We start from the raw sequence: 144,179 nt of genomic DNA on the forward strand, positions 1-144,179 counted from the left end.
GACAGTATGGGAAGATGCATCACTGCTATCCTCTACCTTTCTTTGTCTGGATGGGGGCTTCTTAGACCAAGACATCCTTTAGCTAGTGGCCTGGGAGAGATGCTGTGGGGTATCTCTGTTAAATTATTGAATGTGAGGGACTGAGTATTCAGCATAATGAATAATAAAAATGGAGCAGGACCTCACCTAGCATTATCTGACCAGGGCTTAGTGACAATGAGGGCTGACATAGCTTAGTTTCAAACCCTTTTAGTAAAATGTTCCCAATCAAGGTGCTAGGAACCCTGAGCAGCATGAGCTGCCATATAATATTTGATAGTATTTCAAATCTAGTGCAGAGCACCCTTAAAATGCTGCAAATTAAAGTGCAAGTCTGTTGCAGCATAGTTATTTCTCATAGCACCTGTGAGCAATAAGCTGAATAAAGATTCAAAAGCTATAATTCAACATTTTAACTCACCTATGGCATGCTAGGAAACAGATACTGATAGCAATTTTACAGTAAATTTGAACCTTCTATGACAAAAGATTGGGACTACTAGACTGAGGTGAGCAGATTGTAGCAAACGAGTTACAAATCTGTATAGTTTTCTTCAGGACAGTAACCTGGTCTCTATCATATCAGTGCTGTTTGCTGCCATAAGGGAGTTTTCCCAGTGTCTATGTGAGAGCACTTGCATTATGGTGGCCTGCTGGAGAGCTGGACTGCTGAGTGTGAAAAATGAAAAAGATTGATCAAGTGGCCTTATGGCACATTCAGCTCCCCCTCCACTACATGCTACATAAGTCTCTCCCATTTGTAGACAACTACCTCTGACAGTGGTCCAGGCACAGAAATTAAATCCATACTTAGCCCTAGCAAAAAGGGAGCTGGTTTAATGTCTTCACTTAATATCTCACAGAAATATCCATAAAGTCAGTCTTTATGCTTAGCTTTGTACTTCCATGATGCTGTTGACATCAGTAACTACACTAATGTCTGGTATGTACCGAAATAATGATAGGGCTCCTTTGGCCTGTGTCTAGCTTTGAAAGGTTCCCAGTGCTCCATACCAGAGCTTTCCCCCTGTTTTAAATACCAAAGGTTTTCCAGTACATATCCTTTAAAAAGAGGGAACCCTTTGCTTTATTTTGGACTTTTATACTACAGAATCAGTATAATGGCCTGGATACTGACATAGCATGAGTAGTTGGTGTTGCCTTCATGTGAGAGCATATTAGAAAGTTATAAGAATTACACCACGTGCGAAGCAAGGAGACTTACACTCCAGGGTTACGTCAGCAGCATGATATGAAGTCTGTGGTCAGGAGCTGGCTTAAACTCCGGGTCCCGGGATGTCCAGGTTTCCTGTGACACTGCTGGCTGTTCATTTATTGGTAGCTCAAAATAACCACACTATGAAGAGCCAAGTTTGGCAGATGTGCTTAGAGGACCACAGCATAGCAGAGCCACCCACCTGACTTAGGCTGTTTGCAAAAAAACAAGTGTGGGCCCATTTTAAGACACAAAAACTCCTTGAGCTCTCCCTCTCCAGAGGTCTTCACTGCTTTTCTGGGCATCTAGTGTGTCCACATAGTGTGGATGAAGGGTGTTTTTAGACTGGGATTGGGCTTCATGGAATGTTATTACCATCCTCTTTTTCCTGCATTTCTGCAGCTACTGAGAGAAAAGATCAAATACCAACAAATTAGTGCTAACTATTCTTCATAGCATGTTAAATTGTGTTGAAATGATTCTCTTAAGAAATAGTTTTACTCTCTGTCCATTTTCCTGATCCAATTGTATGGTAAATCCCAACTGAAAAAGCAAATAAATGATACTTAATGTTCTGAGCACACTCTTTTCACAGAAATTAAACAGAAGGTTAGCCCTGCCAAATAGGAAGGGGTTGACTGTCCTCCCACTAACTTTCCAGTGAGTCCAGCAGAGTTACTTTGTACTTGCATTAGGATAAGATCAGCCCCCCAGCGTCTGCAGAACGAACTCCCACACACGAGCTGGAATGATTACAGCTTGCACCCGGCATCAGCAGATTCGGGTGACATTCCTTTCTTCCTCCTCCTACAGAATAACTGTAATGCAACAAAGACAAAAAAAGGCATTTGACTTTTTCCCCACCAGCTGAATATTACATTAGAACTAAATGTTATTGTTGGAGGAAATACAACAATTCAGCGTTGTCAGTCTAAGGGATTTTTGCAATTATTTTAAGCCGGGAGTCATGTAAACTTCTGTAAGCCTCATGTATGGATTGGATTCTACCAGGAGGCTTTGAACAAATTTAGCAAGCCTCACTCAGTGGCAGTGCTCTCACGCAGCCTCTCCACGCAGCTTTCATCAAAAGTCGTATGACCTGCTGCTTCGCTGTGAGCACAGAGAGGATATTTTAAGGAACTGCTGCTGACCATCCTTGCAGCAGCGGGTGGGTGCTAGGAACTAATGGATTAGTGCTAGCCTAAAAGGGAAAATCTGAGGATGAACAAAGCAAATATGAATAGTTCATGTCTGGTTTTCAGCTAGCACAAATCAAAAATGATGTATTATCTTAAATCAGATGAGGTTGTGCCCCTTTAAGAGTGAAGGAACACAGAAACATTAAAATAAGAGATTGCATTCAGGAAAAACAAGTGCTTTCTGTCCAAAGTGAGTGGGGAACTCCACAACCCATATTAGCATCTTCACTGAAATCAGGTCAGTTTATTAACAGGTCCTGATCCAAGTATACTCAGAGTGGGGTGAGAGAGCTAGGAGACCCTTCTGAGTATTGCTGCTGAGGAATGAATGCAACTTCGGTACTTACACATTACCTTTCCTTCTCAATCAAGATATATCAATACCAAAATTCTTACAGAAGCCCAAGGAGAATTTGTCTTATTTCTCCATTCTCTTAGGTTTAAAACATTTGTGATTAGTCCAAAGTGCACAAAACAAAGTTTGATGCTGAAACTTAAGAGAAGAGCACTTGTCCATACAGCAATCTGAAGTCTCCAAAGGACTTCAGTTTCCACTTGTGCAAATTAACCCCATGCAATCGGCATCACTTACCATCGTTAAGCCTGAAGGACTTAAGCACTATATCGATCACTGGGTGAGGCCTTTGTGCATAACTGAATTTCCGAAGCTTGAAAAAGCACCTTTGATAGACTTGCGGAGTGGCCCTGCCTCCATCCTGTCCTCCCCGCCAGGCCAGCTTGTATCTTGCCTCGGTTCGTGCCCCCACCAGCACTCCCGCCGCAGCCTGCTCTGGGTGCCGAGGAGCAGGAGGAAGGCCAGAAGCGCGGCCAGGGCTGGGGCTCTCCCATTTAGGTAAGTCTTGTAGCAAACAGCCACCACCAGCACCTTGGGCCTTCTCCTACCGCATGAACAGGCAAATATGCTCCCTCTGCCCACTGACCCAGAGCAGCCTGAAGCGGGGAAGAAGGCGTCTGGAGTGAGTCTGTTTTAACATGCCCGTTGGGAACCCTGTGCAAAAATGAAGGGCCAAATTCCCTGAGTGTTAAAATGCATATATTGAAGCTCACCTCCACCAGACCATTCCTTATAGTAAGAAGCATGAGCGGCCATGCGCAGGAAAACAGGGACAGTGATACGAGGTGGTGAAAGCAAACGTCAGCCCAAGAAAAGGCAGCTGCCCTCTGTGTACATGATCGTCTACCCTTACTGCAGTCAGGGACTGACTTACCAGTCCCATAGGGTTTCCCTAGCATACTTGTCTCTTGCTGGAGGGAAATATTAAGTGAGTGGCCCCAAAACCAAGGTAAGGAGCAACTGTAGTAAGGCAAAAAATAAATACTTTGTGTTCTCTTCTGAAAACCCAGTATCTGAAGGAGCAATATAACAAATAGTCTTAATAACCTGCTAACTGACAGAGAATGTTATTACTAGCACAGAAACAAACACCATTTTTCCAAAAGCTGCTCACAAATGTCAGAAAAAGCAGAAACAATATTCCAGGCTTCTTTTCACAAACCCAAAAGGAGAGCACCTTAAATAAAATCCAGAGAGTCTTGCTGTAATGGAAAAATGAGAAAGTAGCTTTGAATCTCTCTGAGAAAACAGACTGCCAGTGTAGTAAAGCATTGCCAAAGACAAAAAATAAATAAATTGTCTGAAGGGACCACTTTTATTGTTAACATAAGAGCAATCATATTAAAGAAGTTTGAAATACTGTCCTTTGAAATTACAGAAGACTGCTTATTTTTAGCTTCTTAGATGCTTTTAGCTTCTTGTGTAAACTAGGTTTCATAATACACGTAATCTGAATCTCTGCAAAGACCGTAAGTGCTAAGCTATAAGGTTATGTAACTGCCTCTAAGTTTGTTTCCACATGACGGAAAACAAAGCCTCATTCCTGTGTTAACTCTTCTGCTCTTTTGGGGCCAAAGTTAAATATATAAATACATGTATTTAAATATACACACAGATATATTTAGTCATGTTTTCTTATTGCAACTTAAATGAGATATTCACTGAGTCAGGAAAATACAGCCTTGAAATTACTTTGATGACATTAAATAAGGGATAAACTGGTATATTTTAGCTATTAAAAATCACAAAGTTAAATCTCAAATACATTCTTACATTTACTTTATGAAGCTACCAAAAAAGTTCCCACCTCTTCTCTAATTTGACATCTAAACGCTCTCAACTGCTGCATGTTATGGTATGCAGAAAGTGAACAGTGCCATTGCTTAGTTTCTGTAAAAACATTCTAGTGTCTTTAGTCTTATTAAAGAGTATGTGACGTTGTTTTGTTTTCTTTTTTAAGGACTGAATTTTTGTCTTTGAGAAGCTGTACTGTTCCCAGCCTGTATTGTTCTTCGAAGTGCACAAAACTATCACTTTCCAACTAATTTTTAGCATAACCTGTGTTGGCAAATACGCCCACTCTCTGAGTCTGGCACAGATTGACAGGAAATTACTTTTCCTGAAACATAAGCAAAAAATAAGTTGTGGCTGCCACAGTGCCTTAAGTGTATCAAAGTTTCTTTGGTGAAAATCTTCTCATTATGCATGGTGTGCAACCTTAATTCACTGCCTACACAGTCTGCTTTCAGTGCAAAACTAAAGCAATTTTTAATTTAAGCAAAAATTTTTATTTTGACAAGACATTTTTAACAGAAAAAAATGTACATATGCCTGTTTTTGCACAGTGCCACAAATTGTAACTAGCTGATCTGAGCTTTCATTCTGTTTGCACTTTATAGGTGAGTGATTTTAGCTCTGTTTTGTCTAAAAAATAAATCCAGTTTTTACAAATCCACTGACCCAAGCAGAGACTTTGCATTAGGGAAAAGCTGAGGAAACACAAAAATGCTGGTCTGATTACGGTAGACCAGCAAGCTTTTGTTTTCATCTTAAAGTCTCAGGGGCAAAAGGGGACTTCATAGGATAGTTTAAATATTCATGGTTTTTGAGCTGCACTGTCCAAGGTGAGACTTGACTTTGAGCCCTGACTTTGGCCTCTGGTTAGATATCTAAATCTGAGTTGGTTACCCTAAAGAGCCCTTAGATTTAGGGGAGCTACACAGGGGCCCTCACGTGCCTGTATACCTCCTCCTTAGCCAGATGTGCAGTGCTCTGTCCTCCAGCAGCATGAGCTGCTCCGGGCACTGAGGCTGCCTCTCCCCTACCCTGGCCACAGCTTGTGAATTAATATGAGGAGCCAGTACAGGGAGCTGATCCAGGAGAAATCAGCCTCCAGCCCAGCCCCTGGATGAGTTCCCAGCTCAGTGCCCTGAACCCACTTGCCCGGTGGTGGCCCAGGCTGCAGTGGCCATGCCAGGCAGTGGGAGTGTAGCCGAGGGCAGGGAGGGAGCCAGGCTGGCCGCAGCTCGGCCTTGCAGCTGCTGCCAGCACTGCAGAGCTGTGCTGTGCGATGGGTCGGGTGAGTCACCCGCTGACACTGCCAGCTCCTCCCCACTGAGTCCTCAAGTTCATACCAAGGCTGCTTATTCATGATATATTGCCCTGAGGGGGCAATACTCAACTTAGGGTGTTGCTACCACTACACTATGGCTTTTGCCCACGCCCGTAGCCTTGGCTCAGCTGCTTGAGCAGTCATGATATGAGTCAGATTGAGGAATCTCCATCTTTCGGAAAGAAAGACTTTAAAAAAAAATACATTGTTTAGGGCACTTTTTTAACAAGGAACTTCTGAGCTGGATGAGCACTCAACGCAAGGGCACCCAAACAGCCCTGCTCACACAAGCAAGGGGACATCGCACCACAGTACAGGGTTGGGAGTTAGAGGAAAGCCTGGGAGTGGGAAGAAGATGCTGGTGGCACCCAAAGCTGGCATTGTTGTCAAACTGGGTCTGCAGCCCCACACATCTGCCTGTCAGATGCTGAAGTGGAGCAAAATGAGCCCCAGCCTTTCCAGGCTTGCTCAAAACATACAACTATATATTAGGTAGAATACCCGGCTGAAAAAACTCTGCCTTTTTCTTGCTTGCCACATGGCTTCCACACTGATAAATTAAGACTGGTATTAGTTATATTTCCAGACATGCGAAAGGGATAATATACAGAAATAGAAAATCCATCATGGAACAAATTCATCTACAATGGCCTTCATTAGATTTTAATGGGAGCTTAGGATGAATTGCATGTAGAAGATCATGACCCTACAGACTGTATAATTTTTGTCCACCCAGTCATGTTTTTGCTGATCACTCAGACTTCTGGGTGCACAGATCAGGTGTTTTTATCCCTGGAATGAAAAGTCACCTAACATTAATGAGGTGACTTTAAAAACAAATGTTTTCATTGCTTTGTTGGTACATTTGCAGGCAGTGAGGCAGTGGTGAGGGAGAAAGAAGAAATAAGCAAAGCATTTCCCCAAATTTCAAAATTTCAGAATGTTAAATCAGCAAATCTGAAAAAGCTGGAAACCTGTCAGTTGTGCTTCTGTTGGTATTGCTAATCCTCTGATGAGAGGTAGAAGATTACATGGCTCCACAGGTCAGCATTTGGGAAGAGCTACAGGGGTCCAAATACATTATTATCCTGAAGCAGAGGTAGTCCAGACAGAAAATCCTGATTTCTCTTATCTCAGGAAACTAAATGCCCACTTCGGAGGATCGGCTCTGCTTTAAGAATTGGTTCTAGCTAAGGAGATCAGCATAGAGGTTTGTAGCACAATTCTCTGCTGCTTGTAACTCTCCTCCTCCAAATAATTCTAAAACAGATGGAAAGGGAGGGTGCATCTTCAAAGGCTCGACCATCCACCTGGACCAGAAAAAGTCTTTGTTAAGTTATGTGCACCAGTATGATCATGTAAGACCTACCACAACAATTGCAAATAGGCCACTTTCTATTTATTATTTGTACTACTGTAGCATCTGGAGTCTGACTTTATCAGAAGTACTATCAAAGGCAGAAATGCACTTATAAAGAAATAAATTGGCAAGATTGTAACTGCATGACAGTGTTTGGGAACATCAATGAAACGGAAAAAATTAATGAGGAGATACATCTCCCCTGTCTTCCAGATAGCTGAGCTTTTGAAGAAAGCCTATTCATTTGAATTAGATTCGAGTTTTTAGACCTAGATTAGGTGTATCAATTCGTCCATCATTTATTTTGAAAGCTAATATTAGTTTAGTGGTAACTGAAGTTGAAAAATGTCCATTATCAAGGTCAGAGTACTCCACATTTCTCAGCAAGAAATGGAAAGAAAAGATGCCAGGACATCAGTAAGCCCTTGGGTGGAGGTACGGTGGGTCCTCCGATGAGCACAGCACCCACGAAAGAAGAGAAGGGAGTAGACGAGTGTACGGCCTCCTTTGATTTTGGGGCAGATGCGTCCTGCATGACCCTGCTGAGCATCGGGCCATGGCCAGCCTCACATGGTGCCGCTCTGCGGTCAGCCAGTGCAGTGCACTGAGTGAGTGCCACACTGCAACCCTGTAGGGCTCTATTGCCTCTGACCAGGCAGGGCATATTCACCAGGGTGGCTAAGGGGAACAAATGTATCCCAACTTTGGTACTAACTGGTGTAGTCAGTGGTCCCATCTGGGACCACGCAAAATGTGGGAACCCTTACATTCAGATGTACAGCGCCTGCCTGCCCTCAGTCAGCAGCACAGCTACCTCCAGCCCTGTTAGTGGCAGCTATAGTTGTAAAGAACTTCCAAAGACACTTACTTTCTAACAGTAAATCCTATTTTATTAACAGAAGAAGATGCTCTGAAGAGCTAAAATATAAAAAAAGCTGTAGAAAAACATTCACGCAAGTGCTTGGTTCTATTAAGAGTGATTAAGGAGCTCAGAACAAATTTTGATTTTGATTTTATCCAGGGAAATCTACTGAAGTCAGTTTGGTGATCAGGGTGCAGTTCTTCACAGAAATATTTGAGCCAAATCCAAAGACGTCCGTATCCAGGCAGATGTACTGCTATAGACATTCATATACTCCTGTGTGTGAGATGGTAGCCTAGACTAAAGAAGAGCTGTTGTACATATTTACACCTGAGATAAACAGACAAAGCCCTAGGGACTTTAGTAAGGTTTGGTCAGTGTGCACAAATAGGGAATATACATCACAGACTGAATCAGGAAAATTGCCACTTCACCCGCAGTATTTGTATTGTTTGTATAAATTTCCCACAGAGTACCAGAACTTTAGCTGACTAAGAGCTTACATCAATTTAATTGAATTTATGTTATCCAAATAAATTTTGTATAAAAGTCATTAAACAGTTTATTCTTATGTACCTATAGAAATAATAGAAACACTTTACAATATGACACGCATAACATTTTAAAAACACATTTCGGTGACACAACACATGGCATTATAATATTTTCACATCACATCATGGTTTTAGAATGCAAGTTAGTGTTCTACAAAGCAGAAGCATCTAGTTTAAATGTGGATCTCTTACTGATGACAAGTATTTAGTAAAAATGAGCTAATGGTTTCAATGTGCTTACTAAAGTATCAGTAACTTTCCCCTGAACTTCAGCAAACTCAACTGAAAAAAGGAGATAAAGCAGAATATACATAATCAAGAAAAAAAAAACATAAAGGTAACCACGCTAGCTTGATTCTGTCTTTACAGCTTTTGGTTTTTCTTAACTTGCATTTTAATTCCTTCTCTCCCACACCAAAAAATGAAATTTTTTACCTTCACTTTGCTGTCATCCATTGCTGTTACATGCTATAAAGTAAAAGGTCAGTGGCAAAACTCTCCTGTAGCTTCTCATGCTCATGACAGCACAACATGTCATTACAGAGTGACTCAAAACACTATGGCTAGCAATAAATCTCTATTTAAATGAAGTCATTCCTTCTTCAGTGTCTAAGTTTAAAGTGATCACTGCAGCCTTAAAATGTCCATTACAGTTCTGTTCTACTCTGCGTCCTTGGTTGGAGTGAACCTGAGAACCACAGCGCATACCAGCTGTGAATCTGGCCCTAGAAAATGAAGAAAGCTTTTTGGGGGGTTACCATGAAAAAATATTCAGCAATAACAGAGGAGTACAAAGAACACCCAGGCAAATTATAATGCACAGAGACATGTTAATGTTTAAAGTAATTTAGGCCAATATCAAGAAGGGGGGCTGGCTAAGAAGAGGGAGAAAGTGTGAGGCTGCTTGCTTTCCAGGTGGGGAGAGGAAGAAGGAGACATGTTCTTTCTTCTTCCTCAGCAGCAGCTTTGCGAAGTGCCACCTGCCAGGCCAAAGCTCAGGAGCCCTGATCTAAATGCACATAAGTTCTGCTGATTGACTGTGGTTGTGGGAAAATGAACATTTGACCAAACGACTGGAAATTACAGAGATAATCTCTCTTTAGTCAAACTGTGCCTTTGATGGGACACAAATATCACTGGAAATACTAATACAACCAGAAGTAACACAAATCAACTTCAGGACTTGAAATACTGAAATATATATATTTTAAATATGTGCACCAATGTATAATTCTCGCACTCTTCACATTTTCTATGCAGAGGTTTCTAGGGAAGCAGTGAAATCAGTGACTTGTGGTGGATGTGGATCTGGACACTGTGGCTGCTCACACAAAATGCCCCATCTGATTTCAGCAGGAGCTGTAGTGACAGACTGGGGTGCCTGGTCCACATGAAAAATCTCCTCATCACCACGTGTTAAGTCATCCAGCCCTGAAACAAAGAGGCTCTGGGTCCTTTTTTAAGCTTCTACTTAGATGAATCCTTATACAGCTTCACTCGACTTTTTTACTCAGGTAAAACTTCCACTGTAGCAGCAGAAGCTTTATTTGTTTAAGGCATGATTAAAAATTGAGCTAGCAGTAAAGGAGCTGTTCCAAAAATAGCAGGGGTACTTTAAAAATACACTTAATATCTGGAGCAATTCCAGAAGGACGGGGACCATGAACAAAACAGAATAAAATTATTTAATCGGTAATACTATTTCCCTCTGTAATATAAACTTTCTAAAGAATATAAGTTTTAGTGGCACCATCACTGATTTCCTTGCACTACTTCAGAAAAATTTAGTGTGCAGTATAAAGGAGAAGAAGCTGCATGGCTCCTAAGAGGAGGATATAAAGCTTCTGTTTTCTTGATCTACTGAACACAAAGCGAACCCAGCGCTCCATTAGCGTTTGGTCAGGTAGTTCACAAAATATTCCTGTCCAGCCTTGGTAACACTGACACATGAATCGCTGCCTCATGGCTTCTATATTTTTCAGGCTTGGTTTTCCAGTCACCTGGAATCTTGGGCCCATCTCAGAGTGATGGACTTGAATCTTAAAATTATTGGATGACAAATGGAGGTAAGCAGAGGAGTCACTGTTTTTGCGGATACATCTTCCATTCTTCTTGCACAGGACTTTGCTACAGAGTTTGGCTGCAGAAGTCACGTTAATGACATAATGCCCTAAGGGGCCGTCAATGTATCGTTTCACAGTTGAACAGCTCTCCTGTAAAAAATAAAAGGCAAATTACTCAGTAGCTAACATTATGGACAAATTCCATTTGTTTCATAAAATACTAGTACAAAATGGTTTGGGGCTAAAGTAAGATACTGAGATAAATCTTGTTGGATTTACATACTGGAGCAGTCTATTGGTTTAAGTGAGATTATTTCCATGTGTAAAATTAGCAAAATATTAAATTTTATTATATTTTCTGTTTGGGTGCATGGTAGCAATATACAGTATTTTAGAGTGGTTTGAAGGAAGGGGGTGTGTGCTACTAAACAGAGAGTTTGTATTTTAATCTAAGACTACCTAGTTTCTTAAGTAGAGATTTCTGGTAGCTGTTGAAAAGGAGCAATGTGCCACGAATAGGCTTTAAAGCAGATATTGATTCACAGCTTTGATCCTGAAAGCTTTAACTCCTTCAGTTTATTAGCAGCTGCATCTTTTTCAGAGACTGGCATAGAAGTTGTTTCAACTGCGGCTAAAAAGCTCTGAAATCCTCTGGCTGTTGCTCCAGTTCAGGTTTTCCTCTTCCTGTGCTGAAGTAGGTGGTGCTTTGTCAGAGACTTCAGCAGGAGGAAGACAGACTGCATCAAAAGCAGAGAGGGCACCAAATCCCCTTCCAGGTTGAGGCAAGATGCTCTTCTACAAGGGTGGAGTGTGACCCAGCCTGCCGTGCCTCCTACAAGAACACACACTACCTGATTTAAAAATACGCTTAATGTCTGCAGCAGTTCCAGCAGTACTGGGACACCTTGCCCCTTCCATCACTTGCAGATGGATTATTTATGAACACCTGAGGAGAGGAGGAGGAGAAAGCAGGCCTTTTCTTGTAGTTACATTTTTCTCCATCTGTCATTTCAACATGGTTTCCACTAATGACAAGGTAGAGCACCCCCCAACTCACCAAGCTCCGTTCTTTCTGCTGTGCAAGAATGAGACTTCTGGGCCTAACTGAAGCACAGAACTGGGTGGTGGTAGAGAAGAACTGTTGAGGTTATTCCTAAGTAATAATAAACCAACATCACTTACCTTTGAGCTGGCATATTGCATACTCCCCCAAAGAACAACTCCAGCTGCTCCCAAGGCAGCACTCTCACCAATCGTATTCACCAGATCAGTCTGAAAAAGGAAAAGGCAAAAAAAAAGACATCAGAAAACCACAGATATAAAAGTAAAAAATCTCTAGGATCCAGGCATCCAGGCACTGATATTTTTTCTAGAGGAAACACTGGTCCCTGCAGTATAGTCTTCACAATAAAATCACTCTTCAGATTATAGTTCTTCTGTCGGGAGGCTTGCATAGGTCTTTGTTCATGAACAGGACTACTACTAATAAAAGCATTATAGTTTACTCACAAGGGCTCTTTCCATCCAAACTGGAGGAGTAAGAGTGGAATGGTGAGACTGTGAATACTGTGTCAGGAGAAATGCAATTAAATCTCGTAAAATATGGAGGAAGGATCTTCAAGTCCATCTCCATATTTTAAGGCATGATCGATTACATCTAAAACCAATCCTACCTACAATAAATGATTAATAAGTACCTCCTGATCATTTTTCTAATCACAGATCCTATAATTTTTCTTAATTGGATAAAGAACCAGCAAATTTCCTTAAAAAGTTAGTGATGCTCTTTGATATAGTCTTCTCATCCCTTGTTAGGAGAAAACAATCCAAAAGACCAACCAAATTACCAGAGTATGGTGGTCAGAGAAATTCAAATTAATAGAGTGGATGGACTATTTTATTGTTATTCTTTATTATTAATAAATAATTAATTGCAGTGTGTAAGTGTGCCTGTTGATTTACTGATGCATAGTAAGAATTCCCATTCCTGAAACATTTATGGTTGAAGAGATACAAAAGAAGGCATAAATAAATATATTGGGAAAGGGAGATTGTGCTGAAGAGCTGAAGACAATTGCAGAGAAGTCACAGTGAGCAGTGATTTTGAGTCTTAACTGAAAGTGAGACAAAATAGTGTAGGAAAACCTACAGAGGCTGTACAGAGTAGAGCTTGCCTACTGGTTCTTAGTGTAGGGTTTAGAATTTAAAAAACTTAATTGGCTTCATCTGAAGTTCATGTTGCTGCTGATCTTCCAAGCAGCCTTTGAGAGAATGCTATTACTCTTAAAAGTAATAGTTCAGTGCCCTATAATAGTATGTAGTTCAGTGTCCTTATAAAAGCACAGTACTGTCTGCTGCAAGTGTTACTTTCATGTGGGAAATGGTGATCTTTTTTTTCCCCATGGGATTTAATTTGGTAGGAAAAAGAAAAAAAGGTATGAATTAAAGATCAAAATATCAAATGTTAAGAGAATGTGAGATATAACCTGACCTTTTGGTAAAGAGCGATCCCAAACCCTTCTCATCTGCAAAGCACTTTATAAAGATTATCCATATACAAAGACTGGACTGTGATTCTAGCTGTATACTACCACAGTTCAGATCTCATTAACAAATTAATGAAACTTTTTCAGTCATAAAAACTAAAGAATCAATTGATATTTGGCATTGTTGACTGAACTAAGATCTGGGAAACACAAAATAAAGATTTTGTAAGTGATATGCCTTAGCAGTTAAAGTGCTTGACCAGAGGCAGTACAAGAGGCAATGGGCACAACAAGAGGCAATGGACACAAACTGAAACACAGGAAATTCCACTTGAACACAAGAAAACACTTTTTCACTGTGAGGGTGGTTGAACATTGGAACAGGTTACCCAGAGATGTTGTGGAGTTTCCATCCGTGGATATATTCAAAAAGCTACTAGATATTGTCCTGGGCAACCTGCCCTGGCTGACTCTTCTTGAACAGGGAGTTGGACCAAATGACCTCCAGAGGTCCCTTCCAACCCCAACTATTCTGTGATTCTGTTATCCTGTGAAAGCCAGGCTCTACGCCCTCACCTTCCACACCTTCCTTTTGTTCCTTGGAAAAATTGTTCAGATACAGATCCACAAAGGGAATTTGGCACTTCTTGTATGATTTATATGAAATTAAGATACTAAAATCCAAGACCATATTCTTAAAGTTACTCTAATCCTCCATATGTCTAAATTCCATAGGCAGAGTGATATTTTCACAACTGAACCACCTAAGTTTCCATTTTTGTGCACACCTAGAATCATTACCTTGTCAATACTGAGAAACTCAGCATCTTTCTCACACTAACACCAGGATCAAAAACTTGCATTTGATTGGAAGGCACATTTCCATAGGGAGTTTCAAAGGATGCCCGTTGCATGTGTCCAGGTGTTGGATGCTGCAGAAAACAGCAACTCCCTTCCAAAAATTATATGGAATTTCATTTAAGCGCACTCCCTCCTCTTTACATTTCCTCTTCTCTTATCCATTAATATGAAGGTCTAGTGGTGCAAATCCTCACCCAGAAGAAGAATTAGAAAGACACAGGTTGTATTTTCCTGTCTTCACCTTTGCTTAAGATATATGTCATCTCCCACTATGTGGGGGTTATCTTTGCCATGAGGTTATAGGCAGCCCTTAGAGAAGTGTCTTTTTTGTTTCAGATGCCATTTCACTCTGCACCATATAATGAAAGATTCAAAGGAAAGCAAGAGAAACAAGTGTGAACCTAACTCTAAAGTTTATGATTAATTCAGCTAAGTAATTAGGGAACTTGTCTGCCAGGAAGGAAATCAGATTTTTGACTGTCATTTCTGTGCATAGTTATGTCTTTTACTGAATGACTGACTCATGCTAAGTACCTCAAAAACCTTTAGCACAGAAGGGCTCTTCCCCGAATAGCCTGTGACTGTGAGGTTGTACCATCTCATTCACTTACTCTCTAGTACTCTCATTCTTTTTGGTCTAGTAATTCCCTGATCCTTTTCTGATATCCAGCACAGGTTGAAAAGGGGAAAGGGAATACTCCCCCTTGTCCTCCTCCTGTACACCAAGATACCTGAATAACCACTAGTGAGTAGGGCATTTTTAAGCAAACAGCAGACCTGGATTTCAGCCTCAACAATCTGAGGGGAGAACTGAATGGAGAGCTACTGCATCAGAGATCAGTGCTCTGATGACTAGACCATTGCATAAATAGGAAGTGACCACCACCGCTCTTTTCTGCCACAGTCAGGTTAAAACTAAAAGTCTCATCCCCCCATCTGGATCTTTTGAAAAAAAAGAAAAGAAAAAAAAAGAGAAATGTAAGTGTCTCTCATAACTGCCGACAGATTCAGCCTGGAAGCAGAGACAGGGAGGTGCCTCCCTGAAGCCTTGAGTAAGCTCCAAGAGAGGCCTCAGACACATATGTCACTTTTGCAATGATGCTGCCTTCAGGGCTGAACCTAGAGTCTTTCTCACGGACTACAGCTTGGCACTAGTGGGGGGGAGCACTGGCATGGCTCTTATATATAAGCGTAAGCAGACAAACAGACGGACTGCTAAGCAGGTATTCTTGGCCCCTGCTTCTAATTGCTGTGGATTCATGTGCAGGAAATATGAGTTTATAAAAACTGTAGACATCATTATGGCTATATTGGCATTTTTCTGGGTGGGAAATCCTATTTCACTCTTTGTATCAGATCCTCTGGTATGCATGTTACATGCCTGTGCTAAAGAGACAAATTTCTGGGTCAGCTGCCACCCAGGTGTTTGATGTTTGTATAAGCGATAAACTTTTCAGCAAAGCCTGTTCCCTTCTGATGCTAATTCTTGTTCCAGCTTTTCAGGGCAGTGTGCAACAACCAAAGATCCTCAGGATTATCCTGGGCTATATCCTAGCAGGCAGCTGACTTGACACACACACAAGGAGGATCTGTTTCCCATCAATGCTTCTCCATATTTTGGTCAGCCAAACAACTGCACTGTATACTAAAAAAATAGGAGGTGAGCTAAGCTGTTGCAGTTTATGGGCATGAGAGGAAACAGAACAGTCAGTCCAAATCACATGTTGCAGAAAAGGTAAAGAATTGTTTCTGTAATCTTTCCTTCACATTTTGAACAGTCATTAGTTTCAGACATGCTTTTTCTTTATACAGGAATGCTAGTGCAAGCCTAGTTTGGTCACAGGGAATGGCCCCTGTACACATGAATGCCGTGGCTTCAGAGAAGACTATTTGTATGCGGGTGAAAGAAGTTGGTATCCATTATTCATCATTTGTTAGTTGTCATCTTGCTTTATTAATGACTTCAGTTATCTAGTCAGGAAGCACAAATGCTACTGTGCAACTTACCCCTCCCACGTACTTAATAGTGAATTGTTAAGGAAGATAGTTTCTAAATATTCTACAGACAGCAAAATGCTTATGCGCATTTTTAACAGATACAGAAATCTTTCATAGCAGTTGGGATCCCAATTCACTATTTATAAATGTTTTGGATGAATTTTTCAGATACCTTGAGAACAACTCCCCTGATTTCCTAGTACAGTCAGGGTAAAAGGTAGAGCAGACATAGCCATTGCATGAGTTTTGGGCCTATGCCTTTCGTCTATCTGTAGGTGTGCTAGCTAGACCTGTCTCTCTCTCTCGATGACTCTGACTCACAATCACTGTTTCAATTTATTTTCTTCCACTGTGATATTTGCTGCATCTTTCATGTCGTATACATAAGGGCTTCATACAAGGCTTGAAGGTGTCAGCAATTATTCCTGTTAGACCAGAATGGCATAACTCTTGCACAACTCAAGGGAGCAGGACAGCAGTTCTCCTGCCCCAGTCCATGTCAGAGCTCAAATGGCTCTTAACCTGATATCCCAGTTTTTCTATGATTATTTAGCTTGGATGCCATTGCACTCCACTGGCACCTTTTCATGTCTCATTCATGCAAATTATTTCCAGACCTCGGAGGTTTCATACCTCATTTGTAGGTTTGCGAGCTTCACTTGGGGGCATCTCACGGTTCAAATGGGAAACTCCAGTCTAGTCTACAAATCTGACTGCACAAAAGCATACTTAATATATCTTCATGGCTTCAAGGCTATGAAAGAAAACAGGAACATTAATTTCCTGATCATTGCTATTTAAAGTATTCTCAAGTGCAACCCTACAAATTTCTGGCAGTCCCCAAGCTGTTCTCACAGACTATATGTATACTGTGGAGATGGGCAAGCTCTGTCTCCATGACTGCCTACAGAACAGGGTGCTGTGCCTTATTAGAAAATATATATTGGCGCATAACCCAAGGATGATTTTCTGGCTGTGCACAGATCTCCCCTGCTGGTGAGTTGTAAACTGATCTTTAAGGCATCCAAAAGTAAATGGCTATACACAACTGAAAAACTTATGAGGAATATCATTTCAAATTGCCACTGTACTTTTCAGAAAATTGCTTAAGGTAAAACAATAATATTACATCACCACAGATTTTGAACTTTTGCACAATTGGTAACAGTTTTCCTAGCTTTGAGTAACATTCATGGTATTTTTATACTAACCAAGGGACTGACATATTATGAAGAACATATTATTTTAGCCTACATCTTTAGACTACTGATTTATTTCATGGCTTTCTGTTTTGAGTTCTTAAACAAAGGCACCTTGGGTGAAATCCTGCCTGCACTGACACTAGCAGCTCCCCTTGCCTTCAATGTGATCTGGCTTTGCCTATTTGTACATGGTTTCTGAGGCATCTGGGACCTGTAGTTTCCCTTCTCTTCCTACGTCACACAGAAAACATCTGCAAAGAGTCCCCAGTCACTAAAAATGAAGCGTACCATTTGATTCCAGGGAGTGGTTTGAAACACTTCATAGGTTGGCAGGGATCCACCACGACACCCCTACTGCCATCTCCAGGCTGAAGCAGTCTGTGGCCTGCTGAGCTGAATCTGGACCTTCTTTCTTTACTTCTTCTCTCCCATTTCCTGTTTAGTTTAGGATTTCTATGAATATAGCTTGACCACCAATATTGTGGCCACTGTATATATATTGTACTCTATCGCTGGTAGAAAGAACATTCTATCATTCAAAAACTTGGTTTCCTAATTTAAAAGATTGCAAGGTGTTAGTACCAAATGTTGGATCATGAAGATATTTGAATGTGTTGTACCTCTGAAAATCTAGATGGCCAATGCTCACCATGCAGGAGTTAGGCGCTCCAGGCCAGAGTAGTTTATTTGATTAGTTTATTTCTATACTGAATGAATTTCCTTTTGGAGAAGGAAACAAAAAAGCCTGGAGAATCTTTTCTCAGGGAAGTTTATCTTTCCACTATACTAATCAGTTTCAAACTTCACAAAAATTTGTCAGCTTCATTCCACAAGCTGTCTTAAAGATGAAAATATTGGGATGAATTACTTAATGAAACAATTTCTTTGCACTTTCTTTCTAAATTATCCTTATTAAAAATATACAATGTTACTCTACAGAAATAGATCAAAACGCTGTAGAATTAACTATCAAAAGGTGTAGTGTTCTGTGCTGTGACTGTAGTACTTCCTTTTAGAGGGCTAATCTTACATATGAAATACAAATGCATAAATTCTTTTATACAAGGAAAACTTTTAGAAAGTACTTTTTCTAAGAGGCAATCTCTAACCTCTAGATTTATAAAGAAGTCTGTCTGCTTACCTCTGTTAAAACATGAAAAGTATAGGCATAAAATGGTCTGGAGTAAACAAAAACAGGCAAAACATAGTCTTTTCTAGCAATTGAGGCAATACGTATTGCCTCTTTAACCCGATAGTGAACGAATTTTAGTGCATTTGGACTTGACTTCAATATATAATCCAGATATATAGAAGGGTAGAGAGCAGTACTTTCCTTCCACAGCCAAAGCAGGAGATCATTTCGGGAAGATTCAATGGCTGGGCATTTGCCTGTGTAAGTTTCTGGGTGTTCTTTGTAATCATAATTGTAGCAGTCTGGGTAAAGATAGTAACCCCACAAACCGTTTGGTCTCATATGTTCAGCCAGAAGGATAGTGTTGTTCATAAAGCTCTTGCCAGCATTTTCAAATTCCTCTTTAGCTACTTTCCTAATTTTGTCCTCTGACCACTGAGGGTGCCGTCTCCTAACCATCTCAAGAGATTTATTTCTATAAATGGTTTTATTGCCCCAGTTCCTATCCCACTGGGGTCTCCAGTTTTCCCAGTCAATGACTGCAAGTCCTTGGAATTTCTTCATGGGTATGGAATAGTCAATGTCAGACTTTGCTTTATTAAGGTGTTTGATAAGACTTTCATTTTGTGGCACACCTCCATTCACAGGATCTCCATTATCCGAGTAGTAGGGATAGTATCCCAAATGAGTGTGATAAAAGATTGTCACATTCGATCCACTCAAAGTCTCATTGGTGTTTGATGCAATGTCAAAAACACCAAGATCCAGGTCCACTTTATACCGCAGCCTGCACTGTTCAGTGGGTGCATTCCAGAGAACAACGAAAGGCTTGTGGAGAAGTAGAGGGGCCTTTGCCTGCTTCAGTAATTGGCCACAGACCACAGTAAGCAGCACTGAAATTGCTATCCATTTGACCCAGACATCCATGGTATGTTGTTTTCTGGGAAATTGTTATAATGTTTCCTTGAAAACAAAAACAAGAGAAGGCATTTTAGAAGAACAGTAGCCACCTTGGAGGCTGAAAAGATGACAAGGGGATATCTTCTAGTTTGATTTTCTTTTGTTAACATTGAACTCAGTGCAAATGGAAAAAAGTACAAAACTGTGACCTTGGAAAAATTAAGTAATTGCAAATGCTTTGAAAGACTCTTTGATAGACTTCACCGTCTGGAAGTATGTTCTGATGTTTACTTTTTTTTGCTTTCCACTTCTCCCAGATACCTCACACATTTGCTTCAGACCTTTTCCTTACATTTATTTGCTCCTTGATGTCTACAGGAAATAAGTGAATAACAGGATAACTTAAAAGAACAGTATAAAAAAGAGCATGATGCTTATTTCAGATTTTACCTTGCAAGCATCTTGTGCTATGGTCTGTCTTGCTTAGAATATTATCACTATGAGGCTAAGGTCTTCCTGATTATCTGTATATGCTAATGGTCATAACAGGAAAGATAATTTAAACAGAAGTTATGACAGAAGTGTTTACCTCACACAGATTAACCAAGAGAACTTAGAAATGCTGCAATTTTTAGGACATCTGAAAAAGTGTGTTGTTTATCTACCACTGAACATACTCTTTATTTTCTAAATGTTTAGAGGGAAGAATGATAATCAGTCTGCAGTACAAAAGGGTGTTGCTATTAATGCCTTAATAAGCTAGTTATTATACTGAAAGTAATTTAAATATTTAAAATGTTAAAGAAAATAAACTATATTAAACATATTTGAACTAGCCAGAAAAGCATCCTATATCTTTGTAAAGGGGAGTTAGTCTATATAAGTGGGTGCTTATTAGTATTTTTTTTTCCTTTTAGGGTCTGCCATTTTCACTAGCCAATAGGCTGTACTGGCTTAGGGATGACTAGTACTCTGGGAGCTGTCAGTGCTCCAGGGTTGCTGGCACCCGGGAAGCCCAAAGCTGTGCTTTGCACTCCATGGTGCGGCTGTTCAGCACTGCCGCAGTTGGCTGCTCCAGAATCTCTCCCTGCTCCTGTCTCTTGTCCAAGAAGCACAGCTCAGCTCTACACTGGATTTCTTATTCAGGTTTCTTTGCTGTGTCATACATTTCATGTTACTGGTACTGATGACCAAACACTACATAGCAGGTCCAGCTTTCATATCAGCTTGAACTTAGGGATCACAAAATTGACTTCTCATTATAAACATTATTGCATCTGTCATATGACAGTCTTTATCCTTTCAGTTGTTACCATCTGTCTATTCATCTATCACGTTTCTCAGTTTTATTCACATGTTAAACACGGTCAAGCTGCAGTCACTGTCTGTGCTGTATGTGCAATTCATGCACTAGCCATGTGAATTTGAAATATCCTGAATCTGGATGGTTCCCTATATTTACATTCTTTTTTAATGATTTCCTTCCATGACTGTAAAATCAGGCCCAAGTTATCCTATCTTAATACAGATAGCTTAATTATAGCAGCTTCAATTGGCCCTAGTGTATTAACACTCAGTCATAACCAGTGAAACATATATACAACTTAACTCCTTTCCTAGATAATAGGAATAATAACTCACCACACCTAAACATCTGTTATAGCGCTGTTAGATCACAGCTGAAACAGACAGATAGGTTACTTTCTTTCCAAACCATTACAGCCAACAGACTATTCCAAATACTAGATTTTGTAGCATTTCTCAGATACTGCCTTTTTATCTGTAATGGAATGCCAAATCTACAGGAAGGTTGCAGGTATCCCCTATCCAAACCCCTCAGCAGACCTATTAAAGAAAAAAACTCTTTTCCTTTGTTTGAAAAAGTGTTGGCTCTCATAAGTGATATAATCTAGCATTCTTCCCTGCCATTTTTCCCCTGGGTTTGATGTTTCTTTTCCTAGCTATCACTGCTCTCCTGATCTTCTGCCACTCCCTTAAATCCTTACTTTGTCTTTCTATCTCCCACAGAACAACCTTTTTCTCTTTTATCCTCAGTCCTATGTCATTTCATCCTCAGTCCTAGGAAAGAATCAAGCCCCCTGTCCAGTGGTCTAGTAAAAGGACATCTTCCTAAGTGATGGAGGAGAGCAAGCTGCATTAAGCAATGACCAGAGGGAGTGCAAAAAGAGCAGAATAGCAAAAGGCGAGGACAGCAGGACTTCCCAGGAGCAAGCCCTCATCAGCAAGCTGCAGATTTATGCTCCTGTTGCTTCCTCACTCTCCTTTGGTTACTTGTTTCGCATGCCGAAATACAGACTTAGTTCCCAAGTTTGAAAACACTGCTTACAATCCTTTATATTCTATTAATGATAACATCCATGAATGAAATGGGCCATTGCTACAGGGCTTCAAGCTGGTACTGCGTATGAGCGTGCCTGTTGGAAAAAGAAGCCAGCTTATTTTCACTCCACTGATCAGCTGGAAGGAAGTCTCATGCTTGCAACCGGTATCTTCTCTGTTATCCTTCAATCAGAGCCATGCATAACCACCTAAGTACTGCCATAGGTTAAAAAAAAAAAAAAAAAGAAGAAGAACTCTTTTTGCTTCCTGTTATACACAAACTGCTGAATACATCACAGTACTTTGCACTTCTTTGATGCAGTGATCTGATTCAGTACATTTGTAAGGGCTTTTTCATGACTGAGATTGGATTGCTTTGCAGTACATGAGAACAAGCCCATAATGCAAGACTTTTCTCTAGCAGTGATAGCTCAGATGAAAGAGAAGCAAAAGGGGAGAAAGAAAAGGTGTTACCCCACAATCCAAATGTTAATATTGTTCAGTCTTGTGTTATTATGAATATATAACTAGACCATTTTGTATTAATGACTAATCCAGTATAGTTCTTGTCTAGAGGTGAGGCCCATAGGCATTACCACAATGTAGTTAATAACAGTGATAGGCCAGGAAATATATAATAGAGTAATTCTAAGTGATATTTTTAATTCTTGTCGCTGTTCTTTACAAGGCTTTAAATAACACCACAGCTGACAAAATTAGTATATTTATATCAGGATGTGTTGAATAATTCTCTGGGCTCTTCACTGAAGATGTGAAGGACCCTGACATGTAGGTGTCTTCATTTGCAAACAGAATCCCACTACAAGAGGGTGGAATCCACCTAACCTTGTTCTAGATATTTAGAAGTTGGGGAGCTCATCTAGAACAGTCATTCAGGCTCCTTCAGTGAATAATGGGCACCTCCCAAAGTTATTACAAGCTCCCTATTTTAGATCTATATGGAAGCAGTCACCCAGCTCTCTCCATTAGCCCAGAGAGGTGATAAGCGCCTAAATAAGGTAACACGCCTACCTTTTAGATGTCTGAAAGTGCCAAGCATCCCACTTTTCCAGCTACTCTTTATAAGACACAGAGGGAGACAACCTATATGCATAATTCCTTAAAGGATAGAGCATTGCCCCCAAAAACTTATTCTGTGGACAAAGTCCAACTCAGATGTGTTAATCCATGATGAGCTTTGATGTTTTTGGCACATGAGATTTTCATTACAGATGTTTTATTTTGCTTCAGAACACCATCTGAGGCTATGAAATAAGTTTTGAAGAAAACAGATAGGTCTTACCTTTAATACTGAAAAAAGAGGGGAGAATAAATTATCTATTGTTTCACAAATGCATGGAAAAACTTCTAAGCAAGAACAAAACATCTTTTATTACAATTTCCACTGCTGCTTGTTTGGACTATGGGGTTTTTCATCTCATGCATGAGCATTAATTGGGCTGCTTTAATCCCTATTCTTTAATGAGTGTGGGCTCATTAATAACGATTCCATCTTGAAGCTCATTATCAACCTAGATCCAAGTTCTCCTGTTTTTCTGATTCAATGACATGTTGTCATCATTAATTTAACTTCTGAAAGATGCACATATCTTTCTCAGGCACTACAGTATTTTCAGAACAGAATCTCTCCTCAATGTTTCTGCTCTATATTCTAAAAACAAAAATGAATTCTTCATAAGTGAAAGAATTAAGGGCTTGATCCGATGACCACTGAAGTTGAACAACATGGATTCCAATACAGTCCAATGGTGTTTTCCAGGCAGACAATTTTGCTTCTCTGCAATTTTTATTGTTTATCCCAGGGTTCTTTCCAGTACAACACACTATGTTACAGCTGATACTTTAGATTATGGTTCATATGTTGGTCATATACTGGCAAGCCAATGCAATTTCATAATAGCTAGAAAATGCAATATCTCATTTTATACTCCTCTGTTTGTACACTGACTTCTCAGGAAAGTAAAATCCATACATTAAACAATAATACCATTCTGTTTTTTCATCTTCTACTGGTTTTAGCTGTCCTTGAAGATCAAGGCTTTCCATCTCTTCTGGATAAACAGCTCATTAATGTGGACATATTCACTATTCAGATTTCATTTTCAGAAGGGGAACATGTTAAGTGTTTTGACTATTGTCCATGGACAACAAAAATAAGAACCTTTCTTCAATCAACTAAGCATTTTGTAAAATTTAATAATCTTTTGCCACATATTTTCTGGAGATTTTATTACATTAAAATTCTTTACCTGTCACGTAAGAAACTTACAGGATTTCTATTTCTTTTTTCATACTCATTCTGAATAGGTATAATTTCTCTAAAACTATAATGACAAACTATGCCATAAGGTGAATGGTAGATTTTAAGCAGCAGCTGCACTGAAGCAGAGAGAGCATGTAGTTTTAGACCTAATTTCAGCTAGAATTTAAAGGTGTTTTAGTTGACATTTCAATTTTCTGAAATATATATGAAGATGATCTTAAAAACTAAATCATGCAACAATTGCAACACTAGGAAGCCTGTAACTTGCGACTAACTTGAGCAGATGGCATGCCCTTGCTTCTGATAGAAAAGGGAAAACTACAGTCTTGAAACTAAGTTGAAATGTATGCAACATAATGTGCAATAGGAAAGTAAGAACTCAAAGATATGCAGTTTTACCTAAGAAGTATGAGAGTTAGGTTGTGTATCTTTCTTGAACGCTATAATTATTTCAGAATTCAGAAACATATTTTGGAAAAAAAGGAAGAAAAGTTCCTACAATAATGGCCACTTCAGATTGCATCATTAGCCAATATCTGGTTATTATAATTTAAAATCTAGAGTTGGAAAGGCAGAATGTGTTTTATTATATACTAAAGAGGTACAGTTAAACCATATAGGAAAGGTGATGTTTTCCAGCTTATTTAGCAGATAAGAGTCATGCAGTATGGCCTAAACTAGATTTACAACCCTTCACCAAGGTACTTTCAGGTTCCCAAACGCCCTATTGACTTCTGTCTCACAGCTGCTAAGTGTAAAGCTCTATTTACTTCCACTGTAGACACACATCCATTTTAGCTAAGTTTTCTCATATCTGGAGGGAAGTATTTTGCTTGGAAAAAAAGTATGATGGCACTTAAAAAGGAAATGAATGTAAGTAAGAGGGCTGTTTGTATTCCACTGAGGAATGCGTAGAATTGGTAGCTAAAAGAAATGTCCTTTTTTGTGCATAGGCTGACCATATTTGGGGTAGAAATTATTATTGTGGCTAAGAAATATGGACATTTCAACCATATTTATATTAAAGGACTTTTCACAATAGAATCACTTTTAAAAGTGGCTTGCAAATAACTTGAAAAATCTTGCACATCAATACATTATTCTCTATGACATACAATTTTGCAGGACGCGTTTACCAGATATCATGTCTATATCTATGCAAGTATGCATATTTCTCTGTCTTCTTACGACATAAAGGAAAGGCCAATAAATCTGTCCACCTTTTCCCCATCCTACTCCCTCTCTGCTATTATTTTTCTGCTTCAAAACTGTCAAAATCTTGCTTTTCCTGGTCTTGTTGAAAACCTGCTTGCATAAGAAGAGGTAGTAAGGTGGGCACAGACTGACTTCATTATTCAAGAAGCGTCATTTCTCTTAAATTTTCATTAGCATCATATTTTAGAAAGATTAAGTATTCACTGTCTCCTCTCCACTATCCCTTCTTCAGTCTCATCTCACATCATCCTTCTCCAACTACAATTATTTCTCAGACTAGATTAAAAGTTACAAAGTGAACAGAAGAAAAAATAATTAAATGTTCGCAGTCTTGCTTACAGATCCCTGAAAGTACAAAAGTGACATGTGATTAACTTTTTCCTTTGCAAATCAAATTAAAGTTCACTTGCTTAATTGCAAGATGCAAAGTAGCATCCCTTGCGTTTTTGTGCAAAACATGTGAAAAGAAATTCAAAGAGCAAGGAGGTGGAGGGTCAGACCTACACTGTCACTGTTGTCACTGCTGAGCTTCTGTGAGTGTGGATTGCTCATTCTAAAGCAAAGAGAAAACTCTAAAAGGCATTCTTGGATGCACCACAGTTTAACAATAAGCCAGATTTGGGCCAAAGGTCTGCTTAGGCATTTCCTGTTTAGCTTTACTGTTTCTGTGATGTGTAGCTCATGTCGTGCCTTAAACTGAGAGAAAAGACTGTAAGCAAGCATGGGAATGAAAGATAAAAACCATTGATATTGAAAAGAAGTTTTTCCCATGAAACCCATAATTCTTCTATTCTGTTAAAAGCAACCATTTTAATACTTCATGTGTCCTAGCTTATCTCTAGTCTATGTGTAACTTCTTTATAGGCTAGTCTTCAGAGGCCAGACTCTGCCATCCTTACTCACGTTGTCCAGTGTGCCAAGTCATCGTATTAGTATCAACAACTCTGAGGGCTATTCAGTTTGATAAATGGTGATGGAATTTCACCTCAGTCGATGCCATAAGATTGGTTTAATAGAAATACAAATCACTCCTTAAACTACTTCCACACTGGAAAAAAACTCAGTAAAACCACAAGACTCATAACTTTTCCAGCTGCAGCTTCTGGTGTGTGAAATAGCTGAGGTTTTAGTTGTATTTAAAAGCTAGAAACAATAGCCTATGTTAACAACAGTCAGAAATGTCAAGTTTGCCCAGTTTCTTGGTATCTGTGTCAAACCCTTTATGCAATCTGTAACTAATTACATTCACTCCATTAGCTTTTGCCATCAAAAGTTCTCCTTTGTCTGTGAAGTTAACACTTGGGCCCTTGGCCTGCCCAGAAGCAAATTTAGAGACCAAATTTATAAGGCAGAATTAGGCCTCAAAATTTGAGCTCCTGAAATCGAAGAGTGCTGCAGACATTTGTGTATCCCTCCTGACAAAGATCACAAAGAATGATCCAAGGGACCCCTTGGAGCACCCTGTGGCTCCCTCCTGGTCCACATGTCTGAGTTTTCTTCTCAGGGTATGGATAGATTCTCATTTTGACTTGTAGTCAGGGCAGGGACAGGTCACATACTCAGGCCTGGGCGCTGGGTAGCTGGGGGTCACTTCCAGATCTTGTAGTCCAGACACTGATAAAGATATTTGTATCTACATATCGTCTCTAAAACCCAACAGGGTGGCAGGATTGGTATTTCCTATCCCCCATTTCAGGCAGAAAGATACAATGCTCAACCTTGCCCGTTCAAGGAATACAGAATTTAGGCATGCTAAACACTTAGTGTTCCAGTGCTGCAACACGTCAACTCTCCTTGTGCTAAATTCCTTCAGATCGCATTTTTGGAGGCTGCATCTTTTTTTTTTTTTTTTTTTTTTTTTTTTTCCTGATCTGGTCCTACCTGGCCCGAGTACAGCTTGCTCAATCACAAATGGATTTTTCAAGGTCAGCACAGATCTCAGGCATGTGCTTCCTACGTGCTCCCGGAGAAAGCTCGCAGGCAGACACGCATATGCACATGGAGAGGCTCTCAGGGTAATTTCCTGAATTTTGTTACTTCTTGGCTCTTCCTTCTCATTGCCCCATTGCCACTAAAACAGAAACCTCACATTGATTTTCAGATGTTCACTCTTAACATATTGCCGGAAAGAAAAATATTCCCATTCTAATGGAGCATATTGTGAAACTGAGGCAGAGAAACTTTTAAATAATTTACTAGCAAATCAGTAACAGAGGGAAAAATAAGATACGTATCATGATTCCCAGTTCTGTGTTTTACTTAAAAGACCATTCTGTCATTCTAAATCACAGGAGATTATGGATGATACTTCAAATACCAAGGAAATACAAGTTAATTTGGATTAAATCTGTCTATGTAGTAGAGGGAGACTACAAATATTTCTACATATATGTGCCACAAGCAATCTTTCAATTGCTTAAGTATTGAGTAAAAAGAAATATTTTTGAATGCAGGAAGCTATATAAAAGGCAGAGTATTATATCACTTTGTATACCTAATACATGAATTCAGACTGTATCTAATCTATGCAGCACTGATCTGACTTGTTTTATTCAAATCCATGCCATTCACACTGACAATGGAAAAAGCCTGGTATGTTGTGTTGTTTCCAGTTCCACCTGCTTCTATTGCACTATATACTAGACACAAACATTTTAGAAAAAAGAATAGTCAGTATTTGTATTAAAAGTATAAGAGATTATACCTACAGATGTAATTTTAATAGTATTTTTTGTTTTTCACATGTTATTCCATTAAAGTACTTTGCAAAGAATAAAGGAGAAAAAAGAAATTCTACTTTTTTGCCTTCTTGAGAAGCCATATTGATTGTAAGAGCTGTTAAAGCCTTATTTCCCTGAGAAATTAAGTAAGACTAATGTCCTTAGCAATGTTCAGGATACTGTTCTGGCTCTGGCCCATGGTGGGTGAAAATAGAAGTGCATGCCAACAGTACCCTGAAAATAAATTCTTACTGGTTTATAGATTTTCCTTTTAATGTATTACTAAATGCTTTTCACTGAAGATCATGAACATTAATTGGCACTAGCAGAATACATCCTACCTTCTGGCACATAATTTTTAATAGCTATGAGAATGTACGAATGGGCAATACAGTACAATAAATAATACATGAATTTACATTGTTGTGAAGCATTTAAAACAATTTTGCTTCTTTAACACAATCTACTTAATTCAAATGCTCATTTTTGAAAGTGTTATTGTTACCAGAGGCACTCATAAAACAGAGAAAATTAAGTCAAATTGATAACACAGAGAATTCCTGTGATCAGGTGTTAGCTTATTGCGTAGAAAACGCTATAAGCTAAACTAACAGTAGCTCTCTCTGAGATAAATTGTGCTTTCAGATCTGTAACTCAAGGAAATTCAATTGCAAATCTGGAAATATTCCAGTGGAAATAATGGAGTTATTAAGCATCTATAATCTTGTGAGAGGAAAAATGTATCCTTCAGTCAGCTAAAAAAAAAATACATTGGCAAATCTTTAAAATAATTGTGTATATTTACTGCAAATGCGTAATTCTTATTTTTTTGATACCACAAAAGGAAATGTTAGCACTTTGCTGAACAGAAACTCAGGACAATTTGGAAAACAATGCATAAAGCTTTTGAGGTGAAATTAGCATCTGACTCTATTTTCATGCCAATACTCAGCTTGTTTGGCAGTCCACATTCTCTCAAAAAAAGAATTTAAAATATCACTAATCTACAGAGCATAACATATTAACACGAATCATTAATGAACACAGCTCATTGTCAAACAACTAACTACATCCTCTTTTGGGCTACTTCGGAGATGATTTTCAAATATACTAATTGCAGGTGATAGAACGTATTACTACATATCTATATTACTGCAACATTTATCTTCAGTGTTTTGTTTCTAATGAAAAAGGGAAATTTTTATTTTTCATATGGGATTAACTATATGGCCAGCTTATGCTTAGCTGCTTTCTATGTCTCTAGTGTTGAATGCGTTTAAGTATTAAATTGATTAATCATATTGTGAAATTCCACTTAAGGTCAAAACATTATTTTTGTTTTTCAAATGTGACTTCTATTCACAGACAGCTTTTCAAGATCAGTTTTCTAACCTAAAATTGTTGTTATACATTCAAAAGAGTGTAAAGCACCAAAGCTATTTGACAAGAATATAGAAATAAAATATAGTCCAGAAATGAAATGCTACAGAAAATAATACAGAAAGCTTTCCTACTGTTGGACTATGAGCAGAAGAGAAAACTTTGTCTTTAATGATTATTAATTGAGTAAATAACATGGCACTTACCTCTCTAAAATCAGTGAACGGCAGAAAACTTTGGTAGAACAATTTACAATAGCTGATGTGTTTGTCCTGGGAATTTGTTCTTCCTAATGAGTAGGCTTTTAACTAATGAGAAATTCACAGGACAGGAAGATAAGGGCAGAATTTTACCTAACTGTCATCATGCAACTGCAAAATAAATAAATAAATAAATAATTTGATTAATTAATGCATTAAAAAGCTATAACTGTTGAAGCAGCCTGGCTCTCATAAAAATAATTTTGTATCATCTGCTTTTATGAACTGATGGGGGAACGACCTAATCAGTGTTCAAGAAAAGTGAAGTTATGTTTTGAGCGTTACGCACTCTCAGCTCAGTAAGTGGGGACATTAACATTAACATTGTTAACAATGGCATTAACAGTGAGGACAATTCAATGGCTGCCTATAGTGGACCACTGCAGAGCAATGAAAAGCAGGGCCACTTGCAAATCAAAACAAGCAAAATAGTTCAAGAACAGCTATTTTAAATAGAACAGCTGGGCGTAAACCTCACCAAAGCTTATCCTGAAATGTTCAGCCTTCGGAATTCCCTGAAGAGGTCCTCTGTACCAGATTGCCCAGCAGGAAAGACCAGTATCCCAACAGCAGCCGTGTATGCTGCTCAAAGGGACTTTGAAAATGATTCAGCACAGCAAAAAACTTAAATGGATACATTTTACCTGAATGATCAGTTGAAAATACATCAGATGTATAGGGATTTTATAGAAGAAGTCTCTACATATTTGTGTATTAAAGTAGTGCAGACATGAGGTCAGAAATGTAGTGCACATTCCCATGTGGGAATTAAGAAGTGTTAAAGAAGGAAACTCAAAGTTTCCTAATCTTGTCAAGCATGACTGTTGTCATTTAAGTATTAAAATTGAAATAGATACAGGAAACAAGTACAGAGAACTATTGAAACAACTAGAGATTGTTGTTCTTGTTGCTACATTTGGCCTCAGATCTGTGCAATTATTCAAATTAAATAGGAAGCAAGTAGCTCCCTGAGCCCTGGAAATAATAAAGCTGTTTCCTATGGACTTGTGCACCTCATTGACGGAGCTCCAATCTAAGTTTTCCCAAGGTTGAGATATTCATAAAAGATATCTCCTGTGTTGATTGTCTGGCCTGTAATATAATCAGAGCACATACTGCAGTCTTTCTCTTCAGATAGGGTATTTTTATTGTCTTTTACTCAGAAGATTTTCCGCAGTGTGTAGAAACACAATGATCTTTGAGAACTGTACCTCTCCTGAATACTTGGCTGATACTTACTGCTGGGGGTCGACACACAATTACACAGACAGACAGAGTCACACACATATACACACTCACTCTGAGTGCCTTAGCTTCCTCTCTACAGTAAGAAAGACAGAAATAGCCTCTAGTTACTGAGCTGACATCCATCACCTCCAGTAGGTATGTGTGGTATACCGCGCGTTTAATAACTATCCCATCTGTGCCATGGATGAGGCCATGCTCTACGCTCCTCCTGCACTGTGTATACACCCCTCTGAGAGGAGATTTGCCTCTCTCATGCCTTTGTAGCTGGAGCCTTGCGGTCCCACTGGTTCAGCCCCGCTCTTTGGTTTCCCGTCCTACAGTGCAGGAACCGTGTTAGACCCACAGGCACAGCTTTCCATGGATGGACTTCCATGACTCAGAAACAGCTTATGCAAAACAAAGCACTATTTATTCAACTAAAATAGAACATAAGACAAAGGGTAAAAATAAACAGACAGCTTGCTTTATTTGGCCTGGCCTAAATATCCACCTTCCTTTTAAAGCAATTGCAAAGTTCTGTTCAGTCCAATTGTCTCAGCCTGTCAGGAACACAGACGGATCTGAGGCAGGCAGCTAAATGCCTTTCTCAATGTGTTTCTGCTCTCTTCTCTCCCTTGGGTGTGGCTCCTAACCTAGGTTCTGCCCCCTTATTCCAAAGTCTTTTTAAGGGTTAGCATCCTCTTTGAGCCTCAGTTCCAAGAAGCCAAGCCTCGCCAGCCATGCAGTGATAGTCCCCGGCTGATAGTATTCCTATGATATTCCTCCTTTATTTTCATTGTTGTTTTGTTTTTCATTTAGCTCTACTAATAGTCTTTTTTTTTAATCATGTACTCAGATAAAACGATATGAAGTAAACTGGTGCATAATTCACGAGGAATTCATTTTGATGATTCTCTTTGTTCTGTTAGTTCAGATATACCACATAAAGAATAACCTTCCAATTAAGTATGTTATTAAAATGATCAGTATGCAGAAGTCTCAGATATATAAGTGGTGTGTGCATGTACTCAGTTTATATAAATATATAAGTAAAATCTTTGGTACAGTTGAAAGATTAGACCTCAACACAGTTGAAATACATTGGTATTGTGGAAAAAACATCTCAGATTAACCACTAACAAGTATTGCATTTCTTTAACTAAAGTGGGAAAGAGCAACAAATTTCAAATAAATGTTTGGCAGCCTACTAAAATATTCGCTCCAGAGTTTTACTCAGAAATGCCTACCAAAGTGTATCCTGTAGGATAAACAGGAGACAAAACTGAACTCAAGAACTTGTTTCTTCAGGGCATCCCTGGTCATACAGACAATGCACAGAGCTGCCAGTGTAAGAGAAATTCCTCCAACCACTGGGGAAAAAAGCCAGCAAGAGCAAAAAATGTGTGTTCAGGACTATGAAATAACCACAAACAATCTAGAATGAAAGAAGTAGCTTTGATAACAAGCAGTTTCTGCTTGACAATACTACTTGATGGTAACAATGATACTTAATAAAAGTCAGTGTAATACTGTAACTCATCAAAGGTTTCTGTCTTTAATCTTTCTTTCTACCTGCACTTTGCAGGGCACTAAGAACTGAGTTTGTTTGCTTGCTGTTTCTTTTTTTACTTGATATCACAGTTATATTTAATATTTGAGAAATGAAGATCACAGTGGAGATGTAACAATTGCCATGAGGCAGTAGCTATTGATTCCTGCCATGTGACAAATGTGTGTACATACACGTATAAATATATGTATGTATTTAATTCACACAGGCACTGAGACAATATTGCTAAGATTTGAAGTGTAGCTCCTGCCAACCTCCCTGAGTGCCATAGAAAGCTTTTGCCAAATTTGCAAGCCTAAGACTTTTTTTTGTCTTTTTTTTCTGGGATGTCAGAATGCCTGACTCATGCTGCATCTCCCTAAACTCAGGTGCTCCTAGTATAAATCAGGAACTTCTACTAATTCATCTTGGCAGATGGACCTCAACCCCAGCCAGGCTATAGAAGACACCAAAAATGTTCCTTGGGGCAGAAGGAATTATGGACTGCAGCAGATGGACTGTTTGGTGAACATTTCAGAGGGAGATTTATGTTTTGTTTTTATTTGAATTACAAATGAAATCAAGATCTTTAATGGAAGAAATCTGAGGAAGAAATCTGTACTTCATGTACAGTGATATTACCTGTTTAGCACTGGATAGGAAGCTCAGCTGTTCCCAGCCTCTTATTACATGTTTAAAAATACTGATATTTTTATTTTAAAGTATAATTCCTTATATTTTATTATATTTATATAATAAATATATTTTTTTATTTTTTATATTTATATTCCTGATAATTCCTTTTTATTCCTGATATAATCCAATTTCCTATGTCTCAGGAGAGAAATGACTCAAGAAATTATAATATGAAAATGATCTGTCACTCTAATAAAATACAGTGTATTTTCAAACACAGAACCATTTTTTTCAGATACCTGACGAAATAATTAGAATGTATGTTCCCTAATTAATTAACTATGTATTTATTGGCATTAGGAATTAAAGGATATAAGAAAAAGTCTTGACCTACTACAGGTTCTCTTCTGTGTCACAAATGCGTTTTGAACAATAAATGCTTCTAAAAAAGTCATAGCTTATGAAACAACTGAACTAATATGGAGAATCTATGGATAGTATACCTTTAATATCTAAATTATTTCAAAGATTTTTAGACAAAATTAAATTCAATGCTACCTACAGAAGAACAGCTTATGCTCCATAGCTAGAAGGCATTAAAAAGAGTACAAAGTCCTGGGATGTGGGAATAATCCAGCAATAGACTGTGTTTTAATACTGACTTTTTGTATAACTTTTGTCAAGTTCATTAGACCTACTAAACTTATAAGCTCATAAATGTATCTTGAATTTCCTCCTAGGAATCTGTTTCATTAAAAGTTACTGTTAAGTAAGATGACACTTGTCTCTGTGGTCAGTTTTCCAAAAACACGTCATTGACTACAGATGCAAACAAATGTGAAGTGACGTTGTTAAAAGCACTTGAACTGCTTGGGCCTCATAGGACTAAGGGCTTATATTTGCAAAAATGATTTAAATACTTAATTTCTGTTTATTGGTGATTTCAGTGCAGTCAGGCATCTAAATACCCTTGGGTATAAGATTGATAGCACTGAACCAGTTTTGGCACTTCTGCAAATATTATTAAATAGTTATCTGCACTTTAAGCCCTTATATAACATTACAAATCTATCCCTTCAAAAGTTACAGGATAAAAGGTTTAGAGGGATAGGTCCCTCTTATTTTTTTGAGCACATTTAATCATAAATGCAAGACATCTGATTTCAGGGCTAGATAAATCAAAACTCAAACACATCCTAAAAATATCTTGGTAACTGCAGGACAGACTAAACTGCCTTTCCCCACTCCCCATTTGACAGCGATGGGTTTGCCTTGGGATGTTTGTACCTTCTTTTCACTACCGTTTGCCATTTCTGACTCCTTTTGGGGAAATACCACCCCAATGTGACAGGATTTCATTGACATTTTTCTGAAGTTAGGGATGTTCAGACCACTTCTGCCAGGGAAGTGCCTTGCCTCAGTTGCAGGCCCAGAAGTCAGCCTCCAACACCTCTATCATATATCCTCCCTTGGGCTACAGGTCCAAATCCAACCTACCCCACTCATTTTGCCTCTTCCTGTGTTGGCTGTTTCTTCCTCATGCTAAAATCTCACCCAGGAGATGCCAGGCTGCCTGCTGCTGAGTTGCCACAGCAACCCATGGATGGCAAGCTGCAGAAAAGGGTTGATGCTCCTCCAGGTATGAGTGTCTCTGAATAATGTATGCACAATCTGTGCATGGCAATTTCCTTATGTAGAAAGGACAGTGAGTGTAAGTTTGGAGAGAAATAAAGCCCAGACCTATGAATATCAAAGCAATCACAAGTCAGCCAATGCTGATGCAAAGTTTGGCCTAACAGTCTGGTTTCATCAGGAGAAAGAACATGGATTTAACATAGTGTTACAGAGAAATTATGTAATAAAGTTAGAGCTTCTAGCTAACAAATCTCAAATGCTCTCATTTAGTAAAACACAAAATTAAAAAAATAAAGATTAAAAAACCCTTAATTTTCTCTATGTTTTCTAAAGAACATAAAATCTAATTAAGACAGAACCTTTTATTGCTCTCCTCTGCATTAAGTAAATACTTAATTTTATGGATAATTGCAAAAACAGTTCACGTTACTAACATTTTCTGAAAGCATTCGGTGGCTTAGTTAACCTCAGTTTTTAGGTATTCTTTCAAGAGATTCCTGAGGATACAGTAAGAATATCAGGCCTTTGCACTTAGATAGCAGAGATCTTACTCTGGTGCTGGTTATGTTTACAATACAGAGCTAGTGAATGTGTTTACACATTTATAAGCTTATCAGATCCAGAACATCGTTTTGGAAAGATAAATGCTTTGGCAATGACTTTTGCAAAATCAGATCTGTGGTTCCTCAACTCTTAGTACGTATAACAAATAGAGAAAAGAAGATCGAAGTCCCTGAACACATTTCTCCGAAGATAAGAGTCTTCAGGTCTGAGATGCTCCTGTCTAAAGAAGTACTTTATTCAAAGATCCTTTCCTCATTTTTCTGTGATGTTGCCATTATTTCAGCACTCCTTCAGAATAAAATCTTGTGCATTCACTTTTTTCTGAATTTAACTGAATTTTCATTGTCATGCAAAAGCTACTTCAGAGTAGCAAGGAAGTTGATAATATCATCATACAAGAAGAGAATAACTAACAGACCTCATTCCTAGCTGAACAGAGAAATGAAGTTATATTTAAAATGTAAAGAGGAAGAAAGGGAATTTACTGTTCAGCTTCATGCAGAGAGGTTGCTGACTCACAGGCCTGTACGGCTAGTGGTACTTTCAAACAACAGCAGGAGATAAATGAATAAGGAGAAAAAAATGTCAATTTATGCTTGCTAAAGAGGAAGCTAAAGAACAGCCATGACTTCCCACATACTTCTGCAAAGCAATCTTGTTGTATTTCTATTTTACAGCCAGAAAGCAGAAATTGGGTCCTGTGGATAAATCTTATCTTCACAATTTTTTTTAGATTTTCTAACATTATATAAAAACAAGTTGGATTGTAGAAAATTCACCAAATTAAGTTATTCTGCATATTGAAAAAGCAAAGTTTTTGCTTCTACAATTAACACTTGTCTTTTGGATACTCAAACAAAAAAATGTAGATGGCACTTGAGAAAGTACTTTTTGTGGGAAAAAAGTCTCTGTTTATCCAAAAGCTCTCTTGCTATACAGAAATTACAAGAAACCCACTGCTCACTAAAGTCCTTCACACTTTACCCTTATTATCTAAAGTTAACTCTGTAAAACAAAACGTGGATAAATGGGGAGGGTAAGAGTGATCCACCAATAAAACTAAAGGATTCATTTTTCTGAAATCATTCAGCTGAAACGTAAAAATATTTGTAAAAGTGTTTGCTCTGGTCATGCTTTTTGGCCTTTTGAAAGCTCTTTGTGAGAAAGGGAAGAGAAAAGACTGTAAAAAATGCTGAACATGAGACAAAAAATGGAAGAAATGTGAACCAAAATAGCCAAGAGATGTTCAGGAGACAGCCAACTGCAGCTCCAGTTAGGTTCACCACCTTAACTGAACAACTTCCATGGTAGCACCCACAACTCACTGGTGTTGCACATCTTAATTATATTGTCGCTAAAATATAGGGAGAAAGGGCAGTGTGATCTGGTTCATAGTAATCTGAGGCATTTGTGTTTGCAGAGGCTGTGATGGTCAGCAGCTCTAGTAGCAAGGGCTACAGCAATCAGTAATGTGTGAAATACTTGTCCCATGTCTCTGACACAAGCCCTCTCTAAAAATCATTCTTCTAGTATATTAACGTCTTTACAGCTTCTTTCCTTCTTTGTATTATTTTTTTCTCAATCATTTTGCTTCCTGTCCAATAAGAACCCATCTTAGCCAGGCAGAATGTCTTAACCTTATTACATTTAACTTAGTGTAGTAAGCTAAAACCCAATCCCAAACAATCAGATCTAGTTCTAAAAAAAATGTTTTCCATGAATCGTAGAGAGGAAAATAAGAGCAAAAAGGCAAATGTTTTTCCTGGCCAGAAGAATACAGTTTGGATCATGTGTTTCAAAAGCTACCCAGATACAGAAGCTATATTTTCCTGCCTTTGCTATTCCTTCCTCCTTCCCCTTCCTACCAGTGTGCTTTGTTTTGCTTTACAAGGAAATATGATTCAATTTTAACTATGAAACACAAAAGCCACTGTCTGAAGTGAACACGTTTTTTCCATAGAAAAGACACTAACTACTACTTTAAACACTACCAGATGAGAGTTTTTTTCCTCTAAAAAATGTATATGGTATAATAAAGGTGGAAATATTTAGGAATAAGGTGTTACATTCACTTCTTTGAAAATCCTATGCTTAATTTTGGAGTTTTTTTCTTTTTTTCTCTCCCTACTCTCTATTTCTCTTCCTTTTTTGGCATTTTAATAAAAATGCAATATAATTTTGCTTCTTAGCAAGTAAAAAACAAGATTCTTGCAACAGAAGCTCAAATCCAGATTTTATTGTAAATAAAAGAAGTAATGGTCATTTTCTAAAAGAGTTTCTGTCTCATACATTAACTAATTTTCATTTTCCAAGCACAGGATGCATATGCATATGAGGAAATATCATAAGAAACTGGATTACTGCATCTGAGAAACACCCTGTGTGATCTGGGCTGAGACATATCCTTAGGCTTGGAGCTAACCTAAACAAAATAGGTACGGAGCCATCATACTACTGTGAGTCATGCAAATTCTCATACTCCTGCAATTGGAAGCAAACAATCTCTTTCGACACCCATTGGGATGGTAAAATGCTTCAGGTCATTAATAATCTGTTTTCTCTAGAATTAGAGATTGTAATACGGATGACACTGTATCACCTGAGCCAGGAAGAAGCCAGGGTTTTAGTGGTGAACTACGTTGAGACAATGACTTGCTTCATGGTTCACAGGTGTACGCACCCTTTTTAATCCAGCAATTTAGTGTATCTATAATTAGGATGATTTCAACGGGCAACAGAAACACTGAAACCATTTTAGTCATTTGCACTGCTGTTCCTAACCATGCTACCAGAAGCAGTTTCAGATTATGCTCTCAAATAAAATCCTCAAAACTGCCTAAGAGACATAGAAGCTTATTTTTCTGACTTTCAGTAGGAATCAGATGCACAAGTCATTTGAATAAAAGGTTTTCCCCCTTAGGGATTAGGATCTCTGTGATAGAAAATGGAAACTCTCCTCTATTCTCAGCAAATTAGAACGTATTTTTATAATGTGTTGGACTGCTAACGATGCATATGGTGAGGCTTGCTCAATGTTTTCCCATCACTAGATTCTTTTTTTTTTTGGCACTTAGATTATTGACAACTGAATCCAAAATTTGCAATGCCAGATTTCAACCTTTGGGTAACTTTAACATTTCAGATAAAATGGCGCATGTCTTCTTCTCAACAGGAGATCAGAAGAAAACAACTTTTTGCCTATGCTAAAAAGAATCTGACAACCGTTTTGATGAAAAGATCATCTTCGCTACGTTTCCTTAGATATAATGCTTTGGAATTTAAGAAATGGTTATTTTTATGGTGCACAGAAAGAAACAGGAATCTGCTCAGACTGAATTTTGTGACTCTGCAGTCAATTACTTGGAGCAAGAGTTTGAAACACAGAGGAGATAGGATATCATCCAGCAAGTCCAAATACCAAATCTGACCAAGGTATACCACTCCAAAACCTTTTTTTTTTCTTTTTCAGAAAAAAAATTTGGTCAAGACAGCCCTACTAGGATTTGACAGCTACCTCTGTGAAGCAACCTTCTGCAGTGAATGCACTCTGCTCCAAGGATGCTGAACAGGATTTTCACTGCAAGTGCTACTCCCAGGAGCAGAAAGATTGCTGAGATACTAGAGAGAAGAAATAAAAGCATGTGACCCTGCGAGTTGTTTCACTCCCCAGGACTTCTTTGAGTGCCCAACAGCAGAAGGAGCTCCTTAATGGCTGGGGAAGCAGGAAGAAAACTGAATGTGAGGAGAAGCAGAGAGGAAGGATGGTGGGGAAGAACATAGGGGAAACAAGTAGGAGCTGCCAGGAGATGGACAGGAACCAGTAAGGGCAAAGGCCAGGGCACTGGGAGTGACTGGAAGGAGAGCAGAAGCAAAGGGAAGCTGAGCATGGGGATCAATATCTGCCAAGGGGCAGCTTCTTTTTTTTGCCATCCCCTTCCCCTTCAGTATTTGATGTAAAGGTATTTCTATGGATGAATGTTGTACACAACCACAACTTGGATCCTTAATCTTTAAGATATTCACTTTCGATGAGGTGTAATAATAACCGGCAGTTACCATCCCGAAAGATCTTCATCTAAAGTGACCATAAAAATGACACCGTGGAATGTTCTGGGTTTTATTTCTCCTATGCATTTAGTTTATAAGTAAAAAGTAGTTTAGGGGTTCCCCCCCCCCCCCAACTGCCAACTTTGTAAACCCAGCAGCAACCTAAAGAAAAGCTGGTAGCTTTCCATCTGATTAATCATCCCAGGAAATGAGGCCCAAAATCTGTTCTCAGTCATGCATTGGCAACCCCATTCTTTTTAATTTGCACTATCAGTTATGTTTGTGCATATTGCCCATCTTTGATACATTTCCGTAGAGATAATGCTTTGGAATTTAGGAAATGATTATTTTTATGGTGCACAGAAAGAAATAGGAATCTGCTCAGACTGAGTTTTGTGACTCTGCAGAACTAGAAGTGATAATATGCAGTAAAAGGTTATTTCTGTTACTCAGATTAGCAAATATGTCTCTGAATTTGTGCAGGACATAACTTACTCATGTGCAGAAGGCCAGCACAAGGACTATATGTCATTTAAATCCCATTTAAGCCCTATTTTAAAGGTGCTATTGAGCCTTTTGGGTTCCATCACCCTTTTCATGAAGATTCATTTTGTGTCATTTTTATTTAGTTTTCAAAGGAAAATTGCACTTTAGGTTGAGTAAGTGGCACCATCTTGTGGGTGATAAAGAAAATGTTTTTCTTTAGTAAATATAGTCTTTTTAAACTTTTCTTTCACTTCTACTTTTCTTTCTCTCCTAGGTTCTCATAATTCTAAAGAGTATAATTTTGAGTCTAAAAATTATTTTTAAAAGCCTTTAACATAGAGCCCCCCATAAAGTCAACAAATGCATAATACTTTGATAACTCGACTGTGCTAAACAGATTTCTGAGATATCAGCTAACATCTATGAATGATATTTGAAAATCCCTTTTGAGGTCAGCCCTAGACTTCCCAGAAATAAGGTAAAAAAATAAGAAAAGCTAAACTATGTCTATCAAGAAAATACTGGCTACACATGCAGCTTAATGCAATGTTTTACTCTCAGAAGTGTCTTGAAATTGTTTGAATCCACATATAGAGGACTTCAGTTTGCTTAAAAACTGAGTCCAGTACCTTTGTTCTGAGAACAGCAAGATCTGGCAAGCTCTACAGTGTTTGTAGTGTTCTGTGGATGTCAGCAGTAGCCAGGACTTGAGAGAAGGACCTGGCCCTTGTGCTCTATTCACCTGACAATCGGCAAATAGACTCTGCCGTTCTGTTTGGGGAATTAGAGCCTGCAAATAGCCTCTTCACCCTCCTTCCCCTCCTCTGCGCAGGATTCACCTACTTCGGGTGTAGGTCTTGGAAACAGCACAGTTCCAGACAAGAAATTCCAGCAATGCTGTGGACTCATATTTTTTCTCAGGCCTTTCTTATTATTATTTGCAAATACTTTGATTCCTCCTCCTCTTAAAGGACTAGTGAGACTTGTCAGCAACTTAATGTGGAGACAGAAAAGAGAAGACTGTTGATGACAGACTATTATCAGCTGTCTGAATGGGTTTAACATGCAAACAGTTGTAGAGCTAAGAGTAAAATGTGTAGTGCTTGATCTCATTTATTGAAAATCCTGTCCATAATTACTGACAGTAATCTCAGTGGGATTCACCTCTCTTTAGATATCACCAGGATGAATGCCTACATCTGAGCCCTTTGAAAGGTTCCTTTAAAAACACTAGAGAGTAATAGTTACTTTTAGGGTGCAGTACATCTCATTATATACTAGATATCTGCAACAGATCAGCTGACTCATACCCTTAGAGTGCTTATTTCTCTTCTTTGGTTATAAAGGGAACATGATGTGATTAGCGTAGATGTAGATAACTACTGAAGTGATTTGCACGCAGTCAAATGAATCCCACCCCTTGTGCCTAATACAAATGACATTATCAGGATTGTTTGAGCACTGTGGATGGTATTTAATTCAGCACTCCAGATGGCTTAGTACAGACTATCTTAAATACAGATTTCAAGAGCAAGCTCTAAAGATTAAAAATGAAGTAAGATTCCTTAAAATAGCTTAACATACGTCTGCACATGCTGCATCAGGAGGTTGGCATGATCCTTTCTGGTGAACCTGTGAGAGGAACTATATATTATAGCACTGATTGCTTCATATTCAGAAGCGTTTTCAGTTCTTCCTGTCTGGTAAGTATAAATACAAAGCAGCAGTAAAAGGTAATGTGCAAAGTAGTACTAACTGTCATTTTAAGCACTGAAATATAAGTTAGCCCTAAAATATTTATTGTTACATTGCAACTATTCTTCAAAATCAAAGTGCCAGAATGTGAGGTGGGCTGTAAAGCAAAGCCTAACACAAGAGTACCTTCCTCTCAAAATCAATTACTTGTGCAAAGCGCATGGTCCTATGTTAGCATTCCCCCTTATGAGAAAACATAAAAAGGATATTTTCTTGCTGTTGTTGAAATACAATGAACAGAACGCTGAATTATGCAGCAACCCTTAGAGCACAGCTTGTTTTCTCCAGGCTGAGTCACGAGGACAAGCCTGTTTCCAGAAGCACAGGGAGAAAATAGGGAGGCCTGATGGTCTTGCTGTCCAACAGTTGCCCTACACCTGTAAGGCATGAAGGTCTGTTCTGATGGGACAGGAGAGGTAGGACAGGTCTTGGCCATCTTCTCGTCATGACACAGGGCAGTGGTTCAGGGCCTTCTTGTGTCCAAAGCTCATACAGGAAAACCGGCAATGTCCATGTGTTCCCACCTTCACCCCTCCAGGCCCAGGGCTGTCCTTGGCCTGCTCACTTGTGCTGTCAACAGCCCTGCGTCTGGTTCCCGGACTGAGACATAAGCCTGGCTGGACACACCTGACACCCAAGTGTTTCTGGACACAGCTCTCAGAGTTTCCAATTCTTGAAGTTTAAAATGCCAGGAAGTCTTTCATTTGGCCTTTATGATGTGCCTTAACCTCAAGCACATTGATATCTCCAGTTTGGAACTATTGACATGGGAAATATTTACAAGGATTCAAAATAGGGTATATCCTCTCCTAAGATCTCTTTTCCAATGATTTTCTCATGAGAAGGGATATTCTGGGACATTGAATGGACTCAGTTTGTAAAATAATGGCAGCATTAAATTGTGAAGAAACATAAGGATATAAGGAGATATACCAAAAAAACTAAATATATATATATACGTACACATACACACACATACACGCACACACACACAAACATATACGTGTGCATATATATAGATACATATATATATGTGTATATACATATATAACTGCAAAGGCAAATCATAAGAAAATGCTTCCCCAACATCCTATTTAGCAAAAAAACTTAAATACCTGTCCGTTTCTAGAGACTATGTAAAACAGATTAAAAGTATATATAGCAGACCAGCCCAATTATTCACCCAGTGTGTCTTTACAAAATTATCTTTTGCAATAAGCTGAGAATATTTATCAGAAAATTGAAAAGATACAGAAATGCAGTATTGAGGTAATTTGGGTAAGATACATAGTCTAGAAGTTAAACATCCAATGTTTAAGCAACAAGGACAACTCCTAGTCCAACACAAAGCTTTGGCAAGTTTAGGAGTTTGCCTAGGCTTCCTGGCTCTGTATTTGTAGTAGGCATTCGAAGAGAGCAAAATCATTATGGAAATACTGCCTTAGGTAAAGCAAGAATCTGGTTGGCCAGTTCTTGAACTGAATCTCTCTTGATGTTAGAGGCAGTCTGGCTTGTTTAAATGCTAGCCACTCCACCCACCTTTTCATCTCCTCCAGTGCTTCCGGGCGGAAGATGACACTGACAGTAGAGGCTATTCTTGTGCTACTCCAGGCCCAACGACAAGCATGATGGAGCTGGAGCCCTTCCTTAAATCTTTGCTCATGCGATCTGCAGCCCATTGTTGTAGACTAATTAATTTCAAGAAAACATGGAAAATCATCTAAACTTTAAACTTTGTCTCATCAGTTTGAGCAAAATTCAGGCTGAAATTGAATAAACTCACAGCAGTCAGAAAGCTCGGTCACCGTCATTTGTCATAGTCATGTCACGTTAATTGCCATGTTCTCTGCACTTCCCTGAGCAGCCTGTATTAGAGCAGGCAACATCTAACTATAGTTTCTTCTTTTCAGTATTTATGACAGGGCAAAATGAGGGAGCATTAGGAACACTAGAAAGAAATCTAATGATAGGAAATGAAAGATTTGTCAAGTGTAACATTCAGAAAACAATATGAAGACACAACCAAAGCAGGAGAATCTGGGATTTCTTCAGTCAATAATTTATATATTTTAAAAAACTTAATAGTTAACATCAAGTCTCTGTACCTTCACTGCTTGCCATTCAGCTCAACAGTGGCAGAATTCTTTTCAGTAGTGTACTGAAAAGGATTTTGATATATCAGTTTAGGGTTTTAAGTCTTCAGAGAGGCAGCAGCTGACAAATGTGGTAATGAGAATACACAATGGTTGAACATTGAACCATAGCATAGCTGTTTGAGGGGGTCCAAGATTATTCTCACTTTTCATCAGTAGAAATCTCATTTACCTCAGTACAGACAAAACTACAAACTTGAGAATCAATCAGGCTCTCAATATGTTTAAATTTTCATAGGTCCACTGAATTCAGTTTGCACCAGCTACAGATCTATCTAAATTAATTGTTGCTTTATTGACTCACAACAAATTGTAAAAGCTTACCATAGGAGGTTAACATCGTCATGCCAGCTGCTTGCAAAACCCAACAAACACATCAGCACTAAGTTAGTTCAGCTATACTCTTGCCTGGTGCAAGTTTCCAGTGTAATATGAATTTGAAAGGCCAAAGGCAAATGATACTCTTTGCAAAATTGCTGAAGGCAAAAGGTGAAATGATTCTTCTCCAGTGGGAGTTTTCATTTGATCAAATGGCCAGGATGTATGCCTATTGGAATATCAGTGCAGTATGAGAAAGATCAGCGATGATATATGTACTGATACATATATATACATATATATACAACCACACGCTCCCATCTATGCAATACAGGACATTTTTAATGAAAATCAATTGCAAATGTGCATGCTAACTTCTGGATCATGCACTACCACAGGACATGGCGTACTGAAGCGTTACAGATTTGTAAAGTGCCTGTTTTACTGGGTGTGTGTGTGTGGGGGGTGTTACTTCCTGGGATGAAAGGACTACTAATCTTTACAGAGTATATTATGGCTGATTAATTTTATGGACTGCATTGGCTAATGGCCGACTTTGTTGCCAAACATCAATTTAAATGTAAATCTCTTTGATTGCTAGCTCAGAATCATGTGTTGAAATACAATTAACTTTAGTAGATTGCTTACTGGTTTCTGTTTGTTTGTTTGTTAAAACTTTTGGCATAACTTTGACTGCTCGGTTTCCTCCAGTGAGCAACAAGTCTGGAAAACACAAGCAAAACATAAGCCTCAAACTTTTATTAGTAACTTTGCTTTTGAGGGAGAAGGGAAAGAACCATGCAGTTAGACCAGCTAAGCCCTGGTTTATTGGTTACTGTTTTCTAACCGTAAGCAATTGTTGAGTTAAATTAATAAAGAAGGAACAACAGGTAGAAGTGGAGACTGCGAACAACATTAACGCTACAACACAGATAGTGTCGATGGCAGTGCTCTCTAACACCTGCAGCGCCTCCGTTCGTTTCTCTTTTTGCAAGCCCCTCTTCTAATAAGCATAGTGCCAAGCCTCACAGAGTTTGCTTCCACATCTATAGTTTGCAATCACCTCTGGATGCCCTTCCCTAGGAAGCTAATAATAGTACCACATCCTAAGTCATCTAGAGGTCGTGATAATGCAAGGGTGAAAACAAGAACTGACTTGCAGAGTATCTTCTGCATTGACAAAGGGATTGTGCTGGGCGTGGTATTTTGTGCACTCCTGTATTTATGTAGCCTTTCAGAGCACACAGCGAATTGCCCACCAAGGAAGGTCTATGTCCAAAGACTTCACCATGACCCATGCTGTGCTCTGCACAGCAGCTGTCGCTAAAAAGAAATTTTCACAGAAGCATGATTATGCATTTGGGCTCATGAGAGCTGGAATTTAATCAAAACTGTAGTCGCTTGAGCTCCCGCTGTCTTCCAGTTCTCCACTGTTCCAGAAAGCTGTCCAACATCTTCATTTCTCATTTTTTTCAGCATTCTTCCTTTGCATCATTACAACATCATCTGTGATCTTTCCCGTTTTCTCCTGTCTGTATGCTCAGCATCCTGAGTGGGTTGACTGGCCTTTACATTTGCCAAACATATTTTTAATATTAGAAAAATTAATTTCCCCTACAAATAGCTTATTTTTCTGTTGCAAAATGGGTGTGTGCATCCTTGCATAATTTTTACTACATTTACATTTTTCACTTACAAATTTTCTAGAGATTATAAGGGTAAGACGTGGGGCCAAATTCTGTAGTTGCATGCAAATCAACTCAGAATGAAGCCAAATTCATAGTTACAGCAGATACAGCCAATGTTGATGAATCCATGAAGTAAACTTAGAGAAAATGAATATTCTAATTTTTATATGTTTGAAATATATGCCAGGGGGTATTGTCATAGTTATTTGCATTTTATTGATGTATTTGTTTCAAATGAAGCTTCCAAGTAAAATATCCTGCTCTAAATGGATATCAAAAAAAAAAAAAAAAAAACTCCATCATTTTTTCATTTGTGTAGCTGCCACTTTGCCCACTCTTCCTGTGAGCAAAGAGTGTTTAGATAGTTGCTGCTTCCTGGTAGATTCTGTACCCACCAGACATCCCATATTTCTGATGAGATGCTTGAGGTGTTTTAGCCCAGCAATTCCCAACCTTATCCATTTGCATAGTTATAAAAAATCTCTAAAAATTGTCCTTCAAGATACTGCAGCTCAGTGCCCCCACATCCAAGGAAAACAATCTATGTTGTTATCTAAGTATGTTGTTTAACACGATTATGTTTACATTTCTGTACAGATCATCAATCTAATTCTTACAACCCAGAATGGAAATTTCCTCCCAGAGATACCTTATTTAACCATTGACTCCTAGATAGTATTAGTAGTACACTGTAAAGAAATTATAAACCTTTTTTTGTTTTAAACTAACCAGCATTCAATTCTGAATTTGATATTTTATTACTTTTTATTAAATGCGGTACAGATTGTCTCTTATTAGAAAGTGCTAAATAGAATGAAAAAAACTACTTGAAAATACTTGTCAGGCATATTTTATCATGTATTTTCTATTCAGAGCAATTTCACCACTGCAGACCAAACAAAGACTTAAATGTAGATTTTTGACAGATTTGTTTAGAAAGATGTTGTTTTCCAACAGATCCCAAATCAGTTATTATTTTTATACAACTTTAGAAAGAAGGATTCTTCATTCTTTCCATAACTGTCTTTATTGCTACTTTTTAGATGGTAAGATACCTCAGGGACAAATATGAACAGAAAACGTAAAGGAATTTTCTGAATTATTGAGTTCTTTGGTATTAAAGGCAACACTTTATAGAATCCCTTTCATAAATGTATCAAGCTCCATCTTAAAAGCAGCTCAATTCTTTGCCCTCATTTACTCCTGACGGAAAAATGTTGCTGCCACTGACCATTCTTATAGTTAGGAATCTGCAAATTTCTGTCTAAATGTATTCATTATCAATTTCTAACCATTTTTTTTGAACCAGCATTGTCCTTTGCTTTAAACAAAATATTTATCCTCTGATGTATTCATCATAAAGCCCCTCATCATCTGATATATAAGGATTCAGTAACTGTGGATTAACTTTTTAAAAATTACATGTATATACAGAAATGACATGTATTCAATGATCAGAAAGTACATTACATTCAAACAAAGTTATACCTTTTCTCAGGTCTTTTGTTTTTTGTTTTGCCATGGCTCCTCTTCCCTGTTCTCTCAAGCATGCTATCTTTTCTCTATACCTGTTTGCATCTAAATTCACCTTCTTGAAAATGGGCAAGCAGAATCATATACATTATTCCTAATGAGGTCCATTAGGGCCTTGCAGAATGATACTAATTCTCCATCTTTAATGGGAATCTGTCTCTTGAAGCATCTGAGATTTCCATTCACCATTCCCAGACTACATTGGCACAGTACCTCACATTCATTCTCAGGCCCTCCTAAGCTGTTCTCAACTAAGACACTTAACCATAGTCTTTTTTACTGCTGGATTTCATCTCATCCCTATAACTCATCCTCAAAGCCACTGTGTTCTTTTTGTCTAATATTCTGAACCTCTTCATATGAGGAAACAATAAATAATGGATAAAGACAGCTCATATTGCAAAATTAAGCAGACTGCAGGTTATGGATTGCATCATATTTGAAATAAAACACACACATGATCATAGAGGCTTTGGCAAACATTTTATATAATCAAGAACAATATTAAGATTGAATTTTTTTGTGAAAAACATTTTTCAGTCATAAATATGAATTGACTTCACCTTCTCTTTTGAAAGGGTAGTGTTCATGCATTTATTCCACTCTATCTGCTTTATACCATTCCATGCTCTATAACATACCTTTAGGCAATCAGCTAACAAAAGATTATTTCAGTGTGAGGAAAGTCTCCATATGACACAGATCTGGTGTAATACTCTCTTACAGGATTGACCTTGCATACAGAGATAGCCAGAGAAAAGGGCAGTATGGATATAGCGCAGCAGTTAAACACACCAAAGCCTACTTCAGAACTACTCGATTTGAACCGTGATTCAGTTATACTTGGTTAGGAATTTTGGGTAACAGGGCACCATAAAACTGGCATGACCACCCACATTCCCACAGAGTTATGCTAAGCTTGTAATCATGAACAATCTAGAAATGAAAGTGAATTTATTTCTTATGGTTACATGTTGGCAGTCTAGATGGCAGTCACAGGCAGGAAAATGTAATGACTGAAGGCTGCCTCCCTTTCCACTAAGGGTAACCTTTCTCATATTTACTAGTTTTGAGACACTGCAGAATTACTCACTGCAGCTATTACAAATCAAAGCACTTATCCAAAATAATCTCCATAATATATAGTTATGGGAATGACCTTGTATGTCCTAAATATACTGAAATATCATATCTGAACCTTTGCTATATACAACCCATGAGCCATTTCAAGAATAACAGCTTGTATTTTTATTATTACCATCGACTTGAGCAGTATGCATTGCTACACCTTTTACTACAAATTTTCCCTTACATACTCTGTTTCTACTCTGAATGTTTTGAACTGAGCACTGTTCTTCCCAGAAAATTCCTTGTTCTTTCAGTAAAATATTCTTCACAGGAAGTGTAACCACAACTGAATGCAATGTGATATTATTAAAAACCCTACTGACCCTTATTCCATCTGATTTGAACAAACGATTTTCTACACCATCAGTTAAAAATGACTTAGCTTCTAGGAAGTTTAGTGAAAAATTAAACCCCTCTTGTTCTTTTCTGGGTTGCCTAGCTGTCTACCAACCTCCTCTGGCTCCCTGCCATGACCTCTGTGAAAAAGCTGTTATAGCAGTAGCAAGTATTTTTCCAGAAAGCCTTATTAACTGTGCTGTATGTTTCTAGTCTTCAAACAACTGTTCATCTTCGTGTACTTAGTCAGAAAGTATTTCAAATGAAGAAGTTTGGTTTCATCTTTAAATAGATATGAGAAAATTCAAAGCCAAGAAACCTAACCGAACAAAGCAGGTCAGCATGCATGTTATGTGGTTACAGTGAATACTACAAAGCTACATTGAGAATTATGACTTCAAATAAATGCAGTTCTGTCCCTCTTAAAATCCACAAAAAAACAGCATATCAGCTCAAAATGGTAGGTTAGACCTGAAGCTGAGATACATGTTTTTTAAACAAATTTGATGGTAGGCTTGATTCATTGTGACACTCACAAAAAAAGAGGTAGACAACATAGGTCACACATCTTCCAAAATGTATTTGTCACAAATGAGAGAAGGATAGAAATAAAATTGATTAAAGGAACTCAACCAAATTTGTCTACTTCAGATTCTAGCCTACAGAATCAATACTTATTCAATTCTGGTTAGTTTTAAGAGGCAGGTATCTGTGGATGTTTGCCTCCAAGTTTAATATTTTCTCCCTCTGGATCAGCTACTGGGCACATACACATGTACAAGACACCTAGACATCAAATCTATACTTTCTCCTAGCACTACCATACTACACATACAACGGTATTGTAATAACTAAAAGATAAAACAATTAGATTAGCTCTCATAGAACAAATTAGCAATTACCATCTCCTTCAAGTCATTTTGAGTTGCCAAGCATGAACAAAGTAGTGGATATCCACATAATATCATCTGCACGTGCCATCTCAACATACAATGGGAAGGGTACTTAATTGAAAGCATTAATAGGGTAGCCATGACAATACCAATTAAAATAACCTGGTTGCCTGGTGTTAAAATTCTTCTAGACATCCCTAAGGTCTTAAAGAAATTTGATTATTTTTATTTACTAGGATACATTCAAAAATGAAGATTTAATTTTAGACCTACTTATCTCTGAGATGAAACAAGAGGACAGACAGCTGATTTTCTTGTTAATGTATCACACGCACAAGTGGCAGTCAACTGACTGTACACATAGTTCTGAAAAAATAGATGGCTGATATAAGCAATCTCCCTAAACACAAAAATCAGGCTAATCAAGATATGCACGTTCTCAATCTTGCTTTATGGGCTGGAGCCATAAACCTTCAAGAATGTGGACTCATAAAGTTTTTTTTTTTAATATTTGCATCAACTAGCAAAACCACACAGAAGCAAGGCTATTAAAAACATCTGAACACTGCAGTGACAGTTTGCTATAACAATGAAACCCCAAGGCTGAACATATCTGTCAGATGAAGGATGATCCTTTGATAGAGATCTTGCTCCTTGGCCTAATGGAGGGCAGGAGAACAAGAACTGGTCTGGGAGGAAGTGGCTCAACAATACAACAAAATATGGCAGTTAAGATCTGAAACTCTAAACCACAGTAGAAGACAGAATCCAAAGACAAACCAGAGTACAGTTCATGCCTATCCCTTATGGTTGTCATACCCTGGATACAGAATTAAAAAAAGAAAGAAAAACTACATCAAAGTCATCTACCCGGATCCAGATTGCAACTGCTGCTGAATTGAACACTGCATATTTGACATTACATATTTGACAGTTGTTCAAAGACCTATTGTGAGTAAACTACTGATCTCAAGCCAACTTGTAAAGAGCAAATACATACATCATACTTAGTACTTCCACTAAAAACAGTAGATTTTGAGTGTACTTGACTGTGCTACCCTCGCCTCAGTAAAGACGAAGCTTCCTGGGCAGGACCATGCAGATTGGGAAGGGTGTTCAGTCACGCTGCAAAGAAGAACTGACTTTTCAAAGCCAGAGCAAGCCTTCTGTCACCAATGGAATCTGCCATAGCAACATATTTGCAGATTCCACTGAAGGAAAGAACATGTTTTCCTTTTTCTTTTTTTTAAAAAACTGGTGAAATTCTTGAGTGCTATGGTGGCTGACTAATGGTTGAAGGGAGATTTCATTACACTGAATTTAAAAACTGTCAGGAAACTCAGAGGAAGGTATAAATGTTCCTTTTAAGATCTGTGGATAAATCAAAATAAACTTATTTATTCCACTCGTATTTATCGCTGTGTGTAAAACTCAGAAATCACACCTCTGCTGAGGTATAAACCAAGCAAAGAGAATAAAAACAGTGTCCCAACAAACCCTGTGGATATACAATTTTTGGAGATGAGCTTTGATGCAAGGCTGGATGCTAGCTACGTTTGGAGAAGAAAATTTTTTTCCTCTGATTTGTGGAGGAGCTACAGAAGTGTTCCACAGTTTCTACAGCCAATGATCAGCATACCTGCATAACAAAGAAATTAACAGGAGAGACAGGATGTTTCTGATGCAAGTATGTGTTTTGGTCTGTCTTCTCCACAGCCCTGAAAAGGAGGACAATACAGTCCGATGTTTCAGGCCATTAAGAAAGTGGAGAGGAGCTCTTGAAAAGAGCTAGGTCTCCCTGTGACTGATTTCAAAGTTAAAGTACTACCCCAGAAATCTTGCACCAGTATACTCAAAATATGATTCTTCATCCAAAGCAAAACCAATGTTATTCTTTGCTAAGCAGAATGGAAGTACACAAATTTCTCCCCTTCATCCTAAAGTCAACAGTCTGATGTTGAAAATGAGAAGAAAGGATACAGCAACCAGAAAGAGATGAATAACAGGCAGTATAGGGAAAGAAACAATTCTAGCTAGCACCCAAAGCAGCATTTGTGCAATAAATGAAAGAACTTATTGTTCTGTTACATTGGTTCTCAGGCTTCAGCCTGCTCCTTCTGGTGGCAAGGACACTCTTCGATGTGGCTGGCCCACAAAAGGAAATGATTCTTCCTACTAACACTACAGATTCATGTACACAAGGAATTATCAGAGGCTTTGCTGACTAATTAAAATAAAACTTGATTGCCAACTTTGCAACTTCTGTGGCTACTTCATGTCCTTCCGTATCTGAAGTTTTTAGTATATAAACTCAGTATGTAGAAAAAAACCTCACCATAGACTCCCAGCCCTGTTTATTCCAGACGATTCTCTCCCTGTCCCCCTCCCCCCCCGAAACAAATAATCAAATATAAAATCTCTGTGAGAAAGCAAATACAGTAATTGCATCTGAAACGAACCATAAATTAATAGATGATTCAGTTACTTCCAGAGCCGGCTGGGATCCCTTAACATTTAAAGGTTCAATGCACAGAGAGAAGTGAACGAACTTCTTTTCAGTAAAACAACTAATATGTTATTTATCATTGACTCGATAACAATTTGAAACCAATTCTCTTAGATGAGTTCTACGTTGAGAAAAAAATAATTGTGGTTTACTTAAAAAACAGAACTTGTATCTTCACAACTCAAACATTATTTTCAACCACAGAGAGAGTTCCTTTTTTTGGTTACCACAAGTGGTTTTGCAGTAAATGGACCCGTGTCCTCTAAAGGCACAACCAAAAAGGGTACTCAGGGAAACAAGGCCTTCTTTCCTTTTGCTCCATCTTTTACCATCCTGTTGACATACCCCTTAAATGTGGTGACAGTAATCATACATTCTTACTTCTGCTCCCGCCCAGCCATATTTATGTGGTTGCTGCAACGATGTATGCACTTGTACTATGTTGTTCTGCTTCTCATTGAATATAACATGAGATGGAAGAGAGAAGGTAGGAATCGTTTCCTATTGAGAGCTTCATTTGCCTTTAAGCCTGCTTGTTCTTTGTGTAATCAACCATCTTTTCATTTTATGGAAATTAAAAAAAAAAGAAAAAAAAAAGGACTGTATGACCTAAATTCAGTACTGGGACAAAATCAAGATTTGGAAAACGCAGTGCCACTACTAAAAATAAACAGAGAAAATCCTTGGTGAACTACTTCTGAGTGGACAAATTTCATCTCTTCTTTTATTTAGACAATTAGCCTTTATGTTTTAGAATGTGACCCTTTGAAAACCTTTAAAATATACTATGATTCATAGTGCTAGAAAGATCAACTTTAAATAGAAAGCTTTCCTCTCTTTTTTGCTCTTAATATTTTCAATTGCAGAATTTTATTTCTGAAACTATATGAATATTTGAATTCTGAAATTCAAAGCATGTAACTTCAGAATAGTTGTAGTATTCAATTTTCCGCTTGTGATGAACTGCTGAAAAATGTAGAAGTCTACATGTAAGGGTAGAATTCAGAGATAAATATTTCTGTCAAAGATAAGTTTGACAAGGATAATAATTGTTTATTAAATAGCTGTTTATAATATAAACCTTTAAAATCATTACGCTTGCTTATATGGATAGATGTATGTCACTTTCAGTGCAGTTCAGTACCTTGGGACTATGAGCTGGTATCTTAAAAAAATGAAAAAAATTTAACAGAATATCAGGCTGCCACAAAGCTTGTAGGCATCAGTAGCAGGCAACAGTTTCAACCTTATGGACTACAGTCAGAAATTCAAAGCAAAGCCTACAATAAAGGACAGCAATTTCTCTAAGAGAGGTCAGCCAGAGCACTGCAATTTCTTTAAAACATAACCAGGTAATTCTGGTTTGTGGCTCTGCTTAAAAGAACTTTCCTTGAAATTGGATATGTTACGCAGGAATAGCAGCTCTTTGCTGGTATTGCTGCTAATGTAAATATCAAAGGCAAAAGTCTATTTTTCAGTGTGTCCCTTTGACTCATGACCAACTACTGATATTTTCATTTCACTTCAGGACTCACTGTTTTGACAGGTATAAAAACAGAAATGGCTTTTGCATAATTAATGAAACAGAAGTTGAAAACAGCCCCCCATCTCCCTTCCTGTCCACCCCTATTAAAAAAGCAAAAAAACTCTAACAACGGAGTCTGGTTAAAGAGTCCTTAAGAATAGCTACTGGCCAATTGGTCTGAGAAGAACAGTATGAAGCAAAAAGTACCACCAGTGAAAAGAGAAGTTTATTTGGATGCAAAGAGCCACACAACGAGGAACAATTAACAAAAATGAGAAAACTGAACTTAAGGGGGTCAAGGTGAGGAAAGTACCTATCAGAGGCCTACCATATTTTTAGTTCAGCTATTTACATTGTGACCACCAATACAAGCATATAAACTTCCTTGAAATGGGTTTTGGCTATAAAATAACTGATTGCTTTATGAAATAAAAAAACCAAGTGCCTTGTAAAGCAGTTTAATGTCTGTTATCTTTTTAACATACATTTTCAACCAATGAAATGCTGCCAATATTCTAACAGGCTTCAATAAAAAATTTCCTTTTCCACTAAAATATGTTCTAAGTCTGTGCACACTTACACAGAAAAGGAATTAAAACTGAATAACCTGTTACTGTTGAAACATACTTTGTAAGTAATTGGGTCCTACTCATTGGCTTTCCTATATAACAAAGGCCCTAGCCACTTATGAGACATCTGCACATTGAAGAATCTTGTATATGCCTTTATCTGAACTTTTTGTACTGGAAGCTCAGGGATTTTCCTCCCATACCCTTTTCAAACACTGTTACAGGCTCTTTTAAGTAAGGGGACAAGGGACGTAGAAGCAGAGCAGAAGGGTTTGCCATCTGTTCCTGCCCGATCTTCTGGAAGACATGAAGGAAAGTCAGTACAGCTTCGTACAAAGATTTGTGTTTGCATGTTCTCCTCCTCTGCTTCTTCAGTTTTTTTAATACAAAGTAAATTATCAAGAGGGGGGCTGCTTTGACATTTTCCAGATGGACAACAAATTTATCAGAGAAGATGAAGCCAACATATTCTTCACTTAAAAATACTGAGAAAACGAGCAAGGTGCTCACTTGGCATTTGGCTTTCACCTTCGTACCTGGAGAAGCATGAGCACTTCTCCTGTGGAGCTGCAAGTGGGACCGGGCAGTGGACCACTGGGCTTTGAAAGGTCTTCAGCCTCCATCCCGGGTGTTGACTACCACAGGGAGCGGCAGAGGGAACAGAAACCTAGCTGACAAAGCATGCCGACTGTGTACACTTCTCTGCAGCTGACCCCCTGGAAAGCCTAAGTACCTATTACTATTTTTACCAGCTATTTTACCTCATGCTGCAAAAGCCTGTGGAAACTGTGGAAGTTTCCAAAAGACTGGAAAGTCCTGCACACCCACTCCCACCTCTCTGCGTGACCGAGCACGGAGAAGGAGTTGCCTCTCCACCATGAAGACTGCATAAATTACCCACCCTCTGAAACACAGCTTGGAGCAGCAAAATTGACTCGATAATTTGTAAGATAAGCCATACGGAAACATTTCTCTTTCAGTAACGAATGTTCAAAAGATTTTTGAGTCATAAGATTTTTGAGTCCCCTGCCCGCCGCCCCCCGCCTCGCAGCCAGCCGGGCTCCCGCTCCGGAGCGCGCCGCCCGCGGCCGCCGCGCTCCGGGCCTATCGGGGCGGCGGCGGCCCCAGCCCCGGCCCCCTCCGCCTGCCGCCGTGAGCAACCGCGCCAGCCCGGCAGGTATTAAGGGGAGGGCGCGGGGCGGCCCCAGTGGCGGCGTGAGCGGGGCCCGCCCAGGGGCCGCCGGGCCGGGAGGCGGCGGCGGGACCCCGTAACGCGTATGGTAGCGGCGGCGGCGCGTTCGCCGGCCTCCCCTCTGGCTGCCGCGCGCTGTGGTCTCGCCCGCCCCCGCTGCCATGTTGGATTGTGCGGCCGCCGAAGCCGGGCCGAAGTTGGAAGTTTAGTGTCCGCCGCGGCCGTGGGCGCGATCCGCTGGCGGCGGCGGCCGGCGCGGCCCCTCCCTGCCCCGGCGCCCCGCCGCGGGCCGCCCGCAGCTCGCCGAGGCCCGGCCGCCGCTCTTCCCCCGCCCCCTCCCGCCTTCCCGGCCCCGAGAGGGAGGCTCCGCGATGCGGCTGCCGTGAGGCCGCGGCGGCGGCGGCAGCAGCAGGAGGCGGAGGAGGCCGCGGGCGGCGGCGGTCGCAGCGCGGCGAGGGCAGCGCCAAGCCCCGCGGGGCCGGCCCCGGCCGCGGCCATGAGCGGCAGCCAGCAGCAGCAGACCCCGCAGCCGCGGCGGGTCAGCAACGTGGGCTCCCTGCTGCTGACCCCGCAGGAGAACGAGAGCCTCTTCGGCTTCCTCGGCAAGAAATGCGTGGTGAGCGCCGCGGGGCGGCGGCCGGGCGAGGGGCGGGTGAGGGCAGGCCGGGGCAGGGGGCCGGGGACCGCGCCGGGGGCTTGTGCGCCTCGCCCGGCCTCGCCTCGCCCGGCCCGTCCGTGGGTCCCAGCCCGGAAGTTTCTGCCCGGCCCAGTCGCCTTCCTCGCCGCCGGCGCCCGGGCGGGGGGCGGCGCTGCAGGCCCGGCCTCCCCGCCGGCCTGGCCGAGGAGCCGCGGCCTCCCCCGCGGCCAGGCGCGGGGCCGCTGCCGGGGCGGAGGAGGGCCGCGGCCGGCAATGAATGGGGCGAGCGCGGCGCCGGCGGGACAGGGCAGGGCGGGGGAGGCCGCGCAGGTGGCGGGGCCTGGCCCGCCCGGCGCGGCCCGCGCTGCCGCCGCGGAGTGGGGCGGCTTCCCCTAGCGCCGCGTCCGGCCCGGCCCGGCCCGGCCCCCTCTTCCTGCCTCCGGCCGGCGCCGCCGCGGGCTGCGCGGGGCCGCTCGGCCCCGGCTCTTTTCCCCCGGACGCCTCGAGCGGCTGCCGGCTCCCCCGCGTGCGACGGGGAGCTCCCTCCCTCTGCCCCGCCGCCAGCCTGCGCTTCGCAGCGGGGCGTGGGCGGCTACGGAGCCGCTGCGGCACGCGGGGGAAAAGTTTCAGTGGATGTCCAGGCTGGCAGGAGTCCCGGTTGCACCTGCGGTGCAACAAAGCAGTGCTGGCAGAGTTGGAGAAAGGTTCCTAGCGGTAGCAGGCCCGCCTTGGATTTAGCCTCTACTTTTGTTAGCCTGAACAACAGGTTTGCGTTTTTAGGTGCAACTCTGATACTGCATCTCTCTCTGTTGAAAAAGAAATGTAATATCAAGATTAAAAAAGGGGGGAAAAGTGTAGTAGATGTGTTCCCAAGTTTATCCATAAGTTCTTAGTTTCCTGAACAGCTTCTTGCGTATTAATATAACATAGTTATGAAGTACAGTTTTAATATAGTTTTAAAATAAACTGTTTCAGAGCTTCAAAAGCTAACTGCTTGTATTTTTTTCCTAAACAGCTTCTCGTTTTTCAAATTGCCTTTTTGAAGCTATTTAAAATGATGCTGTCTTGGTATCTTCTGGTGCTTCATGCCTGGTGCCTAGAATAGTAACGTTAGACACCTACACCTTCTTGTGGCGCTGTTTTAAAGCAGGATGTCAGTGTAATCATCATAGTTCCACATAACTCTGTGGACTTTGAAATGGTAGTGTTGATCAAACCGAATGTTGCAAGGAAGGCAAGAGTTGTAACCGAACAGGAAGTAGGTGATATTTGCATTGGAATGAGTTAAATAACATGATGTCATCCAAATTAAGTTACTGCCATTTTCAGATGGGTCAGAAAGTTTGATCATGAAGCATGTAAAAAGAGACTTATGTTAAAAAGTAATAAATTTGTAAAAAACACCTTTAACTACTTGAATTATTTTCAGGCATGCATTTCATGTTTGGTTCCACTTCAAGGAAAAAAAAAGTAAACTGTTGTCTATATTAAAATGAATCACATGAATTTGTGTGTTTAAGTTGATTTCCAGATTGTTTTTTCTGTGACTTAGGGGTTGATTTTTTTTTTTTTTTTTTTTTGAATCAAGGAAAAGTGTCTGTTTTTGTTATGCTGCACTGTAACACTCATCATCTCAAGTTTTTGAAATGTGTTACTTATGAGGATAAGTTAAACAGGCCTGAAGGTAAATATCTTCATAGTGTCTGGGCGATGTGTGGTTTGTGAGATGTTGATAGTTTTATAGATACAAAGATAAAGGGCTTGTGGGTTGTTGTGGGTTTTTTTTTTTTTTTTTTTTTTTTTGAGACTACATATTCTTGCCATTTAGTCTGAATCTTAGATGACTTTCTAACTGAGGATTTTATTTATTTATTATTTGCGGCCAATCCCCTTACCCTTTTCTTCCTGCCCTGTATGTTTTCTAGCTTAAGCTTAGGCTCATCTTACTGTAATTGAGGGTCTGTATCATATGCTTGAGGACATGGGTCCAGAGGACTGTCAAAGATAGTACTCTAGACTTTTTGGCTTTCTGTAGCATGCTGGCCAAAATGATGGTAACTTGGAAATTAATTCATGAACAAATTGAATATCTCTGTCCCAGCGACAGCAGTATCTCCCAGAGAAGAGGGATGGACACCTGGGGATGGTAGCAGCTTCAGCTTTCCAGTCTGAACCTACCACATCTGACAGAGCTGTATGGTACTCTGCATACCATTGACCTCCTAGCTTGATTATGGCTCAGTGTCAGTGTGCTATGCTGATGGTGTGTGGGTTTTTTGTTGTTTGTTGTTGTTGTTTTTAACTGTAGCATACATTATATTTGATCATATTTGGAATTAGTCATTACTGAAACTTTAGATAGTAAATGTTACTAGTGTACAAAAACTTTGCAAGTTTCACAGGATGTTAAAAGTTTGCTTTGACTTCAGCTGAACTGACTGTGCTATCTGGCTACTGTAGGTGGTGGCCACATCACTTTGGGCATGAATATGCTGCTGGGTGCAATGTATTTCAGCATCATTTCAGGTTATGTTTTACTTAACCTTGTGTATATGTGACTAGTAAAATGAATGGGAGAGAAGCAGTTGAGGCATGCAACTATGATCCCTAATAACTTTTTATAGTAGTAATTCATAGTACTTTCATGGAGGACATAATGCTAGTATCAGTCCTGAAGGCCTTGGTCAGGAAAACTTACGGGGCTCTGAACATGGCATGTTTCAACAATCTTTGCTTTATAGACTGATGTGTTTGGCTGCTTGCAAGGCAGTTACTTTGAAATTGTATTGAGGATTCATCTAGTCAATTTTTGTTCCATGGAAAAGCAACAGAATTTAGAGAATAGCTTTATTTTAAATTAGTACTGACAATTCCAATACTGACATAATTTCAATGGAATCTTAAATCATTATGACTGGTAACCACAAAAATTACCTGGGAGTGAGGGAAGTGGTGAAAAGGCTGTCACTGTGTTTGTGTTGGTGATACTCATATCACTTTCTGGACTTATAATATTCTGGAAATTTCATTGTCTAGCAGAAGGGTATACGTAAATAATATTACTGATTTCAGCACCCATTTTTTTCATTTGCTGAGCTGTAAAATGCTTACCTGAATCTATAAGCAGTTAAAGTATCTTTGAAAACCTAACCTACCATGAGCAGAAGCAAGCTATTTGTTTGTAATTAAAGTTGCACCTATAGCTAAATCAGTTTAAATAAAAAACAGTGTAGTTTTTTCAGTAGGAATCCAGCATACCGTATTTAGTAGCTTCCGTCATGCTTAAATGTACAAAAAGCATGCAACTAACTCTCATCCAAGTACATCTTGTTATCTATGTCAGGAGTAAAATTTAACATCTGTAGAAATTTGTCAATAACTATTTTTTATCATACTGTAAATATTTACGCCTGTAAATTTATGCTAAACTGAGCTATGAGATTGTTTACAATTATGTTAATGAACTGTTTTCCGGGCTGTACTAAACTTGGAAATTTTTTTGCTGAAATCTGAGTTAGTTGTAAATCAGTCATTCTAATATTGTACTGAACAATAAGAATGATTTTTTTTTTCTTTTTTTAGGGGAAGGTAGGGTTCAGTTAACCATTTTTAATAAAGAAAACCTGTTTACTAACTCACAAGATTTATCTGTCATGAATGTCACTGGCTGAAAATCAATTTAGTCTGTAGAAATAGTTTTATGTTTATATACGAGGAGCCTTAGGAAAAAATGTCAGTGTATTCTTAAGATTAGAAGCAGGTAAGGAGTGTGGATATTTTACACTTCTGAGAAGTGTGACTTGGAGCTTGGATAACATGTAATGAATAAGTCTAGTAATAACCTGTTATTGGCAAGATCTTGCCCTGACTGATGCGATAAATGAGAAATGGTAGAAGAATGCAAGGAAAAGTGACAATAAGAGTAATAAACTGAGAACTGCTTTTAAAATGCACTAAGCAGAAAACAATTGTATTTGTCAAAGCCAAAGTACAAGTTGCAATAATAAGTTGAATAATAACAAGCTGAAATAAAACAGAATAAAAATCTAAATGGGAGCTTTAGTTCTTAATTGATAAGATGTAAAGATTTTATCAGGAAAGAACCCATAAGACTACTTATGTGTATGAAAACAGCAGGAGCCAAGACTTAAAGGCGGCTTACAAACTGAGTAACAGGCAAGTTTATGTGACTGAGAAGTATTTCAGTTTGTGCTTATGCTTCTGGCTGTGCATCCACAAAGGTATCTGAAAGGCTGAGATTCTAGTCTGAGTAGGATGTATCTCTGGGAGGCAGAGGAAGAACTGATTCACCAGTTCAGGAGTGGTAGCGATCTCATTTAGAAACACATACAGACATGAGATGTAGGGGGGAGAGACAAAGTGTGAAGGATAAGGCCCACTGGAATGCAGGAGTATTAAGAGTTATGTCTAGATTTCTTTTGAGGTCTCTGTCATGTTTTATCAAAAGTCATGCAACGTCTTCATATGCCTCATTAGTATCCAGTGAAGTCGTTTCTCTAAGCAACTTGGCAGCAATCATCTTCCCTTCTAGAGAGAATCTCATTGGTTTTTTTGACAGTTCCTTTGAATCAAACTTGTGCCTACAAAACTGATTTTCACAGGAAGAGGTCAAATCAGACTCTGCAGCAAGTGGCTGCCTTCATGTGTCTGCAGTAGGATTACTTATCATAAAGCATTTCATGCTTATAGCTTGTTCTTTGACTGCAGTCGTGAAATGTTCTGTAAACAAAGATTGTTTAGTTGTGGATGAGAAATGTGTTGAAATCACATGTGAACTCTCTAGTAGGCATTGTGTCCCATAGTTGTTCACATCTGAAACAGAGCATCGAGTCTCCAGGAATGGGATTTGGCTCAAGATTAAGAGGCAGCAATTTAGGTGTTTGAATTCCATTATTGTCAATAGGCATCACGGGCTTCTGTCTTGATCTCTTATTTTTACTTAGCTTAAGATAGACACATACGACTATGAGCTGAATTTCTCTTTTGGCTCCTGTGAGAGTAGAGGTTACATCTCTCCTGACTATGCTGGTAGTGAAGAGATGTAGCTCACGTCAGACACCTGCAGGTAGGTGTCTCGACCTCTAAGTCCTACAAATTTCAGTCACTGTGTATCTCTATTATGGAGTGTTGTGTTGCTAAACATAGAGAAGGCTTTTCTATTCACCTCTTAAAAATTCCTGAGAATTCTCCAGAGCTTTGGCATTCCCTTCTGAGCTACTTTGCATACCTTCTCTGTTTTCAAGGTAGTCAAGTGTCAGAAGTCTCTGAGCATCTCTGCGGCTAATTAGCTTGTAGAAAACAATGCCCATGCTCCTGATAATGTGCTCTGGAATCCTATGGTGTGCAGATACAACAGGATGAAAGCAATTTGCAGTCACATGCTGTTGTAATTTATCAGCTCTTCACAGCTAAGAATCAGGTGGAGTTTAGGAGAGTACAAAATTGGAGCATAAGTTTTAATGTAGGATGCAAATCCTACTAAAGTGTCCAGGTTCCACTTGTTCATGAGAACACAGAAGACTTTTTCATGAGAAGATAAAAATTGTTCAAGTTTGCTATTTCATATGAGTTTGTAAATAGAAAGATTCTGCTTTGCACCTGCCCTTAATGAATAATTCATGTGATTTCTCTGCATCATCTGACTGTAAACATCAGTTTGTCTTCACTGGCATGTTTCCTCTGGGAATGTTTCTTCTGGGACTTTGAAGGAATTTAGTATGAACCCAACTTGATGAATCCTATATACTTATTACACCATCCAATTTCGGGGTAAAAAAGGGTAATCATTGGGGATACTCAAAACTTTGAATCTCCTGTTTCAGTGGAGTTCTGGTACTTCTGCCAGCAGAAGCTTCTGTGATGTTTTTTTGTTTTTGTTTCTTTACTGTAGAGCTTTTTATATGACTGTTACTGCTGTAGTGGTAGCATCTCTAGTAGTGCAGGGATTAAATTTGTTTACTGCCATCACTAGTGTAAGTGTTGGTTGTAGGTACCACCAACAGCAGCAGTTGCCGCTGGCACCTTCTGGCTCGGTGCTGGAGCCTGTGTAATGTTGAAGGGGATTGCATATGAGGAGTGATAGTTGTTTGGAAACTCTGCAGCAGTTCTCTAACTGACGTAGCAAATGGCTTGCTGCTTTCATGGATCTTTTATAGGCAGAGCTATGTTCAATGGAAGCGGGCTTTGGTAAAGTTAAGTGTTCTGTTTGTCAGAGAATGTACACCATTCATTTAAAGGAATGTGGTAAGATTTATGGTGTCCTTTATTCCAATAAGAGTCTTTCATAGGCTTGTCCTGTCTCCTGAGAAATCTTTATAATACAAAATTTAGTATAGTGCAGAAGAATCATGGTTTCATGACCTAATGCCTAGATAATATTACTACAGTAAAAGGAAATAGCAAAAAATGTGTCTTGGGCACTAGACAGTTGGGTTTTGGTATCTTAAGGCATAATTTCCTCAAGAAACCTTGTCAATATGTGTTACTTGTTACTTGGGTGCAGAGGGAATCTTTTATTTGCTGGTTTGTTAGTAAATAAATTACACAAACTGGATTTAGCAGAACTAAGAGTGTATCTTCATGGGTGGTTTTAAGCAGTCCACCAGGACCTGATTCAGCCATAGACAGAAGCTGTGCAAGATATCTTTGTTTCTCAGCATATTTACGTGGGTACACTGCCATGCTAACGCTTATGTTTTCCAGGCATGTTGTTTATGCCTGTCTAGCTAAGGAAAATAAGCAAAGTAGGTATGCCATTACCTTCATAGACAGGTCCAAATAAATCCCAAGTTCTGAAGTGTGCTGTGATCTTCATGTCACAGGAGTGGTATACTAGAAGGGCCAAATGGGAAAAGGAAAGATAAAATGCAGATAGTCATAGGGATGCTTGCTTAGAAAGCTGCTCATTTGCTTAATTCTTCAAGTTTGGTTATTTTCAGCTACCTTTGCGTTAAAGGTAGACAATTTTTCTGATACCTCTTTATGTGCATGGCATTTTAGGAATCTCAAATTAAAATTCCTGTATTAAGAATATGTGGTTCTGGAAAAAACTCATTAAAGCATCTTACAAATTACTCAGTTCCTGTAAACTTAACGTTCTGTAAAGGATATCATTGCTGGCAAGGAAACTATTGCTGTAAGAGCTCCATGATGACATACTGGCAAATTCACTATACCAGATTGAGACTCATCTTAGGTATTTGCTTTCACGCATGCATTCCCATCTTGGTGAGACTGTTTTCCCTGTGCTGTTTATTCAGTTATCTTTAAAATCCTTATTTCAGGCAGTTCTCCTTCCTCACCCCCCCCCTCCCCAACCCATTTGATGCCAGTTTGCTGAGAAACAGTGTTAATGTATTTTCTACTTCTCCACTATGCCTAGTTTAAAGCCGAAAGATTGCATTAAGGCTTGCTAATCAAGGTCATAAGTGTTTCCATTTCTGTAACATAATTTCACACACTATTTTTTCCCCCCTTCATAGGCTTATACCTACTTCAAAATTCCCCTGCATTCATCTCATTTGCCTTCAAAGTGAATGTGTTATTTTTGCTGTGATCTCTTCTTGTTAATTAGCCTGCATCCAAGTGGTTTAGTTGTACAGGAACCTATTCGTGCTCACTAAGCGTATTTTGTATGCTGGGGCATTGTGCCTGCAGTTTGAAAAATACTGGCCTAATGAAAGAAAAAGTGAAGGTTTTCTTCCTCCTTGAAAAGCTAAGACGACTTTTCATTATTTGAACTCTTAACTATGGAAGAAAACTCCTGTCTCTGTTTGCAGACATTTCTCAAATGTTTACTTCAGTCATAAGAGATGACAGCTTTCCCAAAAGTCAACCAAGACACTTAGCAGGATTATTTACAAGAAAGGTTAAGTTAAAATATGTATTCCTAAATAACATACTCTGAATGTTGAGTAACAAAGCCTAATAATTGTCTTTCTGTCTAGCCTGAAGAACAGCAAGAATACTTGAATGTAGGGATTTGGCACTAAATTGTAAATGCTTTCTGTTGGATTAATATCTAAGTTAGAAAAACATGCATCTGCAATGGTATAAGAGAATACAAAAAAGTGTAACACGTTTCACGACTTTCTTGTAGAGTGTGTTTACAACAGAAGCAATATATTAAGTAATTCTTCAGAATAGTCTTAGTTTCCATATAGAAAATGGAATTCTGTTAAAAATTTTATGCAGCAGATTACAATAAAGTTTGTAGTAGTATTTTTAGGAATTAATTTAACCACTGTTTCCCTTGTAAGCTGCCTCTTGCTGATTTCTTCCATTCCTGCACCTTGATCTCTTCTCCCCAGATCTCATATCTTGGCTTCCAGCGTGGGCTCCTTGAGCCCTCATTGTTAACCTCATTTTCTGCCCCATGTCCTAGACAAAGGCTCTTCTTCCCCGATTTCCTTTTCTTCCCTGTAGTTCAGGTACCTCCAGAGTTTTTCTTTCTACCTTCAGCCCTAGCATACTTGATTTGCATAAAGATTTCAAGGTGTCTCCCCCCCAATCTCTACTTTTTCCTCACTGTTGTTCCCTCCACTCCCTTATCATGCAACTTCTTTCAGTTCTGTAACTGCTTTTTCTCACTGACAGACTTGATGTCTTATAAGAAGTATAGCTGTACCTGTTCCTGGTGCTGGGGTGGGCACGACTTGTATTCTTCTTACTCAACAGAGCGTTGCACAAGGAAAGAGATGAGGAAAGGAGGCAGTCTCTATGCCAGCCAGCTGGCTGCTGTTGGATATGTGGAGTGCACCTCAGCCTAAGATAGACCCTTTTCTCCTATTCCATCTTCACTGGCCCAAAGTAAATGTTAGTCTTGCTACAGAAAAGAGAATCTCTGGTGGATGAGAGAGGGAGAAGCAAAACCTGGGTATGATGTTCCTCAGGCTTCTTGCCCTGCTCCACCCTTCTCTACTTTTTCTCCAGGCAGGACCAGGCTCTCCAGTTTGGAAGTTCCTATATTAAGGAGCTGTATAGTAGAAGATACAGCTTCAGCAACTCTACAAGCTGGGATTTGAAACCACAGAAATGCTTAGTACTGCTTTGAGTGAACTGTAAGTTATTTCCTGCTCCTCTATCCATATGACAGCTCTCTGTCTGAGAGCTAAGATGTGGTCATCCTTTGTAAGTAGACACTTTTTCTTTTACTCCCCCTCAGTCAGCCAAAGCAAATAGAACCATCACTTAGCTTATGACACTAAATATACATAAATATATCCAAATAGGCTTCTGTCTATAAAACTGTACTTGATTTTTGTGGTTAACTGAAAAGAGGGGAAGAAAGCTATGAACATCCTGTAGTGGTATGTGTTCAGTGCAATACCATGGGCAAGCTTCCTCTTGTATTTGCATAAAAGGAAGCAGTACATTCTAATAAATAAAGTGGTGCTCTACCTCTTCTTTATTTGCCTTTAGTCAGTAGCTAAGAGTGTCTCGGGTAAGAAATTTGTTCCATAACTGGACATACAGGATTATTAAATGAGCTTTTATATTTTTAGTAACCTGCCGATTAACACTTTCAAAAAAGTATAGGTTTATGGCTTAATTTTACACAATTTTACATCAATTGGTATTTTTTTAATCCATACAGTAGAAACATGGTGTGTTTTGATATTTTTGACCTTCTTTGAACAAATGTTGGCCTTCAAGGATTTTATTGTCCTGTTAGCCACTGTTTTCAATTTATATATCTAGAACTTTTCATTTAAAACTACAGAAGGCTTTTAAAGTGTCGGTGCAACAGGAAATGTTGGTTGCACTTGATTTCTACAAAGAACTCAATATTGATTCAACAGATCACTTCCCTATTGTAAAAAAGAAGAAAAAGATTTAGTTGCATTTTTGAAAGATTTGCCCATATTCATATTCAGGTACCAGTATTTATACAGTTGAGGGACTGTTACTATGTCTGTACATCTGTATGGAGCATTCCCTTCATTATCTCAGTTCATAATTATATGAGATGAATTCCTAGTGGTATTTTAGTTTCATTTGATAAGATGGATAGAGATGGGTTTGATGCTAAATGTTTCTCTAGCAGACATAGCTCTTGCTCAGTCCACCTCATGTTTTCATTTTGTGTTTTTATGACATTTAGCGGATATCTCTTTCAGTGCTTCATTTCTTCATTAAGACTTTTATTAAATAGCATCGTGGAACATCTCTGGCCTTTACTGCCTGCAGGCAAGAAATTCTGTTGGTTACTCTGCACTTTGTTTATACTGTTTAGATGAGGGTTGCTTTTTGAGCAAATGTTCCCCTTGCTCCTACTCCAGACTTTACACAGTGTACCCAGAGAGTCCATGCCTTGCACTTGCCATACCTGTCTAGACTATCCCTTTCTGTCCCTGGTAACTAGAATTGATATGCTCTCAAAATGTAGAGGTTTCCCAGAAAGATTCATCCTGTCCTTTCCCTCACCCTGGTCTGTCAGCCAGCCATGCTACCTATATTGATACTAGCAAACTTCGGGTGGTAGAATGAACTTGGGCACTGTCTTGTAACTGTGTGGTGTTTAATTTGTTGCCGCACCTCCTGGCATGGGTGCGGCTAATGCTAGCTAGCACTCACTCAGATAATTAATGAGCGTGGTTTTGGGAATAGCATGGGGTAAACAGTTTAAATAGGTAGTATGTATAAGGCCATCTTTACCCAATTTGTTTTGTTGGGAGGAGCAGAGAAAAAGTTCATCTGTTTAGATGTGAACTCTATTGTACTATTTGCCATTAGCTCCAGAAGAAGGCCGTGGTCCGATTCGCTAATGCAACCAGTGAAAGCTAGCAGGAGACAAGCAACTGTAGTGTTGGGGATCAGGAGACTCAACTGAGCCATCTGTTCTAGCATTTTGATTATCAGCATGTACCAGTATCAGAGTGAGGGTCAACTCTGCTGCTGTTCCCATAACCACCTTCTCTAACATAAAGGCAGAATCAATGCAGATTTTCTTGCCAGACAACAGAATTCAACTCTTGCCTCTCTGCTCCTAGATTGCCTTGGAAACCTGAGAAGATTAAGGTGACTGGAAGTTTCCAGCAGATGAAAATGTGCCTCTGCATGTAGCAACTTACTCATCAGGCTCCTGATCGCCTTTTCTAATTTTTTTGGGGGGAGAGGGAGGGATTCTTCTGGTAAGGAGATCTGATTAATTTCCAGCTGTTCTCTTATAGGCTGCATTATATACAGCAGAGATTACCTTAAGGGTTGTTGCATTTCATGTAATATGTTTCTTGATTACAGAGCACTGGCCTACCAAGAAAATGTGGTCTTGTCCAAGGCTTTCTTTTCTGATGGTTAGTTTGTAAGTAACTTAAGAAGTGTCCGAATTGTGTGCCTCTTCAGAGCTTCCAGAGAGATGTTGAGGTCTCCTGGAATCTGCAGCTGCCTTTTAGAGGGTTTTAGTGGTTTTTTTTTATCAGTTCAGACATAATTTGTTTCCCATTTGAGTTTGCAGGAGTGGAGTAGCATGATTAATGACCATTTAATCAACACAGACATTCTGTCTATTCTGGTGTCTCAGATCATTTGGTTCTCTCCGGGCTGCAAAGGTGTGAGCTCAAGACCTTTTTCAGTTTCGTCTTCCACATCTACTAGATCTGACAGATCACATTTAGGCGCCACTGTTCTTTAGACACTTACTTGAAGCTCTTTTCAGTTTTTCTCCATTGTCCTGTGAGCTTCCCTTCCCCCTCAAGCCATCTTTTATTTTTTTCTCCAATGCCTGTGTTTATAAGTCACCACTGGCAGGAACTGGACCCCCCCTGGTGATGCTTGGTGCTGTATAAGCTGTTCTTCCACAGCAGGTGGTCTTTGTTTCAAAGTAAAAGGGAGATAATAATCCATCATGGATTTAGAAGCTGAATGCTTTTAGTGTTAGTTTTAGATGGTGATTTACACATCAATAATTCTGGCTGTGATAACCGTGCTAGAAATCAAATGGTGCAGTACCTATAGCCATATGCTGGTGTAGCTCATCAGAGATAATTTTGTTGCTCCAGGGTCACCATTTGTGAATTAGCAAAGGGTGTTAAATAGTTGACCTGTACCAAATTAACTAGCCATAAATGAGGATACCAGCCATATCCTAGAGGCTGTTTTCAGATCAGGTGTGGGTTTTTTTTTTCCCGAGCATTGGACATTTTGCTGCAGTGTGGCATGGTGTCCTGTTATGTCAGATTAATCTGGTTGTGAAGGGAGGTTACTGACGCTTTGATTCTGTGGCTCTCCAGAGGGCTATAACGTCTGTCACAGAGAACTAGAGTCCGTGAGCTGAGGTTCCAGATCAGCTAACGTACTATTCTGAAGTTCTGTATCATGTTCTGCATCACATGGTGGATGTTAGAGTCCTTCTCTTGAAGGATGTACTTTTGAATAGCAAGTGTTCTACAAGACACTTTCATCATACAGTTGACTAGTTTCACCTTATGTAAATAATCCATGTGCCTGGGATTGAAATTTGGGCCCACAAGAAATCTGTATTTTTTTTTGTTGTCTTTTTTCTCAAATTTGGTTAAGACCTACCTATGTTACTGATGCTGCCCCCCTCAGTGTTTGTACCAGTGTGAAGTTTCTGGCGAACAACTTAATTCCTAGATCTTTTTGAAACCGAGTTATACAGTAAGCCTTTAATATCATGTTCATAATGTTCACCGGATTGAGCCTTTAGCAACCTATCAATGCAATGCTCTTGTATGTCACTCCCGTTCTTGTGATTGTTTCTTCCAGGAAAATGAAAGAGATACTCTATTCCTATACCCATATAAAGTGTTTTGGGTAGTGTATAGCTTTTCTTGAGCTCTTACTCATCTCAATCTCTAGGTTAAGAGCCTTACCTTAATCAGGATATCAACTTGTTTTCTCTAAGCTGTATACTCCTGGGACTGATACTATCTTTCATATTTTCAACATGAAGAGCTTTCTGTTTTTATGTGAACAGAATCGGGTAGCTTAGATAGTGCTCAAAGCAGTTGGTGTATTTAGCTGGTCACAAAGAAAAGGAAAGTTCATGCAGAAGTTGGCAGCCCAGCGTCTGCTTTGGCAAGGTGGAGCTTCTTTCAGTCATCGGGGTTTCGGTTGCATCAGTGCCCTTATGGAGGATTATCTCCTTCCTAAACATGTGTGTGTTATATGTTTGGAAGAATATAATACAATATGTCACAAATAACCTGTTTTTTCTATTATTTAATGATTATGACCAGTACTAATGAGCATTCTCACTCTGTTAGTAGGTATATTGTTGCACTGCACTGTCTTTATATACCATCATGAATCCACTGGGACTTACCATTGCATAAGTGGAGGTTTTCAGAAAGGCGACAGACACTTGACCTGACAGTAAAGCTGTTGCCAGTTCTCTCAAGCAGCAAGAACCACTGACATTAAACATGTTAGCCTCATTGTCAGTAGCTCCACAACAGACTGAAATACTTGAATAAAAACAGTTCAGAAACTGAAGCATGTAAAGCTTGAAATCTAATGCTTGATTAACTTAATGATACTGGCTAATTAAGGTGCCAGTGCAATGCAGATTGATTGTCTTTAGTATTTCATGCTCATTAGGATTGAGAACAAAGCTATCTTAAGTTTTTTCATGAATTATCCTTTGGCTCAACTTGTTGCATTTTATTAATTCAGGCAATATTAATCTAAAAGAGTGAAGTTCAGTGTCAGTCTTACTAATGCTTTTTAATGTTCTTTAAAACAGCTATTTTCTGTTAAGAGTTTATTAAATATCCTAAACTACTGTCTTTGTGTTAAAATTATATTGGTGACTTTATGGATTCTAAAAACTCTTATATTGATCTAGTGTAATATTTATTTTCTTTAAGCTTTGCTCCTCACACAAGATCTCATGGTACTTCAGTACTGTTACAGGTAGAGTAAAATCACTTTTGGATCGTCTGTAAATTCAGACCGGTACGTACTTTTATTGTGACATGTAGCATGTTTGTTTTAGCTACTGAATAATATTCACAAGTTATGCTCGTGAACAGGAATACTGAACTAGTGCAAAGCTCATGATCCTCCATTTTTGCAGGGGATGCTTTTATTCTGCCACATCTTAACATGAATATTTAAGAATAAAAGTTTGAGAGCGATATCACTGCCTCTGTTCCTCAGTTCTGCTCCAAATAGCTCATTAGAAATGCTATCTAAAGCTATGCTACCAGCTCTGCACTAAAAGAAAAATGAGGGTCTTGTAATTTAAAGGAGAAATTAGTGTTTTCTTCATGAAGAGTAAGTAAACATAGACACTGAAGTGTTGAGTGTAGAGGAGAAATACATCCTGCTGCCCTCTTTCTACAAGGTCCTTACTGTGTAAAGAAACAACCTATCAACTGCAGTTTAGTAAATTCTTTGCAGTTTTTTGTTCTAGCTTTGCCTAGCAGAACAAGCAGCCTTGTGATGCTAAGTGACAATCTGGAATTGTAAGGAGCTATGGAGGAAGAAGTTGGCTTCAGGAAAGGTGCTTTCCCATCCAGCAGTCCTCTGCATTTATTTTTGAGTAGTGGGTGGTAAGTTCAAAAAGGAAAATGTCAGCTCCATTGTTAATCTTGAACTACAGAGCCCGTGTCATGGGATGTCACTGAGGGCAAGATCTCAATACAGGTTTTAAGAGGCAAAAATAGCAATGCCAAAATCCAAAGTATCTATAATATATATATTACGTAGTTGGAATATTTCAAAAGAGAAAGAACCTAAATGTGTGGGGTAATGATTACTCTCTCGTTGAAAGGCTATGTCAGAACTAGTCTAGAGAGCTTTTTGAGAAGTACTTTTGTTATGTGATTATCTAGCTCCTTTGATATTGCCAGTGTCAGACCTCCTTTGTGCCTAGTCTCAGGATTTTCTAGATCCTTTTGTCTCAAGGAGGTAGTGACCATTATTACCGTTAGTTATAATAAATATCACTTTAATCAAGGTTTCATCAATCATGATGAAATGATATCAGCATTTCATGATCTTCATGGCTATATAATGTCTGAGACACTCTGAAGCAGTCATTTGCAACTAGACTATCAAATATTAATTGGCGTTCATGCATTCTGGGGAAAACTAGCACTAGTGATGTGGAAGCTAAACTGTCCTTACCTTATTTGCTCATAGCAAGGGTTATGTAGCTCCCCCCAAAGTAATGGGTTTGAGTCTGTAGTAACATAATCCTTTTTCTTCATTAGTCGTTCTCAAAGGGCTTTACAAAGGTAGAGGGCAATATCTGTATATTACAGAGATGGAAACTGACGCACAGGGGAGAAATGAATGCCAAGGTCATAAAATAGGCCACTGGCAAAACTAAAGCTAAAATACTGATCTCCCAAACGTCTATTTGATGCTTGCACTATTAGATATGTCTTCCTTTCTAAAGGGATTTTTAGCATTGTATCCCTGGACTGAGCTTTGAATTTGGCCAGGGACTGTATAACTACTAAATCTTTGTGCTATTTTTTCCAGTAGCATAACTACTTTTTAAGACTTATAACTGGGGATGATTTTTTTCATAGCAGACTCAAAGCTATTGAGAAATATATATATATATATATATATATATATATATATATATATATATATATATATAAAATACATGTATGTAGAATTAAGGATTACCTTATCTTGACTTGGATTATCAAAACTGTTCTGTTCAAACATGAATTGTTGGAGAAAGAATTAAATATTTAGCAAAAGTGGGAGGAGTTGCATCTGTAACTAGCCTTGTGTAAGTGGATTAAGTTTGCTTTATGGGACAGGACACAAGTCGTACAGGGTTGCAAGAGACCAGTTGTTGGCTATTATTCAAAGAGGTTTTTCTCAAACTTAGTTTGTATTTTGAATGGATTGCTTTGTTTTGTGTTGGCATGAAGTTAATGTTTTCTTACAAAAGAGATTTTATTTTAAAATAAGCTGTTTTATTACAGTGTTCTCTAGGTGTCTGAAGTCAGCATTCCTGAGTATTATGTTCTGTCCTCAAATGTGAGGACCTTAAGAAAAGTTCACATGAATCTCATCTCTGCAAAGGAAATGTTCATCTGTATTTTTTTTATCTGTACATGGGAATACAAGTAGATGTTAAATAGAATTTTCAAGGGCTCGTTAATGAGTATTCCAGAATGAGCACAATTCAGGAATTCCTGAGGCTTATACTTTACATCCTTTCTTTAATCAATTTAACTGTTGCTCTGAACATTTATGAAAGTGATGATGCAGATACCATTGAGTGGGTCTTTAAAAAACTGAAGTAGGTCTAAACCTTTTTTTAATAAAAAGAAGTTTGTGCCTTTGCTGGTTTTCCTAGATGACAGAGGTCTGCATTCTAACTTATTTTCTCAAAAGTATTTTCAAAGTAATGTGAAGTTCCACTTATATGAACCTGCAAATATAGAACTAGCAAATAGCATTTGGAAAAATGTTAATGGGTAGAAAATGAAATGCTTCATGGAGCACTGAAGAAAAAGAAGACCTTACTGCATGAAGGAGAAGGTAGTGGTGCTTGGCAGAAGAGCACAAAATGCTGAGACAGAGCAGTTGGTCTCTTATAACTGAATAGGCAGTGGTACAAGACAAAATAGATTCTGCCCCCAGTTCTGTCTCATGGATTGCTTTGAAACTCTGGTGTTTCAAACCAGATTCATGGTGCAGATCAATTTGCCAGCCTCTGCAGAACCATAAAACATAGCTTTGGGAACCAATTAACCTGAATATCTGTACAGCGCTTAATTTGCATAAGGGTCTCTTTAGTCTTGGGAGTCTTGGTTAACTTAATGGCTTAAGATCAAATGTAAACACTTCATCTAAAAATTGCCCAAACCTTGGAAAAGAACAATCCTATATATGCCTTAACTTTGAGCCCTTGGGGGGCTGGGGGGAAGAATACAAGACAATGCATTTTTCATAGCAGTAATTTTTGCTCTGTGGCAGTAGGACACAGACAACTTTGTCCAAGATCTGTGTGCTCCACTTTTTCGTTAGTTCTGAAAATAACTAAATGTATAATTGTAACAGCAGGACACAAATACTGTAGCATTTTGTCACTGCCTGCTGCTTTCTGTTCAGCCAAGATTTCGAAATGTTAAGGCATGAGATGCAGCTGACTAAGTTAGCAGTAATGCTATCCAGGTAAACAGGAAGTGACAGTTTTAAAAGGTTATATGTCATCTGGTAAATTAACTGCTAAACAACTGAGAGAGACCAGTTTGGAATATTATAATTTTCACTGGAGCATGCTTGTGCTTTATGGTTACGTCACATCTCTGGAAGGCTTAAGACTTGTGTGTGTTTGAACTGAGGTTGTGGGATTCAAAAATATCTTTATTCTGTGTCTGATAAAACCATGTATATTTTAATTAATGATACGTTTGATTCGATTTTAAATGTTATGTTGCTTACTTTATCTTAATTGTTGGAGTTCTATGACCCATAGTTAAGCAGCTTTTGTGATGTGAATATTTTAGGAAGCAATGAGCCTTTGAAAGGTAATTGGCTGACTCTGTCTAGCCACACTGGAGGGTTCTCAGAAGTAAGTACTAGGAATGTAAGTGAACTTGCATCTGAACACACTCAAAACACAAGAGCTGTCTGTAGCTGCCTAAGCAAGGATTAGGAGTGAAAGATCGCTTTGTTAGACAACTATAGACTTGAACCTGGACAGGCACTTTTATAGTCACATGGTTAGAGAAAAGAAACAATTTTTAAACTATGAAGCAGAACAAAGGTATGTTTGCACACATAAGAGTATGAAAAGAGTATCAAGATCCATGGGCTTTTACTGCTTTGCCACTATGCAAATCACTTTATAAAACCGAACCTAACTTTCAAAAACTTATAAACCAGGCATAATTTATCAGTTTGTCTGAAATTCTAGATGTGTGTGCAAAAGTAAACTTCCTCTTGTGTTAAAATATGAAGCATATAACATCTAGGTAAAGAAAAAATATTAAAATGTATTTCATGTCTTCTACCTATTTTCCATAATTCAGAATTTACTTTTTGAGGAAATTATGGGAGAAGGAAGTTCAAAATAGTAAATTCTTGCTGTTATTCATGCTTTATATTTTTATATTAAATTTAGGTTTGTTAAACAGTAGTGCCTTGTTCCATCCATTTTTTCATTGTAATATCACTTAGTGGTCACTGGCAACTTCTAAAAGTTCTTGAGCTGGGATGTTGCAGTTGATCAGAATAAGATGGGGAATCTGCTCTCACGTATTGACATTCTTTAAATTGTTTTGGTCACTTGATTCCTTAATGTTTTGGGCTACAGTTGCGTGGACCTAGCTTAGGTTAAGATCTTCGTATTTCCAAGATGATACAAAATACCTAAAGTGGCTTTCTGTTGAACAGAACTTTCTGTTCTGTTTCCAGGAAATCCTGTTCTCTTATTTCTCCCTTCATATAAGTAAAAGGCAGCATCTTTAATGCTGTGACTTTATTTAACATAGCCTAACTGTGGATAGGTGGAAAAAAACGTGAATTTCTTAGCAACTATTCATAGTATTATTTTTAAATCTGTTGGTAATCATGGGAAATTAAGGAATAAGAAGCAAGCTTTAAGCTTAAATTGAACACTGGTGATTTTAACAAAAAATTCTATGAGCAATAGAACTAATGAGGCCCCAGTATCTTGCAGATGAGTAATTTTTTTAACTTGCACCAAATAAAGGTTCTCATATGTTTGGGCATTTACAAAAAGCTCTCTCTTATGTGGATTCTGTCAAATATAATAGAAAATCTTGCTTCAGTCTTCCCCTCCATGGATTAATCAAAGTCTGTCTTCTCAAAATAATTTCCTATAAGTTGCATTAAAATGACAAGATCTGTTTCCAGCTGCTTGACTTTGTAGAAATCTGCCAGTGAACTCCAGAAGTTCTGTATTTGTTTGTATGGGAAAATAGTTTAAAATCCTTTTTCCACATTGCTTCTTAAGATAAAATATATAATTGTCTTCAAAGATAAAATTATTAGCACTTCTTTAAACAAAACCCATAACAGCTCTAAAAATGTAGTATACTTTCCTGAATTGTAAATAAATTATCAAGATCCACAATGAATGAACATTACGAGATAGAGGACTTCTCTGTGAAGATTCAGGGGATAATCTGGTGCTAAAATGCAACTTGTAAGCCAGTCCGAGAGTTGCAAAATATAACTTATTAAAATCTAAATTTAACAGTCAAAATATTGTAGGGTCTTCGAAAGGTATATTTATCTACAGAAAAGTCTCCATGTATCTGCTACTGAGGCAATATCATCATACTCTAGTTATACAAGATTCAGTAACCGTAAACGGCCTGATACCTGCTCTTAAGGCAAGAGACTAAAAAGGTATTCAGACACCTCTTTTGTACTTCTTCCATCATCTCATTCTTCTCTCAGCATTGCTGAATGGGACCACAGTACTTGTGATTCATCAGATGGAGTGAGCAGAAAGCAAAAACAGTCTGCCCTTACTGTTACCAGCCTCTTCCCTCTCCATCTGCTGCTTCTTCCCATCTCCTTCGCTTCTCTTTCTAAAACTGCAGAATTGAGTAATTGACAGCTGACCCTTGTGAATATTTATTAAGACATCTTTAAAATTTGGTGGAGGAGTTGATTTGCATTCATATTTTTAGCAGTGATGCCTGAAGTAGGCCTGAACTGCTATAGTTGGTATCTGTGCTTAAGAGATGTTTGGATCACTTAATATCTGATGCTATCATATATTGTAGGATTCTGAACTTAATTAAGGTCATATTTGCTGAGTTTCTGTGAAAGTGCCAGGAAACGTTTTTGTCTAACATAAAAAGTGCCTCTGCTTACAATGTAGAAATTGTTAGGGAAACATGCTTACAGGTCATTTAAGTGGCCTAATTAGTTAGGGATCATCTGGATAGTGGCAGGCGTATTCAGTTCATCTAAAAAGCCTAGTTGGAGGCGATTGCAATGCTTGCCTGCTGTAGAATTTGCTTCATGATTCAAACACTCACCTTGGAAGTGGTTACTTGCCCTTCCTAGTAGGAAGGGAACATGCTGTTCCATGTGGCAGGAGAACATCCTAAATGCCAAGAAAGTGGCAACATTTTCTCTTAAAACTGGACCACTGTGCAGAAGGGAATTTGTCAGAAAGAATGAGCAGAATTCAGTTCTGTAGGCCACCGAAGGCATTCCCTTGAGAAAGGGAGGAGGTTCCTGAGTCTTATGCTTGCAGCAGGCTTTGTTTGTGCTTTCTGTGTTAAGACTAATAAGATAAAATGTATAAGCAGTGTTGAGCACTACAGGCACATTTTTTACCCTCTCCATCTATTTCTGACACTAAAGATAAGCTGATCAGAGAACATTGTTCAGGTATTACATTGCATGACTGTAATAAATTCATGATATTCAAAGCAAACAAAATTAAAGTATTGGCATTTAAATGTCCAATTGTGGAACATTAGCTGTTATTCTTTTGACATAAGTGGAGCTAATGCTTCAAGTGATATTTCTGCTTGATCAATCACTGCTACCTGTTATCTCCCCCCCCCCCCCTTTTTTTTTTTCCCCTGCAGGACCCCTGTAATCTAGAGAAGGAAATATCAGCCACTGAATTACTTCAAGTTGACTAATTTCCTGTGGATTAGGGTGACTACATATAGAGTTAGCTACCCTGCATTATTCTGCTTCTTGCCTCTCTCTTCCATGAGTTTTAGTGGGTTTCCATATCTTCTGTGATTCAGATAATGCTAGGCTATTAGAGACTTCCTCAGCACTGAAGCTTCCTGTACTTGCTGTGGTCAAGATTAGGGTTACACCTCCTCATGAAGTGTTTACCTCCCTGAAGTGGTACTTGACTCTAGCACCTCTATTCCTGAGCCCTGCCACCTGAGGAAGCCTATTACTTATCACTATTTTAATGGGATTGAATAACAATAGCCCTTTATTCTTGAAGAGTTACTCTAGAATTGAATGAGTGACATGGTAGGAGCAGCCAACATCACCTGGTCAGGCTGCTTCTGCATGTTTGCTTAGACATAATAGGGGTTTCCACCATAGTATACTTTAAAACAAAACATATCTGTCACAGGCAGTCTGCATACCAGTAATATTATTGACGAGGATAGCTTGCGTTGGCTTGCTTTTTGTTTTTTTTTTTTTTTTTTTTTTTCCCCAGAAACAGAATGAATTACTGTAAGCTGTTAATTTGACAGGCTACTTCAACAAATGTTCATACCGGAAGCTGATCGAAGTATTCAGGTATCTCCTGCCCAGCTTCTAGGCAGGAAACTAACACTGGCTGATGTGATTTCATTATTCAACTGTAAGTTAGTTATGGCAGGCAGAAGGTGGTTTCACGAACCTCGTCTTGATAATGCATGTTCTGCTGTATGTGTGCACCATAATGAGACCAGCTCTGTCAGCAGAGCAGCCAGTATAGAACTAGCAACACTGATCTGTTTCTGCTTCATGGGTAGCCAGTTTGAGAGGTGTGACAAGAATACGGGAATCTCCAAGCTTGTCCTCCCACAGAGCATTGGCTCTGGGAGACGTGGAGGGAAGTGAGGGGTTTTGTGTCCCATCCCGTTCCCCCGCCCCCAGACGCGCACACGTACACACACGCACACACTGTTATCAGTTTGTGGACTAGCTTATTTCTTTTCCCTGTCCACCTTTTTGAACCCTATAGGTATATAAGAAAGGCAGGGTCTCACCAGAATTGTTAAACAAAGCAGTAGTGTCAACTTTAAAATCCTTCTTCTGGAAATGCAGTAATAACTTCAGGTTCTAACACCAAAACTTAGTATAACCCAGGAAGAAAAAAATAACTAATTGGAGTATTTAATGGCACTCCCGTGAAGTCAGTGGCATGACCTCTCTTGAAGAAACACTTACACATAATTAAAACCAAACAAGCATACTTTTTAGATGTAACATTCTGTTCAGGAATGCTATGTGAGAAAGGAGCTGTATGTAATAACTGACTTCACAACAGACAAATTGAATGCTGCTTCAGAAAATGCAATTGCATGTTTAAATAATGATACTGGCTAAAGTGTTTTCAGACCCTGCAAATCTGCAATTAAAGTTGAAAATGTTTTAATTGAATTTATTTGGCTGGGATTCATAATGAATAGCAGTGGATGAAGTTTATGGTCATATGTTTTTGCAAGTTACAAGTTTTACTAGTAAGTTTGTAAGTTTGTGAAGTCAGTGAATGATGACAAACTAAATGTTTTTGCCACCTGTCTTGCAGAAACTGAATAACATGAAGTATAACAGCATTGCTATGTATGGTGAAAATGAACTGTAGCGGAGTAAAAGGAGCTGTATTTTCCCTAATCCACCCCCTCCCCCCAAAAAAAGATGTGGTGGTTTTTTTTGTGTTGTCCCTTTAGTAAAAATAGTACGGGCATGACAGTGGAATTCATAATTATGTTCTAACATGTGAAAACCTCATTGTAGTCTGAATGCTAGGAATTTGCATAATGCTAATTAGTAAGTTAAAATGTAATTGAATTATAGGCTTGGTAAGTTTCGAAACAACACCTACTTTAGATTCAGTGAAATCGTTCTTGAACATTCCAGGTAGGGTTTACGTACCAAGGAGCACCCAAGTGTTAATTAAATCTATCATGATTGTGCAGAGTGAGGGCATACTCCCTTTTTGAGTAGTATTCTTCCTTCTATTTAAGTGTAGGTGGTTTCCATGACTAGAAAATTCATAGGAATGAGTGAACAATTCTGTGCTAGTTCAAGGCTTTTGTCATGGAGTTAAACCCATTACTGGTTTACTCAAATAATTCAGTTGGTGCTTTTTTACTAGGTGCAATAGGAAGCAATGTGTTGAAGGAAATCCTTCTTGATGCCGATCAACCATAGTCTTCTGTGCTTTAAATTTAAGGCATATAAGTCTTGCCAAGGCCACCTCCTACTTTGAGTGGTTAATGGAAGTGGAATTGGACTTGTTTTGGAGGGTTGAAAAGATTTTGTTTTGGCAGTGGGACAGTTGCTGTATTTGGATGTGATGCCGCCTTAGTCACAGCTGTAGAATGGCCCCATCTGTGTCCCTTCTTGCTTTGTGTCTGCAAGATTATCAGTTGAAGAATGAGCTGGAATTGCAGAAATAAGTGACATCTGTTAGCAGAAGTTTTGAGCAAAATCTGGCCAATTGTGGCCAAAATTTTAAGTCTTTTCCCGTTACAGCTGCAATATAAGGAAGAATAGCATCTCTTATACCTGCAACATCTGTCAGCTAACTACTTTGGTATGGTAGCATGGCTAATTCAAGATTCCCTTTCCTCATCTGACAAGTTCAGTTATGATAACATATTTATATTACTTGTAGGTTAAATGTAGAATCATACTTCTTTCCTTATGGATGTAGAGCATTTGAAGAGGCAGCCACAAAGCCTTCTTTGAGTCAGTTCTGCTAAACTTTTCCTGTAGGTTACTGGAAAGGTTGGCAGTCAGTTCTAGTACTTCTGAAAAAGTGGCCACAAAAAAGGAGCAGAATCCGTATCTTAACTTGTGGAAGCTACATTACAGTTCTTGGACAAAGGTATTAAAACTTCCTTAGGGAGTAGCTGACAGTCTGGCTAATTATTTTGATGCTATTTTAAGGAAAATCAGAAGTTTGTTGATAAGAAAATTCTAAAAAAAACTTGTATGGTGATTTTTTTGATCATTGTTAACCTGTTGAAACGTAAGTGTGATGTGGATGATGATGGTACTTAGATAATCTTACAATGCAACAAGATGCATTTTCATTCTACGTGAGCCAGTCACTTTGGCAAGGTGTTGACAAAGAGGATGGGGAAACCTAATATAGAGCCCATTACTTAGACTAGATGTGATCATTCAAGAAAGGTTTTGGAATTATAATAGATCTATGAAAACATCAACTCAATGTTCTGTAGTCAAAGAGGTAAATAAAACATTTTGACTTACAAGGAAAGAAATAGAGAAAAAAACAGAAAGCATTATTATTGTGACCATATATTTAAAAGCCTAACAAACTAGACTTATAGCATAACTTTCTCATTCCCAGTCTAAGAAGGATGTAGTAGAACTAGGTAAGATCCGCATGAGTAACCAGGTTAATACAACTTTTGTGCAGGAATAATTTAATCAAACTAGCATCACTTCCTAAAGAATAGGAAAGTTAAGAGGAAAAGAACCAACCATAACAATATCTATAAAAGCACATTATCACAGAGAAGCAACTAAGGGAACCATAAACAATGTCTCATAGTACAAGAGCTAGGAGGGACAATCAACTGAAACTAGCAGGAGGCAACTTTTTAAACAAAAAGGGTAGCTCTTCACACAGTGCATAAATGAACTGTGATACAACTCTGCACAATGATTTGATAGCCAGAGGTTCCTGTGGATTCAATGTGATTACATAAATTCACAAAGGAAAACTCTAGCAAAGGCTGTAAAACACATATCAATGCTGGCCCTCAGGAGGGTCTTGAGCTTCAGCCTGCTGGAAGGTAAGGGTGTATTCCTCTGACATAACGCTGTACTCTTGTATTGTTCCATAGGCATCCACGGCTTTTGGCGGCTAGGTGCTGGGCTAGACAGCCTCTGTTTAGTCCTAGTACAGATGCTGTAAGGTTTCTGTCCTTATGACTTGGCTACAAAATAAATATTCAGATGCTTTAGTTCTTGCTCCCTAATAGGACTCCAGGACAGAACACAGTCAGAACCACAGAATGGTTGAATTGGAAGGGACCCCTGGAGATCAGCGTCTAGCCCCTTGCTCAGGCAAGGTCAGCTAGAGCAGGCTGCCCAGGACCATGTCCAGGTGACTTTTAAATACCTCCAAGGTTGGAGACTCCACAACCTCTCTGAGCAACCTATTTCAGTATTCAGTCACCCTCATGGTAAAAAAAAAAAAAAAAGTTTACCTTGGATTCAGACAGAGATTCCTGTGTTTCAGTTTGTGCCCAGTGCCTCTTATCTTGTCACTGGGCATCACTGAGAAGAGCCTGGCTCCATCTTTACATCCTCCCTTCAGATATTTATACACAGTGATAAGATTCCCCCCTCTATTTTCTCTTTTCCAGGCTAGACAATCCTAACTCTCTCAGCCTTTTCTCGTATGAGAGATGCTGTAGTCCATAATTATGTCCATAATTTATTATGCATGAATTATGCCTATACTAGAAAGAATGTTCAGGAAGATTTCTGGGCATTGGGGTCATCTGATGTGTAATAATCCTCATCTCTCTCTCTAAAATTTCTTAATTTGAAAACAGGATGGTTTCATACTGCCAACTGTGTATGATCCTAGTTGATGTGAATTCCCAAACCATGCCCAGGAATTTTAGAAAGTGGCTAGTTGGCATAGACTGAAATCATGGCAGAGACCGTTCTAACAATTAAGCAATATAATTACATTCCAATAACCAGGAACACTTCCAGGCATTGCTTAATTTACAGTCCTAGCCTAAATACTGCATTTCTATCCAGCTGGAAGTATCGAACAGAAAGAAGTTTAGCTGCACAGTAGGGCTTCTCTGTGTGACTACCACAGTTGTTGGTCTGCCTGTTACAGGCAAGTCTATTTGATGTTTTGTTGTTCTTCTTTTTTCTTTTAATGGCCAAGAACACAAAGATCTATCAGGTTTCTAAAGCCATCTTAAATCATCTTGTCAAAAATGCATATAAGTGATATGGAGTCTGTTTGATCTTGACCATGTTACCAACTGGGAAGTCATCAGAGTTGCTACCCAAAATGAAGAACAAAATTAACACGTACTTTGCTAATAGATGAAATGTAGACTTGTAATTTAATCCTAAAAGTAATAGCTACTTTTCCTTTTAGACAATGTCTTCAGCAGTCGTTCAAATATATGCAGCAGATCGCAATGCCATGTGGTCAAAGAAATGCTGTGGTGTAGCTTGCCTTGTAAAGGACAATCCACAGAGGTCATATTTTATCAGAATATTTGACATCAAGGTAAGTAGCTTTTTTGGCTTTTTTCTTCCTTTTCAGACTCTTTAAACTCTGTTGTATTCATTCAGCATTTTGAATTGAATGAGTTGTTACATCTGCAACTTCGCACAAGAATTCTGAGGTAAATAGATGTCATGCTGTGAGCAGTGCAATTATAATACTTATTAATAGGTATTTGTGGAATTTTCTCAGCTATTCTGAATTCATTAATTTCACAGATGTCAGCTCTTATGGAATAAATAAAGTTCAGGTGTGATTTTATTTACAGTTCACAGAAGCAGTTTTCTACTAATCTGATTAGTAAAACTGGTAGAAGTTAGTATAATGTCACCAGTATGGATTGTTGTCAAAATTTCAGCAGGTGTCTGTATGTTATGTGATGTTTTCAAATTAGGTGCTGTCTTTATAGGGATGAGAAAAAGAAGCTTTAAGATTGGTGTGTTGGTGCATGCGAAAATTGCAGGATAAACGAGTATTTTCCATGATGTGTACGTTCATACCAAAGATCTTTATCCTACTGTAATATTTCACTCAAGGCAGAATAGGAAATAAGAGCTGAAGTGTGCATGTCACATTTTCATAAACTGATACAGAGACGCATAACTCCTAGCGACTTTCACAAAGACTTTGGAAGGCTTCCCATTATCTCTACGGCTGAAAGAAGCTCATTAGCTATGAGCATTCAGAGCTTGGCCTCTGTCACTCATTCAAGAATGCCTGTTGGCATTCTTTGAGATTTGGCCACTTGATTATTAGATTTGAGTAAGAAACTTGTTCCTTGGGTACTGAACTGCCGTGCCATTTAAATATATAAAAATGTACAAAGGTGAAATTTTTGTTTTCTTGAAGTTACTGTTTGAGGGTTGACCTGGAAGTGATTAACATACTAGTACATACCAATACTCCTTTATTGTTAATACTATTATAACTATATTATTGCTGTCACTGTTATCACTGGTCACTGTTGCTGCTGCCCATATCAGGACTGCAGATTTGTAGAATTTAGAAGATATTTTTTGAAAACATGCAGGAATTTGAACAGAAGTCAGTGACCTGGAATAGTCTGGTGGCTCTACGTGTTCCAGTATACTTTGAGCCCATTCTTTGGGTGAATGACAGGGTAGATGCTTAACAACATGGAGCTTCAAACTTTTAATAAGTTCTATTGTGAAACAAGTTAAATTTGGCAGTTTGTTTTCAAAATATTTTTCAATATATTTTTTTTTCCTTTTTGTTTTCTTTTCAGGATGGGAAATTATTGTGGGAGCAGGAGCTGTACAATAACTTTGTATATAATAGTCCTAGAGGATATTTTCATACCTTTGCTGGAGATGTGAGTCTCAACGTCTTTGAATACTTATTTTAAAATGTCTTTTATTTGCACAGTAGCTTCTTCTGATATAATTGAGGTCTTCACCTTCATTCTGTAAATTATTTATAAAAGTACAATTTTAATTATTCCTTGAAGATTTTGGTTTATAAACAGATTTTGTTGTGCCTCAACTAGAAAATTTAATCCATAAGACAGAAGCATAAAATGTACTTCTTTATTTTCAGCTCCCTTTAGTAATAATATATTTAATACATTTTCACTTGCAGATGATGCTTGTGAAGTTTCATGTATCCTTAAAACACAACTTTTTTGCTTCCCCCCACCTTTGATTTCAGCCTACAAGATTTTGCTCAAATTTGATAAAGTATAAGCTTTAGAAACTTGATGAGTAGACGAATATCCCTAAGTTAGAATATGTTTCATTAAGACTCGTTGCCAAACTTAGTGTGGTGTTTTTCCTGTTTTTGTTTTTTTTTTCCTGGTTATACCTTCAAAAGGTATGAAAAAACATTTAAGAAAGCCTTTGAAGTGTTTTCTTAGTCATGGGTGGCGGGGAATATTAATGTTTTTCAGACATGTCAAGTTGGTCTTAATTTTGCTAATGAAGAAGAAGCTAAACTATTCCGAAAAACAGTAACAGATTTACTTGGACGACGGCAAAGAAAATCTGGTAAATATTCAAATTAATCTTAAGTTCAGGCTTGCTTATGTTGTTTTGGGGGGGGAGGCAGGAAATTAATTCTATATTTGAAAGCTCCTGGAGGCGTTACTGTCATATTTATACATAGAAGTAATTGCATTATGAAAGCATGTTTCATTTTTCTATTGTGCAAAAAAATATTTTTCTGAAGTTACTTGATGCTCGTTGCTTTAAGTTTCTGTGGAGTTTGGACTTCAAGGTTATGGTGTTTAAAATATAGACCAGGAAGAAGCAAAAAGGGTAAGCTGTTAGTGGGAAAACTAGAAATCTTCCCGTAAGCTGTTTTCACATTTGACTAAACACTCTTTTAGCTCTGGGCTGTTTACAACTAATTTGTTTAAATTCAGCCCAAGTGGGTTGTAACGAAGATTTTACCATCTGGTATGTTCAGTAGTCCATGTGAATGAATTATTGGCATTGGTCCAGTGTTTAGTAGAGAAATGTCTTTTATTCACAAGCAGTAATCTTGTCAGAAGCCAAGAACGGAAGACATAGTGTGTCTATAGTGTTCCTAGCAGTGCAGGACTGTCTGAAGCATGACATGCATTTTGGCAGCTGCAGGATGCCTTAGAAACATGTTCACTGTTCTAAAGGGAGCTTGGGCTTCTTACAGATCCTGTCTGGGTCATTTTATGAGGAGCCCATTGGTCACATGGCTGTCAGACAGCCATGTGACCGTGAAGAATAAGCTGATGTTAAACATGGGCTGGGCATACATGTGTTCTCAGGCCTGCTGTAAGCAGTAGCACGGGCTTATGGCCAAGCTACAGGATGCACTTCTGTAGTCCATTATGGACTTGAATTGCACTAGGAATGCAGTATAGTCCAGTGTAAGAAGAGGAATCCCTGATCTTGCAATGCCATCCTTGCAGGTGTTCTCAGTAACCTACATGATCTATGTAGTCATTTAGATTTCCTTCAGGTATGGTCCCTCAGGCACAGAGTATTCAGTCCAGAAGCTTAAATGCCTTCTTTAAGTTTACCTATGGGAAGAGTTAGAATATGGTAGTATGACTTCTTGAGAAGAAGTGAAGACGCTGAGAAATGACATTAATGATGTATGTTTCCGATTTGTAGAGTAAAAGTAATCTTGCATCAGCTTGCATCTCCTGTTCCTGAAGTTTCATTCTCTTAACTATTTTCTGTCTGATACTGTGCACAGTCATGACTTAGGAGGAAATACATATCCAAGCTGTTGGCCCTGGTAAACTGTGTTCAAAAAAAATTGGTTCAGTCAAAAAAACCCTTCTCCTGTTCACAGGACGATCACAATCCTTCTGCATGTAGTTTTTCTTCATAGGACAACAAAAGTTTTCTGGCTTACACTTTGAGCAAATGTCTTGGTTTGTGTGCTCAAAGTCACGCTGTCGGATAAGCTTACTAATATTTTTTATTTTACATTTTTTTTATTACACAATGGAGACAACTTTAAAAAAAGACAGTGCTTTTTCTTGTTCAGTTTCAAAGCAAGAATTAAAAACACAAGGATTTCCTTGAACAAGCCACTACATGGAGTTCTGTATTTATGCCATGGACAGGATTGTATCTAATTGTGATTCTAAAATAACAGGCTTTACACTTGCCCAAGTCATAACCTGATTCGCAAATTGGTGTAATACTTCTTAATGCAACTAACTTCTCAAAAATAGAGGTTATATAGTCTGGTATTCTTGATGCTCTTTCTATTTAAAGGGATTTTGTCACTCTTGTGCCTTCCAAAATATATTTAATTTTATCATGGTGCCACCTGACATATTTTCTACTGAAATGAGTACTCTATGTGATCACTTAGCAGCATCTTTTGCCATTTGGGACTTGCTAAGAGATTTTTCCAGGAGTCTTTTGGAAAGGCCTTCTCATTAGCAGGTAGCAAGAACAGCAGTTCTGCCTCAAAGCTATGGCTCGAGGCTGAGGCTAGTATGCAAAATATCATCTAACAGCTGCAAAAGGAGACCAGTCTTCTGCTCTTTTTCACTATGCATGAAATGTATTCCAGTGTGCAGACAGCTCTAGAGTAAGCACATCTAGAGTTCCACAGAGGTCAGAGTACAGGTCCACACTGAGTGTACAGCAGCAGTTTGCTTATGGGGTGGATGTAATAGAGAATAGAATGAGACAGAAAGGAGAAGAAAGAAAATGATTGAGGTGAAGTCTTCATATTTTTGATATCAGTCTGGTTTTCATCTAGCTAAATTACGATCTTGAAAAAAGGTCAAAATTAGATTCTTAACCTTAGGAAGAAATTACTATAGTTGGTTCATTTCTCTGGACTTACTTAAATGGTCTTTATACTTAATTCTTAAAAACTGATCCCAAATAGTTCCTCTTAGTAAGCAGAGCAAACACATGTCTCTTAGCGCTTGTCAGTATGGTATATTCACACTTTGGGTATACCTGCACTCAGGAACCATTAATTCTTTTATTGATTCTTATTTTGCCTCAGGAATGTTGATATGTGTACACACACAAGGCCTGTCCTCTCCACGTGCTGAGCACTTAGCCATAATTTTGCATCAAAGTCTTTAGCCTTGTTTCTAGCTGCCTTTCAGGTAGAAGAAGGTTTGAGTGCTTGACTAATTTTATAGACAGCTTGTAATTCTAGAGTTGGGAGCTTTGTTAGGCCTCTCGGAAGCGCTGTGCTTACCGTGCAAGCTTTAGCTCCTGATGCCCTTCCTAACGCACTTCAGGAGCTTCATACAGTGGATGCTGCATATGGAGAACATATTTTGACTCTTTGGTCCCAGCTTTTGTTTTTACTGCCTGGGAGACAAGCATATCTCTGAAGTGTTCACCTTGCATGGGTTCAAGGCTAGGCAGAGATCCCTCTTGTTTCCAGGAATACTTACCGAAGGGGTCATTGTGTTTCTCAGACACGGGCAGTTGGTACAATTGATGCCTCTTTTTGGATCATTAGGCATCTTCAAAAAAAGAGAAATTGCTCTGATAGAGTACCTGCTCTTCAAAAAAAGAGAAATTACTCTGATAGAGTACCTGCTCTTGAGGCTGCTCTCCAGTCAGGTCTTCTGCACTTCAGAACAGGAGATCATATTTTTCTGGTCTGCAGTGGCAACTGTAGAAGAGCAGAACTAGTGGCTTTTGGCCACACATTAATCTTATACACCCAGCAAAAAATACTGGAAAAAGTGTTCAAAATGTCTTTGTTTGCTGTTACTTTATCTCTTGAACTCTGTTTCTCCTAATGAAAATTGTAATGGATTCCCTTGATTTAGCACAAGATCACTCAACATCTCCCGTGAATGCCTCATGCTTTTGCCAGCATCCCATCCTGTGCCAAATGACTTGCTCTCAATCCTCCACACTCCTTTACTGTCTCTGATTTATTGCTTCCTGGATGGGACTGTAAGTGTACTCCAAAAGTTGAACAGTCTTTTTGGCAGTCCAGCATGAGTAGTTTCTTACCCTGTATATGCTCAGGGAGAGAAAGCCCATTATTGGGCAAAAAAGCCCCTTTTTGTCCCCCAGACCTGATACCTTTTGCTGAGGATTCCTTGCAGAGGCTTGTCATCTCTGTGCTAACTAAGCTCTGTTGTGAGCTAAGAGGCAATACCTGTCCTTGGCAGGCTTGCTTAGCCAGAGATAATTCTCAGAGTTTTTTGATCATATTCATCTGATGAAGGTTCCATGACCTTTAAAGGTTCTTTACTCCCACCTGAAGATCAGTATACCAGGTCAGATTGTCTTCCACACTTAAGTGTGAGGTGGATTTTAGGGCGGGGGTGGGGGAATCAAAACAGTCTGGAGATGCCTGCTCCCTTCCTTGGGGAAGACTGTGTTTGTGTCTTGAAAAATATAATGGATTGGCAGTTTTGGATTGGGACTTGCTGAAAAGTCAAATGTCTATTACAAATTCTTCTTACTACAAAATTCTTTAGAGTCCCTGTTAGATTCCAAATACTCTGGATTTAAAAGGGAGGATGTACAGTCTTATGGAGCCATGTTGTATGGCAGGGGGAGATGATAAACTGTGCTCACCCGTAATGGGTACTGCTAAACCCAAAACTTTTCAGAATGTGTGTGTAGGGTATGCCTATAGTGTAAATGTAGCTGTGAACTATGTGTCTTGAAGGATGATTGCGGTAGGTAAATGTCTAAGGTGGATAGCAATGAATAGTAAATGAGGGAAATTCCTTTTAAAGGAGAGTTTACCATTGTAGTCTGACAGTAGTGCCCGAGAGTCCTCAGGTGTGAAATGTTTGCAACTACATTCTAACATGTCAAACAAAATTCTTCATGCTCAGTGAAACAGTTTGGCTTAGTGAATAAAATAACAGGATTAGTGCTTAGGAGATTGAGTTCTGTTCCCTGTTTTTCAGTTATCTGGTAGGTAACATTAGATGAAGTCACATACCTCTCTGTCTTATGTTCTTTGCATATAAAACAAAAATAATTGTGTATTGCTTTGGGGTCTGTGGGAGAACATCACTGCTTAGAAGTGCTAATTGTATTTCAAGTTAAAATGAAGGGCCTGTCTCATTCACTAGTAATCAAAAAGTGTAACATTATTTAAAATCCTGTGTTGATAGGTTGTATCAAAATGAAGTCATTTGAAAGCTGCTTGTTGACTCCAAAATTTGGCAAAGTATTCAAAACATATTTAGTTTGCTCACTTCAAATTAGTGCTTATCTCTAATACGGTTTTTATAGTTTTGTAATGCTTAATTTTGTTTCAGTTGGATAAGAAGTAGGCTTTAAAGATGCTCTTAGATTCGTAAGAGTGAGTTCAAGGTCATTCAAAGCTTCACTAGAAAAGTAAAAATTTAGAATGAAAGTTTCCAGTGATACGAATGAATAAATAGCTCTTTTTCTTCTTTCAACAGAAAAAAGACGAGACCTACCAAATGGTAAGCTTTTTGCATAAATCACTGCATTTTATTTTTTCCCCAAGTGTGTCAATTACTGTTAGCACATATCTTTGCTTTGGACTTGTTCGGGATAGTTATGTGGTGGAGAAAGCAGTAAATTTGTATTCTGGAGGTTAGTGTATTTATTTTGCTTCTGTTCTTTGGTATTTGTTTAGTTCTTGCTTAGAAGATTTGTGGCTTAGCTGGCTTTTGTATGTTTTTGGAGGAGCATGTTTTATTGCAAGTAGAACAGAAGCCCTTCAGTTTAAACTATGAAGAAGGCTTTGTATTTTTCATTTACTGCTGGGTCTTCAGACTACATGTGTGTAAGGTTGATATACAGAACCTTGCTGAAATTAAAGGGTAGTTAAAGGGGAGGGTGTTTATTTAAAGATGTGTTTAATCATGACAGAGTTCATAAAACATCCATAAAATCTGAGTTTCAATTTATCCAGCTAACCCTGTAGCATAGTCTTTTGGACATCTATTGTATGCTGTTCAACTTTAAACATTTTTCCTTGCATACAAGGATTATTTGAATTTATTAGCCTCAAGAATACATTTCGCTGACGTGAAGATGCAGGCTCCTCAGGAGATCCTCCCATCACTAAACTGATGGAGTATAACTTTGATATATAGTATAACTTTGAAAAATTTTGTTTATTCCAAGATCAAGTGAAAAATGCACATCAGTGAAAATCAAGCTTAATCTTTACTTTCAGAGTGGGTTCATAACAAGATTGAAGTGATTTAACCTGTAATATTTCTGTTGGTGATCCAGAGCAAAGGTCATATTGCCATATCTATTTGTTTGCTACTTGAGCAAAGATATAGTCAACTGATTATCCGATGTCCCTAAACCTGCAGACTTGAGGAGGTAATCTTAAGTTTATACTAGCCAAGGTGTCTAAGCATCTCAGTAGGCCACAGAAGTAGGTAATTGCTAACTAATCTTGACTTACGGGAACTACTGATGGCCTTTATTTCCAAACAAAGCCTCTGCAGTGTAGAGTATGTCTCAAAAAAAATGAACGTTTCTGTTCTCAAAACTTAAGTGTTTATGAAGAAGCACAGGCAGTAATGTTGGTAACTCCAGTTTAGCCCAGGCATTTCTGATATCCATTTCTTTAGTTGGATTCCTTCACTCACTTTGTGGTAATGCCAGTCTGTGATCCTCTAAGCTTCCTCAGCCTTCAGGTTGTAATTGTTCTACCTTTTTAGCAACATTTGCCTCCCCTCAACTAAACAGTATCTTCCAGAAAGCAGTGTCTGTAGGGCAGAAGGGAAAGAAAAATGGTGGTTGTGACACTGTATAGCATCTTGTGACACACAAAAAAACCTTTTGTCTCTACTGTAAATGTTTACCTACAATAACACAAACAAATCATTTGTCTGACTTGCTATCTTTGACTGGAATAAGATTTAAGAAAACTAAACCTGTGAAAACTTTTGTACTGAAAATATAAATGGTAGTCTCCATTATTCATCCTGTCATAGCTCAGGCAACAGCAGCTTCTTGGAGGAAAAATACCGATAGACTAAATTTGCATGCTTTGATCCTATGTATTTGTGCTGAATTATTCTATAAAAGACATAGGGTTATGCCCAGTGTTTATGCTTTACAATCACTAGTCAAAACTCCGAACACCTCTGTGTTTTACTAACCTGGGATGTCCATGTTTCTTTCATGAATTGTCTACCTTTCTCTTGTGATTTCCTTGAATTCTATAAAACTTGGCTGCTTTATTGATAAAGGAACTAAGGTTTGAGTAGTTGTATTCCTGCCTTCTGTAGTCTCATGAGATGTGCTCGGGACACAGGGTTATAGCCTTAGATGATGATGGCCTTCAGACTCTTCATTTCAGTGCTTGCAATTCATCCAGAACAGAAATATACTGTCAGTGTGTAACTGAAGAAAAAGCTTGTAGGTTAAGCTGGTTTTTGCATTGCTCTCTGTGTACAGTGAAATTTTATTAAAAAAATGGGTTACCTGCTTTTTTTACCCTGTGCTGTGTATCAGTACAGAGTTACTTTAAAATTGAAAAAGAGGAGCAGTCACATTTCTGTAATCATATGATCTGTGCTTGAAATACTGTGGGGTATTTTGTTTTGGCTGGCGCTTATTTGGATTTTCTGCATATGTTGAGGTAAATCTAGAGTTGAGTGGGAAAAATACTGTATTGTATTATCTTTCCAGTGGTATGGATTTAGGTTTTTTGGTTTTATTTTGCTTTTACAGAATTGCAGGATTAAATCAATTTAGCATTAACAGTTATGTAAAGTGTATTAGCCTGTAACTTCCTGGGATTTACGTTCTACTCTCATTTGTAATGATGACATCTCTTTATGCAAATAAAGAGGCGTAATTGTGGTTGAACTGACCTCTTAGTGAAGTACCAGATGAAAGAAGGATTTGCCAGAGAACTGGTCTTTCAGGAAATCTCTAAAAACCATGTGACAAACTTATTTCAGCTGTTAACTAGAACAGTTTACAGTTATTTTAAGGCATCTGTTCCAGGCTACAGACAGCCCAGAGAAGTTCTAAAATACAAGGAATTTTATAAAGTTAAACATTTCTAAATGTTTTGTACCACGTTTTCTGGAGCCCCTTCTGAGGATGTAGCAGATATTGATAACAGTGGATGCTTAAAGCCACTGTATTGTCAGGTACTGCCTAATGATGAGCTCTATATGCCTCTCTCATCTTCATTTATTGAGCTGTCTACACCTGGTGGGGAAGGTGCATGCATTATGATGGGAAAACTTTTACTGGATATAAATATGGCAGTTCTAGAAGAATATAATTCTTTTCAAGGTTCTTGTATCCCTCATGGACATCTAAGATCTAAAGCTGACGGTAAGAATAACTTTATCTTAAAGATCTTTCTGTGATTTCTAGAACAAATATTATTAGTATCGAGGAATCAGGCAATCAGCTCTCAAACTGAGTTCAGGTGGCTCTTTCTTCACGTAACCTTCTATGGTTAATTTAGGGTTTTACATGCAAAAAGCAAGGCATATATTGAGAGACTTTGTCAGTTGTGAGTATATTGAGAACTTGCTAGCAGTTTCCATGTTTCATTTTAAATTTCAGTATAGCTTGAAATGACAAATATCTGTAATAGTGAGAGATTATAATTAATGATTAAATATGAAACATGGCAGCAGTTCATTTTCTTTTAAATTAATGAAATAAAGACTGTAATTGTCCATTCATCTGGAAGATGTACTTAACTGCACATTGTTAAGTTTTGTGTTGATAGTACTGGACAATTAATGAATTTAATGCTTATTTTAAGTTTGTATACAAATTGCTGTGCATAGCAATATGTGGTCAGTTTGTGTTTTAGTACTCTCCAAAGACAGTTGTCTAGACTGTAGCATTTCTAGTTTTGTAATTGCTGCTAGCAGAAAACACTTGTTCCTTGTGCCATTTTCATGCAGGTTTAAATCTTGTCCTTGTCCTCAAACATTCCTACCGGAATGTAGGAGCTGCCATTCATTTTCAGATGAGCTTTGTGTAGCCCAGTGTCTTGTTTCTTTTTTTGTTTATTGTTCTGGTCAATGCTAGACACTTTGTACAGAGGTGTTGAACTGCAAGCGTCTGATAATTTACCTGTCACAGTGCCTGCTTCTTTCTGATTCAGAGTCTGGACTGTGTAATCTAAGGCTTCAGAAGGCTGGTCCCTTCAGAAAGTTCAGGATGACTGAGTACTCCACGCAAAATGCAGTTGTGAATAGATGATGTCAAAATAAGGTTCTGCTTTACCAAAGTCTGATAGATGGTTTTTCTCATCCAGTTCAGTATACGGTTGGAAGCCTGAGTTTAAGATAAAGTATTTTAATTGACTTGCTCACCATTGGGTAACAACTCAAAGGGGAATGGAAGATGGCTTCAATTTTGGAAGAATTAAGTTACTTGTAGGTTTTTTGTTTTGTTTTTTGAGGGGTGACAACACACATGCACATCTGTATATAATATATAGATATTTATGAACAACATGCTTAAATTGCCTCTTGGTATTTAAATACTACTATCACTTGCTTAAGAGCTATCTTCAGTGAAAATTAAAAACTTGCTAAGTACAATTCTTTACTTGTATTATGTAAATAACAGATACAACTAGAATGCTAAAATTGGCAGGAGTATAATTCAGATACATTTTAAATAACTAGATGAGTAATTCAGAATAGTTTATCTCAAGAATAAGGTGCAAGAACTTAATTCATAATTTGAGTGTTTAACTTGTTTCCAGTGCTGCTTTTATTGCTAGTGCTCTTCAAGCTCTGTTTTTGTCTGGGTCTTTGATTATTTTGCGAACCTGTCAAAGAATGAAAAATGAGAAATCCTGAATAGCTCTATAAATACTCCAGTGCTTCAGAGACTTGATAATATATACAGAGTGAAGTCTAGATACAGTCTGAAGTTCTTAAGTTCTGTGTGGTGTAACAGAAATCATTCCCATTTGATGCTTGCTGAGCAAAAGATCTCCTTTAAGATCAGTTTACTGTGCTGTCAGGGTAATGGCATGCTCGTGTTACTGGTTTATCTATGGAAGTCAGAGTACTTGTATCGAGGATTGTAGTTATGCTTGTTTCTGTATACAAACATACCTTAATGTTTCTTATTCTAATGAATAAAAAAGTTCATGAATTCTGTACACATCTTAATTTCTTAATTTCAAATTATTTCCCTTACCAAACTTGCAAAAATTAAATTCCAGTTTACGAAACTATTCAGGCATTGCTCTGCTGTAACAACACTTTTTTCTTCAGCAAAAATAATTTAGCTTACATTTCTGACATCCAGAACTCAGATGCATGTGGCATGTAGAACAATAGCTACTGTACAGGTATTTTCCCATTCAAAAAAAAAAAAAAAAAAAAGGTGTGGGGGGGGGCAGTTAGTAGGTTAAACATGGTTTTGTTGAAACACAATAGTAAAAATCTTGTACTTTCTCTTCACAGGTCCAAATCTACCAATGGCAACTGTTGATATCAAAAACCCAGAAATTACAACTAACAGATTTTATACTCCACAAGTCAACAATATTTCATATACCAAAGAAAAGAAGAAAGGAAAAACTAAAAAGAAAAGATTGACAAAGGCAGATATTGGAACACCATCTAACTTCCAGTAAGGACATTTTTTGAGATTTGTCTGTTACACATGCAAATGCTCCAGGCTTAAACTGTGACTGTTATGTCATCTCAACTATAGTGAATATGAGCTGGCATGTTGTGAGGTTTAAAGCAAGTTACTTTAGACACAGGTGAAGTTTTCTTCATTTCTAAACAAACGCAAAGTAACTTGGTACCCTAAAGTAACTTAGAAAACAACTTAGCTGCATAAAGATGCCTTGGTTAAGTGGTCAGCTTAACAGCCTCATTGATGAATTTATCATCATCATCATTCTTAGGCTATGCCTGTACATTGTTATATAAAATACACATACTGGTTTTGACTTGGCATACTAGCAGAAAGAATATAACCATATTGTTATCTTTGGCTTTTTTTGTAATGTTACTTACTCTGGTATGTGGGCTAGCACCTGTATCTTGTGATGAAAGTACAGCATGCATTTGCACACCTGTTAAGAATCAATTGAGTTTGTTTTCTAGCATTTCTTGCCTGATAGTTATTGTTATAGATTGAAGATGTATTTTGAAAAGCTCTGCAGTTTATTGAACTGTTAATGTTTTTTTGAGCTGTAATTTGATGATTTGATCTTCGGCATTTAAAAATAAGTGTACTTTAAATTCCTGTTGGTTTAACAAATAAAAAGCTTGAGTTAATTGCAGGAAAGATCAGTTTCCTTGAAGTCTTAGAAAATCAGTGCTAGGATTATATCCCAAGTTAGTAAATCCTGTTCTTTTGAAGCATTCTTTGGCATCACTTACACTGATATACTTTCCTAGAGTAAAACTCCATAAAATAATGCTAGTGTTACCAGTTACCATAATAATATTATAACTTTAATAATATTATTATAGTGTTTTGAGAGACTGTTCTGTAGAATAGGGCAGAGAACAGAAAATAAAAAGAGAGCGAGGCTAAAATGCATCCCTGACCAGGGGGATTAGCCAATTCAGACATCAACTGCATCCTTCCTGAGCAGAGAATTGAAGTGCTGCATCTGTTAACGTCACTTAATACTGAAAAAAACAGAAAATAAGAAAATGAGCCTTAATGTGTAAGGAAAATTGAGTAATGATTGGTAGCTGGTCACTACTGTAGCTGTACTGATGCAGACTTGGCACAAACAGACAAAATTGCAAATTATAATTTGCCTTAATGTACCTTGCCTCTGATCGGAACTGTCAGAGGGGTGTCAAGTAGCGCAGATGCATATACTGAGTATGGGACTTTGTTTATAATGTCTGTCAGGCTTTTACAGTTGTGGAACACTTTATGTGCACTCATAAAATATTAAAGTTGTCCTAGAAAAGCTGAGAATAAGATGATAAAATATTTAATGAAGTTCAAACAAAGGATACATTTTAGTTCATGTCAAGATTTGTATACAGGCTAATGTTAAATGTAATTTTAAATTGTATGTAGTGGACCTTTGCAAAAGCAGCTTGAAAATGTGTGGGTTGTTTTTTCTTTTTTTCCCCCTCTTAGGTTCTGGTTAAGTTTCCTGTGAAGTGCAGCTAAATGTCACCTTAGTGTATAAGTTACTTTAATTACTGTTTTTATGCAGTTACAAGGAAAAATAATATTTGGAATTGTTAGGAGAATATATCAGTTGAAGTTGTATGTAACTTGAATTGTGATACTGAGGAAGATGAACATTGTCAATGTTAGTTATTGTGGATCAAAGTGGTTATCAGTAAATACAATTTTTAAATTTCTCTTGTTATCCATGTGTGGACTTTCACTATTCTGAGGACTTCAGAAAAATAAAAAGTCAAACTGTACTTAACAGTAATATAATTTACTGTTGTATACACTTTTTTAACATAGGAATTATGGTTACCTTTATAAATATTTCCAGAGGTTTGTTTTTAATTGCAATGCATAATGTGTTGTGGTCATTATGTACAAGTAACTTACTTTCCTCCCTTTGAGGGATGAAAAAATGAATGAGAAATAATGTTAACATTTTACTTCATATGAGCTTTAATATCAGTAAAGTGCAGTATTAATTTCTGATTAATAATCTCATGCTCACAAGGTTTTAAAAAAACATTATGAAATGTACAGGCATGCAGAGAGATAGCTATAAGATTATATTTGCTAGTAAACTTCTGTTAACTTGCGTATGCCAGCTAATGCATTATAAATGGATATGAGACTATATATATTTGGAAATACACATCTAGTTTACATGAAGCAAGCTGTATCTTAACATCCAGAATAATACCATAGTGATAAGTCTGACCATATGTTGATAATGGAAGGAATTTAATATGCCTTCTATTTAAATAGAATTTCATATATTTAAATTGTATTAACTTAAATAAACAAAGCAGAGGGCTTCCCTTGCTGCCTCTGCTGTAGCATAATGCAATTTTTAAACGAGACCTTTTCCTTTTCTTCTTACCCCTTGAGCTAGGCAGTCAACTAGTCATAGTTACACCAAGACCAAAAACTGAATGTAGAACAGCATTGTTATGAAGGAGATTTGGTCTGTGGTGGTAGTAACAGACCCAAGCCCGGATCCAACAGCCATTGTGCTAGGCACTGTAAAAGCAAGACAGTCCTTGCAATTTTGCAAGCTTAGTCTAAGCTATGTTGGCTAGTAACAGCTCATCTGATATTTGTGGAACTGAGTGGGACTTTCTGAACTCCCAACGTCTTGTTTTTGTAGAGCTAACCATGGGCAAGAAGAAACTCAAAATTTGGAGTGCTGATGGTAGTAGTTCTGTCTTTTATAGCCATCAGGCAGTTGCATGAAGTGGCTTGAAGAGACACAAACTCTTCTGCTGCCTTTTTAGCTGATCAGAGAATCAAATAAAATAATTCTTTAATATCCACATGAAGTAGGTACTAGATTTTTAGGGGAGTAAAGGAGGTTGGAGTGAAGCCTAGGAAGGTGGCAACTGAAAATTGTCCTTACTTTATTTCTCTGGAAAAAAACAAAGTGAATGTGAGAAAAAGGAAAGTCAGGAAAGTAGACAGCAAACCGTGATGAGAGGGAGGAGGAGGATTCCAGCCATGTGACATTAAAGACCTTGGCAGATGCTCTCCTTGGTCGTTGTGCAGCTTTTTTATTAGTGTCAGTATGCACTGCAGGATGGTATGGAGCCTTAACTTCTTGACGTAGACTATAACCTAAGGGGAAAATTGTTTTCTCTGCGTTCTTTTTCTCACAACACAAAAAGTGAGAAGAAGGGAAGTATTGTTATTCCCCTCACAAGTGAGTTACTGATGTGTCTAATGAGATTGAGGTAGAAGCTAGGTAATGGTCCAGATATCTGGGGGTTATTTTCTTATTTTAAAGTTGTTGTTAACCAAAATAAGTATTTTAAAATAAGATACTTTTTACCCTGTGGATTTAATGGACTTTTCTGCTTTTTTTAGACACATTGGACATGTTGGTTGGGACCCAAACACAGGTTTTGATGTAAGTAATTAATATGTTGTTCAACATACTGAATGGTCAAAAGCTGTAGAGGCTTTTTAACTTAAGTGATTGAAGATTTGTATCAGATAAATGTTAATTCCACATCACATGATTTTGAATTACTTTGCTTCTGTAATTCAAACATAGAAAGATGGAGGAGCAGAAGGGAACAGGGATTTGGTATTAAGGGGAAAACTTGTAAAACTTAAATTTTTGTTAGGTACATCCCCCTCCAAAAATAGTCCTTTCTGACTGAAAATCCAGCCCAGAGACATGTGCTTTTGTTTTTGCTGTTCCTCCTAACTACATGGATTTTTTTTTTCAATACAAATTAAAATAAAAAAAAAAACACAACTGCTATTTCAGGGTACTTGGAACTAATCTGTTTAACTTGCAGGTGAACAACTTGGACCCAGAATTGAAAAACCTGTTTGATCTGTGTGGAATTTCAGAGGCTCAACTAAAAGACAAAGAAACTTCAAAGGTCATATATGATTTCATTGAAAAAACAGGAGGCGTGGAAGCTGTAAAAAATGAACTACGTAGACAAGGTGGGCTTCCTTTTACTTCCACATCAGATTTTGCAGGGGTTATTTTGCTTTAAAAATTGGACTGTAAGCGGTTGATGATAATTAGTTTCTGATACTCTTGTCTGGACTTTGTCACTACAGATGTATTGGATTTTGTAATGCTTCTATAGATCATACACTATGGAAAAAAAACAATCAAAAAAAAAAAAAGTCTGTGCATCACCCATGAGAGTACTTTCTTCTAAAGACTAAAGATCTTTTCTATGTCAGTTAAGTAACTTCCAGTAATGCTTTACTGACTGCAAAGCCATGCAGTATATTTCGTATGGATTTTCTCAGACTGCAAATGTATATTTTATTTATAGTCTCAATCTCATAAATAAATTAAAATCTTAAAAGCAATATTTCTATTATCAGTTGTAGTAGTAGTATGTGGCTGACAAGTATGTGTGGTGCCCATTTAACCCTAGCAGCACTATGTGATGTGTCTTGCAACAACCAGAGACTTGCCAATTTGATATAAATGTCTAAAGAAACCAAAGGTGTCTCCTCTCCTTCCTGCTTAAAGTAAAACGTAGCACTCCTTGATCAGGGAGGTCTGATTTAGGTTTCCGCTCTGAGAAAACTCTAAAATAAGTCGTTTTCAGCCTAACATTTAAATACATCCTCAGCTGATGCATTATCTACTGCAACACAGCAAGCCAGTCTGAAAATTACACTGCCAATATCAAACTTTGGAAAGATTGTCCAGAACACTTTTCAGGAGAAGTAGGATATAAAAGCTGTTGAAATTATAGCCATTTCAAACTGGTAAATAAATTGTTCTAGTGCCTGAATAGATACAGGTTCCAAGTACAATAATTTATTGCATTTATTCCTTAGGTCCCCCACGTTGGAGTGGTATGTATTTGAGCTGGCATCCAAGCATATATTTCAAACTATTCATGCTGCAACTGTGTGATTCTTTCCTAATAGATGAGAAATCTTAGTCCACATTTGTTTGACAGTGATACTAAATATTAGTCAAACTTCTCTGTTAGTTGAATTGCAAGCAAAATTTGAATCCTTAATTTTTGTCTCAGTAACAAGTCTGTCAATTTCTTTATATGATCTTAACTCTGTTTAAATGTGTACAGAGTTCTTGATATCACACTGCTGGTCACAAACTACTTAGATTGAGAAGATTTGCCTTGGAGTCCTATGACTAGTTTAAAATACTTTAAAAATGCTAGTTTTTCTAATATGTATGCATTAACTTCAAGTTATGACCACTTTACATGCATGCAATTGAAAGATTAGCTGCCTCATTTTTAACATGCATGATGAATAAGATCAGGCTTTTGCTTTATGGTAGAGGTAGATCAATGCTCCTAAAAGTTTAAAATTCATCATTTCGGTGGTTTTATGCAGAAATACGTTATGTGGTGTGTGGTCTTGACTGCTGTTTGAAGTGTTCTGTTTTTCCACTGAAACACACTTTCCTGTTGCAGTAACTTCTGTGCTTAAGTATTCAACCTGCTAAGATGCTGAAGAGAGTCATAGTCAATTTATTGTTCTATTGAAACAGAAGTTACTTCTTGTTTTTCTTGCCCTCTCTCTATCTTTGGTACTGCTGGTTGGGTTTTTTTGTGATGATACTATCGATAGATTTTACAGCTTCTTTGTTAATACCCATGTTCAGATTAACTTGCATTTATAAAAACTTTTTTTAAAAACTTGTCTTGTATGGAAGATGGGATCAAGAGGATGAAGTAATGATCCTTCCTCCTCGCTTAAAGGAGAGCAATGCTTTGTTATAGATGTTACAGCTAGCTATAATCCTGGGGGAGGGAGGGGGGAAACTCTAATACAGGATATGGAATTTTCATTCATTTCACTTCTCAGCTAAAGTGCATATAATCCTTAAAAAAAACTTCCTGAACTGTATTTCCACAGTTTGGACATTGCATATTTCTCTGGATATGATGCAAATAAAACCTTCTCCTCAGGAAAACTCGTGTTCAAGATTTACAGGCATTAGACTCTGGAGAATGGCTGTGTTGTATATTTGTATAACTTTTCAGTAATACAGAAGAACTGTATGTATGTATTGCTGAATGAGTTGTATTTGAAAACAATTGCCTTCAGTGGCCAAGAAGGAAACTAAGTTCAAGTCAACTGAAAAGTGACTTTTTCCTGTCAAGAATGTTGGTAATACTTCTTTCCGGCAAAATTTATGAAGATGAAGTTTGAGAGGAGATTCTCTGCTTGTGTTTTTTTGAAGGGGTGGGGGAAGAAAGGAGAAATTTATATGAAACTTAGGAAGTTAAGAGGGGTATGCCTTTCTATATGATATGCAGGGAGGGAGGCATTGGTGTTTCCTACTTCAGGTTCCCTTTTCAGGGATTTCTCCTCTCTGTTCTATTGCAGACAGGTTGCTTTCTCAGCAGCTATCAGGGAGGGGATAATAGAAGAAGTAAAAATCAAGCATCTCTCCTGAGGACCTTTTTTGAGGGCAAAGTCCATTTCACAATCAAAGCATATGCAATCAAACATGATTTTTTTATTATTATTATTAGTCCAGGCACTGTCGTATTACTAAATAGTTATATGAAACAACCACATGAACTATAGTACCACAAGCCATTAGATGCTTAATGGAAGAGGAAATCGAATTGTGCTATTTAAAATGCTGTTAGCAGAGGAAGTACATTTCAACACAAACTCATATAGAAATGATCCTATGCACTGAGATATCTCTGAAGTTGTTTCCTTCCTACAGTCTTTTACAGAATGATATTGTTGGAAATAATTTTCAGTAAAAGGGAGTAAGAGTCAGGGTTTATTGAATTTTTTGGAGGGAGAGGGATTTCATATATTTCACTCAGACTTTGCAGGCATAAAAACTGAGGGAAAGGCTCAGAGTAGCTTCCGTTAGCAAAAATAAAGATCACATAAAGATATTTTTGTTAATGTTTGCCAGTTTCTTCAAGACTGATCTGTCCAAATACCTAGAATAAAATATAGGTACATAATTGTAAGAAAGATCATTCTCATATTTTTCCAGTAACTCATGAAGCAGGTTTTTAGGAACACCAGAATGTTACCTCATGGAAGCAAATTTTAAAAATGCTTGTACTATTAACGAGATAACACTTCTAAATGAGTATTGGATCATGTTTGCTTTTTTGTTGTTGTTGTTTAAAAAAGAGCCTTTTAAGCAACAAGTATAGAGTGGAAGATAGTTTTTTGCCTAGCGATGGTACTAAAAAGCATTTATTTAGGAGGTACTTTACATGACAGAAAGAAGTGAACTTCGAGTGGCATGGGAAGGCAGCTTTGCTCTAATGAAGCAATAGTCAATGGAAGATGTATTTTTGTAACAGCTTCTCTCTGCTGTTGCCTACTGAGGTAAATGAACTTCAGTAGATTAAAGTTAGTCTTTCTGAATGTCACCTGTCATCTGTAACTTGAGATGCTGTATCAGCAGTACTACTTCCCTGCTTGCTGCCAGGTCTTGTTTAAGGATATGAAAGCATATGGTTGAATATATATAGTGTGCCTGACATCATATGCCACCTTCTCCCAATATCAATGCATTTCTATATTTATTATTATTAGAAGCTGATGCTTCAAAAACTGCTTCCCTCAATAATTCCAATATAAATTAATGGATAGCCTACAGAGTGGAAATTCTGTATACTTCCTTTCAGGTGTATTTTGTAACACCTTTCTCTTTCTGCTTCCCTTCTGTCACAGTTGAACAAAATTTTGAAGGTTTCTTTTGAAATCTTGACCACATTTTGTCATGGGAAACTAAAACCTTAACTTAAGATATACTTTGGATTGTGAAGGAAATTACTACTGTAGGACCCCCCCACACACACCAAAATAAATAAATAATGACACAGCTTGTTTTGTGACTTACTGTTCTTTTTACATATTGCAGTTGTTCCCTGCAGTATTGGTTCTGTGCTTTCAAAATACATGACAGAGACATAGGGGCTGTGTTCAGCTTAGCTTATGTTCATATAAGTGTAGTTTATCTTCAGTTATTTTAAACTTAATCCAGGATTGGTAAAGCTTGCACAGGCACAGAGATCCTTGTAAAAGTCAAGGCAAAGTCTGCTTGTTGTTTTTAAAAAAAATTGTTGGCTCTTTCTGTAAATCTCCAATATACTGAAGAATATTTAGTATGTAAATATATATTCTGTCTTGTTCTGTTTCAGCTCCACCTCCACCACCACCATGCAGAGGAGGACCCCCTCCACCTCCACCACCACCTCCCCATAGCTCGGGCCCTCCTCCTCCACCTGCTAGGGGCCGAGGGGCACCACCTCCACCTCCTTCAAGAGCTCCTACAGCAGCACCACCACCACCACCTCCATCTAGACCAGGTGCAACAGTGCCCCCACCTCCTCCAAACAGGATGAATCCTCCTCCACCACCAGTGCATTCATCATCTGCACCATCTGGCCCTCCTCCACCGCCACCACCACCAGCAAGTGGGTCATCTGTGCCCCCACCTCCACCTCCACCTCCACCCCCTCCTGGTCCTCCTCCACCACCAGGTCTTCATACAGAGGTTGACAGCCAGCTTCCAGTTCCTGCAGGAAACAAAGCAGCACTCTTAGATCAAATCAGAGAAGGTGCTCAGTTAAAGAAAGTAGAACATAACAGCCGACCAGTGTCCTGCTCAGGAAGAGATGCACTGTTAGACCAGATACGACAGGGTATACAACTGAAATCTGTAAGTAAAGCTGTTTCTTATCCAAGTCCCTAATGGAACTTGCACATGGATAGAGTACTACAGCATGAACAGTAACTTTTGGCTTGCTGTTCTGGGCTGGATCATATTTTTTTATAATTTTTAAAATAAGACTTTAAACAATACTACTGGAAAAATGCTTAGAAAGTACATTTGCTACATGAGTATTGATACATGAGTTTTTCTCATTTAAAATTCACTTCTTACTTTTCAGTAAAGCTTTAAATTTAAATTTTAAGAACTTTTGCAAGAAGTACTGTACAAAAACTGCTAATCTCCTGAATACTTCAAGGAAAAACAACTGTGGAGGATGGCTTCTGCAGTAATAGTACTGTAAAGAAATCACTAGATTATTTCTTGCCACCTTAGAGACCTGTGCTCTACAAATGTTGAGGTTTGTAAGAAGCACCCATAGGAGTTGCCTCTGCTGTTCCTGCTGCTGTTCAGGGTATTACTCTATCTGTTCTTTAGCCCACTGATTATGTGCAAGGTAATTTTTGCCTGCAGATGCAAGAGTGCTGTTAGGGTGACTCTACCCTATAGGTTGTATAAAATGTATTCATAGTAATAAGGTGGCCTGAGAGCGTGGTGGCTGACATCTAGAGGATGTTATACCTGGAAGGTGATCCACTTCTAACGTTACAGCAAAATAAACCAAAAATACCACATCGATAACACTAAAATTGCAAGTACTCCTAATCTAAGACTAGTCAGTAATTAGAATAGTTGTAGAAGGGATGTGAGAGGAAACAGAAGGGAGGACTCAAGATCATCCTTGTTTTTTGTAAAGCAAGGAAGTCAGCATCTTCCTACCTCAGGCCCCATCAGCTGGTCCCAGTGTAGCCATGCTAAAAAACAAACTCTTAACTTTCCTTGCAGATGGCTGAATACTTTTAATAAAAACACATTATGCACACTATAATGTGTAAATCTAGAACTTCTTTCTGTAATGACTGTGTATTTAGGAGTATGCTGCTTTTAACAAATTTGAAGTCTGCAGAGAAGTTTTATGCTGTAAAAGTTACAGAAATATTGAAAGCAGTGATCGTATTGAGTATTTCTTATATGAGCAAACTTGCTGACATGTCTAGGTTACTTAAGTACTGTGGCCCAAGGAAAACAAAGGCTATGAAATTTAAAAAAAGGGAGGGGGAGATGAAATATATTTAATGTGGTATAACAGTCTTTAATTTACCAATAAACATGTAGGTCCAAGACCTTATTTCAGTTTGAGATGCTTGAGGCTGCATATTTCTTTTTTTAAAAAAACTTAAACTAGCACACACTGCACACCTGTGGTAGATGTACAAAAGATAACATGTCTCTTTGGCCTTTGAGATCTGAAATATGAGGGTTTCCTAGAGTTTATGGATTTGCTCACCTGAATTATTCAAGCTATTAAAAATTTATGAGATTACTCTAACACTGAAGCTGGAGAAAATATTTCCAAACTTTCTTGTATCTCTAAGTAGGGTGGGTCTGTCTGTCTGTCTGTCTCCCCCCCCTATACTTTAACTTCTGTTTTCTCACCACTTTTACTGAGTCCCTTCTTCACTCCTTCATATTCTTTGTCTCTCTTTAGTTATTATTTTTCACCATCCTTCACTGTTCTTTACACATTTGGTTTAGACTGCTTATTCCCACAGCTTTCATCCAATCTTCAGCTAATTTGATGCTCAGTACAAATTTTTTGCTCAACATAATTTTTACTGTTACAAACCTCATTTACTCTCAGTTCTACTTTTTTGTCATTCTTCTGTACATTTGATGCTTCTGGTGTAGAAAGTGTGAGGGCATATTAATATTTGTCCATGCAAGTATGCAGTATCAAAGTCTGTATTACTTTCAGAAGGAATGATCAACCCAAAACAAACTTGGCTAACAAACCAAACAAGAAAAAAAATTTGTTATACTAGGGATAAAATAGGTAACTTGAGGGGCTATATAATCCTTATGCCTATATGATTACGTTAAGAAGTTGTCTGTTAGCTGAGTGCTCTCTTCCTGTTGTATGAGTTGTAATATTTAATACCTGTCTAGTTAGTTCATACTCAAGATCATCTGGCAAAAAAGAATTTCTGACTTTTTTACAGAAGTCTAGCTTGAGCTAAGGAAACTGAAACTGTAGTTTCACTTGTCCTCCTGGCTGAAAAACTCATCAATTTTATAAGGAGAGTTTGTCTAGAAATACACAGATTGTTTTGCTGATTACATCTTTGTATCCTTTTTTTTCCCAAGGTATCTGATGGCCAAGAGAGTGCACCACCTACACCTGCACCCACCTCAGGAATTGTGGGTGCATTAATGGAAGTTATGCAGAAAAGGAGCAAAGCCATTCATTCTTCAGGTAAGCTTGATGGAATTTTTCTGACCTCAGGGTGTCTTTTTCAGTGTTAACATTTCTGTGGAACATAAAATATTAATAGAAAAAAAATGGATTTTAGAATATAGTCAAATACAGAATGTTCTAAACAGACCATTAGTGATGGGTCCAGTGGTTACACTGTGCTACTTTGTGAATTACTTGATATATTGTAGTTTGCAGTAATACTGAATAAAAAATTACTAATCAAGGTTAGTAACCACCTCTTTTAAAGACTGGTGGTTTTTTTTCCACCTGATATATTTTTTCCACTAGATATCTAATGTAATGTTAGTCAAAAGAATCTTTTGGAAGAAAGGGGTTTTGTTTAAAGCTTTCTGTTTCTAGAAGTCAAGGCTCTTGCAGAGGTGCAGTCTTAGAGCTCTGTGGCTTCCATTGTACTTTGGTGTCACCTGCTGGATAATATATGAATGACTAGTGTTACTTGACTAGTCCCATACTTTTTACTGAATAAACTTATCAAACTTCAATGTGTGGAAAAAGTAAGACTATAATAGTGACAAGAAGATTTGCATTTTTCAAACACCAACTTACAATAAATGCAGTTCAGTAGCTGCAGTGCAGCTATTTGGTTGCATCTCTTCTGTTTAGTCTTTGATACATTTTTTTCTTCCAGAATTTGCATTAGAACCAAATCTGCACTTGCACTCTGCAGACCCTTTGACTGAGTGCAATATAATTTATTGATTTGTTGACCTACATAGTAATTTCTAATTTTACACAAATTGCTTTACACAAATTAAACAGCAGAAGTATTCTAAATTCAGAGCTGTTGTAGGAGAGAATGCCCTGACCTGACAAATCAGTACTTTTATATGTACAATAATTTAAAAATTGTAGCCTACTAAAATTACAGAAAGTGGAAGATGGGATAAAGTTAGTAAAAATGGAGGCTGATGTTCATTACACAGTCTAGAATATTCCAGTAACTGTAGTAAGCAAAAATCCCTTCATATAGTAAATTTGGGGAAGCAGTTCTTACCTTTCAGAAATGAATCTGTCCTTGAAGTTAAAAACCCAATCTGGAACATGGTGGCCACTCACTTTTTCTAAGAAAAATAATAGCAGTAAAAGTGTGAAATGAGAACTTGTTTCTCTCTTACAGCAAGAGAAGGGTGTTTTTCTCTCTCTACAGTAGGAAGGCAGTGAGAAAGGAAAGGAATTAGAACTTACATTTTGATAGTGGTTGCAACTCAAATTGAATGTCATACATAGGGGTCTTATTTAGTAATACTGAAGTATTTTATTATATTGTCCTGGCTTCATTGAAATGATTGTGTTCCCTCTCTTCACCCCCCACCCCCCAACTGTGGAAGACATAGGTAACACTTTTGTCATGTTAGTTCTGTGCATGCAAGTGACCTGTGCTTTCTTGTCTTGTAGATGAAGATGAGGATGAAGATGATGAAGAAGACTTTGAGGATGATGACGAATGGGACGATTGATCATTTATTATATTATATATATATATATATATTTTTTAAGGTGAATGATATACTAAACACTACTTTCTGTCTATGGATTCTGTAAAATTATCATGTAAATGTTCTACCAATTTGCTGTATATTTTTGTTGCCTTTTGCTTTTTTATTAATCTGTGCAATACCTCATTTAATCTGTAAAGGTTTGTCATAATCCTCTACAAAGCTACTCCCTGTTAATGTGTGCGAGTTTACACCTGGATGATCATGTACATGTGAATACTTTCCATTCCATCAATAAGGGAGTTTAAATGTAATATGTGAGACTGACAAAAACCTTAATGTAATTTAGTTATAATGCGAGAAGGAAAACACTATTTTCATACCCTACTTTTTCTGTATCCAAATTTTCTTATTAAAACCTAGTATAGCACTACGTTCTTTAAGTGATGCAGCTCTTAGTTTATTTAGCCCCTTCATTTCAAATGCAACATTACATGAATGTTGAGGCTGGTTTATAATATTGCACAGTTTCAAATACATCACAGCATTGCAGTTCAAATCTTAGCAGTATGCTTTACATAAAACAAAATCACTACAGATATGCACAGCTAGTTGTGAAGATTACCTTGCCCTAACTGTAGCAATACAGACTGCTATTGAACAGCAGTGAATAATTGAATTCTTTAATTAGGGAACTGTCTATCTGAGGTCAAACAGGGTGGCTTTACACTATAGTAGTTGTAAAGGCATCTGATGCAGACCAGTCCAGTCCTCCCTTTCCAGCTCTTATCTTTCAGAATGAAGAAGTGTAAATTGCTGGGGACTATACTGGAGTCTGGCAATTGCTACAGTTTGATTTATTTTTAAAATCAATTTTATGTGTTTTTTGGGCTGAAGGGCTGCATTTAATGCTTGCTTCAGTAATGTTTAATTACATTTTAAAATGTGTAGGGCATTGGTGTACTAATAAAGTAAACTTAAGTGGTATTACTTTGCAGTCTTTGAGTTATGGTACATAATAAATGCTAAAACACCAGTCCTACATCCAGGAAGTCGGAAAGCCATTAGCTCAGAATATACACTTTGAACATGTACTGAATTTCATGGCAATATTCTGTCTTCATATGTTGGCTTTAAGACCAAGGGTTGTGATGAAGATCAAGGACACTATTCACAGGAATGGTATTTGAGTAAATGGACAGAAAATGGGTTTCTCATTTCACAGCTTGCACATTTATATAAGTTATACTTTAGTGTGGTAAACATTGGCATATCTGCCTATTACAAAACACTAATCTATGCTAGGTGGGTATTTAATATCTGCAGCACTAATTACTGTTACTTACTGTAATTTTCAGGTAGAGAATTTTTTTAAAGAGAACCACATTATCTGACACAGAATATTTAGTCGAGTCTAGTCATATTTGGAGCATAGTTAATACATAGTGTCCTGAGTCTTTGACTGTAGTCAAGGTATCAAACTAAATTTAAGTTATCAAAATTGTATTGACTGAAACCCAGTGTTGACCTGATCTTGACAGGCTGGACCTGCATGATATGGCATGGATTTCTAACCCAGTTATAACCTAGTCTTTAGAGAATGAGTTTAGACGTATAAAAAGAAAAGAAAGTTGCTGAAAGGTAGTGGGAGAGGTAAGGCTGTAGTTAAATTATTCAGAGGATGCTGACTTCCAAGAGTAATTTAAGCACATAACTTGAGGAAAAAGAAAATTCCAAGTGGTCTAACTTTCTTGCGGTAGCTTTTGCATTGCCCTCTGCTACTGGAAACCCTTCCTACTAGCTTTGCTGCTGTAATGGCTTGAGCACTGAGTCACGTGCAAGTGCAGCCTGGGTTAACTAATGTCAGTGGAGTTAAGAGCTTGTGTATAAGGAAAACAATTGTATGGCTTTTGTATAACTTCTGGCACTGCTTCCATATTCTTACTGCATATAGGGCACTTAAAATTAAGCAGATGAGGCCTATAGGTTTTCCAAACATGCTGCTTACTAGATTTGTTTAGCTCTTACATTTTCTGCGTTGGGATTTCTGTAATATAATTATGCCTTACAGTTCATTAATCAAATTTCTATTCCAAGTTTTGGGAGCTCTGGTGAAGTTGTGTTATTCAGTAAAACTTTGATTTGTAGATACTGGCCAAAGAAAGGGGGGTTGGGGTTTTTGTTTGTTTGTTTTTGTTTCTTTTGTTTTTTCTCTCGATATAAAGAGTACACTCACATTCTGTGGTGTCCAGATTAATATTTGCTTTAAAATAGTGTGTGTACATGATAAAATTCAGGCATAAAGACTGCAAGAGCAGTTAAGGTAAAGTCATAGCTGCATGGTTCAGCGCTCCACCACTTGCACTATAAGCAGAAGATAGTGTTTCATGATACTGGTGCATTGTTGCTAAACATTGTAATGAAGGCCTCTCCTATATACTCTGGTTAAATGACTGTCCAGATAGCCTTAGCAATTAACAGACTAGCATGAGGCTTTTGTATCTCAACACTGTGTGCATAGACAATATCAGCTAGCCACTTTTACGTATGAAATCCATAAAAACTTCACAATCATTTAGTTTTCCATTTATCAAACTGAAATTTTTAGTATGTGAATTTTTGAAATGTACAGTGAATAGGATGTTGCACTGGTGGCAATTCATCATGGAGCATAATAAAATTAATTTGACCCAACTAGTGTAAAACTGTGGTGGTTTTTTTTTTGTTTTGTTTTTGGGGTTTTTTTAGAGCTAATTGTAGCGCAGCTTTTAAAATAGCTGTACATATTGATTACACACTTTGAAAGTAATTTTGGTTGCCTAGCCAAGTTCACAAAGCAGTAAATAGTTGCTGTCAAATCTCAGTAGTTTTCATGTCTCTGGAAAGTTGGATAGTGCTAGTGAATAAACACAATGAGGAAGAGAATGTAACACCCTGTCCTGGCAAGTCTGACTGCTGCTCAGCAGCTTCTCTGGAAACAACTGCTGCTGGAGGCAGGTTCAGTAATACAATAACGTTTCAAGGTTGAACAAATATAGCTTCATTAATAAACATTCCAGAATGAATACTAAATAGTTCACTCTTTTCAGAATACTGTAATTTATTAACCTTTTTCAAGATGTAACTATCTTGTACATAAGACTGTAATATTTGAGCTTATTACATTTCATAACTCTGCTTTTCTCCTCTAAGTCTGAATAGTCTGGCATCTCAAATGTTTATCTTGTGTACACTCTCTCTTACTTTTCTAGTTTTAGGCCTTAAGTACAATGTAAAGTTCAAATTCTTATTTAAGCATTAAGCAATTATTTCCTCTCTGCTTAGTGAACAGAGGTTTAAAGCATGCTTTTGAAAGGAAGCTTTTCTTTCAAAGTTACGTTATTTAATTGACAACAGTTACTAACATTATGTTCCCAAGTAAGGTATATGTAAAGAGGAAAAAGGAGGAGTGGGGTTTTTTGTTTGTTTGTGGGTTTTTGTTTAGGGTTTTTTGTGTGTGTGTGTGTGTGTGTGTGTGTGTGTGTATGTTTTGGAAGACTGTTGTCAATCCATTACGACAGCCTTTATCTAATCATTAGACGAATTCCTAGTCCAATTAAAGTTCCTGAAGCTTAAGTACAGTGATAAGCAGCTTTATTTTTAGAAAAGTGAAAATGGTTTAGGGAAGCTTAGAAGTTATTAAACCTTTTTCTCTCCAAAGGACCAGTGTTACTGCATAGCGCTACCATGAGGATGCTGTTACTATGTATTTGTTTATTGGCTGGAGTTTTCTTGTGTGAGAAAAGAAATAAAATATGGGGTAATGTGAGCTAGAATGTGAGCGTTCTAGGTTTAATGCTGATGGTTAAACTTGGCTGCCAGTCAATGACAGCAGCCTGACATTTTTCTCTCTGGTAATACTTGAAAGTTTGAGGATGTTTATATGGAGGAGATTAAAAAAAACAAAAACAAAAAAACAAAAAAAAAATTACTACAGCACGTATGCTATGTTTGCTTGAAAAAACAAGCCCTTAGTTGTTTGAAATCACAGATAGGAAAGCAACACATGTTGAGAAGAGAAAGGAAGCAAAAAATCACTGCAGCAGGGTTAAAGTATAAATAATTGGAGTTGTTTTCTAACAAATTTTATTGTGTGCTGAATTTTACAATATTTGCAGAGTAGCCTGCTAAGATGAGCCAGAATAGTAATTTGTCAGGTATTCAAGTTCTTCTCTAACATGGTTTTGAGCAATACCTGCAGCACTTGCCCATCTCTAAACAGCATAATGTTCTTACATTTATTGTGTTTTATCTGTTAGCACTGAAAAATATACTTAAAGGCCTTATTGCTCGTGCTCTTAAATGCTGTTGGAGTCTTTTTGGAGTGAAATTCTTAAGCCATTACTTCATGGGTTTTTTCCCCCCTCCCTGAAGGTTAATTGTCTTAGTTCTGAGTTTTGTTACTCAAGCAGTGTGAATTTTAAACTTGTTACGTGGCGATTAGTGGAGGGAGTGTAAGCTTTTCTGATAAACTTCAGAGAAGTTTTAAGAACAGAGCAAGTTAGGGAACAACAATAACCAGCACTATATTTTTGTTTGTGTGGACTGTGGAACATAACAATCTGGAGTTTAAAGCTTGAGAATAAGAAATAAGAATGTATGATATTGCTTGTGCAGACATGAAGTATTTAAATAGCACGGGCAGGCACTTAAAATCACAGATCTGCTCCTGTGAATGTTGATGTCAAACAACTGCCAGAGCGGTTGAGCTGGCTTTGAAATCCTTTGTTGGTAGATGGGACTTTCCTAGATATTTGGGATACAAGGTACACCATTTTGAGTTTACATCTGGGTTTTGTGTGTGTGAGAGAGTCTTTCTTACTAGGTGCTACTATAAATCTTTCAGGTTAGAATAGCTTTTTGGACCAAAACAGCACCTATTTCCTTGTCATCAAGGGAGGAAATAATCCTCGGCTGATAAATCCTTTGGCAGAGCCTAAGCCTGTTCAACTGTCGGCAGAGAGTCTGTATTTATTTTAAAGTTCAACATGAGATGGAAAAAACACTCTAGCCCCAGTTTAGATAAAACACATTACCCTCTGGAGACTAACCACAGAAAATGTTTGTAAGCATGAAAGACTGGTGGCTAGAGCAGAAAAATACTAAGAATTAGTGTTTGTGAAGCACCCACATCAAAAATCAAGTTTTCATCTGTGGTAGTTTATATAAGCTAGTCTTCAGAGAATAAATCATTGAAATTTACCTACTATCCCCAATGCCTGCAAGAAAAATAGTTCTGGAGAGCATGCGAGACACTCTGATATTGCTTATATTAAACAGTGATCAGCCCTGAATTTGACACTTTTATTAATGCTTATAGTGGCTTATCTAATACAAAAAAAGTTTTGTATCAAAGTTGGTGCCTTGTATCAAAGGTATAGACCATGAGATTGCTGTTGGCATTTTTTTATTTAATGGGGATGCTCTTGATTAGTTTCCAGCATCCCATCGAAGTCCTACCTAGGTACTGTGCTGTCCTTTTCATACATGCATAAATATGATTTCTGGAAGAAAAGCCTAGTGAATGGTACCTAGACCTTCCTGTTTCTCCCGTAGGTCTCACGTTCTACCAAACAAAAATAATACATCTTTAGAAGTACTTCCTGATGGCTTTTCCAAAACTTCCATCTGAATGGTGTACTCAGGTTTAGAGAAAGAAATGCAGACTTTCTTGGCAGGAGGTCTTTCTGCAGACTTTTTTGTATTCTCAGAAAAGTATTTGTATATAACACATCATGGTGGTAATGTGTTTCTTAGCCAGGCAACCTATCACATATGGGTTACTGATTATGAAGAGAATATTTTTAAAAAAAAACTCAAAAACATACTCCTTATGAATTATCTTAATTCTAACACAAGCTGTCAGATAAAGCAGAATTCTATGTGGCTAGGAAAAAAAGGAAAAATATCAAAATAATTAAGTCCTCAATCAGCAAGATGCTTCGGCAGAAGATACAGCCTGCTGGGTTCTACTGGCCAAAAGAATCTGAGGTACATGCACACCAAAAGTGTTCGGAGACCCTCCAAAAAAAAAAGTCTGATTACAGGTCTGCAGAAGGAGCTTTTCAGTCCAGTAGAGCAAAGTGAAGGGGGAAAAAAATTGTAAAAACATTCTGTAGCTTTTAAAAGGATTCCTTTTGTCCCCTAATGTCCTCTGTACTGGCCTTACAAAGCCTAGGATACTCTTCTGACTTCTGCTAAACTAGTACCCTACCCAGATAATTGAAAATATTTCTTTGTCCCAGATATGGTATCACACCTCAGCCCTCACTACTCTTTGTCACTCTGGTCTTCAGTATGAATGTCTTTTTCCTGGAAACCTCTGTAAACCTCATCTCAGAAATCCAGTTAGCACAATTGCCTAACAAATCCCTTCAGCAACCCACAGCACACAGCTGTTGTGTAACATATGAGCCATTTCAAAGTGAATAGAAGTTGTTCCTGATGTGGATTCCTCTTAGAGAAAAGAAAGGATTTTACCTATGTATTTATCTGAAGAATACTCAGAAGCATTCAATGACCAATACAGAAAATTTTGCCCAGATTGCTGTAATGGGCAATGTGAGAGATGGGTGACTAGGAAAAGGATACCTATAATGCAAGATGCATTCCTCAAGGAGTCAACCCAACACAGACCTCTGCTGGTATAGAAAATACTGGAAGAACAAAGAGTTAGGAATTATTCCAGGAATACACCTTTGCTGCAGGGTATATTGCCTGGTTCATCATGTATGCTTACTCTCTGTGCTATTGACCTCATGAAACCCTGAGAGCCTCTGACAGCGATTAGTCAGCACAGTTGTGGCAGTTGCGATGGTCCAGGCAGCTCAGACTCATATGTGAGGAACCGCTCTACTCAGTCCCCTTTCAGAATTGCCCTTCCAGTCTAGTTATATCTGGGTTTGAAATAAATTTAGAGCAACATTCCCTATACCTCACAGCATGGATGCTGGCTGATTAACATCAGCATAGCAAGTCCTCTTCAGCCAAAGTACAAAACAGTCCTACAGTGTAAAGGACTTCAAAAGACTTCTGTATTCTCCCAGGTAGAAAGCGATGATTGCACTGTTACCTGTAGACATATCTCTATTTTTAGTCTGGAATCAAATCCAATAGAGCACACAAGGCTTCTCTGAGCAGATCAAGTCTGTCACGGGAGCTTCATGAGCACCTCCTTCAGGTCATCTTTATGTTTGCACTCAGTGGTAGCTGGATTCCTGAAAGGCTGTAGCTACGGGCCCCTGACTGAAATCAAGTGTACCAGTAACTGAAGTTATTACTCATATTACTTGTTTTTCACTGTGAGAACAGCCTTTCTGTTAGACCAGAAATCTTCTAGGAGAATGATTCAATGTGAGAACATAAAAGATCTTCATAGTCCCTGACTGTCCAATAAAACTAGATATACGTCTTTCCCAAAACCATTTTCAGGGCTAAATCTCTTACCTTTTGACTGCTCTGAGAATGTTCCCTCTCTGCATAGACGGAATTAACCCATTTAAAGTAGTCCTTTAGGAGGGCAGTAAAAAGTCAGAGTATCTGAACATCTGCCATCTTGTTCATTTTTTTCTGTGAAAACTCATGCAGTATGCTAGCGGGAAGGCAACGCCCTGGATAAACCTGCTGCTCCGTGTGGCAGAAGCACCTCGTCTAACTTCAAGCAGAATAGCTCTTGGTGCTGTGATTCAAAAACATTAGGTAAGACACTATCTTTATTTGTACGGGCCTGGTTTTCAGAATCAGCAGCCATTTTTAAGCTTTCAGGAAAAAAAAAATCCACCTTGAAGAGTGTCTGTAGACCACAGAGTTAATCTGAGCAGTTAGATTATCTCTGTGTGCAAATATTGGGTCATACTCTAGGGCTGCCTTAAGCTGTGCTTTTAAATTCAATCTCTCTTGTGTGATCAAACACTGGAAACACAGCCACAGTATACGGTTCCTCCTGGATTTAGTTTTAATGAACTATATGTGAAAGACGTGAGTTGTGAACAATATTTGGGACTTAAAGTAATAGTGTTGTGCCTAATCCTGTGATTTATGAGTGAAATGTACTCTCCAGATTGTGCAGCACTTCATAGCACGACGGTTCCCATCAGAAGTACTTCATCGTGATTGACAGTGTCAGAAGCTTAACTGGTACTGAACATGGAGTCCTTCGCCAGGGTGAGCCGCTGGAGATTAAGTCTGCGATTACTGCTGGCACTGTTTGTACAACCTGTAGCAGCTCTGCCCCTATCATATGGCCACTGAGCTCTGTCTATTAAAATAAGACTTTATTGCTGATTGGCTGTGAAAAGTCACACGTTTCTCCACAAAGATGCAAAGAACAGCACAGTTAACAGGGTGTATGTCACCTCAGTTCCTCTTCTGAGTCCTTTCAGGTCTCCAAGACCAAAGTATGCAGCAGTGTGTTTGCCGCACTTTTGGAAAGCTCAGGGGCCTCTGAAGATTGTAAGTATAGAAGGCATTTTGTTTATGACTTGGATTTATTGCACCTCTGTGTGCTGGCTCCTACTGGTTTCATCTTACTGCCTTGTCTGTCTGTATCATCTCGGTTTGAAAGGGGCCAGCCTGTTTCCATCAGGGTGCACATTAAAGCTCTGACTTCATTTGAGGAAAGGCAGCCAATAACTTTGAAGTGTGTGATAATATTTTCGCTGTGTGCTGACAGTCACACTCTATATTCCCAGCCTCTCAGATCATCATGGAATATTACGAGAAATTGTCAGTGGACATGGCTGGAATTAGACTGATTTCTTTTCCTCTTTTAAATTTCAATTTATTTTACTATTTAGCCTTGACAAATAAAATACTACAGCCACATGGCAGAAATGTGCCTGGTCTCTAGTTCAGCTGAACAATTTGATCCATACTGTACTTCAAATTGTTGGACTTGACATATATTTTGAGATCACAACTAAGAATTTATTAATATTTCTGCATAATTTTCAGTGAACAGCTGCACTGTCAATTCAGGAGCAGAGAGTTCTTCCAAGAAACACAAGGGCAAATGTAGCTTTTTAAATCTGACCTCCTGTTTTTATTACTATGAAGGTAGTTGGGTTCTAATTTAGTAGCATCCCTTTTGTAGCATTAAAGAAGGAAAAAAGAAACAAAAGCTTTGCCTTTTGTGCTGCTAACTTAACCAAAATTGGCCAAATGTTCCTGCCAAAGGCAGCTTCTGAAGTTCTTGCTAAATGGAAACGTACCTATACTAACCCCAAAGTTTTTAATTCAGTTTAATTATTGATTATTCTCTGCACATGTGTCCCAGCATTTTTATCAGGACCTTTAAGCATTTTCCTCATGCTAACAAGATAGGTAGGATTGCAGAAGAGTTCACACAGTAAAATAACACTGCTCAATCTATCATGGGGAAAGTGAGGCACAAAGGGTCAAACCCAGTTCCACCAAGGCTCTTATAGAAGTTTATGAGACATTCACAGTGAGTCCATTACTCCTTATTTCCAGCATTATATTTTATCCAGTCATGAAATCTTTCCACCAACCAATATTTAGAACTATTAAACTATTAAACATTGTATTAACCATTGTATTGACATGATCCGTTAAATTGCTGGCATGCTCTGGGAACACACGAATGGGAGTTCTGCAGCAAGAAATGCAGTGATACAGTGCACTTACTAGCAGTTATCTTGGGGAGTCAGAGTATCAAGAAGAATATGTGTTTAATTGGTGTGATACTTTAACCACAAGTGTGGTGAGGAATAGAGATACTGCAGTTTATAGAGAGTGAGTCCCTACAGGTTTTTTTAATTATCTTTGTTCAGCAGCTCTCATGTACCATAGCTACCTGTTAGGCAAACACTCCATGAAGTAGACTCTGCATTTTGTCATTGTTTCCTTTTAAATGCTTGTTATCTCAAAGAAGAATGTAACCGAGGTACCAAATATAAGGTTACATGGAGATGGGAAGCATCTGCACAGTCTGTATGATCAAAGCCCCAAACTTCTCCACAGGGCACATGAACATTTGGCAGAACTCACAGAGCAGAAACAAAGACTGGAATTACAGGCTTGAGAAGGGATTTGTTGGGCTATCTGAGGCAGCACCCCATTACACAGAAAGACATCAGTCTGTACAAGAATACATCGAGAGATCACAAGTTCATATTACAGTTCTGGCAGTTCTTAAAAACTGCAAAACATTTGGCCTTCATAACATAGGTAATTGTTTGGCTGCCCAGAGGCTGGAAATATATAAAGGACATGCCCCTGTAGTACTGAAAAATACTTCTAAAATGGAAATGAGGTTGATTCTACACATTGCATTATTTTTACCAAATTCCTTTGATAGACTTTTTTTAATGTCAGATCAAACTTACTTTCTCCTCTAAACTGTAATTACATATTGTATATGTGGTGCAGGCGATAATGTAGCTACATGCCTCTGCTTTCCAATGAAATATGCAAGAGAGAATTTTAGAATATAGAAAATCAGGACAGCTATATTAAAAAATGCAGTGTGGATTTTTTTTTTTTTTGGCTCTAGAGAAATTAATCATAAACAACATTTATTTATACTCACAGTAGAATCTACAGTTTTATCTTTCTTTATCCACCAGCAAACCTCTCATTTCTGTTTATCAGCCTTCCAGCCATGAGGACAGAGCCCTCTACCTGAAACATGTTCAGGGATCTAAAAACCTTTCTGTAATATGATGTCTGCTAGGAAGTATTTTCTTCATAGGTAGTGAGACATAAGATCAAAAGATATTTTCTTCTTTGTTTCTGGATCAGAGGCAGTGGGAAGGGAAAAGTGTCTTGATGGAGCTTTGATTCAGACTGCCTGCATTGTTTTGAGCTGGCTTTTCTTTACTTCTTGCATTTACATCTCACATGACCTGAGTAACGCTAGATGGGGATTAAAGAGGAAAGAAAAGATTGCAGGGTGTCTTTTCACTTGACAATGTGTAGCCCAGCACAGAGATGTGTGAGGAAAAAAATGACATTGATGAGAGGTACCTAAGCCCATATTCACACTGAATATGTCTCTGAGAGGAGCTATTCAACAGACAGAAGAGGCTTGCTTTCTTCCATGTTTGCTTTGGGACATCTGTGTGAAACAAGACCCAGTGAGGGGAAGGGAAAAAAAGAGGAGAAAATGGATGCTATGGGGCATCTTCCCTTCATGATTTTGAAACAGTAACTGGAGGAATGGGAACGGACATGAGGGGAAAAAAAGGAAAACTAACTGCAGTTAAATCTATCTCAGAACAAAGCAGTGTGGAGGTGAAGCTGGTGACCTGGCCCCTCAGCCAGGAGCCTGATCACTGGCAGCATGGTGCACACCTCCATGTCACTGCAAGACGATGCCCCACATACTGCTTGCTGTAAAAGTGTAAGGGCATATAGTATATTCATTTCATTATATATCTTTATGCAGCATTCCTCCTTGGACTGCAGTGGAGAGTGCAGTTCAAAAGTAGCTGTGCTGATAACATGCAGGAAGTTCTGCCACTTGTTAGCCTACATGTTTGCATTGGAAAATGCTAGAGAGTATCTGTTTTAAGAGGCAGGAAGTCAGAGGAGAGCCAGAGCTGCAACAGCATTTGCAGGCTAAATCCCTATTTTCACTTAAAAGCTCTTTGTAATAAATTATGCAACTGCTGAACTGCCTTCAGGTGATTCCCAGCCAGTTTCAACTAAACTAAATGTGCTGCTTTTAAGGCACCATGTTCCCTGCAAAACCTAAATGTTCATATTGCAAAAAATGTGTCTAAATTAATGTGCTTGAGTGCATTAGTTGCCTGTAAGTGCCAGCAAAGGCCTCAGAAGGCCTCCCATGACCTCAGGCAGCAGGCTAGGAAGGCAAAGCCATGATGAATGTCCATAACCAAGCAGAGCAGGCACCCTTTTCTGAGAAGCTGACAGAAAGGCTAGAACTAGGTGGATACATTTCTAATCTTTCTCCTTGCACTGAGATCACTGCAGCTCTCCCAACTCCAGTGAGAGGACTGAATAACCTTGCAGAGGTTTTCCAATCCATGAATTTTGGAAGAAATAAACAGTTTCACCATTTCTCTCAGGAAAAAATAAAACCTGCCAGAGTTCTTCATGAAAAGTAAGTGACAGAAAGATAGAAATCCTTGGTCAGCCCAAGAGAGGAATTAACCTTGAATTTCAAATAAGGAAGTACTCTGTGAACTAAACTATGTTCAGACTCAAATTATATTGAGGCTATTGCTCCACTTGGAGAGAGGGTTGAATATTTATCAGCTCAGAAAGAGGCTAATTTGGGAACTAAATGTTTAAACATTCACTGAAGTATGACAGAGAGAAATTCAGGTCTTTGTTTTTTGTGTTTTTTATGAACCAGAACTCAACAGCCAGAGAGGTCAGGCTGATTCCCTCGCTCTAGTCAGAAATTCCACCCTGGAGGTCACGAATTAGCCCTTTTCTGATGAAAGAGTCACCCATGTACCAATGGCTTAATTACCAGTTTATCCCAAGAAGCACTGTTAGTGTCAGTGCAATAAGGAAATGGACCAGAAAGGCAAGTGGTGGGAGAGAAGGCTTGAGTCCGGCAAATTGCCATATCTGAGTTGCAGAGCAGTACACTACAGGGGGAATAGCTGGCTGCTTCAAAATGAGTCATGATATTGGCCAGATCAGAGCTAGTTAACATGTGCAGTGAGGTATGGGACCTATTCGCTTTTGCATGGATGTAAAGTACTCAATAGCCTTATCACTGAACTGGTCTGCTTACTCTGTATTTAATTAAGCAGTAGTGATATACATCATTTTGTAAGATTAACATGCCATGCGGTCACTCACAGATATGGCCAAACATTGCCACTGTGAGGTGGCTAAATTAGAATTATCCAGTTTAAAACGTTCTGCATGTCCAGTGTGAATGCCACAAGAACTAATGACTTCCTTTCCACACAGGGAGATAGAGACTAAGCACTAAGGAAAACTCTCCAGCGATACGAATATGGGATGATTGTTTAGGGAGACTAGAAGCTCCATCTATTGTGTATTTTTAAGGGCAGGTTAAATTATGTTTGATCTTGTCTTCAAGGAAAGGCAGCTCTGGAAGCACTTTCTAGACCTAATTTTTATGCTTACAGAGATACAAAGCTGACACAACGTGCTCAATGCCCTTGACACGCACTGTGCCTGCAGTGAGCTAGTGCAGCGGGATTAGAGCTTAGGTTTGTTTGACACCCAGCTGTGAGCTCAGTTCCCCATGTGAGCTGAGAGATTCATGGCGGTGGGAACCTGAGAGCAGCAGCCAGTAGTACGGTGGGGTGAGGTAGTCTGCTCAGCTGTGCCGGGCTATCAACATCCAGGAGTCTGTTATCACGGGGTCACAAAGAGCTTAGGATACGGATCCATAATAGATGAGCTGAACTAAATCCATGCGGCCTAGATACTGCTCTCCTGCTGTTCCTGGCCAGAGGTTCCCCTCGCCTCCCCTGTGCCAGGAACACAGAGCTAACCTGGCTTTGAGCGGTCTGCGGAACTAAATCAGAAAAACAGTAGTCCTTTTTTTTCTTTTTGTTTTTTCCTTTTTTTGCCAGATTACTTTTCTGCTGGTTTACCTCCCTAAACAGACTAATTGCAGGTCTGGAGCAAGAGAGGGGGCAAGACTTCACAGCTAGGGGGGCATAACATAAAGGGGGCTTCACATAAAGGGGGGCAACAAGTACCACAGCAGGGCTGATTTAAAGCCACAAAAATTCTCCTGGAGCAGCACTGACAGGTCTTTTCACCTAAAAAATTATTAAGGTGTTTGGAGCAATTGCCTCTCACTTAGACTATCTTGGGTGACCTTCAAGGAAGCTATAGCAGAGACTGAGAATTTGGATCATAAATGGCTGGACAGAAGATAAGCCTGACAGGAGATATGGTAGGCAAGTCTACAGATCCCATCGGAGGCAAATGAGAATTAACCAGAAGGTCATGTGAAAGTGGCTAGCAAGGCATCCAAACCTGTGATAAACCTGGATGAAAGGCAGGAAGTGTTTGCACAGTCTGAGTGCTGGCCAGTCGCACACCTTTTGGACTGGTGTTGGCGCCTGTCCTCCCGGCTCACCATACGGGCAGAGCTCACTTGTGTTGACCTGCCCTACCTGATAGAGACTAACCCACTGCAGTAAAGAAAGACTTGGTGAAGATGAAAAGGGAAAGCTGGAGGCTGGCATATAAAACATGGTTCCCTGTCCAGCCTGGCTGTGAAACACAGGAACGTGTGTATCACAAACTCAAAGAGCAGTAAACTGAGACCCAGTGAAAGGAGTAATCTTACTTTGTATACACATAAACACTTCCTTCAGGTGCCTGTGAAATTCATTGCTGTAAGTGTTGCTCATTTACAGCGCTGAAGGACATTTGTATGTTAATAAAAAATAAGGCTACAGTTCCAAATGTTGCTGAGCAATAGCCCAGGAAATACTATAGGCCTATGAAAATACTTAGCCTTTTGTGTATGGATTGACTAAATACCCTTAGCAGGGTGGCATAAAGTGAGTGCAGAAGGAAGAAGAGGTTCTTGCCTATGGAACTGAAACTTCAAATATTTCCCATGCAAGAAAAATGTTCTGACTATACGTTCGTTCAAGCCACAAGCAGGTTTTACTTGGTTAGTTTTATGAAATTATCTCCTAGGTCTCTTCTGGGAAACAGCCTCACTTTATTCTCCTCAGAATGGATAAAGAATTCTGATTGTCCTTTCAGTTCCTTTTATGCTTGTTTCTTAGATGACTATGTGACAGAAAGCACTTGTCTTCCTTTTGACGGGTATTCTTGCATAGCTGAATCAGCTTTGGAATTCATACGGTTGTAGCTTACTTTATACCTTTATTTACAAAATCTTTTATTGGAGTGGCCAAAATAAGAATGTTTTTGAGTCTTGTGCTTAATTATGGGACCTGTGTGGCTGCCTCCAACGTCTGGAGAAGCATCGCAGGGGATTTCCTACATTTAGTAATAAGCTATGTTTCTTTTACAGTTTAGAATTACACTGACACCAGTTATATTCAGTTAGAGGCACTCTGCCAGCCAAAATGCTTTTATTGGTTGAATAATAATAATAATAATAGTTTAATAATAATAATAATAATAATACATCTTATAGCTCCTGCTGTCTGAAGATCTTGGAGCATGTTTGAATCTACATGAATATAGCCTGGCAGTACTGTATAGCCTTGCAGTACTGTGAGACAAATCAGTGCTCATATCTCCAAAGCAAAGCAAAAGCACAAGAAATTAAGCAATTTACCCAGAGTACACAAATAGCAGAAGCACAGCTCAGGCCATAAACCAGCAATCTTGGCTTCGATATGTATATTCTGGCTCTTTCCAGAAACTTACTGAGAGTTTTTACTGTAATTGTTTTTTTTAGAGATAAGCAAGTTTCCTTGTGTTAGGGTGCTAGAAGGAATCATCCATTTGTACCATTAAAAAAATTTAAAAATTCATATTCATTTGAAATTGAAAAAAGTAAAATGTTACAGATAGATAGATAGAAATAAATACCAGACAGGCAAGCTGTTTCCCCCGTTTAAGAATTTTTCCTTAATCTTTTGGAGTGATTCACCGTTTTCACACAAGAGCAGTTACATCTGAGTCTGACAGAACACCAGCTACCTCCAGTTGATTGGTGACATTAGTCAAAATTTTACGACGTCTTCATGAAAAGCTGTTCACTAGCTATAATACTCTTTCACCTCACTGATTTCAGCTCAAGGCTACATGGACCCTGCAAATCCAAAGCTGTGCCCAAATCTCTTCCCTGTATACCTGCTCTGCTCGACAGCCCTGGCAAGCTGGAGCTCAGTGTGGGCATGGGGAGAACAGGCAGTCCATACTGGGAGCTGCATTGCCACAGCTACTGTCGCCCTACCTGTCGGCCCATTATGAAATCCAAATTCATGCCTTCAGTTCATCTACACAAACTGTGATCACAGCCCTCACTTGCAGCCCAGCCACTTCTCAATCCTCCTCTTGGATCCAGTGATGCTGAAGGAGGGAAGCCCAAGCTGCTTCCCTGAGAGGTGGGATTCAGAGATGTTCCCCCTCAGGTTTCAAAGGTCTTTTCTGGCTAGTAGCTATTAAAAACGAATTCTCTGTACTTCTAAGAGCAAGTCAAATGATAAAATGAACTGACCAAGATATTACAAAAATCACAGCTGAGTTCAGAAACTTCATTTAGAGGTGCCTGACTTGAAACCCCGTAAGTGGGCTGACATTTTAGACAGCATAGCTTAGCCATGTCCAAAACCAAAAATATCTCATGCCACTGATATAAAAGCAGCCAGTCCAAATCAGCAGGTTCTTCTAAAGAAATCATCTCAGGGATATTTACAGGCACACAATTTCAGCTTTAAGCAAGGTTTTTCTCTTGATTGCAAGTTTTCTCCTTGCTTCTAAAACACCATTATCACTATCTTTTTTAATAACTTACTTAACATGCAAAATGAAGTAGTTGAACTGGCAAATTGAGGGAAACTTTTGTTGTAGTTATTGATGAATGCATCTAAAAATGAATTGTATCTTAAGTGAATGAGAAGCCAACAATCAGGCAAGAAACCTGTCAGGCCAAGGAATGTACAGTGCTAGATTTGTCAATATGTGAACTAAGTTCTGCTCCTTTTAGTATATATTTGATTCCTGATGGTATCAAGCGCAAATGGTAATAAGCTAGAATCTAGTAGAAGACTTTGGCTTCCATGTAATAGTTTCTTTCTAAGACTACATCTGATTGGCATCAGTTTGAAAATAAAGTATTTTGCTACAAATGGTAGGAGATTTTTACAATTTTCAGTTCTATTCTAGCTCGAAGACCTTGTGGGAGCTATCGCTCTTAAGAGCATTAAAATAACAGTGGAAGGACCTTGCGTGTTATCAGGTTCAGACTTCTGCTACTGAAAGCATGATGCCATACTATCTTTTTCATAGGCTTTTTGCATTATTTTAATAGTAAATTGGTGATTTTGCCCACTGTTCTTTAATGAGAAAACTGTTTCAAGAACCTCTTTGTTCTAGGAGTTAGGAAATTTCTAGTCCAAATGTAGCTATGCACAATTGATATCTTTTTATTTTCCCTGTTGCTAACAGTGTCCTGTAGCTGAATAGCTCCTTCCCCTTTGCAGTATTTATAGACAAGAGCTGAAATCCTTTAGAGCCTTTGTTTGGCTAGACTGATCCCACCACCTGTTCTCATCTCTTCTCATAGGATAGTCTCTCCACTTCCCCAGTTACCCTAGCCATTTTTTGCCTCTCTTCCAATGTAAATTAATTTTTTTATGACTGTTAGTTATCAGAAATGTATGCAGTCTTCCAGATGATGTTTCACTTAGGCCTGTACCAGTGAATAGTTCTTGGAACTAGCTCTCCTGTTACATCCAAGGATTGCATTTACCTTTTCATGATTACCTCATTTTAAGGTAGTAAACATTCATTCTGTCATCAATCTACAGACAAATGTTCTCCTTTTCAGCTGAGGAACTCCTCTCCCTTAATCATTTGCTTTCATATGTCCTTCATAGATTCGTATATGGAGATGAGCTTCAGAGGGAAGAGTATTAGTGAGGGAGTGAAAGTCTTGGATACTCACAATTTTTTTTTTCTATACTGGATGGATCTGTGTGTGTGCAGCTGGGGTAGAAGTGAGGGAGAGGCCTTGGCCATAACCTCCTGCTCCCCTCTACCTCTCAGCTACCCAGGTCCAAAGACACTGATCCTCCAACCATGTCATGCTGGAACAGTGCCACGAAAGCTCCTCTGGCTCCTTGTCTGCACACAGTGCAGATAGATATGGCCTGCAGAAATGTATGTGGGCCCATCTGGAAGGAGCCTAGTTGGCCATCTACCCTGTTTATCTCAATCCACAGCCTACACTGCTGCAGAAAGCACCTCTGTAGGGCTGAAGATGGACAGAGCACACTGTGGGAGCAGCACATCTACCCCATAGCTAAATTCCCCAGCTGTGGGACAATATGGGTCACTATCCCTAAGTTTTAACTGGGGGACTCAGCAGAAGGGATGACTTTCAGAAGATGTGGAAATAAAATTTCTTGGACTTTTGCAAGCTATTCTTTCTAAGAGCTAAGACATTCCCTAGGTGATGAGGCAGAAATCAAAAGGCCACATACTGCAATTATAGGTAATAGTTAAGCTCTGACCTTTCTGGTGCTTCAACAGGTCAGTCCTTTCACACCGTGTTATATGGCATGGGTACTCATATGGCTTTACATTATGGGGAAGGGCCAAAGCACGAGACTGCAGCTGAGCTAGTGCCTTCTAGTTGGACTACCTTGAGCTCTGCAGAGGGAGCTCTGCAATGTGGCACAGCCTCTGGCCACCATGCATTGCTGCACCCTTTCACCTGCTACATGCACCCAGTGCAGCGGGCAGCAGATCGTCAGTGTGACTGCACTGTAAAGGCACACAATAAAGAATAGCTGTGGGGCTGCATGGAGATACTGCGTGAGTCTCAACCACAGAGTGCAGCCTATGCGGTCAGCATAGTGCAGACCTCCACTCCAACCCTCAGACTGAATTCAGTGGGGACACTCACAGGAGAGATTTGTGCTCAGGGTAAACAGGGGAGGCAGATTTTGCTTTTTTATTCCTCAGGAAACCATAGCATTTCTGCTTGTCAGTGGGCTGGTCAATTCTGTAACTGACCATGACATAAATACTGTTTCTAAGGTTATATAAGCTGTTCCTAAAGACATATAACCTCTTCTCCTCCCCTGTCCCTTTACCTCTTCAGTAACGGCAAGCACATGGTTACCATTTGCAGCATTTCATTCATCTGTTATATTGCCGTTCAGTTCATTTTTGTGTGTTTGTTTTCTCTGACTGGTCTTTGACAGGGAGCGGCCTGCCTCCCACTGCAGGGGATGCTGTGAGTTCAAATGAGGAATACACCTGCATCCCTGGGCTTCCCTGTCAAGACACCGCATTACGCTGTGAAAAGGGCACAGCACTGCACACACGGGAGTTGACCCAGGGGCTGCATTCCTTATAGGTCAAACAGGAGGCAGTCAGGCCTTCGAAGGAGATTATTTGTCTCCATGTGACTCAAGAGAATGGTGCAGAATGTGAACTGAGCCGCCAGGCAGGACCTAGGCCCCTGGGGAAATGCACAATTGCAGTGATACGCGTTCCCAGGGGAAGCTTAAACTCAGCAGAAACATAACCTGGCAACCTTCCACCTCTGGCTTGGGCTAAACTGGCTTTCAGTCCTGGAAGGTAGCACAGTACCTCCCAGAGTGGTTTTGTACGCTCTTCATATGGTGCTCACTTGTCTGTTTGAAACAAAAACAAATTGCTTCTTGGAAGCTGCTTCTCCTCCTGGAGAGGAGCTTAGTGCCCCCCACAGTAAGGCTGAATTCCATTGAGGAAGGAAATGTCTTACCATTCCCCTCCGCTGGGCAGCAAAATGTGCGCAAAACGACATGTTTTCAGGGGTCGTGCCTAACAGATCTGCAAATAGGAGATGGGCTTTGAAATGTCTCCAAGTGAAACTACTGTGAAATTTCTGTAGGCAGAATGTAATTACCCAGATTAGAATTTGGCTAGGACAGACTGACACTTCAATAAGAGAGTGTGCCATAGACTCTTAATGACAAGTGATCAGAGCTTCCGTGACTTTACATTTTAGTTGAAATACTGATCTCCATCAGCAGAGAGACCTTGGACCAGACAGGACTGATGAGCAACTTGTCAACAAACACAATCAGCAAGTCAAACTGAATCAGTCTTCGTAAGGTTTCTGTCCATTCCTGCCCTCCCACCCCCTGAATATACAAGCTTTAAAAGAGCAATTCAAACAGTTTTTACTGACCTGAAAGCTGAGTTTTATCTTCTTTTTCTTCTTTTTCTAGGTTTTCTCCTTCTGCATTCCTGTTTCTCATCCTTTCAGTATTCTTTTTTTTATACCATCTTCTTTTTTCATATCATTTTTCATCTTCTGTAGTAAGTTAATTTCCTCACTTCTTGCTCTCCCTGTTCTCTTAAAGGTCTTTTTTTCCATTTTCTTGTCTTCCTCCAAAACCTCTCCAATGAGCTTTCCCTGAGGCCTGTCCCTGTCTTTCATTCTCCTTTGCAATTGCTTAGCTGCTGTCTGTCATTTGATTACACATTTTGCTCTGTCTCATCCTTCACAAAGCTGCCAGGGGCAAAGCCTGGGCTAGCAGGTCTTCTCCCAGTTGTGGTCTGCATTCCAGGAGGGGGGGTTCCAGATGTTTTTGCATTGCTTCCATCCTCAAAAGATCTCAAGCTCTGGCTTCCCTGAGGTCACGGAAGACCAACCTTGGATTTGGTTTTATGTTATGGTAGCCTATGTAATTATAAAGGCAGCTAAAGACTAATGGCATATACCATATATCCTGTGGTACTGGATCTAGAAATATGCATGAGTTGCTGTGATCCTGAGACAAAAGGAAAAATTTTGGAAAGTGTTTCAGTTACTTGTAAATTGGTTTTGGTAGCTTCTACTCAGTAATTATAAAAGCAAATGAATTTAAAATAGAAAAGGTATCTTCACTTTACCGTGTTCTTGCCATAGCAGTAACTTTCTGACAATTCACTCATAGCTCCCCTCTCCATTAAGATATATTTCACTCAAGTAATTTGCTCCCCTTTCTGGGGAAATCTATCTATCATCTCATGAATATTTCAAGATACAAACTTAGCTGCATCTTTTTCAGTAGCACTGCAATGCAGTTTTTGTGTAACCTGAAATAATTACTTCTCTTTGGCATGGTTTTATGCAAAAGAAATACTAACTCTGTTATTTATTGTTGAAATGAGCAAACTCATTAATAATTAGCAGTGTTTCAAAAACTTATACCTCCTCTTCACCTTCAACATTATGGCTACTGCTCAGTTTTCTTCATGTTATCACTATCTTCACACTAGCTGAAGCACCCAGAACTGTAATTAATCTGACAGGAGACTGTCTAGTACTATTTGAAGAAGGGCTATTCATGCCATCGTCTGTGATGTGATACCTCATGCATCTCCAAATCATATTGGCTCTGCTTCCACCGTACCACACTGAAAATTCGCAGCCAGCTTGTTGTTCAGTTGATATCATATGAAGGTCTTTTCCACCTGAATGCTAGACTGCTCTTCAAGTTTCTCTGTCTGACTGAATCTCTGCATCAGGCTTATTTCTGCCTAGATACACACTTGTGATTTGTACTCATACTAAGTGGATCTCATTTGAATAATTCTGCCATATCCTTAAAATATCCAAATTAATCTTCAGCCTTTTAGTCAACATTAACTACAGGTCTACTCATCACCCAGTTTCACCTTATGTTAGATCAAGGATTAAGGCTTTGCATACCAGTGGCTGGATACAGCTCATAGCTTAATTTTAGCTGTGTGTAGCCTTAGGAACCAGTTTCTTCCATGCCAGTATGAAACTGCACTAACATATGGGCTCAGGTACCATCCTCCAGACAGGCTTGGTGCAGCTGAGAATGATCCTAGGTACTTTTCTGTGAGACTTTCCTAGTGCTTACAAATTTGAAACAAACACTCACAGAAACCCAGGACTATGTTTCTGCTTAGATGCTTCAAACCATGTTTATTGTAAATTCATGGAAAAAAAGAAAAAAGGAAAAAGAAACTGCAGGGCAGTAAACTATTACATCTCAGTGCAAAGAACTTGTACAGTGATGTGCAATCAGATATTGAAAAGAATATCTAAATAAGCAGAAATTTCTCAATAGAAATCTCATTAAATAAAAAAAAGAAAATTATTTCCATATTTACAGATCATAAGGCAGATGTATCCTTAAAGCATTGTTTAGTGTTTAGTGGGTTCGTTTCTTTTAAAAGAAAAGAAAACTGGTTCAAATCTAAGAGTGTACTTCGGAAGCAGCTTGCTATACAGTCTATTTTACCACCAGTGAACAGATCAGTAACCTCCCCTTGACAACTGTCGTGCTCTGGTTCTTCTGTCATGCACGCTCTCACCGAAGGGCTTCTGGAATCTCCACCTACAAAACCAGGAGAGGGGAGATTCATTACATTTGCTGTTCAGTCTGGAAATCATCACCTGAGCTGTCTGTCTGCTTATCTGTGTGATATGATGATGAGATGTAATTGCAATTTACATACGTTCCTAAGCATCTAGTCTTCATAATACCTCAGCCCCTTATAGATTCTTAGAGATATGTTCATCTACTCCATAAAGCTAAAATTTCCTTCCTCTCCTCTTTTGCCTAAAGCTGTTTGAAAAGGCATTAGCTCTGAGTGATTTATTTGTTAGAGCAAGAAAGCAAGTCCATTTTTGGGGAGTCACTGTGATAGCAGATTTGCCATGTGTTATGCTCCAGAGATGGCGAAATTCCTGTTGGAGTTCCAGGCACACTCTCAAGATCCCAGTGCTAAGCATCATTTGCTGTAACAAGCCTGAATTTGGGTTGCGGCAGTACCCCACTTTCTGTCAAAACTACAGTCAGATAGAAATAAAACGTGTGCCGAGAAAAGCCCAATCAGAGGAAAGCCTCCTCCCAAGTATTTTCTTGTATTCATGTTTCTAAAAATCCTTTTTATAAAATATATATGTACTAAAAGGAATTAAGCTTGTGCTATCTCTGAGCTATGATCGGTTGCTGAAATATGATCTCCTACTTACCCGCCTTAACTGTTTTATGCTGCTTGCTCGAATTGCTTCCATAAGATTGTCATGGAGAGACCTTTGTGGGGTGGAGGGTCGAGTGGAGGGTCGTGAACCTTCTTCTGATTTTCTGTCTGAGACTGATTTTAGAGAATCTTTAATTTCTTTCAATATGCTGTTCTCATGCTTTTTGCTCTTTTTGCCTTTCTTCTTTTTCTGTCCATTTTGTAAGGCTTTTTTTGAGCTTTCTTGCTGTTTGATGACTTCAGCTATATTCCTTGTTGGTACCTTCTTCTCTGGAAAAACTGGAGGGGGAGGAGGAGGTGGGGGAGGAGGAGGAGGTGGGGGAGGTGGGGGTGCTGTAGCTGGAGCTGGGGCTTGACTTTTCGTTGGTGATGCTTTCTTAGGGAGCTTTGGAGAGGACCACGGTGAGCTCTTAGGTGATACATAAGGTGAGGACCGAGGTGTTCCTTTCTGCAAGACTTTGGTCTTAGGATTGATTGCTCCATCACAACTAGACTCTTGTTGCCGTTGCTCCTGCATACGCTTTTGCCTTTGTTTATCCATGTTTCTTGTCAGGATACTTGTCATGCTCATTCTTGGTCCAGCAAGCTCAAAGTGGTATCCCAGCTTGACTAGAGTGGTGTTCTCTTTCAACAGTTTAACTATGTCCATTTCCACCTGGCTGCCCATAATATGCCTTTGATTATGGAATCGTAATTCTGTTAGAACCTTGTTATTCTGCAAAGCTCTCATGATGGCCAGTATCCCTTTGCCTGTGACAAAATTTGACTCGATGTTCAGACTAGTTACATACTGATTCACCTTTAACATACCAGCAATAGCTATTGCAACATTGTCATCAGCACGAGTGTTAGCCAGACTGAATGACTTAACCACTGTGTTGTCCCTGAGGGCTTGAGAAAACTGTATAAGCATCTGTGAAGTGATGTTTTCAATGTTATTCAGATTGACCTCTGTGGTGTCAGGATCATTGTTCCTAACTTTTTCCAAAGCATCCTCAATAACTGTTGGATTTCCACAAGGGTGGATGGCACTGGCTTTAGAGCTCAGACTGTCTGTGTCTTTTCCATCATGGCCATTGAGTAAGCTTTCACTGTCCTTCTGGCTGTTACATTTCTTGCGTTTAATGTGGTCAGAACTCCTGCCACCTTCACAATTCACAGTTCTTTCACCAGCTGCAGCATTTTGCTTTTCTTCATCCTCATCTTCCTCACTTTCATCTTCATCTTCCTCCTCATCTTCTTCCTCTTCTTCATCCTCTTCAGTATATGCTTCCTCAGACACTTCACTGTTGCTTTCTGTGAAATATTCTTCCTGAATGTCTTCTGCATTGTCTTCCTCTTGCTCTGAATCCTGAACAGGAATGTAGGTGTTGGTGTTAAACATGATTGCAGTAATGTAGCTACTGTCATTTTAAACAAAAAAAGTTATCTCAAAACTATACAAGTTAAGGTTAAAAACTAATAATAAATCCCCAGAAACAGAGACAGTTAAGAGAACAGAAACATTGTTTCAGTGCCTAATACCTTTTAATTACTATTTCTTTCATTTTCTTTAGAAGACAAATGCTTAGTGCAAATTAAAATAGTTTTACTGACATCAAAGATTTCTACCAAGAGAAAACTTGATATAAGATATTGCAACATGGATATACTTCATGCTTTCTATGTGTTGGCATGTTCACAAGGTGATGTAATATAGATCTGGATGAGTCCTTGCCAGTAGAGACACAAGATTGCAGTTTTAGAATGGACATAATCAGTGAGAAACAAATTTCTTGATTTCATAAAGATTAAACAGCTGTGTTAATGCTCAGACCATGCATGTATTAGTACATCCATACTGGCTAAAGAATGTCCTGATTTAGTATATAAATAGTGTTTGCATGTGTAAACATGCATATTGACATACGAAATAGTACAGAACTACAAGAGTCACATAGAAAAGAATCTGGATGCACTTTACAGGCTGTACATGCTTAGACGCTATTTGCGGAGAAAAGATTCAGACACATTCCCACAGGTACCAGGTAATCACAGGTCAGTAGTCCCCAAACCACTTCAAGTTTACCAAGAGCTAAGAATGTGCTTGCTCACAAACAGCTGTCACGGGTCAGCTGCCATACTGTAACTGGTTATAACTCATTGCCTACACAATATACTGGTCTTGTCTAAACTCCAAGGTATCTTAGTGTGCTTGGTGCACCAAAATGGCAAATTTGGATCCATTTCTCAAAGTTCTGCATGGTGCTCTTACCAGTTATGGTGGCAAAGCACAATTCTCCACATGCAGGAGCAGCAAATGTCATTACCTCAGTAAAGTCTCACGCTCCGTTTGGAGAACTCCAGAAGCATGGAAGTGTTGTGTAGGCTACGACTGGACCTTCACAGTACAACCAGCCTTAAACCTCTTGTCCAAAAAGATCTCACATGTCCTTTCTAGTCTCCTAGACCAAGCCATGGTATATTCCTTTCTATTTACATTTTTTAATTTTGATAAAATTTTGCAAAAATATAGTTGTTCTGTATGCATTGCCCTATCAACATTCATATTTTAGTCTGTGTAAAATACTAAAGAAAGACTGAGAACATTCAGTGGAGACATAATGACTATTTTGCATTTCCGTCAAGCCAGTAATTCTGAAGTTCCCAGAAGCTTAATGCTGATGAAACAGTCCTGAGTATGCTCCACGGAGAGTTCAGTGTGTGGAGGACTTGCCAGGTCAGGACCGATTACCATGTTTGTACCGTGAATTCTGCGTGAGAAGGCCCTTATGCTGACAGACACTGTGCTGCATATAGAAATAGGGCTGCATTTAAGCAGGGGTCGTTATGGGACCAAGATTTATATCTGCAGCTTCTGTAAATACATGCAAACTTCTAAAAGCCAAAAACCACCAGGTATTCAGAAAAGCCTCTTTCTTGCTACGCTTTTATCTACCTGGGTATATATACTGGAGTCTTCTACAGGACTGCTTATGGGCAGAAGCTTGTGCCTCTGAATGGACTGGTGGTATGTTTTGATGACACTAGATTAATAAAATAAATTACTTGATTGTTTCAATTTCTTTTTTTTACACTTACGGGAGCAAACGGAGATTCAGTTTCCTGTCACATACATCATTTGGTGTCATAACTAATGACAATTTGAATAACAGTTTTGAAATTGAGCACTCTTAGCAGTTGTATAGAGGCTTGCTCTGTTACTGTGTTAGCATTTCACTACTGGACTTCCGATGGCAGCTTGCAGGACTCCCTCTTACTTCATAGTAGAAACTTGTTGAAGAGTTAGTCCTAAGATAGTACAGAGAGATAAATACCCATGGAAAGCAAGTCATTCAGCCTAAAAGGCTACCTAAAAGGCAGGTAGGATGCTTGTCTTCTGGAGGGGGCAGTCTCTCTCCACTAACTAAAGAAGAAACCCGAATAATTATGTTAGATTAGGTGCCTAATTTTCAGACATGTGAGGGCAAGAAGCAGCTCATTTTTAAGAAACTCAGAGTTTTCTTCCTGTGGAGAGAGTATTTGTGCCTTCAACATCAGCTCATTTACATATTTAGGGATGCATTTAGAAATTCTCTTATCGGGTTAAAAAGTAGAATGGTTTTTGCATACACTTTAAGGTTGAGCCAGTATCACTGCTCATGCCATCTAAACAACAAAAAAGAAAAAAAAATTGCCATTGCATAAGATACTGAACTAGACCTGTTCAGGACATTCTTTGGAGCTGCCCAGGTGGGAGTTAAAGATTCAGCTGGAACAAAACATTAATCTTGCTGTTCCCTCCCTATGACTTAACAAAACAGAGAGTGCAGTTGATGTTTGCAAGCTGATACTAATGGTCTGATGACAGCTAGTGGCCTGTGTTCTTGCTTAAAAAGACATTATACCACCATTCACTAGTACTTTAAACCAATCCTGAATATTATTATTATAGGCTAATTTAATCCAGATGATTTTTATCTGATTAAGAAAATATTTTATCTAATGCACAAATTGCAAGTTATTTCCTGGGCAAATGAACTCAGTTCTGTGAATTGAGGCTGTTGGAAATTCTGATTGAGCCCTCACCTCTAACTAGCTGCCCTCACCATTTTTTACATATTTTTTTAAACAAAGAGAAAACTTGTCTCTATAAGCAGAGTCAGAATTTGGTATGAAGCAGTACTTAAAAATTTGTGAGCTACACACATCCTGAAATCTTCATTTTGCTTTGAAAATACGTGGAGCCAATGTGAAAACAAAAGTTGCTTTTTGAAAGAGTGTAGTTTCATGCATTGTTTTTGCAAGGGCCCAAGGGATGCCAACATGGACTGAAGTTAGACTGAAAACACTCTCCACTTTCTCGGACTGAATCCTTCAGTCCTGCCGAGTTATACTGCTCGTTTGTAGTTCAGGGATGAGCATTTATTATTGTAATTTATATTTTGGGGAACAAATCGCATAACAAATACTATTGGTTACTTTTTGAGGAATATGGATAAATACTTTGACTGATCGCTCAATTCCAGACAACTTTTCAAGTAATTTCTACAACTACCCTCTGATAGCAGTTGCCAGAAGAATGTTGTGCCATGTTGAAGGTTCTCAGCAGGAATAAAGCAACATAAACCTGCTGTCGTACACCTCACTTGCAGCAAGCACAAAGTCTCTTGGCCACCTTACTCCACTTTTGACATCCTTTGTATTCAAAATTCCCTTCCTGACATGCTTCTCACAAATCAATACTGAGTTTCTTAAAGGAAAGGAAAAAAAATCTATTATCTTTTAAACAACATTAAAAGTTACCCAAAAGTCCACATCACTACCTAGCAGTAATTTCTACCCAGCCCTTTAAAATTGTATTCCTATACTATTTTAATCACTAATGATAGTTAGTTTTTACAGGATTTTCTTTTGCTTTCAGCTGAGCTTTTAAGATACTTCCAGAGGGAGAGAGCAAAGGCTCTCTAAGCTAATTGATATATAGCACTTTAGCAAATGCAAAAGTATCACTAACAACATTCTTAAAAATACTAAAAGAGACTAAAAGACAATAAAAACAGTGAGATCACGCCATGCAAGGACAAGCCAAAATATTCTTAGAAAGCAGTGAGAACTTTAGTGTCTTACCTTTTCACATGCGCCCAGTCTTTCTTTTTCTAAGAGTTTTCTGGTCTCCCTCTCCCAATAGGCCATCAGCGCTTCCCTGCTGAAAGTCCCTGTTGGGGTTTTCTCAGTCAGACTCTTTTGCCGTTGTCCTACTGGAAGGTTACAATCGGGCTCTATATCCTCCAGCTCCCTCTCCAACTCCTTCAGCTCCTCTTCGGTCAGAGAAGCAAGGAGCTCATCTTCATCAATGTCTTCATATTTACTAAGCTCTCTTCTGTAGCCAAAGGTAGACATGGTCCCGTTTGATCAGGCTGGTATAAAACTAAAATGATTAGGCATTCAAGAAGGCTGAATCAAGTAAGCTGTATCTCGTTTGGTCAGCAACTGTTTCCCTGACTAGCTGAGGCACCCTTTTAAGAGTAATCATCGGGGGCTTACGACAATGCATGAAGGGATGAACGCATGCTCTGTTTTAAGCATCAGACGTCAGCTAGACATCTGAACAGAAAGAATGTCCCAACAGTACTGTTTGTAGGTCTCTTGAAGAGGGGGATTATTGACACACTGACCATTGCCATATTTAGAGCAGCCTTCTAGCGGGAGAATACCAACTTCACAGAGGGGAACGGCAGGAAATAAAATTACAGGCACAATTACATTGATTTTGTATTCGAACAACAGTAGAGAAAGAACAATAAAAAATACATTTAATCCTGAGCTGCCACAGGGGTTGGAAATAAAACAAGCTCACAGCTGTGCAGTGGAGTTGTTCTCATTTTCATGGTTATCTCATGGAGCTATAATGTTATCGTGCCGAGGCATTTGGAAGACCGCAATCAGTAGGAATGCAACATGAACGGAGAAGGCTGGCATGCCGGAGTGTGCAGGAAGCACCACTTGGGCAGTGTCATGCCTAGCCTGTGACAAATCACACAACTGGATTATTTATTGATTCTCCTTTTCAAGAATGATCTGAGGGAGAATCAACTTGCCATGTTTATTTGAAGCTTATGCAAGATTTTTTTTACATGGAGGATTACATTGCACTACTGAAGTTAATAGAATTTCACAGAGCTTTAGGGTGGACCTTGTCCTCTGTGCACAACATAATTCTATTAAATCTGATAGAACCTAGCAGATGAAGGCCTCTAGTGGCCATTTTGGTAAAAGTCTATTGCTTGCTATAGGTCATTGATTTGCAGCCCTTAAATTCTATTTTTATATGAGTATATACATTACCATGTCCTCTAATAAATGATATATTATTCTGATATTATCTTTTTATGGATGGGTATCATTCAATATGAGAAACCACAGAATGAAAGGCTAAACTTCACACTCTTTTTTCTATACTAACAGTGAATGATGGTCAACTACAGATGTTCTTCTGAAACACTGAGGCCAGCAATGCCTAAGAGCCTTTGTTCTATGAGAGAGAGAGAGAAAGAAAGAGAAAAGGTTGTTTTTGATATAGTAAAATAGGAGCACTTCTATAATGATAAATGTTAGCGTTATTAAATGATAAAACCTAGTGTTTTTATTCTTAGTTAATATTTTAACAGACCATGTAATGGAAGAGGAAGTGAAAAGAGTTTGGAATATTGTCCTTGTCCAGGATCACCTCTCTTTGGTTAGTAGGGATTAGGTGTTAGTACTGAGTGCATGATATTTAGCCAAATTGTTCATTCATTTTTTAATTTTGCATATTGATTTACTAGCAATGTACAGAGAAGATTCAGCTTGATTCTCATGGACAGATTTCACAAATAAATTCCATTTCTCCTCTTGCCACTTTTCTATGTGAATTTTATCCAGTGATATCTATGTTACCCAGTGATTTTATGTGAATTTACTTAGTTTGCTAAAGCAGTGGAATCAAAGAAGCTTAGGCTTTCCTAACACAGGAAATATTAATAAAGCAGACTAAAGAATATTGTGCATTTGTAATCTAAATAAATATTTGCAGGTTATTTATTTGTACTGACCAAATCTTTGCATAAAATGAAAAGGAGAACTATGCAAAATGATTTGGCTTAAGAAGACATGTGTGTTACCTTCATGATTTCATAAGATATTGCAAAGAATAAGAAACTTGGATGATGTGTCTAGACAAGACTGTGAGTGAGTAGAAGTTCTGTTCATTTTTCTTATTGCACTTGCAAAAATGATGCTTAGACCAAATTCCTGTAAAACATGAAACAAAAGAAATAAATAATAAGTACTTTTTTTTCTCTTAACCTTGCTTTGTGTACTGTGATGTTGGAATTAATTAAATGTATATGTCAGAACTCCTAGCAATTTTATTTCTTCGGTATATCTAGGGCAATGGTTTGCTTTGCTATCATTTGACTTACTGGAGAAGCAGCACAATAAAATTAAATTTATTGTGAGCATTTTTGCAGGAAACATCTTTTGCAAACATTTTGATGGAGCAGGTTAAAAAAATATACTGGACAAATTTTCTGCTGGAGAATGCTGATTGAATGAAACAGAAATGCTGTTTGAAATGTACCATATTTTATAAGTACAAAACTAACATGTACAACAATAATATGTACAATATTAAAAGCAAAGACACGCTGATAAACTCAAAATGAAATCTATTCACATATACTGTTTTCCATAATTTCTTAGATTTCTACTTTTCCTTTTTTTCTCAGATAAAAAGGAGTCTCTAATTCTCAGAATTTTCCTAGGTTGAGAGTCCACAGTATAAGCCACAAAATATAGAGCTGCCTACCTTGTCTGTTTCCTATTTCCTACATATAATTCTGATTTTCCAAACTCAAAAACTTTCAGAAAGGAACATGTTGCTCATTTTTAAAACAACATTCTAAAGGATGATTTCTTCCAGCCCTTCACTGTGACATGAATATTGCCTTCAGTGCTAACCCTTGCAAGATACAACAGTGGGCCCGTGACAATGATTTTCCATATGCAAAATCTCAAGGGCTTTTCAGCCTTCCAGTGATAGAAATGGAGGTTTACAGAATGAGAAACAGAGGTTAGCCACTGCTTGATTCTAGCCATGAGACAACGAATTTTAAAGATGCTACAAAATACGGACAAGCTATTTTATTGTAAGGGTCTGCCCTGGATAGGGGGGGATTGGCACAGTCGGATGAGGTTATGAGAGATTTGGGTTCTTCTTAATGCTGTACATTTCACTTATAATTTAGGACCCATTTTTTATAGGGAGATGGATAAGGACAAAACCCATGAACTTTTAAAATGCCCTCTAGAACAATTACAAGAAAAATAATAATTCTGTAACATATGGTGTGTTACACACACAGAAATTATGCTAAGATCAAAAAGTCAAGCACTCACAGGTCAGGAAATGCTGAAATTGTGTTTGTTATTGCTGACCTGTTGATGGGCACCATAACACAGTTCTTGACGGCATAAGTCTATAGTCATATACTTTGATCTTGGACACCTGAGTCCCCAGGGGCCTTACTCTTGTTCAGTGTACGGGAGAGATCATGCATATTTAACAAACAGCCTTTCAGTATTTTGTTTTGGCCTTCTTCTTCATCATACTAAGACTTTATTTGTCTAAGAGCCCTTTCAGGAGAGCTGGTGATATTATTTCCATTGTAAAGAGAAAGAATAAAGGTACAGAGACATTAAGACCAAAAGTATCCATTAATTTGAAGTGCTTGTTATGACTCATTCAGGATTCACTTTTTCAGAGTACTTGGCATTATGTAGCACTTCAGCTGGTCAGTGCTCAGCTCCTGTGGGCATCAGCCATTGCTGAAGTTGCCCATCACTTCTACAGTTCAGATCACAGGTTATCACACAAACAGTTTAATTATGATTTAATTGACTTCTCTCAGGAACTTTCTTGTGGAGATAGTGGTAATTTTGTTTTCCTAGTATTAGAATTCCAACATAAAACTTTTGATTCTCATTTAACAGTTCCATTTCTCAGACATTATACGTGTTCAGATATCTGCAAAAAATGAGATAAATAGAAGGCTGCACATCCCAATGCACTTCCCAGTCTAGATACTGAATCAGGCAAAGGTCAGTTGAAAAACTCAGTGCTCTGAAATAAAGTTGAGTGACCGAGTGTCCAGCTTCTGATTTTTTTTTCTTTTTGAATAACCTTTTGAATAACTTTTTAACACACTATTTTGGATTTAATTGTTGATTTTTTCCCTAAAAAACAGAAAAATCCAAAACTATGCTACAAATCTATTTCTCACATGGCTTCCTGTACAATACTTAATAAGAAAAAAATGCCTAATATTGATATTACCTTTCCTGGAATATTCCAAGTGAAACTGTGACACCAGTATGAACAGCTTAGGAGGAGATCTTGTGATAGTGAGGTGTGAGCTGACTCAAACAAGCAGTGGCACAATGAACCACCTGCTGATACATACGCAATGAAAGTGGAGCATGAGCTTTATGTATACAGCATCTATAGATGTTATAATGGCTACACTGACAGCTGTTTAGGGCCAGTCCTCCCAAGTGCTTTGCCACATGCTAACAGAAAACACAGACTCATGTCCCTAACACCTTGCTGAAATCCTGTATGTGGGCAATAGCCTATCCATTCCACTTACAGGCCATGAAAACTCATCATTCAGTCAACAAAATGACATAAATATTTGTTCTCTTCAGTATATGGACTAAGATCAGAGAAAATTAAAGAACAGAGAGCCTATTTTATTGGCACAGGATTCATTTCATCATTTCAGATACATAGTGTGCAAGTTTCTGGCTTTAAGTGGGATTGAGTCCACTCTTCAGCAGCTAGGTGTTAGACAAGACTTTCCAATCTTTTCTAACACAGGTGATCTATTTTCTAGGTTTCAGAAAAGGAACACTTCTAAGTGCTCATGTCTTTTTTTCTCTTTCCAAGCAATGAAATATTTCAAGCGACAGTCTAGGAAATTTTGTTCTGCTTCTTACAAGTTTCTATACTTTGGCCTTGATGGCCCCATCGTTGAAAGGATGTGATCAACAACTGATAGGTGCTATTCACCCCTGAGCAGGGCAAAAAACATAGTTTAAATTCTACTTCCTCTTTGCTGAGAGCAGGGCAAACTGCAGGAAAGCAAAGTGAGCATTGTACAACCTTGTCCTCAGGAGTGCGATATGGCCTGTCCCCAGGACACGGCTATTTCAGTCACAGAGCCTGAGGACAGCTCGTCAGACAGATGCTTTGGCTTGTTTTGAACTGCAGTCCCACACCGCAGGAACAGATCCAACTGCCATAGAGCATGGTAAAAACATGTAACTACAGTGCATGTCTGGGATTTCCCATCCTCTTTTTTTGCTTGTCTAGCTGCAGTGCTCACTCTCTCCTTTTCCTGCCTCTTCTGCACCCCTCACTCTCAGTCAGCCTCTCCTTGATGCTCTGCCTTACGTGGGCACCAGTGCCCCATCCCTTGAGCTCTCCTGCCTTGCCCTCCCCACCACGATGATCTTGCATGCCTCCCTCCTGCTGGGCTGCCTTCATCACCCCTGGCCAGGGGCCCCTTGCGCCCCCAGCCCAGCCCTCCCTGCATGCCTTGTGCTGTCCTCACTCGCCTCTGCAGCATGGTCCCTCCTGCCCTCTCCTCGCTGCACGTCCCCCACGCTCCCTGTCTGACACTCCTGCACTATCCCTCCTTCTCACGCTGTCCCCTTTGCTCTCCTCCTCCCTGCTCACGCGGTGGCCCTGGGCTTCTCTCCTTCCTCTCCATTGCGTGCCCCCTCCAGGCTTGGCTGCCGCACAGGGCACAGCCTCTGAGTGCCTGGTCCTCACCCTCTTGCACGTTCCTAGACTCCCGTCTCCCCTGTGTTTGCCCCTTAGCACCCCCTTGGTGTTCTTTCTCAGCCATGTCACATGTGCTCTGCTCTCCTTCATTTTCTTCCTCATGATCTCTGAGCTTTCCTCCTCCCCTCACTACTCATGCTGTGATTTTCCCCCTCCTCCCTATTTTATGTTTACACACATATATATGTACACACACACACACACACACACACACACACACACACACACAAAAACATATAGCCATTTCTGTATGCTGCTTCTACAGGCCCAGGTTGAATGCAGAGTCCAAACTGCCCTAAAGAGACAAAGGGTCAGTAATCTTGCCTGACTTCTAAATAGGACCGTGAGGCAGACTGATGGGACAAGCTGTAGCTCTTTCTCCCTAGAGACTGGCGTAACTTGAAAATTGTGCACACAGTACTGTTCTTGAAAAAGATGTGTCATCACCTACATTTAACAGTGGTATCAGCAGAGCAAACAGGATAAAGCATGCGCTGAAGGCATTTGAAGGAATAATTTTTCAGCTGCTTTTCTCTATGCCAGATGATTCCACTGTCCAGACCATCTCTCCTGATGTCGTAAATGTGCAGTCACAAGGGAAAGAAAGATAATTCCATTCATGTATGCTGGGGAAAGAAAAGTGAGATAAATTTAAAGATGAAGTTGAACCAAAACCAGTCTTTGCTTGGGCATTAGATTCAGCAGCCTAACTCAAAGACAGACTTTTTCCATACAAGTCCCAGCAGCACACCCTGCAAGCAGAACATCCCAGGCCGTTGGGAAGGCAGATTCCAGATCCAGACTGTAGCTTAACAACTCAGCCGCATCACAAACAGTGATCAGCTTTCACTGAAAAACACGTGCATGTGGGCTGCCTTTTTGCTCAGGTTAGTTTTGAAAACAGCATTCCCAACAGCTGCTGGGAAGGTAACCAGAAGTTTAGCGAAAGCTAGGTAGAAACAAGCTATGGGACAACCACTAATCTAATGCATTTTGATGGTGAGAATATTTAGGCTGACTTGCTTATCAAAAAGACAAAAGAGTCATGAATAGTAAAAAAGTGCAGGAGTTTTGATGGTGCTGCTGACAGGAAGCAGGTAAGGATACATCTTGGAAGGTTGGTCAAGAGGAGAAACTGGCCACAGGGAAGCACTGGAAAAAAAGAAATCTGCTGCGTGCAAATAGGAAGATTTCATGACTCACAGACTCCTCAACCTTTGATTAAAAGAAGGAAAACTCGCTGTTCATTTTGTGAAGCCAACCAGCGTCCTTTTTTTGCTGATCCTGATGGTGTATTTCATTATTCAGCAACACATGCAGTTGGGTGCAAAGGGTGCAACAGACTTTATTGCCCCTTTCCCTGTCTGAATCACACGAAAACAGGGAACACAAGGGGGACAAATAAATTCTACTGAATAAAGGTCATCCCATTCCCAGTCTTCTTTCCTTTTTACACAGCCAACACTTTTTAATCATGTTGTATCAGTACATTGTCATGATCTCTAATAACAGTGTGAGATGAGCTTGCTTATCTTTGACAGCACAAACCATTCCTGCCTGGGATCTGCTCAGAGCAAGTGCTTTGTGCCATCTCTGCTGACTATCCCTTTCCTCAATGCCTGTTTCTACCACATGGATAAAGATAAACTGCATTGTACACAATGATGATCTTAATGCTCTTGCTTTCATATAGCTGCTCTTATCCCTCAGGAGGAATCTCAGTGTGCTTTACAAACATTGACAACAGATATACAAACTATATATATAAATCATTTCACTTGCTACTGATGTAGAGACACTAGGGTGAACACAGCAGCTGTTTGGAATTACATAGCAATATTGCTCAACAGTTTTGGAGAGGAAGTAGAGGAGTATTGCAGAGAAAGTATCAGAGGAACTGTTGCATGTACACATAATGCAGTTATTAGCTGTGCAGTTGGAATGATACACTGTTGAGACATCTGCAGGTAACCTATTCTTTCCCAAAACATAAAATAAAATATCTAATATCTGCCAGTATAAGCCTTGCATTATTCTTGGTGGCATTTGCAACTATACGATAATTTATAAGTTCAAGTGAGAGCCCATAGTTTATACTCATACGTAATTATAAGAAGTGCATGGACTTAATCTTTTGTTGAATGCTGTAGTTCCAGACAGTTCTCCTGTGTAGCTTAGCACAACCTACAGTTTGCCCTTCAGATAAAAAGATGCTCTATTTCTTTATGCCCAGAGAGCAATAGTTAGGTATTTTGTGTTTAGCATTTCCTTTTTTGCCAAGTTATTTTTAACAGTGTGTTTTTATTTTTAAAATAGATTCTAAATATAAGATCTCTGCAATATAAATAAATGATGAAAATCATGGGGAATTGAAAAGAAGAAGATGTAGTAGGTAAGGTAAATTCTCTACTGTATTGTCTTTATTCTGTAAATAGCCCATATTAATGACAATGGTAGTTCTGGGTACCATATCTAGCATATGAAGAATAAGCAGTCAAAAGGTTTTGCCCTAAGACTGGATCAAATGTAGAGACTGCTACTGAAAATGTGAATTTTAAAAATGAAATGTAAACACTTCGTATGTGTCACCAGAGCTACACTGTTGTATATCAGCCTTGTGACTACTAGCAATTTAGTAATGTGTTTTTACAGCTTTTCAGGAGAACCATGAAAAACAGATTCCTAAGGGAATATTCCACCTGATTTAAGTACATCTTTCACTGATGTGAGTGACACTTAAGGGAACATTTCAGAGAGCAAATGCTTCCTATCATAATATATACCTCTAAATATTTATACAGCACTTCAGTGCACTTAACCATGTACTTTTTTCTGATTAATCCTGTATTTGTCCTGGTAAAGAATCAGAATGGATTTCTTTGAAGATTGTTCCATGCACTTGGAGGCAGTAGATTTATTTTTGAATCAGGGTCATTATCTCTAGGGAGCCAAAAAAGAGTCTGAAGGATAGACACCTTGGATCGTAAGGTTCCAAATGAACAAATTACAGTGGAAAGGTCAGGGAGAGAAGCAGCCCAGTATAGAGCCATTAAGGTTGAAATTCACTGTGGCTGGTTTTGCTTTTCCTGATACCTTTTTCTTGAGCGGAGACCTATCAGTTCCAAGGCTCACATGGAAAAAAATAGGCAGTGGAGGCTTTAAAGGGACTGACTTAGAAGACAGACTAGAGCTGTGGCAGAGTACACCAGAGAGACAATACTGGCTACACAGAATAAGACATACAGATGAGGGCAAGAGACTGTTTGCTGATTAGGTGCCTAGTGACGGGAGTGATGGATAAGCAAAAAGAGAAGAGAGCTCTTCTACAGAGATAAACACTCATGAATTTATGTTGCTTTTCACCATGCATACCATAGCTAAAGAGCTAGGTATTTTAAAGGCTTCTTTCTGTCCCAAATAACAGTCAGAAAAATCTCTTTGCCCACCTCAAAGCAGACACAAAAGATCACTGTTTTGTGACTCTGTCTCTCCATGCGCGACTCCCATACTGCCAAGAATAATCTGAGAAAGAGCAGCTCAGGCATGAAGAGCCCGAGCCAGAACACTGACTCCTGCAGCAAAATTTTCCCCCATTGGTAGCACAGGACAAGGATCTGCCACGCCAGCTTCCAAGATTAGATGGTAGCAGTGCATGGAAGTTGTGTGGAAGGTACCCACAACACTATGGGCCTGATGGGGAATAGCTGATCATACACAGAACTTACTGGTCCCTGACTGAGCTCTGAAAAAACTTAAAGCTACAAAGTCTCTCTCTGGTGTTGCAAAGGCTGATGTAACCACAGTTGAATGTCTGGCTCCCTGGAGAGCTCATCAGTCTGGTGCAGCTGTTTGTGTCAGATTTTATGAGAAACAGAGACTGAATTATACCCCTGCTTTCAAACATTGCCTTCAACCTGATAGAAGTCCTTACCCCAGAGCATGCCTGAATCAATGCCAGGGCATTTAATTTCTTCTGACCAATGTTGCTAATGGGGCAGACATGCCACGGAATTGGGTTGCGATGGAACACCTGGTGAGTCACATCCAGATTGCTGAGAAAACAAAATCCCTAGATCGCAAGGGTTCAATTAGAGTCCAAGTAAGGAAAAAAGTAGTCATTTTCCCTAGCACTTTCTTCTTACAGCTGTGGCTGCTGTCTTTTCCTCTTTTCACAAAACAGCCAGTCCTAGACCACTTACTTTTCTTGCTCCCACCAATACATACTCAGCTCCAGAAAA

The 144,179-nt window shown here is 38.7% G+C and overlaps 3 protein-coding genes across 5 annotated transcripts; 1 reads left to right on the forward strand and 2 right to left on the reverse strand.

The window, feature by feature from the left end:
- Positions 1–10,481: 10,481 nt before the first annotated feature.
- On the reverse strand, positions 10,482–19,366 carry LOC112990956 (hyaluronidase-1-like). Its single transcript, XM_026113076.1, has 3 exons — positions 18,449–19,366; positions 11,943–12,032; positions 10,482–10,910 (listed from the first exon to the last, which is right to left on the reverse strand). Exons 1-3 carry the CDS (start codon positions 19,364–19,366, stop codon positions 10,482–10,484), a joined length of 1,437 nt encoding a protein of 478 aa, XP_025968861.1.
- Positions 19,367–55,322: 35,956 nt separating this feature from the next.
- On the forward strand, positions 55,323–109,091 carry WASL (WASP like actin nucleation promoting factor). Of its 2 annotated transcripts, XM_064506751.1 has the most exons (12): positions 55,323–55,894; positions 81,717–81,851; positions 83,095–83,181; positions 83,755–83,851; positions 88,720–88,743; positions 91,559–91,600; positions 93,712–93,880; positions 97,271–97,313; positions 97,711–97,864; positions 102,052–102,572; positions 104,829–104,937; positions 106,357–109,091. In XM_064506751.1, the coding sequence occupies exons 1-12, from the start codon at positions 55,364–55,366 to the stop codon at positions 106,416–106,418; spliced, it is 1,974 nt and encodes a 657-aa protein (XP_064362821.1). In that variant the 5' UTR covers positions 55,323–55,363; the 3' UTR covers positions 106,419–109,091. The 2 variants fall into 2 exon arrangements, with proteins under 2 accessions (XP_064362821.1, XP_064362823.1); XM_064506753.1 differs by lacking the exon at positions 91,559–91,600 and having other exon boundaries at positions 55,329–55,894.
- An 18,888-nt stretch (positions 109,092–127,979) lies between these two features.
- Positions 127,980–142,280, reverse strand: LMOD2 (leiomodin 2). Of its 2 annotated transcripts, XM_064506899.1 has the most exons (5): positions 140,393–142,280; positions 136,217–136,346; positions 134,184–135,588; positions 129,067–130,425; positions 127,980–128,425 (listed from the first exon to the last, which is right to left on the reverse strand). In XM_064506899.1, exons 3-5 carry the CDS (start codon positions 134,454–134,456, stop codon positions 128,399–128,401), a joined length of 1,659 nt encoding a protein of 552 aa, XP_064362969.1. In that variant the 5' UTR covers positions 134,457–135,588; positions 136,217–136,346; positions 140,393–142,280; the 3' UTR covers positions 127,980–128,398. The 2 variants fall into 2 exon arrangements, with proteins under 2 accessions (XP_064362969.1, XP_064362974.1); XM_064506904.1 differs by lacking the exons at positions 136,217–136,346; positions 140,393–142,280 and having other exon boundaries at positions 134,184–134,436; positions 135,520–135,777.
- Between the last annotated feature and the right edge of the window lie 1,899 nt (positions 142,281–144,179).

This window comes from Dromaius novaehollandiae, chromosome 1 (genome assembly GCF_036370855.1).
Source record: "Dromaius novaehollandiae isolate bDroNov1 chromosome 1, bDroNov1.hap1, whole genome shotgun sequence".
Classification (NCBI taxonomy): Eukaryota; Metazoa; Chordata; class Aves; order Casuariiformes; family Dromaiidae; genus Dromaius; species Dromaius novaehollandiae.

What these genes read in the sequence shown, in the direction of transcription:
- LOC112990956 (XM_026113076.1), bottom strand. Translation starts at nt 19,366, where the DNA reads ATGGATGTCTGGGTCAAATGGATAGCAATTTCAGTGCTGCTTACTGTG. An exon ending in CTTTTCATGTTTTAACAGAG is followed by an intron (nt 12,033 to 18,448) that starts GTAAGCAGACAG and finishes TTCCTTTTTCAG; the next exon opens with ACTGATCTGGTGAATACGAT. An exon ending in TGCAATATGCCAGCTCAAAG is followed by an intron (nt 10,911 to 11,942) that starts GTAAGTGATGTT and finishes TATTTTTTACAG; the next exon opens with GAGAGCTGTTCAACTGTGAA.
- WASL (XM_064506751.1), top strand. Translation starts at nt 55,364, where the DNA reads ATGGTAGCGGCGGCGGCGCGTTCGCCGGCCTCCCCTCTGGCTGCCGCG. An exon ending in TCCTCGGCAAGAAATGCGTG is followed by an intron (nt 55,895 to 81,716) that starts GTGAGCGCCGCG and finishes TTTTCCTTTTAG; the next exon opens with ACAATGTCTTCAGCAGTCGT. An exon ending in ACCCAAACACAGGTTTTGAT is followed by an intron (nt 97,314 to 97,710) that starts GTAAGTAATTAA and finishes TTTAACTTGCAG; the next exon opens with GTGAACAACTTGGACCCAGA.
- LMOD2 (XM_064506899.1), bottom strand. Translation starts at nt 134,456, where the DNA reads ATGTCTACCTTTGGCTACAGAAGAGAGCTTAGTAAATATGAAGACATT. An exon ending in GACTGGGCGCATGTGAAAAG is followed by an intron (nt 130,426 to 134,183) that starts GTAAGACACTAA and finishes ATTCCTGTTCAG; the next exon opens with GATTCAGAGCAAGAGGAAGA. An exon ending in GCATAAAACAGTTAAGGCGG is followed by an intron (nt 128,426 to 129,066) that starts GTAAGTAGGAGA and finishes CTGGTTTTGTAG; the next exon opens with GTGGAGATTCCAGAAGCCCT.